Below are 132,413 nucleotides of genomic sequence, written 5' to 3' on the forward strand. Positions count from 1 at the left end.
TGTCTCACACCATGTACAGCAGTGTAGGCACATACTTTAGATAGGTTAGATCTGCTAATCCTAAGAGCCTTTTTGATCTTAGAAGAGAAACCATAGCTATCCATATGATCTGAGATGATAGAAGAACAACTTGCATTTCCACCCACAGAGCCCTCAGTGGACTCTCAGTTGAAACCAAGATTAGCTTTAGCTTTAGGAAAGAGAATGAGCAGGAGAGAACCTTAAAAAATTCAGTTATATGGGTCTTCTTGCTTAAAAATGTATTCACTTTATACTAAAGAAAAACAAAAGGCGAATCAACACAGCAGGAGAAGCACATATATTTGTGTATGTGTGTTTGGTGTATGCTAATTTATTAACATCACATCAGAATGGTCTCTTCTGGTTACCAAACTGAATGTCAAGATTTTATCAATAGTTTAAGGTTCATTAGACCCTTAAGTTCCTAAAACATGTGGTGTGCAGAAGATTATGGTCAGCGCTTTAATATTAGCTGGAATTGTAAGGCTGTTCATTCAGCAAATTCTTAGAGCAGCAAAGCAAACAAATTGATCAACATAAATGCTTCACTGCAATCTCGTTTCCACTGGTTCTGCCGAATGAGCAACTCTGGGGCAGCACCGGCTCTTGCTAAGAGGGRAGTTTCACTTTTCAGTCCTGTTGCATGAATCTGCCACTCCACCATCAGTGAAAAGCAGCAGGAGACAAAAGTCACTGCTGCAAAATTGCGACAACAGAAGTTCTGCTACTCTAATGCAACTGTCCTCACAATTTACATCAAAGTTTTTTTCTTCCTTTTGAAACCTAACATTCACTTGAGTCTGAACTCTTCATTTCTGCCCAGAACCACTCAAAACACTTCTTCCCCCTCCAAGTTACTGATCTAAGAATCCAGCTGAGAAGGAAACAAGCATCTTCTTACTATGCCACTCAGAAAAGACAATGTTTTCAATTTCACTGAAAAACATCACGCTAAAATATATCCAGTTACTTTAGTACATGCATGTGTGATGTACAACTCCAAGGCTAGACTCTAAGTTCAACTCTGTGTGGCATTCAACAAAAAACTTACTAAAACTTGCTAAAAAAATACTAAAATCCTGATTGGCAGAAATGTCATGGCAGATGAATCTCATGTCTTTTATTAGTCATTTTTTAATGAAARGGTTCAGGATGAAAAGAAGTAGGTCTGGATAGAGCTAATATCAAGACAAATACAACAATTCAGGAAGATATGTATCTGTCCGCTGGCAAATGAGAGATGTTTGACAAGTGACAGATATGGGCAAAGGCCAAGGCTATACTTCACTTTACAGCCTTCTGGACCACTTCACATCTCAGTCCTCTCATCTCTGCACACTTACTGCAAAGATGTCCGAATGACAGAGCACAGCCAAATTATGGAAGACACATTACACAAAGATCGCAGCCAACTGATTTTTCCCAACTGCTAACTATCTAGCTTTTAAAGAGAAACTTGCTATTACACTATTCTGTCTTAAGGAAAATCATATTAATGGATTGAATGACCCTTTGAACATTTCCCCAGCCTTATGGACCAGATCCAGTACAGTGCCTGAAGATTTTCTGCCGTGGCAAGGCAAGCCCAACAAGGCAAGGGCACATGCCAAAGCCTTCTCCTTTGTGGCTCACCAGAGCGGTCCCCTTGTTATTTCAGCTCAGGTGGCAGATACTCTAGTACATTAGGATGGCTGCCAAAAGACAACTTCAGACCATCAGGTAGCATGAATAACATAGCACAAATTTTGAAGGATGCTGCTACATTTTTACGAAGAGCTGCTTAAAACCCTCCTGTAATACTGACAGAGACAGACAATAAACCCATGGCTGAACAGATGGAAGAGCTCTTGTGTTGGTTCTATCTCGTCTCTTTTGTCATAACAAGCAGCAAAGCAATAAAGATCTAAAAAAATAAAACCAAAAAGCACATGGGAAAACAAAATTTCCTTTGTCCACGGACCTTTACACCAAGGCTTTTTACTGAGTAGCTTCCCTCTGAGGAATGGACTAAACTCTTATGCATATTTACATGATTGATTTACTCCTTGAGAGTAGAATCTGCCTAAATATTCCTCTAGTATTTTTATTAGATCTTCTACATTAACCCAGATATGTGTATATCAAACACACCGAGAGAAATATCCATACTTCATAAACAAAAATTACTGCCAGCTGACCCTCTTACAGTCTGAAAATACTAATACCAACTTCTGCTATAGTGAGATATTCCCATGTACTGTATCCTCAATTCCTCCTAGTTTCTTTTTTTTCCTCAGTTCAGGGGATGCCAGCCCTCCCTGAAGTTCCTGCAAGTGGGTAAACTTGGAGCTGTGGATGGAGCTCAKATGGTTGATAAATAAGTATTGACCAATATGTATTTTTTGCTCATGGTAAACATATTAGTATATGTTTACATGTGCACCACTTTATCCCTTCTGAGCACTGACGTTAATTATCTCGCAGATTATATTCCCTTCAGAGTAGGGATTTCTTGATCTCAAGTTCCTTGCACAGTGCTAAACATGTTTAAGCATGCAGTGAATAATAGAGTCAATAAGCCTAGCCTAGCTCTGGTGTCCCTCTCTCACATACCCGCATGCACGCATGCAGAATTTCACTMCATGAAATGCAAGCTTAGACACAATTTTAAAAATTTGCCTCAGTGTCTCAATGAGATGTGCATTGCAAGATAATCTGTTCCGCTAGCACTCGTTTTATTTGCAGTGGGAAAAGGCCAGTGGAGCTAACCTTTGGAAATTTTTCAAATTCTTCTAATTGGAATCCTGTCACATAAAATTACCAAATATGTAAAACATTTACATAAAGCAGATACTAGACAGCTTGGATCTGCATTTTTTTCATATGCTGTTTATTGGCCATTTTTTCCTTAACAAAAGTATTCAGATCCTAATGTGAAGCCTACAGCATGACTGTGATCCCTCCTGCATCTGGGGCAATAGTGGCATTCCTTCAGAGTAATAAATATTCTCTACATGGCAATTAACTTCTATATGGCAAATACAAAGTTCAGGAGGCTGCAATTAATATTATCGTATGTCCTCTATTTCCTGCTGTCTTCATAGCTTAACGTGTTTACTTCTAAATTGGAACAAAATTAGCAAATCATATAAGTCATTTTTACTGAAAATAGCAACTCAGTGATATGTTTCCTATCATCTAGGACTGACCTTCCCAAAGGCTGGAACAGCATACTGTAATAAGAGAAATCAGTTATCTTGGGTCTCAGCCAAACACTAATTTCATTTCCCTGGCTGTCCCCTCCTTCCCAGCTCTTCTCCCTGTTCCCCCCAGTAACACTCACATATGTGAGCTGGAGTTAAGAAGTTGCAGTTGGTAAACAAAACGAAGGCAAAACTGCTAAGAAGTTAATGAAAACATCACTAAGTCAAAACATCTGGATCTCATCATCCGCCTCTGACGTAAGGAAGATGTCCAGATGTTAGCAGAACTGTAGCAGTTGTAATTTTTGAGAGCGAGGCTCTTCCAAACAAGCAGATAGAAAGCAGTTCAGCTCTTTCAGCAGTTCTGAGGARGGTTTCGGATACACAAGGGCCTTGGAGGTGGGTGCAGGGCCTGGTGGCTGCTGAGGACATGGGCAGCGCTGGGAGCGGGCCCCAYGAGGCCGCGCTCCCGAGAGGCGCCAGCGTGAGGCCAAGGGAGCAAGTGTCGCAAGGAGAGGCTTCCAGCGAGGCTAAATGCTCATCCCACGGCATCCAGGGTCTAACACTGGAGTTTAAAAATACTGCCGGTCATGGATTATGGACCTGGGCCCACAGTGCATGAACCTGGGCCTAGAGTGAGCTGACTGTAGTTTTCATCTTTTCATTCATTTTTAATTCCTTCCCGATGATGTGTACTTCCTAAGACCATGGATACTGAAAGGTTTAAACGATGAGGCTGTTTCYCTAGCAGGTGTATTGCTTTCCCTTTCCTCCCATGTGCAAGATGCCCAAGAGAGGAGCAGCACTGTTCCTATCTGGGTGCTCCTTCTCTGCACTGAGGGACGTTGCTCTGGGTTTGCTCCTCCCCGATATGGCCCACGCTTAGGAAGAAGCCTCCTCAGAAAGCAGCAAAGTGATTTCCAAACCTTCCTAATGGCTGACATGCCCTAGGGAGTGAATTTCTCCCAAACACATCCCTACAATCTCAGGCACTGGGCGGACTGTTTGTGTCAGCCCTAGGACTGGCTAGGAGCACTGTGGAAAAACAGAATGCTGACAAAAAGGGTGTATTTCCATAATCTCTTCCAGCTGTTGCAAATTGAATGCATGAGGATTTTGTAGCAACCACTTTTATAATGTGCTTAGCATACTGTGTACTTCTTATTGTAAACTTGGACAAAGAGAGACCATTGTTGTGTGCCGCTTACCCAAATGACAGAGGAACCCCGTGAAATGGATGTTTCGGATTTCACTGATGGAGGGAAATGTGAAAGTCATAAATAAAACTTTATGATTGTCCAGCCCACCAGCACTGGAAATTAGTTCTGCCAGATGGAAATACCCCTTGCAAACAGCCGAGGTGAGAGCGTATGCGCCCGTTCTGCCAACCTCCCTTGGTGTCAGCCTCCACATGAGAAGCACACAGGGACTGGGAACAAGACACTCCGGTGGGTACAAATCAGCACCACCAGAACTATGTAAAAGCTGCTGCGAGGGTCCTCTAACAGCCCTAGACAGAGAGTGACAAATTAAAAAATGCAACAGGGAATAAGAACCTGACAACAGATTTAACTGCCAATGCCATTTTGAATGAGGATTTTGACTGAAGGACTTTTGCTTTACAAGAACTCCACTCACCTCAGTGCCATAAAAACATGAAATAGTTCGTCTTACTTGAAATTGAGTTTAGTGACATTTTCCGAAAATGGACAAGTGTATGATGTGTATGAATCATAAGCAGAGTGGTGGGTGGATAGAGCATGGTTTCAGATTATATCTAATGTCTAAATTTAAAAGAAGAATCAGACCATCAAGATTAATATTTTTTCAAAAAAAGCCTAGTTATAATACAAGTTTCTTTTGTAATTTGAGGGATAAACAACATTTGAGGCCTCTTAAAGGGAGGAAACTTGAAGCTGATAAAGAATATATAACTATTCAACACAAATATATTATTATGTCTTGCTCTTTATATGCCATGCCTGTGCTATTGTAAATATATCTTTCTGTTCTTTCAAATGAGCCCAATATCATGCACTGTTTTGTTGTTAGTTTTCCATAAATTACAGTCTATTTACAAGAACACTTCAAAACAACAACCATCCTATATTTGATGGAATAGTATGCTATAGTATGTATTAGTATATATTTTAAAATTAAATTTCTATTTAATTAAATCTAAAAATAGATTTAATGTTTCATTTAAATATTTAAAATAATATGTAATAGCTTGGATAAAACAAACCTATAGCAAGTTGACCCCACAATCAGAAGTCATTTCCTGAGAACGCTGACACAGCTTAACAGGAACCTACACAAGGCTGTGTCTCACGTGGCCTCAGATTCTGCAATGTATCCAGATATTTTCTAAAACATTATTTCATCTACAGACACCAACATTTCTCCAGTCTCAGAATACAGCAAACACAGCAGTAATTTCTCTTCTACATAAGTATCAGGGATACGTAAAATGTATTGCAAGTTCTTGTCCTTCAAATGAATCTTTAAAAATTTCCCAAGGATGAAAATTAAGGAAACAAATATATGTTTACAACTGTAAGTCAGAGCTGGGCATTTATTAGGAATGAGGAAGTCCTACACTCACATATTTTGCAATCCATAAAAAGGCATGTTTTCAGGCATTATAACCAAGTGAAAGCTGCAAGTATAAAGAAGTGGAAGTATGGGGATGTTGATGATGGAGAACAAACCATCCTCCAGCAAGAGTAAATGGATGATCCCAGTGATCTGAGACAAAGTCATGAAGAGTTTGATATGGCAAGTATCAAGAAAAACTTAAATACTGATATCATTCGGACTAAACTTAAAGAAAAATAGATCTAGCCCAAAGAATCTGCACAAAAAACCCTGCATAAATAGATTTGAAATTAACATAGGATAAAAGGAGATTAGTCTATAATTTATAAGGATATATATAATCTTTCCAGATGATTCAAAGATTAAGTAGCACAATGAAAAGTGATCAATAATTTGAAAATTTCTGAAAATGGGTGATTTTTCTGTTTTTTTTTTTTTTTTTTTAAGAAAACAAAAAGAAAAAATAGAAAAGCCCATTTTATCTAAAATTATTAGTGGTAGGTAAATAAAAATGATAAATACGGATGTTGTCTTCAGGACTTTCATTGACTGAGCCAGTTCAACAAAACCAGTGCAATTCACAAAATCCTAATGGTTCGATAAACCCTTTTTGTCTACCGTACCAGACATTCCAGAAGACAATCTTGTTGCTCACTGAAAAATAAACTATTTTTTAAAAAGAGGTGTATGAATGGTTTGTTGGGCTCAGTGCCTGATTGTGTTTTCCAGAAATGCTGCTGAAAATGAGGAAAAAAAAGGATCTTTTAGTTGTCACATGGTGGCCACAATAGGTCTCAGTGCCCTGCAGACAAGTGGTGCACTGTCATCTACGGGACATCGTGTGCAGGCCCCAGCAAACATCTCTCCCACGTGTTTGGGGAGATGTGTGTCGTGGGGTTGTAAAAGCCTCCAGGAGGCTGCTGCCCCTGCGCATAAAATCCTAGTTGCATTTGAGTAGGTCCATCTGCCAAGTAAGGCCAAACGTGCTTCCTTTCCCAGCTGAGGATGTGGTTTGACATCAGTGAGGGGAATCAACTGCCTTTGAAATTCCCAAGCAAATGTTTCTGTTTCTCATGAGCGTGGTCACAGGAAACGTTATAACTTTTGTATCTCCCACTTGGAGAACCCAGCAATTTGTTTCTCATTCTGTTGTTTTATTCTTTGCTGTTCATTGCATTGCCCCAGATTATATCCCATCTCTACTGGACACATTTGATGTCCTAGCGATTGAAAATGCTCCCATTGTGTTTAGTGATTTATTTAGTGATTCATTTTCCACATTTTAAGATCACCAGACGTGACTATAAACATATGTCTACATTTTCTTTTTCTGTGTAAACTAAGAAAGAGAAGAGGCACCGAGTGGGAAATCACGAGCCATGCTGCCTTCAGAGCAGCTTGGCCATGGCTGCGACTTTCTGCCCCTCAGGGTCTGTATTTCACATGCCACGCTACTCCGGTGCGTTCCCGTATCCCTACGGATGCGCTTGGCTGCACATCCCTGTTGGGGATGGTGCGGCCCAGGAGGACGTCCTGCCTGCCCTCTGCTCTCCATCCCATCACTGGGCAGCATCTCAAGCAGGGACGAACTGGGGGGTAAAATGCAGCCACCTCTAACCACAGTCATCTTCATTCTGTGGAGTTTCAACCCTGTCTCTAAGCCCTAAGATACATTTGGTCCAAGCTTAATGCTGTCTTTCTTAGGTGTCATTAAGATCATATGACCTAGTCTAAAGATATTTTTGGAAATAATTTTCCATGGTCTTTTCCCGGGGTATTCTGCTAATAAGAGGTCAGCATTGCTGCCTGCTGGATGATTGCATCGTACTGTATTGCCCGATTTGCTGTCATGGGGAACAGGCTAGAACTTTCCCAGGCAAAACATTGCTTGGATTATTTTTTCTTGCATATGTCATAAAGAATGCATAGTTCACATTTTCTAATTTCTTCTGCACATATCATGTGCTTTTTTAAAGGTGTGTCCTGATAACACAAATTGCTGATGCAAGTGGATTTCTCATTTCAGTGTCATGACCTGTCTTCGCCGTTTTAGGCAGTCAGCAGTTTCAACTGCTGATATTCTGGAGAGCAAACAGAGCAGGGACACAGTTTGTTGAGGCTCCATTTCTCTTCTCAAATCTCTGTTGATTTATGAAATATTTTCAGGAATTCAGCCTCATATCTCTCATCCAGCTATGCATTGCCCTGCATATTGGGGCTCAGCCTGATGATTAAATGACTTTCTGATAGAAAGCAGCTCAAATATATTAGTGGACCGACAACAACTACGTCACCAGCACAGTCTGGAAAATGGAACTGTCACTACTTTTAAGGGTCCTCCAACATCTAAGCCTTGCATTGATAAAAACGGTGAYGGCTCATAACCATCTGCCAAGCAGAATAAAAACATGCTGGCCCTTATCAGCACAGTTGAAGAGGCTGGAGGGTTCACGTTCACTCATTACTAGGAATGCAACAGTCTCAAGAAATATAATTAGCAGTTGTTTATCCTCCAAATATTTGTCAATCACATGCAACATTAAGTATATGTACTTTTCAAGGCCTTTTTATATCCTGATAAAATCCATATATTTTCATATGTAGGTCACATACAGAATGGACAAATGACATACCATTATTTGCTTCTCTGTGTGAGCTGGTGAGAGGAGAACAGTTTCATAGAAAACAGTTGGTAGTTGTCTTATTTGGAAGCAGGACAGAGATTCTTGGAGCCTGCTGATGTGAATGCCATTCTGAATTTAACTATAAATTAAGAAGCTTACTTCAAGGCATTCACATAAACATCTCTAGCAGGTGGAATGGAAACTAATTCCAGGGTAAACAAGTGTCCAGCTGACCAGGCAGATTAAACAGAGGTCCACTTGGCCCCACCAGCTTCCCTTTTATAGGTCTGTGTAAGCTCCTGGCCTCTCTTTCCAGGCTTTCTTTCCTCTCCCTGCCCCTTCCATTGGGGTTTCAGTGTGTTGCAAGAGTTGCTCTGAGACAAGACCCGATGTTGTGACTGCCCTCCAAGCCCTTCAGTCCTTAAGCTACCAAAAAAGTCCAGCTTCGTTTCTCTAACACACCTTGGAGACACGAAACAGATGGTCTACCCAGGTCAATTTATCATGGGAAAGGAGACTAATGGCTGCTCTTTCACAACGAGCAGAGCACTGAGGTTACTGCCATGTCCCATCTCCAGTGACACGGATCCATGAGGCCTCCCTGTAAAGCAGTGCTAAGGAGACTCGCAGTCCTTTGCTGTCTGTGAGAACAGCCACAGAATTGGCCCAAATGCCAACACTGTGGCCAGTACATGGCCTTTAAAAGCTGCTTTGGTTTAAAGCACATTTCTATGCCCACTGCTATAATTAGTAACTTTATGGATGTAAACTACTCCTTACATCCCATTTAACGTAAGAGCRCTGGAGGAAGACTTTGAACAGAAGTATCTTAATACTGTTTTCCTTGGGATTCTAACACAGATGTCTATTGTAAAGCTGTTTTTCTTTACAGGCCATGGCTGCCCGCTGCCTAATTACCTGATGCAATCGCTTTGGGAATCAGTGCGCCATCACAAATGTCTTACATTACCTAACGGCTCATATTTCTCCAAAAGATAAAGTGCAGGAAAAATGATGCAAAAGTTCAGTTTACATTAGGGGGCCATAAGGTCTGTCTCCTGGTCATCTCCGCCTCAATGGTATCCCGGCGCTCCTTTCTCCTCCCTCCTGGCCTCGCGGCAGCCCGAGCCGCCCCCGGAGCGCGTGTACAAACAGACGGGGCTCTCCGGCACGTCCCGCCCAGCCTGCCCCTCTGCCACCCCTTTGGAAGCCTCTAAACGCCGATAATGAAAATAACCACCCCAAAGCGTGAATGAGACATCTTCAGCCTAACACATGGCTGCAGGAGAGGGGATAAAAGAATAGTGAAAATACCTTTTTCTCCAGCCCTCTATTATGGTTTGCCTCAGGTCTGGAGCCTTTGCGAGTCAAAATAAAAACATGAGCTGCAACCCTAGAGTTGTTCCTAATTTATACCTCAGAAGCCTCGCTCTGGCAAACCTGACACTCGCACCCCCTGCCAGAGGAAACACCAGCAGTGGTTGAACATTCAGCACCGATACCCGCGCTGCCGCCCTCGCCGGCTCCGCAGCGCTGCCAGCCCGGCGCGCGGGGCACATCCTCGCGCTCCTCGCAGCCAAACAACTCGCTGCAGCGGGAGCGGCTCCCACCGCCCCTGCGGAGCAAAATTCCCCCGGCCTTTCCTTCCATTTACGTTTCTYGCGCGCGCAGAGCAAAACCTACACAGCCCCACTGTAGGCGTAGCCCCCACGTAACATGACACAGAAACAAAACACAGTACAGAGAATTCAACGCTGCCTCATTATGCAAACAACCCTGCTAATTACCCTTATTGATTATGGCCCGGTAGCCCAGCTTAAAATATGCTTATTTAACCTCTGCCTCACCTGCCAGGCGTCTGTCTCTTGTGTTTTTCCAGATAACATCCAAAGCTCGGGCAGTGGAGTCCCTGATATGATCGCTGAAGGATCTTCTCAGAGGGGCTTTCACGGGGTGATTCATAATGCAGATCGATCACACATCCAGCACGAAGCGGCTGCCGTCCGGCCCCAGGGAAAGGGGCATTCTTTGCCCAGGGAATCTGCCTGAAAGCCCCCTCAGCAGGCAGGTTGTTACTTTCTGTAATCAGCCTTGTGGAGCTTTTCCTTCAAGAGTCAGGCATTGCAGTTCTCACTGCGGATGCAGGAAAGCTCAGACTGCAGCCAGCCTACTGGAAAGCTGCCAAAACCTTACATCTGGAACAGTTTACAAATGAGCTAACGATACAGTCATTTAGATTTGGGGCTTTATTTGTGGATATCTATAGGATTCTAGCTTCCTGTTTAATCAAATAACTTACTGGGCACATACTTGCATGCTCATTTATTAGGATATTTCCCTGCTTAACTGATATTTCAGGTAATATTTTATGCTTTGAAATGAAAAAGGCAAGAAAAAGAAAAGAGATAAAGTTCTTCTAAATATCTCTGGTTCAGTTACTTTCTTTTATTGCTCTATTTTTCTTGCATGTTTGTGGCACAAAATAGGGCCTGATTCTGAGCTCTCCCTGTGCAGTTATTTATGTCAGTGCAGTAATGAGAGGAGGGAAATACAAAACTGGCAGGAAAAGGGGAGTGGAGAAGGAAGAGAGAAGTAAAAAAGGGAATTAGGTCTTTGTATCTCTGCTAAATGGAAATACAAGATCTTCCAAACAAAAAAGTTTATATAGGATTCCAGTAACTCCCATTAGTAGCCACAGCCAAGAAAACCATTTGACCTTGCTTATTGTAATGACCTTGTTAATTGATTACTGTGGCCTGTGACTTCCCTGAGGAAGGAAGGAATAAAAGGGGAGTTGAGCCTCTCTTTCCCTTCCCAATATTAGCATGAGGTGCCTATGGGGATGTGTGAGGAGGGTGAAAGATCTAGCCTGCAAAGAAAATCCTCTTGGGTATCCCTGAAAGCAAGGACCAGGGAATCAAGTTGTCCTAGGGCTAAGTTGGGCCAGAGTCCTTTATTTTTACAGCAATGTTTGTAATTTAAAGTCAGATGCTGTTCTTTCCCTGAAAAGTATGATGTTATCATTAAAATTGATTGATAACTTCTCACAAGGTCAGCACACGCAGATCAAATTACAGGATCACAAGTTTCAGCCTGTGTTTTTCCACTCTTTTTGAACACATTAAGAACTAAACACTAGCTAATTTATTTACTATTTTCACTTTTTCTTGTCGTAACTTTTGAGTCCTCTTCCTTTTCACTAGCCCCTGTTTCCTCTAAGACAACTGCGCTCTTATTCCAACTCTGGAATGTGCAGGACTCACAACACTGTAACTGTGGGAAGAACTGGCTCACCACCTATTTAGTGCAAATCATAATTTCTTCCCACCTAGGCCTTTGTCTTTTGTCTTTATAGAGCATCTACAAATCCTGATGTCCTGTATACATGTTTGCACAGCAACAGAACAGCAACAAGGGAGGGATCTTTAGTGTTTGCATTTGGTTTCCCCCTCATATTCCTCCTACCTTTGGGGAGGTAGCGGGAGAAAGAAGCGGCCAACTTCTGGTGAAATTTCATACGATCAGACATTGTAAAWTTTTCTTAAACAGCAAGTGACAATGCTAACATAGGCAAATGCAGGCACAATGACCATAGTGTAATCTACCTAAAGAAACTTAGAAAACGTATATGGCCTATTTAGATGACATCTGTCTGGCACTGTTTCTATTTGCGTTCAGAAGGGCACTAGTTCATTTTTAAAATAGGCAGCAGTAAGTTGCAGGACAAGAGGCGATACTAAATCTGGAGCCCAGTATGTATATGTCTGTACTTGACCTAACTACCACTCTTGGGGAAGAACAAAAGGCAACGAGGGAGGAGGCAAAACAGTGGGTTTTTAACTAGCAGTGGTTACATCTACATAAACAACAACGTAGCCCCCAAGGARCGGATTTATATAGTAGATGAATAGCACTGAGGTTCTGACACACTACGGAGATTTACTTTGAATTGGGTCTACATGGGTTGCATAGACTCAATGAATCTTTACAAGGGGCTCGAGATCATTGGTGCAATGCCAGGCAGATTCCTCTGACTCAGCTGGATTTGAAAGCAATCCAGTTCAYGTCCTCCAAGAGTGGTTGGTGCTGTGAACCAAAGAGGGGTGTTGAGAGATTCATTTCAAAGGTATATTCCTGATCCAAACTAAAGCGTTAATAAAGACGCACCTACTATCATTCATTTTAGCAGTTCAACCAACCAGAGTGCAATATATATTGCATCACGATCAAGCATAAGTTCTTTGTGATTTTTTTAGGTTGTTCCATATGTAGACATGCCACAGCTCAAAATATTTAAAATRGCCTGTGCAACCAGTTCAGAAAAGTGAGCTGGAAAAGGTCAAAATGACCTTTTATAAGAGGTGCAAAGGAGTAAAGATAATCTGTAACGCATCAGAGGAAGATGGCAAAGGGAGTCTGTCTGTCTGTCTGATGTTACTTTACACAATAGCAGATAATCTAAGCCAGGTTGTGTAAAGAATTTAATTACATGTTAGAAGAATTTTAATGAATCATGACTGGAAAATGCATTATATATAGGTTGCAAATATGGAAAGGAAATAAAAGGCCTTGAATTTTACAAAAGYTTGCAATCAGTGATCTAGAGGGAAAAGCAGTGAAAAGGTGAAAGTTATATACACTCAAAGAAATTCGCCAAGCATTTCTGCTAGAGAGGTATGTGACATTAACTGGGGACAGCAAATGAGCTAAGAGTTTGCCATACAATATGAAAGTATAAAATACTTTTAAATTCTGCTAACAAGAGGCTACAGTCTCTATTCTTATGTTGAGTAACATTCACCTGGAACTACGYGCTCAGTTTAGGTCTGTGCCTCGCAATATCCAAGAGGTGCTGAAAGAGGGGCCAGAATTTGATTCTGCAATGGGAGCAGCAGGGAATTTGTGACCATGACCACCAGAAGCAGCTCTTAGCTCCGCAYTAGGAAACATCCACACATTTATAAGAAAGCTGGCGGCTGCCTCTGCTGCTATATCAATAATTAGCTGATTAGCTAGCTATTGCTGCTGAGACCTTGCATCTCAGCACACCTCTCCATACAGGGCTTGCATGCCCCAATGCTACTGGAGAAAAATCACCGGACCTGCACAAAGTTAGTTACTGCCAAAATGATCATTCCTCACAGGGAGCCCTTTTCCTTGCAGCTCAGACACATTCCTGCTCCCTTTGCAAATGGGTCTACTTGTGGGGAGCCTTGAATCACATGCCTGCAGTTTCCCTCAGATTGTTTGTGTGGAAAAGCTGACTCCGTTACTCCGGTAAACACACGCTCATGGTCTGACCTGGCAGAGGATGCCACTGGTGCCAGGTAAATGTGTACAGACCTCAGTTGGTAAATCTCTGATGTAGGTCAACACAAATGTATTAGGTTAATTTACAAGGAAAGCTGTTAAACCAGTTAAACTAGAGGACTGGGAATGACATTAAAGAAAAAAAGATTTGAATAGTGAGATTTATGGACTGGCAGAGAAAATGTTTTCAAAGAAAATGGTAAAGATTTTGCTGTTATATTTGAAAATGTACGGAAAATATCCTGAAAACAAACATCTTGCTTCAGCTGAGAAGCGGTCTACACACCTTTCTACATCTTATAGTTACAATTCAAGTAGCTGTGTACAGGTACTGGAGCGAAATGCAAGCAAAAATAATCAAAATTCTAACCTTCTGACTAGCTTTTAGGTAAAATTTATGATGCAGCTCTAATGCTGTCCTTCACTTATTGAGAGACCAAAAGAAGACCAATAGCAGAAAAAGGCTTTGTGCTTGAATAGTGTTCATGGTGTTCAAAGTCACCAGCTCAGCTGCTTTCCAGAGGTATTTTATTTCATTCTAGTCAGTATTGCCTATTCAATGGCCAGGGTGAAGCAACAAAGAAGCAGTTATGGTCGAAAGGTAAACTGGAGGGGATCAACAAAGACGTGTGCTGGACTAAAAATAACACGAGGGAGAGTCTAGGGGAGCTCGGGGGTCTGTTGCTGACAAGCGAGGAATGCAGTAGTCAGTGCTCAGGGAGAAAGGTTACAGCTCACCCCGGGCAAAGCCGCGGCAGCACACACGTGCACAACAGCATGTGTGCTGGGGGAACGGCTTTTGCGGAATTCCAGAGGCAAATATTTATACGGGCCAGATCCCTACCGGCYCGCTCGGCAGGCTGGGAGCTGGGCGGCGTTTGTCCTAGGGCCGAGTCTTGCTCGGATGGACTTACCTGAGAAGAGCCCCACCAGCACTTGGCCAGCACTGCTCCTTCTGCGTCACCCTCTGGAGCGCACCCATCTTCCGACTGTTTTAGAAGTTCCACTTTTTCTCCCCTACTCTTTCTGAAAGTCTTGTCAGAAATGTCTTATTAATAAAGGCAAAGTGGTGCTGTGCTAAGCTTCCTCTCTAGGCTGTTACTTTAAAGTGCTGCTTGTCTTTAAATACATCATTCTCAGAGCAACTGAGGCCAGTAGGCAGGAGTGAATTCCTTATAACATCATCACTCCTCAACAGCTCAAGTGCAACGATGCCAAGTGCACCTGATTTCTGCTCCTTTAGGTGGTTCTATCCATACTTCAGTCTGTTAAAATAACAGTAAAAAAAATCCTTTTTTTTTTTTTTTTTTTTTTTTTTGGCATTAAGGCAAAGAGCAGACTGCATCAGGTACTCGCATCAATGGGAATGATGATTTCAGTCTTAGTTCTTGCATCTTCCATCTTCCAGCTTCTAGGAAGTAAACAGTGGACCTAGTTATGCAAGTCTAATGCTCTTCAGGCCTGGACAAAATGCATCAACTTCCTTTCCGAGTGTTTACAGAAGTGCAAATTCTTAGTTTATCTCCCTGGTTCATCTATGTGTTTCTGGCCTCTTGACTTGGGAAGGATGCGTGGAGTCAAAACGTGCACAGCCAGGCAGAGAGACGTCTATGAACTAAGAACTGTGCTGCTGGTTTGAGCTGTTCTGTGCCTTTGGTATGGGCTACAAGGAAGGGTAACACAGCAAACTCTGACCTTCTTCCTCTGCTGGTCTGTGCAGCTTCCCAGATAGCATGTAGGAAACCATCTTTCCCCTTGTTGCACAAACAGAACAGCAATGCTGTAACTCTCCAAAAGTATTACAAAACAAAAGCGTGATTTGGACACCAAATCCTAGGTCTTATGAAACAGCCTGCTGGGTACACAGCATGTGTCAGTGGTCACTGACTCGCCTCAGCCTCCAAAGACTGTCTGGGAGATCAGGCTGGGAAAGGAGCCCCTTGCATTTTGGCTTTTACATGTGTTGCTTTCCAAAAGAAAATACAATATGGCCGCATCTGCAGCATCTGAGAGATCTGACATGTATCAGACCTCTAGATGTGACAGAGCTACCAATATAAACAAAATGTGCTTTGTTGAAATAGGATTGACTTTATCAATCTCAGCAAAATACTCAATATGGAAAAGCCATAGACCAAAGAGATTTGATCTAATAAACCCCTCAATTTTTCAAATATGTAAGGTAAAAATGTAAGTTTCATTTAGCATCTAGGTGTCCCTTCATAAAGTTTCAAGCTATAGAACAGTTAGGGAGTCTTTCCAGCCAATGAACTCTTTTGTGCATGATATCCTCTCTTCTTCAGCATCTCAGCATCTTCATTTCTTTCTTTTTTTTTTTTTTTTTTTCCCCTTCCAGGCTGCCTTACAAGTTGTTCTCTGTTGCTTTTCTCTACCTTCTAAACCCTGCTGCATCTGCTTTGTCCTTGCTGTGAGTTTTGGTGCTTTTGTGGACTTTTCAATGTTTATGCGATTAGACTTCTTCTGGTTAAACACTGARAAGATCTTCTCAAAATATCTACCTGGAAAGACTCTTCACTGCCTTTTGTTGTCTGATAAATGCATGCTGGTGGCTTTATGTAAAYCCAGTAGAGCAGCTGAGGCCTTCAATTATATTCTTATTAGTTTCATATTAAATATGACTCCACATAAACACTAACAATATTTAACAAACTTCACAATTTGATTATGGTTCTGCTTTGCAAGCAGACCACAGCTTTACAGGAGCTCCCTGCACTTCAAAGTGAGCTTATCTGGTTGTTTCTGGATTGTGGTCTCACTATCACTGCATGCTACCAAAAATAAAAAATAAACCAATGTAGAAGAACATAAAACATTTCTAATCACAACCATTAAATACTAAACAAAGAGAAATAAATGAATACCATGAATAAAAATATATTTTYACTTTCAGTTTTTCATTAGTCCAAGTCAACCTGTTTTTATGCAACTAGATATAAACTCTCCTTACCTTATTCGAAAATCTAACCTTAAACAAACTGCTGCCAACGGGTTTTGAAATACTTCATATTTGCGAGGAAAAAAAGGGGGAAGCATTTAGTGAAAATGGCAGATCCCCCCCAAACAAAGAAATCCCTATTGTTAATCCTTATTAAAATTATTTCTCTCTAATCTTCTTACCAATCAGCGATTTTCCTTTCTTGATATCTATTGTCTCCTTCTGTCTTTCTCTCTCTCTCACTCTTCTGTTCGTGTCTGTGCTATCACACTGATATGGTAGGTTGCTAAAGGTTTTCCTCTTAAGCCATCCCTTGCACAAAACGGCAATATGAATAAGATGGTAAAGCGACAAAATTTTAGAGCTTATCTGCAGTTGTCAACAAAGACACTGCTTGTGAATAAAACCACCCTCCTTGTAAAACAGGGTTCAGCAGGTTCTGAATAACGTGGTGGTGACTGGCTGGTGTCTATGCAGGCAGCAATGACAAGAACATGAGTGTGGGGCTGTCACRCGAGCCTAGGGACTCATCTGCACCAGGGGGTGAGCAGGGAGATAGTTCAGAGCGCAGACTGAGATCACGCTCGACAGGGAGATCAAAGGACAGCAAGAAATTTTAAACCAAAGGGAAACTCCAAGTGTTTGCAGAGCGAGATGGAAAAGGCTCATTCCTGAGAAGATTTAGTGAGATTTAGGGGACTCATGTAAGTCATCTTCATTAAGGCTGCTCGTACTTTATTAAGTGACGTCAAAAGAGGCTGAATAATCCCTGCTGCTGCCACTGCTAACGCTGTGAAACACCGTCTGTGCAGAAGGTTTGTCATGGGGAAAAACCCCAAAAGTAGAATACTAACTAAATTCCTGGCTTGCAGTTTCAAAGACAGAGAAAACTGAAGAAAAAAGGAAATTTTCATAGCAAGTGATGACATCTATATCAGCAAGAAGGATCCAAACAAAACCTAAACATTTGGATAGGCATTAGAGTAGCCTCTCAGTGTATTTCAAGATTTCACTAATTAAAGCACTTTAGTCTGTGAATGCTAATTTCCCATCTCTCTCTCTCTTTTTYTTTTTTTTTTTTTTTTWAAATATTCATCCATTACTCTTATTTTTAATGTTTTAATGCTATTTATTGTCAATGTTGCCTAACTCTTCAGGTTCCTGTTTTCAGTTGCTTGTATCTGCCCTGCTAGAGCAGTTTGTCCTGGAATGGGCTGTGACAGAACTGCTTTGAAGTGTGTTATTTATGTTCTCATTTTAAAACCTGCTCTTAGAGGAAAATGAATGAAGGAATATGTTGTTTTGCTCATGTGAAAAATTGGAGGGAGTGTTCTTTAACAACTTCATTACATTTTGATACTGGAATTTGGTGTTTTGTAGAGATAACCCTTTCTGAGAGTTTCCTACAGACAGTTCTGTGAAGCAGCAGTAGCAACTGAGGGAGACAGGGCAGGGGAGGAGAAGACAACATGTTCCTCACCTACTGATGTCTTCATTGTATGRGTCCATTTGGCAACTATAATTCAGCTACTGGCTAGCTAGCAAGCCCCTTACGTAATATTTTAGTGTAACAAAATATATATGGAATAAATAGCACTTTAAACAATTACTGTTGTTGCTCTAAACAGAAGATCTTAGGGTCTTCCTTGCTGCAGAATATTCTTCATGATGTTGACCACAATTCTCTATATATGTATTTTTAAACCATGAGACCCCTGTATGTGTTGTGCATTATTTTATAGCATTTCTTTCYCTGTGGGTTCATAATTTCAACTGAAGTCTTGTAGTACCTGCTCATTACAAGTCCTGATGCTTAATCTTTGGGAGATAAAGAATCTAGTGTTTCACTTCACCGTTAGGGAAGTTTAATGCATCACAGACACAAGATGAAGCTTWGCAGGGAGTGTCAAACATAATTATTCTGCAGATTAAAGCAGTTATCATATGAACTGAAAAATATATTTTTAGCTACAATGAAGCCTTTGTGAATACCTTAAATATATACAAAGGAAACCTAAACTYCAGCTAAGGTTATGACTGGATGTTCATGTTTCATATTTACTCCATGAAGTTAGCAACGCTATTAAATGAGGTTTTCATGACACAGCCTGGTTTGCTATTCTAGGAATTGGATTTCTTCATACCTTTCCTTAATTTACTTTGCAGATAATCAGCTAAATTCCCCCATGCATGCACTCTGTTCCACTGGCGTCTGGTTTTAGACATGGCATATCTGCCCTCCGGAGCATTACAACAAGCAGGGCATGGAAAATCTTTGCACAGAGTCTTGTTGTTGCACTTGTTGTGCTGAGGATGGCTACGGGAGAGCAGCCAGCCTGCATGGGCAGCCTTGGGCACCAGGATGCTAATCCTGGGCTACATGGTCTCGCTTTCCAGTCCTGGGGCTGTTTGCTACTCGTTGGGTAATTCCTCTAAATTATTTTAGGAGGATTATTTTATTATTAGATGTTTGCCAAACTACGCACTTAAGCTCCAGAACAAGGTAAAAATGTGGACCCTGTCTTGGGGTGAAAGGCTCATACCYTCAAGTATGGTTTGCTTCAGCAACCTCTCCCTGATCTAATACTGTTTTATGGTCAACTCAAATAATATTTGGAAAGGTATTACAAGATATACAGTAGCATTAACTGCTGCTCGGAAATCAAGGCTGATTGATTTGGTCTTCTTCAGTTAAAATACTTTTTTTTTYCCCCCTAACTCCCTGTTAAAAAGAGATCTTGTGGGACAGGTTACATAAAAGACCTTAAAATTCCATTCATGAGAAAAGTATATTGTTTTCTAGGAAGGTTCAGTTTCTAGGACCATTATTACACTACTGAAYTGATATAGTTCTTCATGAAAAGAGCAAATCAGGTACAATCAAAATCAGGCCTTGTAAGAACCTCAATATCTAAAACAACAACAGCAGCACAAATAGAGAAAAAATACTTAAAAGGCCTCACAAAAAGTAAAGTAAGTTCAGCAGAAGCAAGTAACTGCAAATTTATTTTTTTATGTTACCTTATAAAAGCAAGGGTGAGGTAAGCATATGAAGTGATGCTGAAATAATGGAGGAATTATTTAACAAATTCCAGCAAAAAATACAGTAATTGGAACATCAGAATACAATACTCCCCTCAAAAGTCAAGGAAGTAAAGAAGTTCTGAAAATGATAGATAGGTTCAATTAATATTTTAAGGAATATTTATTATAAATGAAGTAGTTCAAAAATAGTGAAATGTATGCATCTCAAATGGGAGAGCAGTATGGTAAAGATGCATGGCATTTCATCTTATTGTTTCTCTCATTTTAAGCATAATATTAGTCCTTTGATCACCTTTATAGTAGAAAGATGAGCTCTTACTTACATTCTCAATATTTCCTAAAAGAACAGTTGACAAAGCAGTAGAGACATACTCTATTTTGCACTAATGAAACCCCTGCATAAATGCAGCACGTAGATTTAGCCTCTCCAGTACCATGAAATGTCAACAAGTTTTGAAGAAATTCAGATAACAGCAACATAAATGATTAAGGAGCTGGAGAGTATGATTTATGAGGAAAGATTAAAACATGTTCTGCTTATCCAAATGACAGGCAATAATGCAAGGGGAGAGTAATGATAACAGTCTACAAGTATTTAAAGCGTGAACACATGAGAAAAAGTGTGGAAATTTTAAGGTGGCACAAGGTTTAACACTGAATTGACATTTGAGAGAGTGCTTTTGTGTTAATAGGGCTCTAATTTGTRGAGTTTTTGTATGAATAAATAAAATGAGGCATACAGAAATCAAGAAAACATCCAAATCTGAAAAGAAACATAGCAATGAAGCACGGAGCAGCTATGGGGCCAGCCTCCACTGGAGTTTATATTTAAGCATATAAGTTAAAAAGATCAAAATCTAAATGGTAAGAACTGATATGATAAATAAGCAGATCACTAGAGGAATGATATGCCAATATCCAAAAAATGCAGCAAAAACATAAAAAACATCAGTTCACAGTATCTTTAGAAAGAACCAATCCTCAAAGTAGGGTTACGTAGATTTTGCAACAAATCTGCTATTTACCGAATAACTGCAGTCCTGATTTGTCTCTCCTAAACTATATTCAAGGTTCACGTCTCCCCAGAGTTCATGTCAGAACCACTGAGGTCTTTAGCTCCATTCCCCTTGATTTAAAATGAGAACTGGACAAYGAAATGTAACACCATAAGACATGGGACTTCTATTTAAGAACCACTTTACCACAAAGATATCAGCAGATGATAGGACAATATTCTCAATTAAACATTTTCATTAGACTTTTATTTCATTATTTCATATTCATAGGCAAGAAGATCATCTCTCTTTCTCCCTACATGTCCTATATGGGGAATTCTAGAGTTTCACAAAGATACGGGGAACCAGATGCCTTCTGTACATTTGTTGGAAAACTATTTCACCTTTAAGGGCGTGTATCATTCTTAGTACACATAATTTGTTTTAAARTAAGGGCAGTGTGCAGTGCAAAGTGTGGATGCAAGCACAAAACATCCTTTTACAGAAATTACCATGTGCTTCTGGATCTTTTAAAACCTAAACAATTCATGTATAAATCCACATGTTATTTAAGTAATCCTTAAAAGAGAGTGTAGAACATTCACACACACATACATGCATGCACATACTCACACATCGGCCCAAATATTGTTTCCCAAGGACCTAACTTCTTATTTCACTTCTCAGTCATTACTCAGTTGCAGAAATGGAGGATATGGTACCTACCATATGAAATCTCTCATACAAAAAAGAGTTTATAAGCTAAGAACAGGTATCATTGTTTGATGTGCACAACAAACCCAAGAAAGAAAGAGAGATAGAAGAAACTCATCAGAAGCTCTTTCACATGCTCAATCTGCTAGACAGTGCTTGCTCTTGTTGGCAACCTTTTAAAGGCAGCACTAGGGAATCAGTATAGGGTGGTGTGTCTTTAGGCAAACTAGGAGGCATCTTTCTAAGTCAGAGACCCTGCTTAATGCTTTATCCATAAAGAACCAAATTAAAGAAAAACAATGGAATGCTCTGGAAAAGGATATCAGAATGTGGCATTTATACAAGAATGCTGATAAGATTATTTCAATCCAATCATACTACTCTTTAATCAAGTGCTAAAAAGATTACATATGTGGGCCAAAATCTTATGCTCTTTTCAGAGTTGACTGCCTTGGAAATTAGAAGACTACGGATTTTTTTGCCCTATAACTTCAAATTAATTTCTTTGCACACACCTATGACAATAGCCTTGCTGCACTGTTTTCAGTAATTAATTACCAACCTAAGCAAGGCTATATATAGTTCCCATACCTACTTATGAAATACTAAGCATATATCAAATCCCTCCATATATCTTTACCTCATCAGTCATTTTTTTCTCTTTAAAAGGCAATGCAAAATAAATTTGAACACATCCCAAATTAAACCCTTACTCTTGTACTAAGAAAGTCTATGTTATCTATTGCTTTCTAAATATCAATAGTTCTTTCACACCATTCCCCTCTCATTTGTCACTTTTAAGTTCATACATGTTGAGATGTTTCGTGTTCTGGAGAARGTTAGACATTTCTGCATCATTTTATGGAAAAAGTGGCTTTCACATTGTTGCACATTGTGTGAAGACAAGTTTGAATATGGGAAATGCAAGTAAATAGGGGGTGAGCAAGAACGAGTCATGTAGATGTGTGAACTTACAAATGTATAATTACATAGGTATATTAGAAATTATATAGTTTAGAAAATGCATATATATACATATTTTCATATAYATATTTACATATTTGTAATTATTATAAATAGTTAAGAGTGATAACTGCGCCATGAAAGAAGCTACCTTGGAAAAAAAAATGGAAGACTAGATGTCAACTCCTAACATCTACTAAGCAAGAAAGTGCAAAAAAGGCCAACTGAGTGTGAAGCTAGAGATTAAAACAAAGAACTGAGTTTAGGAATATGGACTTATAAAAGGTTCTCAGGGAAGCACATATGGGAATTGCTTGTGTTGAGGAGAAACGTTGCGCTAGCAACAAGCAGATGCCGACCTTAAATCCACTCTACTCCTCCTTTCCCAGGAACCTACATGCTGGATTCCTGTTGGGTGAGAAGTGGCCGCTTGTTTTGAAATGCTGCCCAATGTAAACACCTGCTGCTGTTATAGTTCCTCTCTCCCCATTGCAATTATATGACCTTCAGACTCCTGGCAGGAAATAAAGATGTGAATCTGACATTAAGCAACAGAAGGAAGGCCTAGAGCATGGTAATACAGCAATGATGTATGCAAAACCATAGATCTACATAGATCTATGACATATGTCTGGAAATGAGCAGGTTAGGGGAATAACCCAATGGACATCATTCAGGTAGGAGAGTCCCTAGGGCAGCAGAACTGATGCCACCCACACACATCATACTACAGAAGTCCAGATGAGGACTATGCAGAGCCCTGTGAATGGTCCTTATGACCGAGCTCCACATTGAAGACAGGTACAGGAAAGATTTTTAAATCTAGAAACAGGCAGCCTGTAACCATCTCAAATTTACGAAGGGATTTCATAGCTGCTACTACATACAAGACTGCAGTAGTGGCCTTTAAAGAGCAAGGTGGCTGCTCTTGGTCCTAATTCTAGTTCAGTTAGAAGAACTGCACCTTAGTATTTAAAGAGATCTTCTATGTCAAGTTTTCTATACCTAGCTATATCTCATGCAACTTCATTAMGGCATTTCTTATCTAATAGATTAGCAGCAGAAGGTTAATATTAGAAGTGGGTCATTTCTGCCTTTTTAGCCTGTGTCCCATATTGCAGCTTCCTCCTCTCTCACTTTGTTCTAGTGTAACTGTTTGCAGGGCTTGTGCAAAGACAGCTCACTAAAACAACAGAGCTCAAGAAATGCATATATACTTAATGTGGATCATTTCAGTGACATAGCTTACAGGAAATATTTGAATTCCTGAATTTAGGAGGCGGGGAACTAGAGTTTGGGACTGCAAAATTGTGACTCACCTTCAGCACAAAACTCTCCTTCAGGCAATTACAGCTTTCATCCTGTCAGTGCAAAGGTGAATCACAACCTGGCCACAGAGTACATGAAGAATGAAAGGGTACATGGAAAATGAATGGGTGACTTAAAAGGTGCATTTTTTATGAGSTTATACTGCTTTTGGCATGAAGTACTATGGTCTAAGCTACATAGCAGCACATGTTCATTCAGAGTTAGATAYGAAGCAATTTTCTTGTATGCAGACGTCAGTCTCTGTGTTAGTCACTATGGTTCTCTCAAGAGATAGGACCACGTAACTAAAGAGAAAATAAAATTTGTATGAAACCTTCAAAATCGGTTAACTACATAATCAAGTGTTACAAATATGATGATAGTTTAATCAAAGCAGTAAAGCTATTTTATATAGCACTGAAGAACACAGTTAYGGCTGCTTGCTTTTCTTACCTTAATACTTTCAGATACTTTTAAGAATAACCTTTAGTTAAAATTTCCACAGGTTTTAAATTTGGTTTGGGTGCTAATTGTTCCTTGGAAACATAAGATAAAACTGAACTAAGTTGATCCATATTTTCCATTCTAAAGTGTTTTTTTTTTTCCCGTAGAATATTAGGTTTTTTGCTCCAAGAACTTTATCTTCTGTTTAATGAAACACGAAGTCCATTAACGCTTCATGAATTAAACTGCAGYCCACCTGAATTCCCGCTGTGATTTGTGACTATTCACTCCAATAATTAAAAAGATTAGTAATAAATATCAACATCTAACAAATCAGATTTTTAGAACACACCTAGCTAAAGGCTGTGTAACTCTAAAACGCTGAAAACTGAAATGCTGTCAAAATGTTATGGGAGGGTACATGAAGAAAGGCAGTATCCGAATTCTGTGATAAAAGTATTCCAAAATTTTTGCTACTTACAGCATAAACCATCAGCACAGCACAGTACACAGGGCATCTTTCTTGTTTCCCAATGTCATGTTTTATTAACATGTAAGTGTGTAACTACTGAAAGCTCAGGAAAGTATGAGGCTTTTGAGCTCTCTTGGTGGATCCACCAAGACTTGCCTGACTACATGAGACCTGCCATTCAAAAGGTATATTAGGAATAAAGGCTGATCCTGCCTCCTGCTAGTYGAGAACCTTTGGGTAGGGCCTTGCTTGCTAAGCATGGTAGGTTTGGGCTGATTTTCACCTAAATTGATGTGGAGCCCTGCCTCAAGGTTATTTATTCTTTATTATGCAGATACGAGGTGTTCTACRTATTCATCAATTTGTAGTCACAGAATTGCTCACACAAGGCGGATAATAATTGGATGTTCAGGGTGTAATTATGGCTACAGTGACTTCCACTTACCTATTCAAAGGACTCAGCAAGCAGTCCAAAACACTTTTGGTGCTGATATATAAGCAGCAATACGCTGCCAGGTGTAATTCCCTCCATTCCCAACGCTTGTCCCAGAGAAGGGGAAACACTGGGACAGCAGTGACCGGTCCRTAGGGCTGGGCTGTAGTGAGCGTAGGCTGGACCAGCCTACTCTCAACCATCCCTCTGCTCTGGGGATTACCTGCCTCTGGAGTTCAAGGAAACAAAGGCAGCTGGAAGTCATTTRAGTCCTGCTTCCTGGATGTGTGGGATAGAGCAGCAGTGCAACTCATTTTCTGGCTCTCTGGTTTTTCTTTTTTTTCCTTCCTGACTGAATTACTGTTGGAAAATAGTTAAACAATTAAAAGGCAAAAAGTGCAGAATCACCTGAGCCAGTTGCTGTAGGCAAAATAATTTAATTCCAGGATCTCATTTTAGTAAAAGTTCAAATAAAACCCCCAAAGACAGTATTTTGGGAAGAAAGAAAGGGAAAGGATGAAGAACAAGGTGAAAGCAGTGACTTAAAGCCATATCCTAGAAAACTCACTRCATTTTTTGCAAGAGGCATTGCACTTCTAAAAACTCACTTGGGAGGCAGGAGGCTGAAACTCTTTCCACCAAGACAGTGACCTGCTTAATTCTAAGCAAGTCTAAGGCTGAACAKGCTCAAATCCCCTAAGCAGATAAAAATGCCTTTGCTACATCTACAATATCTTTACTATATCATTTGCTACCAAGGAACTTATTTTGTCTTACTTTATGTTGTTTTATTTTTAAGGGTTTGTTTTGCTTTGTTTAAGGAAAACAGGTAAAGTAGCTTAAATAACAGATTTCAGGAAATGAAATGATCACTATATTTTTAGCAGAACTGGAATGCAGTTATATAACAATTTTTTTTTTTTTTTGTTAAGAAAATAAAACAGAGGTAAGTTAGAGTCATGGGAACTGGTAAGCAAGGCACCAAAAAGCATGAAACYCCAACACAGATGTTGTAAAGATCTTCCAGATGTGGAATGCTTTCTATGGATCAGTGCAGTTAGTTTGACTTACTTAAGGTATAACATTTAATCTGAAAAAAGAAAACAAAAGAGATGGCTCAGTTTTTATCTCAGTCTTCTAATATAATTAAATGCAAATTATTTTGCTGAAGATTTTATGTAGACTTACTTAACAAAAAGATATCTACTTCTTACTCCCCATAGTTTGTCTCATGTATCATACATTGCCTCTTTGGAAATGCTTTGAAATGTACTGCAAACGTTACTATAGTATAAGGAACAGCTTCTTACACTGGAACCTTTCTTGGCTAGTTTTTCAAGGACGAGCTTTACTTCTTCATTAAAAACAAAATGTTTCTGCACAACTGTAATACATACATCTCTGCAGTTCTCATACGGTGACTGGTTATTATATTTGTGCTATATATGCACTTTTTTATGAATTATGCTTATAACAGTTTTGTTGTAGATGTTGTTTATTCTCCTGAGGAATGGACGAATATACTAGGATGTATTCTGATCATTGATAGGTTGATTTCTCCAAATTTTGAAATCCTTATTTCTAGAAYGCTTCTTTTGCTGTTGCTCTGTTTGATAAGCTATATAATGTTCTTAATTTTAAGATGGTTAGTTAATGCTATTTCGTGGAGGAAACGCATGCCGTTTACAAAATACAAGGAACATTCATACAATAAAATTATGTTCAGTATACGTAGCAAGGATAAAAGCTCAATGCACTTTTAATATAAAATACCTTTTTGATACATTTACAATTAATTCAGTGTTTGCATAGAGACCCAGTGAAAGTGTTACAAGATTGATTTTACATCTTGGGCAATTTTTGAATACATAACAGGGGCTATGACTTGGTTAAACCTCGACCATTCCAACCTCAACCATTCTGTGATTCTGCGACTCTCTAATTCTTACAGAAATCAGTAGTAGGACTGTCACTAATTTCAGTGAGAAAAGGATTATATTGCTGCGTGATTTGTTTGTCCAAACAAATGCAAACCATTAGCATCCACAATACACTGAGGCAAGGAGCTGCGCTGTTCATTTCTTCCCTGTGAGGAGAAAGACTCGTTCTGCTCTTTTGCAGTACCGTGTTGATCAAAAAAAAGAAAAATCCCTCCCCAAAACAATGGGTAAAGACCTCTGTTGCCCGAAGGAATGTCAGATGCTTAATCCTATACTCAGAAAGCAGGTAATGCAGGTAATGCTCCCATGCTGGCAGTGAATGCCACTGTAACTTGCATGCCAGAAGCAAGGTGTTCTGCCTAACCCTATGATACAGCCTGATATTGCAATGGCTATAGGTGCAAACTGGCATTTTTCTTGTAACTGCTACTATCCCATGGGTTGCTCCCAGATTGATGTTTCAAAACACGTAATCAGCCTTATGATGAACTTTGATGCTGATCCGTATGCGAAGCATAAGTCTGAGATCTAAAAGGGTAAGAGGAATTTCAGGAAAATTAAACTTTGTTCTGAGAGCCTATTTTATCTTCCCAGTCGTTTTTGTTCAGTCACAAAGACCCTGATATGATGACAATTGTAACATTAATTAAATTTAATTAATTTTGATACATATATCAAAGGACAAAGGATACAAAGGACCACATATACCAACTATGAATGTGAAATATTGCCCCTCTGAATACCCTATTTTGATCGGACAACTTTTTTCCACTGAAAGAGCTGGTGTAAGCGCTGTCACCAGGATAAGCCTCTGTCTCTCCTCAAACTCTCTGGGGTTTCATCTGCCCTGTRAGAGCCTCCCACAGTAACTACACYAGCAAATCTTTCTAATGTAGACACAGGCTGCGCGCTCTAAACAGTGCTCGATTTAAGTCGACTGACAGATTGATGACAGAAATTCTCGACAGAAGTCTCAGTCTTTCTTTTTCCTTCCCTGCAACATGAAGAAACATTCATTGCACGATGAGATTATAAATAAGGTAACCTGCCGGGAGGAAGCCGAGGTTTGTTTTGTTTTTCCCTTGCACCTGAACAGATATTTTGACTGCTGTTCTCCAGTCTCARGTCTGTAGTTTGGCATGTGTCAAAATCCCTGTCTGCTTGCCTCTTTGCCTCCCAGGTCTCCGCGTGTGGCTACTGTGGGATGATGCACCTAGCTACCAGTCTGAAATCAGGCCAAAGAACTGCAGCAGGTACATATGTATCCATGGAAAATTGGGCTTTAAATGAATAACAACTGCTTAAACGCTAGAGACTATTCACTTGGAGAGACCCAGAAAAATTCTGTTACAGTTGGTTTAGCAAACTTCTACTTACAAGGTTAGTCCCATGCAACTGAAATAGTGATCTGCAGGAATAAACCTCTAAAGATTTATAGCTTACCCTACATGAAACAGTTGTGTATATCAACAAGCTTGCATCAGTGCTTTATTTATTAARCACACCAAAATTAAGCAACAACTTCATACAGTTGGAAACTCAAAAACTGTAGAACTATGTGGCAGTGTTGAGTACTTCCTGAAGCCAACATTATTTTATAGAAATATGAAGTTGGTTAAATGCATTCAGGACTTGTTTTATTACTCTTATTGTATTATTGAAATTAAATTCAAAAGATTCAATTGAAAAAAAAAATCCAGGTAGGTTAATCCTCCTCATCATCTTCATTCTATCTGATTCTTTCCTAGCGGGTTGTGAAGAGGATATTCATCAACAGTCAAAAGCAAATATAGGCTGAATGAGGTAATTCAGCAATCATGAGGCAGTTAACTGCCTAATCTTTGCATATTAGAATAGTACGTTGTTGCATTATGAAGACCAATGGATCTATCATGGGCTAGAAAATCACTATTTCATTCACGCGTGCCACTTCCCGGTAGAAACAAAGGATGCTGCGCGGGGACACGACAGCTCTCTCCAATATCATTTGCTCTATCAGAAGCCATTCAGAGAACCCACCAGTCAACATCTCTAGGAAATGAAAACCAGCCTGAGCAGCCCATGACACCTTGGTTACATACAGCTGTGCAGTCACATTGTGCTGCCGAGGAGAGTCCTGCAGCAGGAAAACATTGACCTCCAGGCTTGCCTGCTCTGAAGGGGGCTTTTTGGTGTCTCTCACCTGAGCTTTGAGCATGTCATTGRGAGGAATGCAACAAGCCTGACTTCTCATCAAAGAATGAGGCCTCTCATTTCCCTAAGGGCTTGTGAAATGTTGAATTTTWTTCTGATAATTTAGAAAATGTGCATGTACACACCTACAGTACATAAACATCAAAAGGCTGTGCTGGCTTTGGGGAGTAGATCCCAGGTGACATACAAACTGTCTGTACTGTCTCTTACCCTTCAGTTTTAACATAGGCAATAGTGAAAAATTATCTTGCTATAGTCAGAAAGAAGGAAAGGAAATTGCTTATGTCTGCTGTGTTTTAAAAACTCTTTCTATCTATGAATTAGCCCTTACAGAATGTTTTAGAGTCCAGTACAATAACAGACCACAGTTTGGCTTGGTTATATAAATGGCATTGAGCCACTTAATAACTGATAAATAACTTTACAAAACAAGTAACATGATTAGGATGAAGCAYGCAGTACCACAGCATACCAGTACCACACACCAGTTTACAGACTCTGCAGTAGCATGTCCTAAAATGTAAGCACATGATAATTAGCTCTAATGTAAAACTAACAGAATTTACTGAAAGCATTTGTAAGATTTCTGTTTTTTTTTTTTTTAGTTATGACAAGAAAGAGATTAACCATGAGACACTACTTCCTGCAATATTTTTGTTTTCAAGTTTGCAGGCTGGAAGAGTGGATAAGTAAATGATAAAACGTGGCAGAGAACAGCTCTGCRAACAAGGCCCTGGGGGTGCTGGCAGACTGCAAGCTGACCAGGAGCCACCAGTGTGTCCTGGCAGCCAGAGGGGCCTGATGGCACCAACAGGATGGCTGAAGATTGGGAGAAGGCGGTTATCCCCCTCTACTCAACTCTTGCTGATCACATCTACGAAACTGAGTCTGTTTCCCTACAATACAAGGCAGATATCAGGAAGACAGAGTGAGTCCTGGGAAGGGCCATCAGGATGGTTGAGGCTGGAGCACTTGCCYTGTGAGCAGAGGCTGTAGTACTTGGCCTGGAGAAGAGATGGCTTTGGAAGGACTCAAAAGCAGCCTCCCAGTGCCCGTGAGGATGGAGTCAGAGCCTCCTAAAGGTGCTTGGAGGTAGCACAAGAGACACCAGACACCAGCTAAAACAAGAGAGGACCAAACTGCATAAAAGGAAAACCTTCCTCTGTGAGGACAGCCGAGCAGTGGAGCAGGCTGCTCAGACAGAGTGTGCAAGCTCTGTCCTTGGAGGTCTGCAGCACACAACCACCAAGACCCTGGGCAACCTGGGCTAACCCTGCTTGAGAAGGGCACTGGACAAAACCCCTCCTAAGGTTCCCTTCAGAAGAGTTGTCCTTTGATTGTATTTAATAGATGGTGAAGTCTGTCATGGGAGGCTTTCTTATATCTTATCAATTTGTGATGACACTTAGATTGTTTATGTCAATATATGTTTAAAATATTTCAATGCTATTTTTTTCCCCCTCTTAATCACATAGTCTCTGGAATAAAAATATCTTGTCAAAACAAAGCAAGTATGCAAAAACACATGTTAGTTGGACACCTGAAAGATTTAGTACAATGGCCAACAGTAGAAATCACTCAGCTACAGTACATCTTTATTCCTACCAGGGAAAACAGCTTGATTAGAATAAGCTAATTTTTTAGCAAAGCTTAAAATGAGAGCAAAACAAAAAGAAAAAAAAAAAAATTCAATACGCTCACCACCAGACAATAAGGCACTGAAGCACTATTTTTTTTGAGGTGACTGTCTTCCTTTCACTGCTTGTTAATACATATTTAAAGTTGTTTCCACAATTAACATGAGCACAGAATCTAGAAAAATATCTCAGCTGCAAATGATATAAGCATTAAAGTGGTTCAAAGAGATCAATTTTGCAATATGATGCAAAAATAATGACCTACCCGTGTTATTTGTAAGGCTTAAAAATAATTCAGTTAAGCTTTTCTATCTGTGCCTTTATGTCTTCCAGATCAAAACAGATGGGACTACATTGTTGAAATAAAAAAAAAGGCTTTAAACATAACAAGAGCAAATTTTGATTAAAAAAAATTATTGCAAAGAAGCAGCCCATATTAATGCAGGTGGAGTAAGTAAACAAGAGCTGGCTAAATATTTTTTTTGAGAACTTGGTGCCCAGGGGTCCTGTTAGTTTTCAGATGATTCAGATTTAATTATTGTTGTGTAACACTTTCACAGAGGTTTTTTAAGGCTGTAGGGCCTCTTTTTCCTTATCTTTCTTTTTTCTTTTTTTTTCCCAATATTATATTTTAAGAGGTTATAGACGAAAAAAAAAATCTTTTGTCAATAATTATCAAAGAGTTGATGTGGATTTTTTTCAATCACTGAAATTAAAAGGATATGAAAAAATTCAAATTGTTTCCTCTTGAGACTGCATACAGTGAACGTGGCATGACTTCTAAAAGCTAAACAATTTATTGAGAATTATACTAGTGAATGGTTAATAAAAGAGTAAAATCAAATTTATAAAATTATAACATCACCTATTTTACTGTCTTTAGGAAAAAACAAACAAACAAAACCCAACAACAAGCATCAAGATGAATCTTAGCATGGAATATTAGCTTTCAGTATCTATCCACACCATGACCTTTTTTTCTAGCAATGAGATAAATGTCATGGGAATACATATTTATCTGTGTTTGGCAGACACCCATGTATATTCTGGCAGCATTTTTGTAGCTGTTTTCTGGTAGAGCACATTGAAGTGTGAATATTCACCTGATGTTTTTATTTAGAAAGCAAACACCCAGCTAAAATTATCTAACTATTGCAACATCAACAGTAGAAGAAAGATTATCTAGCTAAGAACTGGCACCACATATTAACATTGCATCAAACCGGCAATTAATGAAAAACTGTTCTACAAAAAGCAGATACAGTATTTATTAACCAGCAAAAAGGAATAACTAATACACCATTTTTGCCCAGTTAATTGCGGCATACTTGCTAGAGGGGCTGTAAAGCAGCCAGAAAACTAGTGTCTGTGCCAAGTAACTTGTATTTCTTCTCAGTTTATGTGGAAAATGAAAACTCAGAGGCAGTAAGATTCTTTTTTTTTTTTTTTTTTAAGGTTTGGTCTATTTTGAAGTTGCATATGGATGAGTTGTTAATGGCTTGATAAAGAAAAATCCAGTTGGTTCTACTCACAGAAAGAAAAGATTTGGTGAAATTTAGAAAAAGAAAATACTAGTCTTAACATCCATGTCTGTGGATAGAAGAAGCCAGAAATTCTGAACTCTTGCTCAGGCTTAGCTGTGGGTGGGCTATAATATTTGCTGAATCTTGAACRTGTTTAGAAAAAGCTCGTGGAGAATTTTTTTATTAGAGCATAAATGAAGTAAAATTAGGAAGAGCTCTACCTAGCGTGCCAACCAGTTGGTCTTTTGTGGGCTTTGTTCCCTCACAGGGAACCTGGTGCGACTGAGTTGTGAAGGTCTCGTGGCCGCCGCTCGAGCCGCCATGGGCCGAGTGCGGCCTGCTCTGTGGCATGGCGAGAGGCTGCCAAGGGAAACAGGCCGCAGTGCAGCTCCATTTTATCATCTGCATTTTCTTTTTGTTTGCTAGAGAATCAAAGGCAACCGGGAAATGAACACCAAAGGGCACYGAGTCTGGACTTTATTAGATTGTCTTCACCAGAAGCCTAAATACCACATAATATTAATACTGGGAAGCAATCAAGCACTTTACGTTGGCCAGAGATTCAATGTGCCTGCTGTGCCTCACTGAAATCACCCATGTTTGTGGATTACTAAGTTAGAGACAAGAAACGGGTTACAGAATCCACTACATTCCATGCCAAAACCAGTCCCTTTTGCTTGTGCTGAAGTATGGCTCTCTAACCCAGCAGAGGTGCGGTGACAGGACAACACGTTGATTGAGATTTACCCACAGATGTGCACATTTTTCATGATGTATTTTAAATTATTTTGAAATTCATTCCATAATGTATTTTCTGTAAATGTATTTTAAAATTATTTTACATTTTAATGATTTCCCAGAGGGAAGATTTTGGAAGAACCAACATACTTTTCTATTCATCTGGGGAATATTTTTTACTGCAGATGAGCAGTGTCATTTGTATTTTCATATCCAGTCCAATTTTCTGTGTTTGAATTGGTTCAAGCTTGCATTTAATAGCTACAACATAAAACTCAAAACTTCAAAAAGCTTGTTTTATTTTTGGTGAAGCAACACTTTCCTAAATGGATTTTCAACCAAAATACCACAGGGAGGTTATTTTATGCACAGGAAAAATTATTTAGTATAATGGTGAATATTATAGACCAATAGCATTAGTATTTATTTAGGGCTAGACTAAACCTTCTGCCCTGTTTATGTGATAGCACATAGTTTCATCACCTCAAGAGAAATAAGCTGTGCTTGTTCCCGACCAGATGTAGGTATTCACTATATCCCTCCCGCTGGCTCTCTTCGAGTACTAACATTTCTAAGTCTGAAACAGAGTTCTCTGTTTCCCACAGATATTTTGAGGATAAATTGGGCAACCAAGAAGTAGGTCCACAAGGAGATTTAGGCAACACTGTGTTTAGTGGCGCTTCACCTTCAGTTTTGGAACATAGCTCCTGATGCTAAAGCTCAGCCCTGGTCTCCTCATTTTCCCTGTGTGTATCACTTGATTTTAACTTCTRCTTTAAAGAATTAATTAAGAAGTAATTAAGAATTAAAGTAAGAATTTAAAGAATTCTACTTTAAAGAATTTTAAAAATTATTAGTGTCAGCAAAGTCAAGAATAGAGACTTCTTTAAAAAGCACTTCTGACAAATGTTGACCCCACAATATCTYATCTGCAATTTCACAACCAACCCAACTTGCAGCAATAGCAGGCCAAGCTATGCCTGACTGATGCTCTGCTCAATACACTTACAGATTTTGGCCAAAGCGGTTCTGTAATTGCAGCTTTTACTGAACTTTCCACAGTTAAAAAATAAAATAAAAAATGCTGTTTATGCCACTCTCAAGTTATTGATTGACAAAAGTAGCAATGTTTCCAGATTATATTTGGGCTTTGTTCTAAAACTAAAAATAGCTTCATTATTTTTAAGTGCTCCAGGTGAAAAGCCATACTTGATGTAGAACAATCTTTATGTGGATTGGAAAAAACATCTAAAATGTGGAAAATATATAATTTCAAGGATTAACAACAGCTGTAAACATAATCAGTAAAGTGTGAACTTCCAAGGATTTGAATAGCGTGGTCCATTTAAGGATGTACACGTTTACTTGCTTACTGAAAAAAATGTGAAAGTATCCAAGTATCTGGAATCTGCAGAATAAAGTCTTGCAAAAGTAGACTCTTACTTATATATCTAGAACTTCTGAACCAGAAACACCAAAATAACAGCCTTTCTACATTCCTCTATTTCTAATTCCAGTCTTGGATGAAACTAAATAATCTTAACAAAGAAAGAGGGAGCTGTAGGAGTTTACTATAAACACTTAGAATGAGAAAAGAAGTTTGACTGGATAGTTTGAGCGCCTTTTTATTCCAAACTTAATTTTAAGAAAATGCAATCCAATCTCCTTAACAATGGTGCTCTTAACATTGTCAGTATTAACAAATATCATTTTTTTTTTGTTTTGTGATATTCTCTAGTATACTTTACTATGCTTGTAATGATGTAAACAGAAAAAGGTTCATTCAAACTGATATTTGAAAATAAACACCAGCTTTTAAATATGTAGCATTCTTTTGTGAAGGTCTCCACACCTTCCTTAGGGCTTTGTCTTCCATGACCTTGATGCTGTGTCAGTGCCAGAGGAGCTGCCAGCAACAGAACTCAAACTGCTCAGCCCAGCCCAGGATGCCCTGATTGCAGTTAGCAGAAACAGCACCAACTGCTGCTAGAACCAGCTGCAACTTCAGTCAGTTGGGCCTGATTTAAATACTTATCTGATTAATGTATGCTTAATATTTCTATTCAAAATGCTAGTCTCATGACCTCCCGAGATGCAAAAGAATTCCACAAAAGATGAAACTGAAAACCAGGCAACCACATTTCCTTTCGCAGTCTCGTTTGTGCTCAAGCGCATGGAAACATCAGCAACCACATGAGAAAACTGACTCCAAATGGCTCCAACTTCTACTTACTGTCAGTAACACCAAATAAACCAGATTTCACAAAACCAAATAAATAAATAAATAACACAAACAATTGGCTTGGGGAGAAGAGGAGACTTGTGTGTATATATACCGGTTACAAAGTTTAGGTCTAAACCTCTTACTTTGAAACATAAGAGATTTTTTTTTTTGATTAAAAATATATGAATAGAGCTTTGACTTTTATTTCCGATTCCACAGGAAGTTATTTATGACAACAGAACACCCTTGTTGTGGCTCTATTCATCTAGTATAAAGTGAGGGTAAATATATTTCTATGCCTTGAGATTTTTTAATGACTTTCAGTTTATGATTTTGAATGGTGCACATTGTTAATGAAGGWCAAAAGCCTATAATGCTGAGTGGCTGCTTGACAAATTATTGAAAGTTAGTTGCAACCAGTAGTTCTAATTAGACTTAGTTTGCAGAGTTGGACATAGCTTAAAGGATGTGGCAAAACCTGAACTGCCTCCCAAGAAGAAATACCAAATAATACTAAATGTAAAACTTATAAAGAACCTTTTTTAATCTGTTCGTCTCTATCAGCAAAAGAAATAGCTTCAACAAGGATAACTGAATAAAATGTCACCAAAACTAATAGACACAAATCAGAATGTCAGTTGTAAATATTTTGAGGTAATGGKGAAGAGCTGTACTTGACACACATTAGCAAATTATCATATCAAATAAAATAGACCATGAAGAAACCCACAGGCCTTCTCCTTTGAGATATATAGAAGTAATAGTTGCAGTGTTTTCCAGTCTTTGTAGCAACAACACACCCCTTCCACATCGTGTGCTTATATTTCTCACTAAGCACATGAATACGTCACATAACAGCAGCAAAGTACCTAGAGCATTCACAGAACTCRCACAACAGAAAAAAATGCAAGGGTCTGATAACATTGTCTAAGTCCTTTGATAAAAATCCTTATCTCTGCTGAAATACTTAAGCAACCTAAAATTTCCTTCCATACTAACAAACAAATAATGTCCCACTAAATCATCAAATTCCGCTGACTTAGCACTCCCCATGGCATCCATTTTTGTCAGTCAAGACATCAAATAAATCATAATAGGTTTTAACCGTGAGTAGGAAATCACCATACAGAGTGTAACCAACATATAAAGAATTGCTGCAATTTTACYGAGTGCTTTCTAGGATAATTTCTGACATTTTTGCTAGTATTATGCAGCCTACTTTACAGAAAGAGAAAAAAAAATCAAATTTTGAAGTAGTGAAGAATATTTACATAGACATTTGTCAGGTCTATAATCCTATATACTGAAAAAAACACATAGTTAAAGCCAGCTTTTATCATTTAGATAAATATTGCTGTAATCCAGGAAACAAATACAAAAAGATGTGATAATAAATATTTACTCACCAGCCTTCTCTTTTTCTGAAATAATTGGCATAGCCTGAAAAAAAAGGAAATGATGACACTATTAGAAAAAAAGAAAAGGGAAACATATTGTATGATTGTTTTAGAAGGTCTGAAAAGAACTCAGGTCTCTCTGTATTGTGCACTCCTGCAAAAAAACATACACTTTCTGTCTGAATAGCTTATATCTAATCTGAGACTAATTACTGTTAATAGAGAAAAAAAGGATTAGGAGAGAAAGGAAAAGATGAAGTTAATATAAAGAAGCTATTTTAACAGCTGCATTCTGACACAATCATTGTAGAATACATGCCCATGAAATTCCAGTGGGAAATTATTGAATAATTCTGAAAGAGGGAGCACTGAAAAACTGTGGCTCAAAATGAGGCTAAAACATCAAATCTTTTTCCTGGAGAAGTCAGCAAGGGTYCTGCCAATGACTCCATAAAATTAGGACTCAGGCTCAAACCAAATTCTTGCATGTTGATTTCTTATTCTGTATGTACAAATATTGTACAAAGTTTCAAACAGAAAAAGTTCTTTGCACAATGCACATTAACAAACACTACACAGACTGCCAAAGGCCACCTAATTATTTTTGTGATTCATTCTGCTTCACCTGTACTCTGCCTAGTAAAATATCTAATGCTTGAACTGGACATTAAAGCCTAGTACAGCAGATCAGGAGACTACTCTTATTTAAAGCAACAACAGCCATCTGTTTGAAAAACATCTCCTTTGTTTTGTGCAAACACATTTATTTGGAAGAAGCACTTTGCTTCACTGACACAATGAAGGCAGTATCTTTTGTGGACTGAAGAAATTTGGTATGCCAAAGAAATACTAAAATTATATAATAAGTCAAGCTAATAATTGCAAAAAATGTTGTTACATACACATTTTTTTTAAATGATTGATGGAGTTTTGAGTAACAGCAATTATTTTTTTTTAATCCTTCCTAAAACTGAGTGGCTAAATCAGCTGGTCATCTTAAGAGGGAAAAAAAAAAAACCCAAAACTCTTCATAGTCTTTTTTAAAAAGGCCTCTGAAGTGATTTACCCATAAAAATCCAATGAAAGCATGCACATTACACAGACATATATAATTGTTCCAGACATTCAGCTGAGCCTGCCAGACAAAGTGAATTTTCTGATTTTGCTCAAGGTTTAAAAATCCCATTCTAAATTCCTCTGAGCATGTTCCCCTAGCTTTGTGTCATGAATGTCCTACAGTCATGACTAAACAGTTTCACCTCCATGTCATTTGTTCCTCTTTTGGTCCATTTCCCTGCCATTTGATTCTGCAGATTGACCATTGTCATTTCTCCTAGCAGGAGATGGAAAGTTTCAAACAGGGGGAGGTGAGGAACAAGCACACACAGGAGAAGAAGACCAGACCAGACAGAAGGAAAAAAATGAGTGAACAGAAATACAAAGGGAGTGAGGGAAGARTCAGGATAAGAGCATAAGAGCAGGAAAGAAGAGGGCAGGTTACATTCACAGGTTTTTATTTTGAGCTTTGTTGGTCATAAAATAACAAGCTATAAAAGTGTCCTTTAAGATCAGAGATGACTGGAGATGACAGTAAATGTTCATTGAAATCACAGGCAAGAGACAACAGTTGGACAGGCAAAGCCTCTGCAGGGTCTAAAATGCAAGGCCAAGAGGATTAAATGGGAATCAGTTGGACTGAGGGAAGCAGTCGCAGAGCTCAACAAGGATAAGAYGGAATGACAAGTAAAGAAGATAATGTCGCTGCTGGCTTTATTACAAACRTAAATGGACCAACCCAGCTGATCTATTATTGACTTGAATAACGTCTGTCACTGCAATGTAAAGATACTGGTATTGTCTTTGGCCTGAATGAACCCTTACTTGGTTTTAGTCATCACAGAAAAGAGAGCAGAAAGAATAATCATCTCCCATCATGATTCATATTAACATGCAGGGAATGCYGATACTAAAATATTTTTAGACGTGTCATTTGTTGCTTCTAGTTATTTCCTGAAAATTTTCCTGCATTTTAGTAAATGTGTTAGGTTCTTATAAAATACTCTYAAAACAACAGACAACAACTCTCCCAAGACAAGGCAGGAGCTCAGTGACATATGACTGAGCTACAGTTCACTGATTGCATGACTGCTAAAAGGTCTAAAGATCATTTAAAAGTGGGTTTAGCCTAGGTAAAAAGCCTACTGTAGTTGCAAACAGATACCTCTGGACAGATGGGTAAATTACAAAATTAGTACATGTTTTAACATGAAGCAGCATTATAAAKTTTAGATAATTTAAAGGTAGAGGGAAGTTTGCATGTGAAAGCACCCGCAGTCACTGCAGTAATCTTGCAGCAATTCACTGAGACTGATGCTAGTGAGACTCACGTGGATTACATAATGTATCAAAGGGATGCACTCTAAAATCAAGTCCTTTGCAAAATACAACAATATGCAGTTAAAGAAATACTTTCAAAATGATAGCACCACAAAACATTTAAGACTTTTCTCAGAGAAATAAGGCAAAGGCCTTCCTACAGYAGTCACTAGTTGTAAAAACCCTATTTCACCTGCTGCAGGTCTCCCCATAGCACATTACAGGCATACAAAGATTTTTTTATGGCTTCACTTTTCTTCTTCATATCCGAAATAGCCCTCTTTTTTTCAGTAAAAGCTGCTTCCATTTTTTTTTTTGTAATGTGCTTCTACAATTAGAAGCTCACATTTTCTCTGATTCATTCTTATTCATTGACTGGAAAAAAGTATAGTATATTCTAGGAACCAAATCTTCCAGATTCAATTGCAAACAGTAAAAAAAAAAATTATAGTAATATCAAAAGGAATGGAAGTAACTAGTTAGTAAGGTAACTAGTTATAGTTACCTTACTAACTATAGTTAGTAAGGTAACTAGTTACTAACTATAGTTAGTAAGGTAACTATAGAAAAGTTTTTTTTCTATAAAACATAGAATAGAAAGCACCTTTTTTTCAAAGAATATGTACACTTTTTACTGTAAAGACTGCAATGACTGTTTGACTAAGAGCAAGGTACTGGCATATTCAGAAATTCTGAATCTGTTAAAACCAGTACAAAAGATAAAGCTATTTTCCCTGAAATCTTGAAGATATTATCTTATTTCTTAATTTTTTACAGCTTAAGGGGAATGTGTACATATACTTTAAATGCAAAAGTTTAGAGTGCTAGATTTATACATAAATCTAAGTCTGTTTATTTGGTTAAAGTAGATGAAAATATAGTAGATGCAACAGCACTGGCTTATACAAACAAAAATTAAATAACATTTATGCAAAAAGTACAAAGACACATTTTGTAAAACATTTTCAGATATCTATGTTTTCTAGCCACAGTTTAATTCTACAGAATCACAATGCCCTGTTTTTTCTAATTCTTGGTAAAGAAGYAATATAAGCCCAAAATTCTGTCAGAAGGTTCTATTGCCACTTTAGAGAGAGAAGAGAATCCTAACAGAATATAGCACTTAATGAAGAAAAATGCAAACCATGGACAAACCTGGTTGAGTATCTCCACTCTATCATTGGTTAAGCTATTTGGTAATACAGCTACATATGYTGCTTACACGCTCTCCATGGGGAGAGCATGACTTACTGTTACTTATGAGAAATGCTCTCATCTTCAGTACAGTTTTGAATTCACTGGTGACCTTCTTCAACGAGTTCCATATGTTCCAAATGAATTGCATTCCCAGGAAGTGATTTAACATTTCTGGCAATGGAGCAATTAAATTGGATTTTCCTGCTTGGCCAGATGGGTTCAGTGTAACTTCATATCATTTCTAACTCCTCATAGAACTAAAGGACTCAGCTAACGATTTCCACATGATTGGGTCACACCTTTTAAAGAATMACACACATACCCCCTTTTACACCTCTCTCAGATTTTAGCAAATGCTCCCCAAAATCACACTGTTATATTAATAGTACATGCTCTTAGCACCACCTGAGAAAAAAAAAAATAAAAAAGAAAAACAGGGAGCAAATCACTCCAGACAGGTAACCAGGTATTGTGTGCTGTGATTTTGTTTTACAATAGAGAATGTGATGGTAATTTAAGAAAAGCTGATGTGAAATTATATCTTTCAGATTTTTGTAGGCATCCTTCCTGCATTACAACAGATTTCCTCTGAAATAGGAAATTCTAAGTAGTTCTCTAAATATAACTTCTACCAATAGAACTGTGTAGTCCATGAAAAATACTAAGCTTGAAGGACATTTTTCTTTAAAGTTGCAGTTTCAGGATTACATGAGATATTGGGTTAAATGATCATTCCTCTTTAATTTTATTAAAAGATAGGTGAAATCCTGTTTTCTATCTAGAAACAGAAAGAGAGTTCTGGTGAATCAAAACTTAAAGAAAATTATCGATCAAATGGAGTTCTGTTTGACCAAAACTATGTAGCTAGCTTTTCCTGAACTAGTATTTTAAACTGAAAAAGCAGCATATTTGTAAAAAATCCAAAATTCCAAGTGACAATAATGAGAAATTTGTTCTGGGTGTGTTGACAGAAAAGACTGTTTATTAAGCAGAGGAGGAAGCGGATAGTGGATGGTTGAACAAATAATTCTGGACTGAACTTTGCCTATGGTGCCTCACTAAAGGAAGAGGAAAGAGAGAGTCGCCCTCCTCCACTACAGCAGTGAGAATTCAGAGTTTTCTTGGAATCTACAGGTTAGCAAAATGTACAGTAGCTTTCCAGAATAAAAAGAGGATGATAAGTAGATGTTTGCAGTGTCTTGGCTGCAAAAGGAAGAGGCAATAGCTGCAATGATGTCTCAGTGTCTTTGGGGGCAGCAGTGAGGACACTGCAAAACTTCCATTGTAAAGAGCAAGGGAAAGTCCTGGCTGGCCTGGAGATGGATGGACTCTTCCTAGAATGTAATATAAAACTACATATTTACACTTCACCTAAACCTGCAGACAAAGTCAAAAATGAATTAAAGTGGCTGTCCTTTTGCTTCCTTGGGCTTGCAAAGCATTAACAACTGCATAATGATTGTCTCTTGTGCAAAGAGCYGTAGGAGACAGCAAAGATTTGCATAAATTGAGAAAATTACTGTTAAGGTCCATGTAACATGTAATTTCTGAAGTGAGGATACAGAAACACCTTTTATTTTTGTAGTTTCTGATAAATTAACTGCAGTGAGTCTGCATTTCTATTTTTTGAACATGATATGGTTTCTTGTCTAATTTTTGTACAATAGAGGCTGAGTGCCAACATCTCCATTTAAAGCTGGTTTTTTTTTTTTTTGAATTATAGGCAATAAAAAGCAATTGTCATCACACAAATCATATTTTCAATACTGCCACTCAATCATGATGGATATTTTGCAAAATGTTTCCACCCTAATAGACTGTTAGCTCTCCAATCCTTTCTCGGGAACGTTTTTGAATAGACATATTGGGAAATTTCTCTTCTGGTAATCTGATACATCTTAATTTGCAAACATTTCCCTTTTTTTTATATACAATTTATTATCTTTCAAATTTGTTTTTTACTGAATTTGCCAACGAATACAAAACTAGCCCTATATATTCACACACTCATTATTTCCATATGTTCTTCTGAAATATATTTAAGAAAAGCTATAATTAGACAAAAGTTAGTACTGATAAATTGACAATGGCTTGTCAAAGGCTTAAGTTCACAAAGAATCTCACAGCTTTCTACCTTCCCTTAAATGAAAAACAGGTAGGAGATGATTGATACACCCATGAAACTCTGTCCACGATGAAAGCGAAACTCCAGAATAAGCATTATTATACTGGGATTGGACATGAAAGAGTAAATCCATTCTTCCTTAGAACTGTGGTCTGGTGACTCCTGCTGGGCTCCAGCTCTTGTAAATCTTCCACCTCATTTTTGGAAGCACTTTTTGGTAATGACATATTGGAATTAAAAATCATTATTGCAATAATAAATGCAATAAAAAATCTAAACTCTCAAATTAGCGAATGTTTCTTTTATGCAAAACTATTTTAGTGTGAATTGTAACTTTAGCAGAAATGATTTGCTTACAATACAAAATAGCATGTTCCTTTCCTAGAAAGCTGCACTAGGAGCAGAAAAGAGGCTGGTCTCCAAAGCCTGCAACATAAAAATAAATGCTCTATCTTAGTTTTTAAATAGAAGCATAGATTTGAGACCAGAAACAACTGCTGTAACCACGCAGACTGAAATGCAGAGCTGTCTTCCTGCTTGGAAGATCAAAAGACCCCCAGCATCTAAAACTCTTTCAAGAAGATCGATCTATTTAGCTACTGACAAGAAAGGAAGGAGGCGGCAGCAACACCACATACAAACACTGGGCAAGGATTAATGGGCTGAGTGACAGAGAGCTCTGTATTCCAGTGAGCAAGGGCACAACAAAACCTGGCACCTGAAAACCCATGACCTCAAAGCTCAGAGAGGGAAAAAATGAAGCATTATGTTTTTTTGAAGGAACTGTCCCTTCTGTATCATTGGAGTCTTCAGATAGACATCTGTGCTCTCTCCATCATTCGGCTAGTATATTTTTACGCTTGCTAGGAATGCAAAACATAGATTCCTGATAGCTTTTCCACAGATCAGGATCAGCTTTTCAGTGCTCTGATACTTGTCTGGACCACATACAGATAGATTAAGATAGTGACAACAAGCTGCTTGCAGCTACCCCCTTACATCAAGCAGAATTGGGCCAAAAATATAGTTTTAATTCCCTTCTCCTCAGGGATGCCCGAGTCTTCAGAGCAGAACCTGCAAGTTTTTAAATACCCTGAGAGCTGCCATCACACAATTTGGGGATCATACTTACTGATAATTAAACTTCTTGTCTTTAAGGAGCAATTTTTGGACCCTACCATATTTTCATATTAGGACTTAGTTTAAAAACAAAGGTGGAAAATAAGCTTGTTTCTGATACTTTCTATGGAGTCCACAGATAAGGAACTCTGTTTCCATCTGAATTTCACATTAATTACTGAGGTGGACATACAGTACTTAAAAAAAGAGGTCATTTCATTTTTAGTTTAATGTAAAGGAACCTTTATATAGCTTTTAGGAGTAATAGAATATGTGCTTCCTCTAGTTCAGCCAAACACATGCAAATCTTCCCTAAAAACCATCGAGTTAGAAAGCTAACACAAAAGCTGAGATGTGACACTACCTCTAAAACTGGAGCAGCTCCAAGGGTGTTCATGCTTTTCATCAATCAGCAGAGGTTCTATTAGGGTTCATTTACACATACAGAGCTTTTTCACAAGCTCACAAGTCATTTGTTTGGCTAATGTTTATCTTATAAAACCTTTTACAATAACAAACACATCAATAAAACCCGAAACACTGGCAAAGCTGAACTACTCGGGAACCAAAGGGCACTCCGCTCTCTAAGATACCAGTAAAAAATAATTAAAATCTTGTGTTTCCCATTTGTCTCAGCATCTACAATTGTGATCTTGCCTTAAAACCCTTATATCTTGAGAATATTCTGCAGACTGTTGATTTCCATCTTCTCTCATTTCTTTTTATGTAAGACTTACAGCCTTAGAATYATTGCATGTTTCATCTAAATTAAAAATTACTTCAATCATGTGATGTATGAAAGCCACATTTCTTACATGTAGACTGGAAATTATGCAATTCCCTGGAAGTGCTCAAATGTATTAGGAGAAATTAAAACCAAAAAAAAACAAAACAAAACAAAACAAAACAAAAAAAACCCTTTCCTTTCTGGTTTCCTCAAACTAAACAAAGCAGCAACTCTTGTTCTTCACCCCAAGAAAGACAAGTAGTTTGTCGTTCTTTGCTCAGGAAGCTGAAGAGTTAGAGCATACTGATGCTAATCATGAGATGATGGAGAGGGGCAGGCAGTTTGTCACACAGAATAAGCAATTACTGTGGGCAAGTCACTGTGGTGAGATTGTGGAAACCTGAGCATCTAAGCTTGGAAGGTGGCAAAGTGATCACAAGAGAGTATGTGCCAAGTTAATGTATTTTTGTGGTTTACAGCCAACTCAACTAGATGTAGTAATTACCATGTGTGTTCTTGAAGTATAACCCAACAAGTGATTAATATAAACCACCTCCATTGAGTTTTATATCAAAAGATGAAGATTAGAAGCACAAAGCAACACAATTGCTAGTTTTGGGGAAGCAGGGGAGGCAGATGGAGGGTAAAAAAACTCTGAAATTTGCTATTTGGACCCTGTTTGCTAATTTGACCACATTTTTGGAATCTTAATTTCTTCATCCTACAACACATAAGCAGAGCAATGTGAGCTTAAAACTCACCAGACACTGCTACTGTGACCTTACAGAGTGAGGGATAGGTAGCTTGCTTTTCTCTGGGTCGCTAGCTTCTAGAGGAAGAGATCCGAAATTAATCCAAGTTCATCTGAGCACTCCCTCCCTGGTTCCTACTGGGTTAGTCTTCAAGCACTCATGTTTTGAATAACATAAATAATATAAAGATAGATAAATATATATTTTATCTGCCATGTAGTTCTCTCAGCTGGAACTATGCAGGCTACTATTGTACCTGCACTGCTCCGGGTCTGTGATATGACCAACACAACTTGCAGTCCARTATTGTCTGAACTTACTCCACAGTTGTACGAACAGCCACATGCACAGACCCCACACATGCTACACATCTTTTATCTCTGTACAGAAATGTGATTTTATTACCAGGTAGAATTTGTCAGGCTATGATCTTTGACATCATAAAAACCCAGAAACCCACAGATATTCTCATGTTTCTGTGAAGTTTTCTCCATGTTGCTGACAAGTTTTAAAAGACTGGGAAGGAGGAGGGACGTTTTGCCATTGGACACAATGGACTGCAATGGACACAGAATTCCATCCTGCTGTCAGGATCAGCACACAGAAGTTAGGATGAGTTTACTGGCTGATTAAGGAGTTATACCTTTAACTGATTAACCAGTTATACCTTTTCTCAGAGCAACTCCGTTTGGGATAGTTATGGTCTGACACTAGGAAAGAATATTAGTTGGACAACCTGTGTGTCAGTTAAAAATATTAGAAACAATCCGGTCTTCTCACTGGTAAAACAAATAACAGTGTTTTACCATTCAGTGAGATGTTTTTGTGCTTTGGGGTACCTAGACATAGAATTCTGCAAAGTATTTTGATTGTTCTGAGAGACTTTACATATTATGACTAAAAGAGAGCGTTATAATCAGTTAAGATTTTTTTTTGAATATACACACAGACTTTTTTTCCCTAATATCTAAATTCTTTACAGTAAATCATCTAGCATGCTATTTCTGTAGCTTGCTTTCTGATACCAAAGAAATCTCCCATAAGAGCAATGTGTCCATTCTGTTTTTAAAGACATTGCTTTGTGTGTGCATGCATTTGTATGTACAAAAGATTACTGAGTCTATCATTAAAAGGCAGAATTTATATCAGTGCTTTTACTAATTGCTCTATTTACTATGAAAACAGCCTTTTAAGATCCTTATACTTACAGGAGTTCTAAAACTGGTCTTCTTTCAAGACAGTTTGCTTTATCTTGTTTTGAACTTTATTTTTGGTTTCTGCAGGCACTAAGCAAAGAAATCTCATCAACATCTCTGTGTTCCCACGCTATTCCCATGAAAATCTTGCTCAGGCTTTCACATTGATTCTGAAAGTAGTAGTGGGTCCAATTCTGTAGAGCACTGGGCATTTTTTGAYTTCCCCAGGATCATGCCCTCATTACAGAGTTTGTTTCTGAATTGTTTCAACTTTCCCAAACTTTGTGTGGCATATTACAAAAATGTAGTTCACAGTTTGTAAACTTTCAAAACTTTCCAGCGGGGAACAGCACACAAGAGTCCAAGTACACTCTTGGCTTTCATACCAACATCATTCCCCTGAGGAGAGTTTGAATTATTTCATATTTTAGTTGAGAGGGACTGTTACATGTACGAAACATTTTCTACAGAAACACTTCTGACTGAATCTTATGTTCGCACTCAACTCTTCGAATCAATATTTCACAAGCATTTAAAAATATGCCTGGCCATTAACTAAGGGGCAAAGAACTCTAGAAAGCCACAAATCCAGTTTAACTACATGAAAAGAATAGGTGCTTTTTGAAAGCAAATTGTTTTCAGACTGGCAAAGTAGATTTCATACAAATTAGCTCTATTTCATATAAAAATAATCGTAACAGGAATTAWATGACTAGGATAAACGCAATGCTTTAACTTTATTGGCATTACTCATTAGCTCTGTTAAGTTACACACTTCTATTGAGAGGAAAAGTGTTTTTTTTAAGAAGAAATTCTTTCTTGTGTYTTGGAAGTAAGTGAACAGAAATATGTTTTACTTAAAAACAAATAGTCCTCCCCAAAATGAACAAACATAAACCCAGCATTATACCAATCCTTCTTACTAGGAAACTTGTTTATTACTTATAGGAAGCAATTGAAGAATGCAACAATCTTGATCACCCATGTATTTAAGACTTTGCCAGCTCAAGGTTTGCATGCTGAAGCTGAAGAAGAAAGAACAGACTATATTTGTAGCAAGTTGCAAAAACGTCTTTCAAGATAGAAGGAAAGTTCTATGTTACAGCTGTGTTTAGACTTCAGAATTAAAGAGATGGAAGGAGTGGAGGGTACCCATCACTTGCAGCCACTGAAAGAAAAAACCTTTACTAATAAATGCCAAAGTCAGTGAGGGGAAAAAATAAAACAACTTACAGATAGATTGTATCAAGACTTTTTTCAGCTTGCTCATTTATTTATTTATTTATTTATTTATATTTCTAGGCCATTTTAATTCACTTTTCACAGGCAGGCCCCACTCCCTGACATCTTGGCTTAGCATGGTTTAGGAGAGAAACCAACAGGTTAGGGACTACTTAGAGAAACTGCACGTAGACCAAGACGTGAGGCTAAGATAAATCAATGCAAGCATGCTTAAAGAGCTGGCTGCTAAATTTACTGGACTACTGTTGTTTAGGAAAGATCATGCCAAGTCAGGGTTATTCCCAATGGTCAGAGAAAGACTTACATCCAAGTTTAAAAGGTAAAAAATCTTTGATCTGTAAGTTTGTCGGCTCACCGCAGTCCAGGGAAAGACCACAGAGCACATCATAGAAAACACRTGAGCTGCAGGAGATTAATCAATAAAAAACTACTCTGATTTACTAAGAACAGATAATTCTTGACCAATCTTACTGCCTCCCATGATAAAATCAGGAGTTGTGTGGACAAGAGAGCAATGACTATAGTTGGCTGTAAGTCTTGTCTTTGGTAGGACTTTTGACATTCTAGACTTCTGTCTCCCTAGGCAGTCTCATTTGGAAGCAGTGAGATGGGTTAAAAACTGGCTGGCTGGACAGACAGACTCAAAGAACAATATTATTTAGTTCAGTAAGTTCATATTAAGATGATAGGACAAAATTCAACATTTCTGCCTATCTTGTCTGAAGAGTCCTTTTGAAATTGGTTTGGTACTGAAAGTGTATGTTAAACAGGAGAGGAGACCATGGTACCAACAGTGGTGGTACCATCACTGGTCCTCACTGTCTATATCCTACTTACACTAGTGATAAAAGCTTCAGAGTAAATATGGCTGGTTCTTTGTCCTCTGAATATGCCTGACCAGTCAGGGAAAATAATTCTTTTCTCATACCTAGAGATGATCAGATGAAATACGGAGTTTAAGTTATTTGATTGAAGAAATAAAACAAAGTTGGAAACACACTGATTCAAGACAGACAATATTAATCTCCCCATTCTCTCAGAAACAAATGCTTATGCAGGGAGATTCCTGGAACAAGAGAGACTTCTGCAACCATCCTATACTTTCTCAACATAAAGCAGAAAGGATGAATCCAACTTTCTTATCTATACATTATGCTAATTTTATTTTGAGACTTACAATGATTTAAATCCATGACTACTTCTTGTAAGCAGCATCAATAACTAAGGATCCTTCTGCTAGGAAACTGAATGTTATTACAAGGTTGAACTTCAGTTGTATACTATAGTAAATTAATTTTCTTATGCCTTTGTTGGCAAGACTTAAAAGCCTTCCAACCGTTAGATATCTTTTCTACATTCCTACATAGAAGTTTCAAACCGCTCTCTATTCTTGGGCTGATTTCTAAGTGCTTACCAGGAATGAGAGATATGATATGTTATCAAAGTATTCACTTCTCATGAAGCGTCAGACTTGGCTAGAAGTGACCAAATTAACCCTTATTCCAACTGCATGTATGTAATTAAGTTGAATTAATGATGGATAAATAACATTTTCSAGGAATAACCACTGAGCATGTTGCCATGCAACCCTGAACACTGTCCCAGCTCTACCACAAGAATCTTGGTAAGCACAAACACCCATTAAACTTAAGAGAAATCAATGGGAAGCCTGTGGTTTTGGTAAGCAGACTTAGGTCCTAATCATCAAATTATCTGTTAATCAACTCAAGACTGTAATGCTTGAAAATAATTTTTTTCCCAGGATTATTTAAATTCTTATTATATGGATTTGATTTCATTTATGTTATACAGAATTTGTAATAAACTATTACTGCAAATGAAGCAACTGAACTGTTTTAAATTATTTTAATCCAAAATCGGCAGTAAAACAGGAATACTACAGTGAAATGCTCTGCTGTTCTCCCTAACAGATGAGTTCACCTTCTGGGTGAAGAACAGTTTTTTAATGCAGCGGAATCAGTACAGTTTTAATTAACAGTTGATCATGTCAAGCATTACGAGAGTCTSAGAAAGAACTGGCACGGCTCTCCCATGCTGCCCTTTAATGGCAAGATTCCTGCACGGTTTGTGAAAGGGCTCGTCAGCTGTGTGAGAGCGAGTCCTAGGGCATGCTGAGCCTGTCAGAGCAGATCTGTGGGACACAGCGGTGGAAAACGCTCTGCAAACACCTGAACTGCCACCGCAGAGCTCAGAGCTGCAACTGGGCCCGGTTTATAATACACAGCCCATGAAATAGAAAACACACAAACTGCGAAATTACTGGTTTATAGAGCTGAGCTGCTACAGCAGCAGTGAAAACAACAGAAGATATATTAGGTCTTGCTGCCTGGTGGGAACATTAGACAACCACAMAGAACTGGAGGGGAATTAGGACGGAATTTCCCATGCATTTATGGAACAAGTTACGTATTCCACGCAGATTCACACGCTGTGATGATTTATCAGTTGGTTGGGAGAAGTGAGTTCTTTTCGCATTCTGGAAGGTGATACTGATGGCATTTTTGGGGTAGAATTGGCTAATAACAATGTCAGACCACAAGACAGCAGGGAATGTAGAAACAGGCCCTTCTATTTTTTTTTCTTCCAGTAAATCTTAAAGAATTATCTACTAGTGGAGGTCAACAATGTTATGTGTTTTTTGAAAGAAGATAAAAGTATAATTCATTCACACAGATTAATGATAAACAGCCAGTGACATGTAATAGTTAGGAGAGAGAGTTAGGAGAGAATATTAAAAAAAAAAGTCAAACTAGAAAAAAATACAAGCAGATTTTTTTWAAAAAAATCTTCACTTCATTTTGTATCAATTAGTCTTTCACTTAAATTTCCTCCTCAGTTCTTCATTTGTACTTACCTAACTSTACTGATGCATCTGTTCATATCCTAGAAGTAAACTTTTACTKTGCATTTTCCACATTTCAAAATGGTGCTTGTTGTCTAAAACCAGTTTCATCTTCATTTGTAGAGACTGTCAAGACCCACTAATTTCATATGGGAATTATTAGTCACAACCTGTGTATTTTACCTAACATGGTGCTAAGTAGCATCTTCCTTCCTGTGCTTTCTTTCTCTGCTTCTGGTCTTTACATTGATTTTTGACCCTACTGGTCTGTTTGTTTCTATCTTCCAGTAGAACTTCTTTTACTGGATGACAAAGATGCTCTCTCATATATATCTTCCTCAGGGRATTTTTTATACCTTTCCCTTGTGGTAGGCTGGGGATTTTCAATCCAAATTTGCCAAGCAGATGCTTTCATTCAAGTTTCTCCGAACTCATCTTTTTTTCCCCGAAGACTTATAAATGTAAACTTCCCTTTCCCTCTGAAATGCTGTCCCTAGCCCCCTACAATGAGGGGTAAGACAATGATAAAAATGCTTTACCCATTAACCATTCTGTAAATTTTGTCTGTCTMGTAATGTGCCCTGTTTTACCTTGGTGATTAGACTGAAATCTTCCGTGAAAGAGGTCTGCTACTGAAATTAAATGGCATATTTGCACCATTTAAAAGAAATATAGTAATAATAGTGCTATTAGCAATATTTTAAATTTATTTTTCATGAGACATACTTCTACTCTACAAACCTATTTTCAAGTGGTCACAACATTATTTACATTACTGGAGTAATCAAGAGCCACAGACTTGGAGCACAACCTAATTGTGAAAGATCCTGCACAAACAGTACAAAAAAAAAAAAAAAAAAAAAAAAAAAAAAAAAAAAAANGACCAAAAAGAATGCAATCAGTACAAAGCAAAAATCCCTACACAAACTGATGTGGGGAGTACAAGAAAAATGATAATATACCTTGAGATTGGCAGGAGTCTGCGAAAACCGGGTCTGAGCTGGTATCAGACATTTTGCAGACATCCCAGGAAAGAACACATTAAGGCAGCATTGGGAAAAGCCAACGAGTTAGCTCAGCAGATGTATATGAGGAGGGTCATGATTTAAAAAAAAAAAAAGGCATGAAAGKATCCAAGCTCTGTATTCCAGGTTTACCTGTGAATGTTACCCTATGAACATTCCTCTGAAGCACTTTGATCCTAAACATATACAGAATCAACAAGAACAGGCAAATACACACAAAAAGGAACTTTGTTCTTTTCAAAGGTAGGTTCCTTTCTTTTTTTGATATTACACTTTTTCACTGAGCAATGACCAGATTCTTTTCTTTATGAACTGCTGCATCTTTTCATTTGGAGAAAAGCATGAAAAAAGGAAAAGTAAACAGTGTTATCTTTTCCTTTCCCCTCACCTCCAGTTTCCTCTCAAAGAGGATCACTCAGTTCTGAAGATTCCCAAATGTTCTGCCTCTGCAGCACACAGTTTTTCCCAAGGCCAGTACGTTCCTATGGCTCCTTTATCCTATGGCCTCTTTTGTTTCTAAAATGGTTATGAGAAACACTGAAAATTCTGCAGCTTTTGAAAACTGTGGCAGAATTTTTGAAATWCATTTCTGCATTTTATGTGCTGGGAGATCTGCAGTCAAACGTTTCTCTGGCTCACAGGGAATTAGACCTGCACCACAAATCCATAACAAGGCCCAGAAAAAAATAATGTGTATTAAATAGATTTTGTTTTACCAGGACTTGAATTAGTCTTAAATTAGAGTTAAATTCATCCTTAAATTAGTTAGTATTTTCTAACAACTAGTACTCTGTACCAGTCGGGGCCACAGACCTGAAGCATGCTTTTGTGCACGTTTACATGCTGTGTTTGCTACAAGATTAGGGTCTAAAATGCTATTTATTCCCTTAGGGCAATCTTTCACCGTCYTACTTCAGAGCAGCCTAGCATTCTCGTTGCAACTACGTCACCAAAGATATGTTAATAGTCAAGTGAGACTTGACAATCTTATCATTGCGACTGAACAAAAAAATGAAAACTTGGATTGTGTAATTATTTACACGGTGTCCACCAATGAAAATATAGAATATTGAAGGGGTAAAAGGTATCCTAACTCTAAGGAATCTTCTTCATATGCTGCGATTAACTCTGCCTATACCATTTGCAARGGATTCAGGAAGTTTAGGATTAGGAAACACACGTGCTACTCGAGTACGAGGGTGCAAAGAGCAAGCTTGCAGCCTGACACTCAGGAAACGCCGACTTGGAATTCACGTATTCCAACTTTCACTGCTACCAGTAGCCTGCAAAACAGCAAGGGGAGATCTGAGGAGACTCACGTTCTGCAGCGCTTGGCAGCAAAGCCCCCGATGACCCTGCGAGATTAGGGGTCAGCAAACTGCAGCCCCAGGCAACTGCTCTATGAACTTTGGCACATTCTGAGTAGGCTCCTGCTGTTGTGTTGCTTTTGGCCCTTATCTTGCAGTTTAGCAAGAATTGTGAAATTCCAAATAAAGTTACAAGACACATCAGCTCTGTTTCAGTGACTCAAGGTCTCACTCTTCAAATATTCTCGGTCTTCAAAATTCCTTTGGCAAATCATCTCATCTATCAGCTAAGCATTTCCAATAGGTGTGTTAATGGGCCCATTAAAAAAAAAATCTACAAATACTATATAGGGCAGGGTTCATTTTCAGAGATTTTTTATGGTTGCAGTTTGCTTTGAAAAACCATCTGCAACCTAACAGGCAACGCATATACAAACTCCAGCCAAGATGGCCTGTAACTGAGACAACTATGCTTTGAATATATTACTCCATATTTAAGAAAGATTAAACAAAGAAGTAATTGCAAAAAGTACAAAAATCCTTTTTTTTTTTTTTTTTTTTTTTTTTTCTGGGAACATTGAGGAGAAGAAGAGTAGCCACCCATTTTCTAAAGCACTTAAGAGATCTAACCTCACAGACTCCCAAATGTCCATGTTGTCTACAAACTGTGACTTCAGATACAAAGTCACTTTGCTTTTAAAACAGAAGCCAGGCATTKGACAGAAGTCACAAGTTTTTCTTCCTCAAAAGTACGTGGCAGAGAACATAAAACTCTCTGGACCTCTTCTTGGCAGTTTTTCGTTCAGAACATGTGGCCTCAGATTACGTAAAGACCTTTGGAAATACAGGTGGGTAAAGGAGGAAAGATAAATGTTAAAAAAAAAAAAAMMCACAAAAAAAGCTGCAAAAGTCTTCATAAAGTGTAATATTAGGCTGGTTTGAGTTTCTTGGAAAAAAAGCAATTCATTTCAAAATGAGAAAAGCCTCCTCTATTCAAATACCTGATACCCACAGCACTTTGCAGTGTACTTTGAGATGTAAACCTAAGCGGATACAGCTAAATAGTCCTCGTGCTTCTCCTCTGACCTTCACCTGTAAGATTCCTAATTGTAACCTACTTCAGAATCTGCTCTCGGCTCCTTGCCTCCCTACCCTCTTTTCTGAGTTCTCAGGACAAAGTAATATATTACAGGAAGAATTTATTTTTTCTTTCTTCCTGCGACCACAGCTGAGGCAGTTAATGGAGAACATTTTGATATAGGAAGGATCGTAGGAACGGAATTCAGGCTACACTTTTCCATATCTACAGTAAATACATAGGCAAGCATTCAAGATATTTTCAAAAGTGATTCAGGAGGATAAAGCTCAGTGAGAAGTCTGTTCAGCCACAGAGGTAACGCAAGCAGATAAACTATCAGAGTTTCCCTTCCTAGAAATCAGCTTAGTGCTTGAGGTCACACAAGACGCAGTCTGCAACATGCACTGGTAGGTAGATCCTCCGCATTTGTTCGGCTCAGCAGCTGCCTACAGTTGCCTTTAAATGTCTAAATGCTTTAAAAAAATCTGTCCTTTAAGGAATTTTCAGAAAGTGTAGGTGAAAAGCTCTATTAACAAAGAAATCTGAACAATTACACATCCTCCTGAAATGCAGGAAGACTGCTGGGTATGCAGAACTTCTGATTTTTTTAAGTTGCTTCTTAAATGTTTATTTTTCCACACATATTTTCTAAGATTTCTGCTCTGATTTTCCCTTCTTCCATAATTCCATGAAACTAGCCACAGGATTTTCTAAACAATGTGAGAAACCCATTAAAGATATTTTTTCCCCTCCTAAGAATACAGAGGTCTCAAAACRCTCTGAAATCCCTAAGCATGTCGAAACATCACTCAGTGTTGGCAACAGCAAAACTGGATCTTACTCGAACTGCTTTTGTACTGGCAAAGCAACAATAGAAGAGCCAGAAAGAACAACTGCATGTGACTGCACAGCAAAGCTCTGCAATGAGCCAACATAGCTCAGTTTTAAGAGTKTAGAAATGGGATATTAAATTGGCTGTAGTCCTCCTTGTCACATTTTTGCTTACCCATTTTATGCCTGTCATCCCACAAATTCTCCAAAGTGATAAGAAACTGCTGGACTTTTTGATCATTCAGTATCTCAACTACTTAAGCCTGTGCAAAGAAACTTACTGTTTCTGATCAGTTGAAATATCTATGCTTAGTTCTACACGTACCTCTCTGCCATTTGAACTAAGTACTGAATTTTACATACCATTATTCTCTTATGTTAAAGTTTCTTCAGACTTCTAAGGAAATGTATCTTTGCCAATCATTTGGAGTGCTTTGAAATTCCACACATTTTAGGGAAACAACAGTATATTTGACATCTACCTTTTCTCACATCTTTGGAGTGCTTTGAAATTCCTCACATTTTAGGGAAACAACAGTATATTTAACATCTACCTTTTCTCACATCTACTTATCATGGCTCGTACTGTGCCTGGAACTATACTCTTGTAATATAGATTATGTTGGCCTTGGCACTGCAGCTTGCTAAAGATAGCGCTGCTATTTAACACCATCTTGGACTGCTAAGGAATTAATTCTGTATTCTAATGTTTTCACTCCTCTGAGATCGAATCCAAGTCCATTTTAACACCTCAGTCTTCAGTATCAACCAGTCCAAATTCCCTACGAGCTGCATCTCATGCCAGTTTTTTTTTTTCCCCTTCCCCTAACAAACTATTATGGAACAATAATCCACGTAGTCCAGTGCTGTTCACACACAGCCATCGTTGTGGTCTCAGAGTGTGAACCTGAAACTTCATAATGACTCTGGAAGTCTGAAGAATCCCCCTGCTATCCTTTCTAAGCAACACCCTCTTTGCCTTCTGTATTGCAGTACATGAGCTCTAATCTCTACACAACACATTCAATATCATTTAATTTACAATAATACTTTACTATTTATTGAGGGTGGGGAACAGAATACAGAGAATGTCTCAAGTACCAATATCGGTCATTTTGTTTTTATGTCTCTTTTCTAATAGCAATGCTACAAAAATACTAAAGACAACTTAGTAAAATAAGGTAAATAGAACAACATTTCAGCAAGTAAGCTCTGTTTTGGTAGGGGGTGAGGGGAAGGGGACACACACACTAAAAACRTTGCTGATTTCTGTATTAGAACATGGAAAGATTCAAAGTATGAGAGTTAATCTGAAGAAAATAAAATGTGGCAACACACTGGAAGGCAGAGTTTCTATTTATAAAAAGCCCAACCAACTAGAAGTCCATGCCTTTCAATTAACAATTTACAACACCTTCATTGTATAGAGCAGTACAGAAAGTTGAGGGCTGTTTTACTTCTATACTTCCAGACGTGTGTCATTTCCAACCCCATATTTAATAGTGTGTAACTGCCTGAAGGAGAGAGATCAGAATGTGTGGCATGTCTCGCTGAGAGGAATTTTATGCATAAAAAAAAAAAAAAAAAAAAAAGGAAAAAAACCCAAACCAAACTCTTTCAACAGAGATGCTAACCAATTCCCTTGCCTCCATGCTGGCTTCGAGGACCAAAAACAAACACAAAAACAAACAAACAAAAAAGAAATAAAGAAAAGTATAAAAAAGTAAAAATGTGGAGCCAGAGAGCAAGAGCTAGAGTGCCAGAGCAAGAGCCAGAGAGCAAGCAAATGCCTTCCGAGAGAGGCGTGTGTAAAGGGCAGGAAGAAATGGTTTTCCATGATGTCACTCACAGCACGTCTGTGTCTGGAAAAGTGCTTGAAAAGGCAGACATGGATTTCTTCCATTCCAGTAATGTAAACTATTCCTGCCACGTTTTCAAACTGTTTCCAAGAGCAAAGAACACCATTTGTTAAGCAGAAAAGAAGATAGTCTAGAGCAATCTAGATATTTGCTGTGAACAAAACGATTTGACCGACCCGACAGTTTAGGTCCTATCATTTGCTATTTACCTTTTAAATAAAAAGCAAGACAAACAAACAAAACCCCAAACCCCCACTTTTTCCCCCAATTTCCTTACTTTTTTCTTTTTTCTTTAAATCACCAACTTTTTATTTCCCTCTGCCTCCCCCTTACCTCTTGGCCCCTTCAAGAAGCTTAAACAAATGAATTTGCCTTGTTCTTCATGCACGGACTTCTACTTTCCTGTGCTGTCTATTGACGGAGAGACTGTGCTGTTGTCACTGCTGTTTCTTCCCTTCCTTTGCTGTGTCTTTGTCCCCTCCTTTTGTGCTCCCTAACTTGCCTTGGACTCAAGCCTGCAATTCTTTCTTAGATAAAACTCACAGGAAATTCTCATCAAAAGACATATCTATCTATTACGTTGCTTCTTGCTCCTTTATTATTGCTTCTCTTTGTTGAGGTTTTGCATGTTCTCTGCTCAGCTCAATGCACATTATTTTAGGCATCGCAAATTCAGAAAATTTCACTTAGCTGATAAGACACTTAAAATAACTGCAGCTACAAGTGGAGACATGAATTTGTGCAGACTGAATTTGGTACTAACAAGACTTACAGTATAAACCACACTTACTAGGGATACAGTTTTTCCCCAAAGGCACTAATCTTCAGACCATGGCCTGTAAAATATCTAATACCTATCTTTGCTATAAATGCTTATGTCTCTTCCACTTTGTTCAAATCACAGGCAGACTTCTATCCAGCTGCATATAAGAAAGAAGTAATTTGAAAGCTTTGAGGGATAGGCAGGTTAGTGAGAAAGGTAGAAAAGTCAAAATAACATAAATAAAAAGACAAGTACTTTAAAGATTCAAGAATATAAGTATGCTGAAGTAAGGCATCAAAAAAATAAAAATGCTGTATCTAACTGTTCTTGCATTCACCATTCAGGTAAATAGCATTTAAATGTTATAGCATTCCAACACGGGCCCAAGTCCCAATGAGCTCTGAACTGGTTATGAATACCAGAACTTTCTGAAAAAACAGCTTTACAGTTGGTAGCACTGCTTGGTCACAATACAATTTTGGAGGCCAGCACTGCAAAATGCTGCAAGAAACGTGTTTCCTGCTAGTTCCTGAGCAGCTCAAGCACCATCGTGATCCTGTGAGTGCACCTTATCCACTCGGCATCACTCTGCAGSGCTAGCATGGGAAAGCTGGGAAATCTGAACCCTCTCCTTGTAGAAATGTGCACTAAAGAGGAAAAAGGGGGCTTGTTTGGGACACAGTCTCTTYCCTAAACCAGCATTATGTTACAAATGAACTGCTAAGACATGGCTCTCCTTTTTCAAATCCCTCTGAGGTCTCTCTTCTCTTCAGCTGCTGAGGGGTAAGGTCCTACGCAGCCCCCTGGATGATTTTCAGTTTGTGCTCTTTGGTTGAGCTACTGCTGTGCCATGACACTAATCCTTAGTGAAATGTAGAAAGCACTCACAGAGTCCGATAGAAACAATAGATTCCCTCACAGAGCTATCCAAAATCAAAACTGGAATCGCCTTCGGCAAGTTTCAAATAGAGCTACAATTCATCATCTAATGACAGTTTATCCTAGTTGAAACGCTTGTGCAACACTGTTGTAATGAATAAAGTCACAGCATTTTGTCACCTTCTGATCTCCTAGTGGCATAAAGTTCAAGTTCCTTCACAACTTTGAAGCTCCTTAGCCCCAGTTCTCAGAAAATTTGCAACCTAGCTTTCTGCAGCAAGTTTCCAAGTAGCTGTCTCTCAATCTTTCCACTTCTTAATTCTTGGAAACTTCTTTCCTGCGTTCTGAAGCTTGAGATCTCCCCTGTTGGACTGGAATATTCCTGTTGGAATATTATTGAGCATGATGGAAAGACAAACATAGGAATATTTCTATTTTCAGTCTATTTACTATGAGTCGTGAAACACAGAGAAGGTAGGTAGCACTCAGGCAAGATTTATCRGAATACAATTCCGTACAAAGAAGTAGCCTCTATGTAAGAGACGTGCCCAGGTGTCTAGGATTAAGGGCATAATGTAGAATTGTATGGAATTCTATGATTGTTGTATTGAATCAGGATAAATTTGTGCACTCTCCCTGCCCAAGACCTGCTGTAATTAGAGGATGTGTATAAAGACACAGCAATCCCAGTGGGAGCYATAGGGCATGTATATACTGCAAACACTAGGCATTTGCTCCCTGTGCACCTCACTTCTACTGTTGTCCCTGGTCGTATCTTTTTGCCAGTAATGGTGCATACCAAAACTAATGCAGCCCTATTCAGATGCATATATCTCTGCATTAAAATAATTTAAATAAGCATTTATCGAAAGATTTACAAGCACCTTGATGCCTTGAATGAAACTGCATTTTTATGCTTAGTGAACTTTTGTTTTTTCTCCATTTTTCTCTTTGCAGTGTAACACTAAAACATTGAGTTCATGCCTTTTTTTTCTTTTTAAAAAACGGTTTTCCACTCATGGGCTTCTAACTGACACCGATATAGAGATTTGCCTCTTTTGTTCATGCATGCAGTAGCAATTCTGAGCTGGATTAGGCAGCTCAGTGCTGCAATCTGCAACCTAGAGATGCAAAATATGGATTGCATGCTGATAGATATATTTTACCAATTTTTTTCTTTAAATATGATGATATAAATGCCACATCTGCTTAACTTTCCAAGCATTGAGAGTTACAATTTTATCTTGACATATAAATATATTTCAATAACCTAAAAAAAAGGGTGGAAATCTAGGATTCCACTCAGCCCATACAGAACAGCAAGAAGAGACCTGCACTAAACTTATCTTGCAATAAAAAAGGGGAACAATGCTACTAAACCTAATTTTACTTTTTGCTTTTTTACAGACTTTTATCTAATAAATAAGACTGAACGCCTGCCCTCAGTGCTGTCAGTCTGTAAACTCAGCTTATGGCTGATAAGGCAGAATGTTGAATGTAGTGCCAATGGAAGACCACCCTAAAATTCACTGTCTGTTATAAAAGTTTTGCATTCTTGTTCAAGAGACTTATCAAAATTTCTTCAAAAATTTTGAAAAATTCACAAATGTAGTGAAGAGTAGTTTCCTCCACTACTGTAAGAGCAATTCTATTTAGGACTAGTTGGATTTTTTTTCAGTAGCATTTTTAAAAATTTCCTCATCCCKCTAAGACTTTCATTAAAATTTCATTCCAATAGAAAAATATCAGTCTTTAGTATATCATATATTAGAAATATTTAAAATACACCCATACAATATGAAAAGTTTCTGAAACAGGACACAGCCTATATATTTGGTTACAAAATATTGCAGTCAGCAGGAGTGACTGAAGCAGTGCAAATGCTGACACCCCTTCTCAGGACCCTTCCTTTACAAGAATTAGGCACCAGGTGGCAGCATACAGTGAATAAACGCACTTAATATTTTACTATATATAGTCCAGTTAGGAATGTTACTGCTAAAGAAGTCCTAACTTTTCCTTCCATTTATACAAACCATTTTTGTACATAACCAGACAGCTAGAAAACAACGTTACCATGTCAGCAGCACTGCAGAAAGGAGGAAGGCATGGAAAAGSCTGTGTATATAAGCACAGCCGCTATAAATGGTTTGCAAGGAGAGGCAAAAATGCAGCTCCCTTTTGCTGATGTAAAAAAGTGCACGCACCTTACATAACCCTTCACATCTTGGAAAGCACGGAGTGCTCTTTAGGCTTAGCACCATGCAAGCGAGAATATTTATTTYGGTTCCCAAACTTGGGAACAAAAGTGCGTGGCTTAATACGCGCATTTCCTACGCGACACTGCAGCTACACAAAAGGGCAATCATTTTATTGTGCATGAATTTCTGTGTACTTTAGTCCCTCAGCAATTGTTACTGAGAGAGAAAGATAGTGACATTGTCCCCATTCGAGGATGTCATAACTGGACTGAGTATTTTTGATTCAAATTCATAATAAGAATCTCTCCCCTTTATGATACAAGGATGACTTCTCAATTTGCCTGAAAGAGAAAGAACTCAAGAATGTCCTAATACCGGCAAAATCTTAAAAAACAAAAACACACACACCTCAGTGTTTTAATAAACTGTTATTCATCTCACTCAGCAMTCCTCTGCTCCATATCAGCATACGGATTATTTATCTCATTTTAAATAAAGGCATGATTCAGTGAGACCAAAAYAGGATCAGTTTTCTGGAGTGTAACCATGGAAAATCAACCTGCACAATTTCACTGAAATACTCTGCACGTGTRTATGAATGAACACTTCACAGTTCCCCAAATTCAACAGATAAAAAAACATAGTGGGATGCATAAGCACTTCAAGCAGTTGCTGACCTCCTATATGAATATTTGGTTCTGARATGGAGACTTTCTTGTACCTCTTTTATGTATTTACAGTTTAATTTCATAACTTTCAGCACAGTGCCATAAAGCAGAAGGAAACCTGAACGCAATTTTTGCTATCTACAAATCACAGAATGACTTGGCTTTGACTAAACAGTTCAAATTTTAAAATACGGTAGTCATTAAAAATACATGTGAAAGGCTACATTATTTTAATACCCTTGGGTGAATGGTTTGCAGAACTGTCATCTAAACAATCCATCCTTCTCTCCTTGTAACAAGATTTGTGAAAGCGGATCCAGGAGCTTATGCAGGACACTGAAATCAGTGGCTACACCTGAACCTGTTCTAGTGCTTGGCTGGACTAGGTCATTTTGTATTTACAGGAATAATCAGGGCCTAAAATCACTTTGAGAARTGAATGCATTTTAAATGGGTTGTTACAGCTAATCTGAGAAACAATCTTCTTGATACCAGCTATTCCAGTGCTAATAGATTTTTGATTACAATTGTACATGTGATTAAGGTAAGCTGAACACTGATGAAGCAGAAAGGACAGGACTGCCAAGAAAAGCAGTAGAAAGTATTTACAGCATTTTTTTTCTTTTTTTCGTCCTTTTCCTCCACCTGAGCAGAAAATACATAAGTATCACAAAGCAAATTGTGAAAAAAGAAAGACAAAAGATTTGCCCACTACTTGCTACTGTCCAAAAATAATCCAACAATGATAATTGATTGAAGCTTTCTGTTTCCTAACAAGGTAACTTTTCAACTGATCACCGGACAAGGCTATTATTGTAACCTACCCTTTGTTATTAAAATGCATCCTAGAGCTCTGTACCACATATTGTTTTTATAATAATCAAGCCAAATTTAAAACTCAATCATTTCTGGTTTTTATTGTTGAACAATGTCCTAAGTGTCCAAATGTGCAGCGTTAGTTTGTAGAAAGCAATGACATATAGGATATTTACATTCCTTGCAATCCAAATCCAGACCAGACACTCCTATTTCTCCATGTTTCTCATGACCACTGGGGCAAAGGCCTGTTGATTTTGTATTTTTTTAAGCTGATTTCAACTCCCATGTGACTTGTGCTTGCCATGTGTGTAGTTAATATTCAAAAATCATTGTCTATTTTGGAGACTGGTGAATAAAAAACAGAACATAGAGATGCGCTAATTATAGAAGCAGAAACAGGCTTTACTCCATACTTTAGTAATACAAAGATGCTAAAAACWTGTTTGTTACTATATGATCCTATATAACATGGCAGGTGTATGCTCTAATGCCCACATCATACTATTCTGCCTTGAGCATGAAATATTATTCTAACAGGTTTTTAAATTTAGGATGAAGATTATTCAACAGCATATTTCTCATAGGCCCAAGTATCATCTACTTCTGCAAATTAAASGTTTGCATGATGCACAACAACAGAAAGTTACACACTGTTTTGAGGGGAATTCTGTTCTTTCTTATTATTTCTAAATTTAGCAAGGAGTACTACAGGGGGGTACATATTTATATATATAAATTAATGTATACATAAGTAACATAGGCATATATGTTAGGAATCGAACAAGAATCATCTGTCCATAAATGAAGTTTTTTATGAGATGTTAAAATAATTTGTACACATRCATACTCAGACATACACATTATATATAGGAAATTCAGTCCTCTTTCCATAAAATGAAATCTACTATTACTGTGCAAGACAAATGACAATTGATACTGAATTTTGAATATCGCTGCAACTGAAAAACTTATTTAACATTTTACAAAATCTACTAACAAAAATGTAAAATATCATCTTTTTCCATAAACTGAGAGATAAATCATTTCCATTAGGATTAACATGCCACATTCTACTTAGAGATATTCCAGCACACTATAGCCTTACTAGAAACTTTATTTCATTCTAACTCCATGTAAGGCTTAATAATCTTGAAAGGACAGATTGTCTATGTAGTCTATACAGTTTCTTATCTGTCAGATAACGTGTTGTGAAGTTATGTAGCTGTACAAGTTCTACAGCAGGGGCCAGACTTGAACCCATATCAAAGTCTCTGCTTTATCATTCATTTTCCCCCCAAGTCTCCACATGAGGTCTTGTTTTGCTTGCACAGTGCACTTTTGATACAGTCAACAGCTTGCTATAGTTTGTTTAAAAATACCACATATCATTCCATAATATAACTAATTGCAGTCATACTCTTGTTTACATACTATTAATAAACAAAACAAGTTGCCCTGGGAGAATAAGCATCTGGAATCRCTGAAATTATCCAGTTGCACTGCACCAAAAAGGAAGTAAAATGTTTGAAACAACCACCTCTAAAAAGCTGTTTGGTAATGCAGCTAAGGCTMTTCCTATATCAGTTACTACMACAAAAAAAATAGCTGCTAACAAATGTCTCCTTTAAAGTAGGACTCTGTATTTTGAGGGTATTTACAGATGATCTCTATAAAGAAATCATCTGTACAGAATTATCCCTGATATCTATTCTGGCTTCAAGGAGACCCTTTCCAAACTTTCGTGCTAATAGTGCCCAACATTAAACGACCAGAAGGACAGAGGCACTTCTTTTCTACGGCTACACAGGATTCCAGGCAAGCACCTAGTAGTCTTCAGCTAGGCAGACTAGATAAACAGCAGGGCTACAGATACACAGCACTTAGAGCTGAGGATTATTTTCTCCTTCAAATCAAGTTTCCCTGTGAGCAGGCAGAGAGAYGGCTGAAGTAGAACAGCTGAAGCCACAGAGCACATCAGCTCTCACTTTATAGATCAGAAGAGGGCACAGGCAACCCCACCTGAGAGGACAAAGCCAAAAGCATTGGAACATATCTAAGAGAGTGTTTTTTTCCCCCCCACAATTTGAAGATCTACGTTCCATTGAGCAAAAATGATGGACACTGTACTTAACATACTTATGGGAAGAGTGAACATTCAGTCTTTATCTCAAAATAACTGCTAAAAAGATCCCATCCCAAATTGTGCTACAGAGTGTGAYAATCTACAAAATCTTAGGACAGATTTTGAGTTTGAAAGAAATTTAATTTCATTTTTCAAAAGTGTCAAGGAAAGAGGACAGGGGATCTGAGTAGGAACTCACCACTAAATAGAGATTATTGAATATTAATAGTTACTCTACAAGGTGAAAAATAACAACAACAACAACTTTACAAAGATGTTTCCATTAAAAAGTATATCACAAAGCATATTCTAAGAGATGCTCAGCATGCTATACAGTATGATATATATATATATATATATATATCTCACATACAACATCAAAGAATACTTCTGAAAGGTAAATTAACATGTTGTATCTCACTCCAAACCAAGTGACCCATATTACTGGAAAGCCAGAGTTCCCCAAATATTAGTAGTGAAATTCACATTTTAAAAGGATGTAAAAATACCTTAGAGAGCGTCTTTGTTCTTCTCAGGAGCTGGCTAAGTGGGATATCTTCTAGCGTAACATACGTGCTTATTTGAGAATTTGTGCTGCATTGTATGCAATGACAGAGTGCAGAGCTCTCTACTTGCTATAGTTATGCACTGATGATAGATTGTGAGTGAATTTATTTTTGTACAAGTAACAATCCTAAATGTAAATGTTTATTAGAACTTGTGTTACTGCCTCAATCGAAGACATTAGTTAACTTGCTATTGCAGTGCAGAAAATGACAGTTTGCCTCTTCATTTTACTTTTCATAAAACTTCTTATAAACATGTACCTTTATACTAATCACAATTTATATTTTAATATTTTAATATTTCATTCCAGCTTTTCAGCTGGTCCAGTTACCAGCAGCAACTAAATGGGTGAACTSACTGGAATGGTAGTAACTAGAAGACATGTAAGCCTAGGCAAAGCTTGGAAGAGTCTTGATATCTCTAGTTTGTGACAGAGTGAAAAAAGCAAGAACAAGAGAGAACACAAAGTGTGTCATGTGCTGACAGTTGAAGTGCTAAAGATTCTTCAGTAGATAAACACTGACAAAAAAAAAAAAAAAAACCACCTTAGAGATAAAGATAGACATAGAGATATAGATAAATAGCTATCGATAAATACAGAAGGATGGGAGCTCCATTGCCTCTCATCTGCAAAGTGATCATTACATAGCCAGATTTCTTGTGTAAGTCAGTGATGCAAAATACAGAAACATGGATTAAATACATAGTGAAAGAGAAGTAAGATCCCCCTRGCAGCTTACAAGTATTTCACTGAAATAGCAGAATAGAATATAGTACCTGGAAGACTGCATAATAAAGATGCCACCTTTCAGGTATACTGTCCATGGCTGGCAGCAGTGTTCAGAAAAGAATGCTTAGCACKTTTGCAGCAGCTGGGCAACAGCAATCAAAAATGCTGAGCTCCATGTCGTTTTTGAACTCTCTGACTTTATCTCCCCTGCTACAAAAAGTCTGTCTGCTCTACGGCTCCCCTCTCATGTTAAGCAAGTGAAGCTATTGGCCAAATTTGGCCCTTCAATGGGAATAACCAGGATTGGGAACTGCTTGCCATGCTATTCAATTTGMGTGTACAGATCAGAAGGCAGTATCATGCATCTAAGCAGATTTCAATACTCAGCTTCCTGCCATTTCACTCACAGTGGAACGGTACTTACCACTGCAGGTAATCTTACCTTCAGAAGTAAAATCAAATGAGTCCATTAAAGTTTATCTTTTCACACGAAAACTTAACCTAATTCCAATGATCAGCTGATCATAAATGTCAAACTTGTACTTTGCTTACAGATTCTCTGCCACTCAAAAGGCATTTAAGACAAAAAGCTTTATTAGTCTGTTTTTTCCAGCATCACACACACACACTTACAACCCACTATAGTGAATAGTAGAAAATATTTTTATTTCAATTCCAGACTGATATCATGATTGCTGTGAAACAAAGAAAAAAAAATTCTTTGTACTCACCCCAGCTTTTGGTTTAGCTCCAGCACTGGCAACTGAACAGGAAGATCCTAGGTCAGGAGCATGAATATTAGGAGACAAGCTTGTTTGCGAGTGATTTACTGAAGCAACATCCACTCCACTTTCAGAACCAGATTCAACATCCTGTTTAAAAAAAAAAAAAAATCTAGTACATATGAATACAAAATAAAAATTAAGTTCTTCTAAAATAACATAGGTTTATACACTATATAGATAGAGATAGAGCGATAGAGAAGGATTCTTTTCTGTTCCCTAGCCATTCTCCCGCTTGTGGTGGTTTGCATTAGCTGCTGTTCTGAAATTATAAATCATCACCAACATCAAAGCTCTAATGGGCCTAAATGGCAGAATGCAAGGTAAGAAGAATCAGTTCAGGGCTGCAGAAGCCTGACATTTTTCTGTGATGTTCAGTATTTCCTGTGCGCTCCCACCTTCTGTCTCCGGCAGCACTGTGAGCTCACGAACATCTGTAAACTGTTATACAGCTGAAGTGACCTCACCAGGCAGCAGCTTATACAATTCAGAGGTACAACTCCTGAGCTTGTAGGACCAGCAAAGACTAACCAGAACCAACATTCGGTGGTAAAAGTGCCCTGTTTTTTATGGGACGGTTGCGTTCCTCTTTTGGAAAGGAGGAAGAAGAGGAAAAATAGGATGATTTATTTTTGAGGAAGATAGGAATTTAAAAATASAGTGTGTGCTTGATTTACTGTTTATGATGAGAGCGGGAGACAATACCACTAACATATAAATTGCGACAAATATCTAGCAAAAAAAACAGCTGGATTAAAATATAATTGTATCCTTTAAAAATAAGGCTATCATATATTCTTCAGTTGACCAAAACTACTGTAAATTTAATATTGTTTAAATTAATAAGAAGTCTGTATGAAAGCACCTTGGCTCAGTCACTTCATGTTCTTCACAGCTTTATATGTAAACACACAAAAAAATTGTTTGTGAACTGCATACTCTGCCTTTTCACTACTCTCAGCAAAGGGGCCTATGATCTAAATAAATGCACAGGATACTCCCAGAGCTTTATTTCACATGACAGAATATTTCTTAAATATGTCTCTGCAAAAACCAACCAACCAACCAACCTGAACCCTACCTTTAGCAGAAAAACAAGACCTGTAGCTCATACTTGCAGTCATAACTATTTAATGACACATGCACATATGCCCGGAGACTGGTGTGATCCTGACTCCGTGCTGATTCTGTACTTACAGTAAGTGGTAAKAAGAAAGCCAGACATTTTCTGAACATTGTTCATCACCTTTTCTTTTACTGGAGAACCTCTGACACTCTCATCTACGAAAGGATGCCGAAAGGATCTGATGGATACCACCACTTACTGTCCTTAAATCATATATAATTAAGGAGCAACACACTTTTTTCTTCACAAAAAAAGAAAAAGTTATTTCTTTACAAAAATAACTTCTGGTCTAAAATCAAACTTTAAAAACACAATGAATGGAAAACAGAAGATAGGGAAGATTCTGCTTAGAAAAGTAAGAGAGATTAAGCAAGCTTGCTCACAGGTATATGCCTCCGCTTGTAGGTTGGGGTGCTGGATGGGGAAGAGCTGGCACTGAGAGCGTTTTCAATATCCTGATCGAGCTGGTCCAGTTTCATAATTAACAGCACCATGGAGTCCAGGCGTGACCGATCCCGATCTTCTCTCACCTCCTAAGGAACAGAGCATACAATTGCTACATCTAAAAGGACATTCCTTGTAAAGAATAGTAAAGCTCTCTATCTCTGTATTTAACAAAGTATACTGAACAATAGACTTTTTTTTTTTGAGGGAGGAGGGAAGGTCCCTTCTCTTATACCATCAATTGATCATGAAAAGAAAGTTACTTGCTGCCAAGAATACATTTTATGTAAGTATTTAATATACTTCCATTAAAATAGCTAACTCTATCAGCAATATAGATCTTCCAACCGGAAGAGAGAAGAGCAACGAGTCATCCCAGTCTTAAAGACTTAGTTTACCCAGCCTCTCTCGTTATATCCCATTTGTAGCCAGTGGAAACAGGTGAGTTCCTGAAAATGTCAAGTTAAAGCAAGACCTTACATGAACTAAAGAGCTGCTTCCTCCCTTATCCTTTTATGTATAGTCAGCACTTAGGCTAGCCAACTAGTCTGTCTCAAGGCTCAGGAGCATGAAATTGCCCATCACTTTCTTTACGAATTTCCACAATAGGAAATTGCAAAATAAGGAAATTCCATTAAGTGCTTTCAAATAATATTTTTATAAATCCTTTTGAGAAAKAGAAACAAAACTGATTATTATTGTTATTATTGTACCATTGTGCCCAAGAAGTAGGGAGAATAAAAGCCCAAAGCAGACAATTTTTATAGGCAATAATCTGCTTTGCAAGCTCTACATAAATTTCTCTATTTAGTTAGGATGCAGGCTTTTAAAAACTGCTCTGATGATCTGCAAAACATGAATGAAATAATTTCCACTAGAATTAAAGGAACTATATAGATAAGATGGTCATATAAAATATGCTTTATATGTTCTCAACTGCTGATGGCAGAGCTGATTGAAGATTATTTAGCTAAGMCTTAGAAAAGCTGGAATACAAACCTATTATACTATAGCAGTTATGAAAATATGTTATACAGACAAACACAAGGCAACTAGTTGTGCACTTCACTTCTCATTAGTACATGATGTTTTGGACTGGCTTGCTGAAAGCCTACAAAGCTGCCGTACCTCCTGGTGAACCTGAACTGAGGTAGGAACGAGTCTGATGTGAAAATAACAGAAAACAACAGAGCAATCAGCACCGGGAGCAAAGTTGCACATTCCCTCAGACTGAAAACACAGCATCCCAACTACGTCTGTCTTCATTTTAACTGAGACTAAATTTTTGTCTCAAGTTTGCAAAATTTGGAGCAATTATTTCATCTAATTTGCTGGGACACAGAAGTCTGAAGCTGCAAATGAGTGGTCACAAAGAAGACATGACCTCCTCACACCATTTTACCTGCTGTGTACGCCACACAGCAACACTGCAATAGGGGAGAGTAGTYGTACAGCTTCTAGAACTAGGTTCCCACAAGGGCCTCTAGCATGATTTAYGTATGTTTCTATCAGCTTCACTCGGAAACAGAGCACTGAAAAGGCTAATCAACATAAATTTTATGCTTTATTTAAGGGAGAAAAACACAAGTAAATTAACCAGCATGAAAGGAGTAGTGATGATTGGATATGTTAAAATCTCTCTCTTTTTTTTTTTTTCTTACTAAGTGCAGACTGGAGAGAGAGYAGGTGTTTTACATGAAGAGGAAGAGAGAGAAAAAAAAGAAAAAATAAAGTAGTTATTTGGATAAATCTGAAGTTTTCCCTGAGTAAACTTTTTGACTTATTCTGCCAAATAACTGTAAGCTTGCTTAGTGCTTAGTAGCAAATTGAGAACATTGGAGAAGACTCTGCTGAAGTGAAGAGGTGGCAAAATATTGCTCAAAGCCATGTTGAGGCATGACACAACAGGTCAAGTTTGTRGGCAAACACTTCTTCTAGAAAACACAAATATTACCAGTGCGGTATTTAACTACATTATTCAGTGCCCCTTCAAGAGCAGCCACAACCCCACACTATCACCATGAGAAGTTTCTAACATTTTGACCACAGATCTGATTTGTACCATTTACTGAACATCACAATAATCTCATGCTGTCTGGTCAGGTCACAATGAAATTGTACACATAAAAGCCTAAAAACTCTACTGGGAAAAATTAACATATATAAATAAAAAAAAAAGCTAATCTCGTGTTAGAAATTTAATAAGACACACTAAATAAATATTATCATAGGATTAATTTATGTTTAGAGTTTTAGCCTTGATATTATCTAATAAATTTCCAAGACTTTTATAGCCTGTTTGTCTTTTCTGTATCTTCCTTGTGTGTATACTCCGAGATCTTGTTACCAATTTGTGATACGATCTAAGCTAGCAAGATATTAACAATTCATTTGGTTTCTTTTGAAGTGATGATAGTATTTCCTCTGCATCCAGCCTCTAGCATTTTCCCCCAACATTGATGGATTACCTTCAAGATTAACACACACCCATATAAATTGCATTTGTAGAATGTGATTTACTTCTGCCTCTAGTGTTATGAAGTAAAAACTCCATCATGAGAAGGCGCCTGGTTCAAGACTGTCTTTGCAATATTACATTTTTTTCTTTAGGTATTTACATTGGGCAGTTCAAAGACGTATTGCAAAGATACGTCAGGTCGATCTTGGGATGTTTTTTGTCTGGAGATTTTATTTTCAGTATGTCTCCAAACACAAAGAGGAAACACTTTAGGTCATGAACTGGAAAAGCCCAGTTTCTTTTAAGTTTGAACCTTACCGGTTTGATAAGTTAATTAAAATTGCATATATTCATATACTAAGAACAAAACACRCTGTATATATTCCCAGATTAAAATATGTTTTGATTACTCCTAAATCAAGCATTTAAAGCCCCAAGTTGAGGTGATAGTGAAAGAAATCCAAATATTTTTACAAGGACAATAGTTCACAAATCCTGTTTTTACGGAGAGCACACAACACTTATGCAATGARAACAGATGAGATTCAGCCACTTCCTCGGCATTTCTGTCACTTAGGAGTTTATATTGTTATTTTAAAGAATTACAATGTTTTGTTTTTTCCATGAGCATTGCAGTGCCTTCAGCTGCTTGGCCATCTTTCTGGTACCAAGCGCCCTTGTGAGTGGATCTACCAACGGGRGCTGTTGTTATTTTAACTGGAAGCCTCCGTGGCACTGGTGTTTGGCATCGACAGCACTCGGCAATTTCTGAATGCCATGTTCTTTGTGCACTATGTCATATTGTGGATTTTGAGTTTTTCCACAGAAAACACAGTGTAAAAGCAGCCTTATCCAGAGGAGTTCTGAAAACACTAAGAACCTACTTTGTTCTGCTTGGAAGTTGCAGATTTTATACCTTACATTATCAGCCTTTTGCAATGAATCTGGAACAAAAAGGCAGCAGCCAAGCAGGACAAAATTAGCCACGTTTGGATTTAATACATCTGTTTTGTGTTATCAGGGCAGAGCAAAGCAATTGAAGCAGATGTCCTTCACTTCCTCTGCCTCCTAAACCTTTTTTTCCCCCCCGCATGCTTTTTTTGTCCTTTCTATAGCCACTGTTTTACACTTTTACCTACAGAGAAAGAGTCAGAGGTTTCTGCCTATAGCAGTTCCTTTCCCCCTTACCTCCTCCAGGCTGCTGGGCACCATTTTACAGCTGCAACTCTCTGGGCCCTTCAACACCCTCCAACCTTTCTGGACATAAAGCACCCAAATTGTTCCACATTAACCACTATGTGGGTGCTATCTGGCTCTCATGTGCAGGCTCCTTCGTCCCATGGCTGCACAGCAGCGGGTGCCACCCACATGAAGGGCCCGGCCTGCACCAGCACCTGGGGCTTGTTGCCTTCCAGCTGCCTCCCCAGAGCTTCTGCGCAGCCTCAACCTCTGAAGGGCCAAAGCCAAGGGCAGAAAAAACACAGACCTGTGTGATGATATTTATCTATTTATTTATTTATTAAAAATTGYCTCAGTAGGGTGGAAAAGATGAGATCCTCTCTCTTTAATTAGTTAATTTATTTTTCAGAAATGGCCCAAAGGAAGTTAGATTGGTAATCCAACATGYGTCATATGAAGTAAAAAGCCTCACAGTAAAAGGCCTGGGTTAAACAGCTCCCTTGGCAGATGCTGAAGAGATGATAACTTCCTTTAGAACACTTTCACCACAAAGGTAATACTGTTTTTAAAAGTAGTCAGGAAAACCCTGGGATTAAGGGTCAGATTTGTACTCTAAGCACAACGCCTATTTACATACTCAGAAATCTCAAATCCATATAGATTCCTTCCTGATGCTGCATGGAGCACACAAGCATAATTGCACATCACATGTAGGTATTGAGAATCATAGAATGCTTAAGGTTGGAAGGGACCTCAGAGGTCATCTAGTCCAACCCCCTGCACACACAGGGTCACCCAGAGCACGGGGCACAGGGCTGCGTCCAAGCGGGTTTGAAGATCTCCAAAGAAGGAGACTCCACAACCTCTCTGGGCAGCCTATTTGCAGATGGACCAGACCAGACCAGACCAGACCAGACCAGCTCAGAAGGCAGAAGTCCCAAGGTCCCATGGCAGGATGCACCCAGTTCCATAGCAGGGCAGCTGCAGCCCCAAGCCCACCTCAGGGCTAGCAGCCACACTCACTCACCCACAACAGAAAGGCAGCTTTTATGGGAGGGCTGGCTGCCTTTCCTCTGCTATCTTTGATCTGCAGCCAGCTGGCCTGGCTTAAAATCTTTATTAACGTTATGTATTTCAGATGGCATTAAATTCCTCCTCCCTGTCTTGCCTGGCTAAAAAAAAAGAGACTTTTCTTGAAAAATGGAACGTTATTAAATCYCTGTTTTTTGGACTGTGAGGGTGTGCATCTGAACTGAAGGCATGCCTTAAGAATAACACAAAATATCCTACTTGGGGATTATATGCATTGACTTTTACTAGCAGGTGTATAAACCAAATGCGTAATTTTTACCCTTTTACTCTGCAGTGAACAACTCGCAAACTTTAGAGTAAAAAAGAAAAATTTTACTTTTCTCTGAATTTTATACCCTGCACTACCACGTTAGAGTYTTCTTCTTCATTGCACTGGGTGGGGGGTTGCAGCTGGAGGCTATTAGGATACAACAGAAAAAATAAARCACTGTATTCTTCTTGCATCCCAGATAAGGTGTGGACATCACTGAAAGGAACAGGATTGTTATGACTGTAAATTGTATCTTGAACTAATCTTTGAAATGGTCTGAAACAGAACCAAACAACACAACATAAAGTAGTGTGCATATACATAGGCACATGCCTGCAGACATCACTCACATCCATTCTTTCTGTAAAGTGGGTTTTGCTAACCCTTCTTTTAAGAATTCTGACTAGATGACCGTGTTTTTCCATATGTAATGTATTCCATAGCACTGGTTTACAGCTCACCCAAAATATGCACTTTTTAATTCCTGTTAAAGCCACAAATGAGTTATACTTCAAAGGAAAAGACTTCAGAAGCACTTGGTTGCTATACAGTACTGAAATTCACCATTACGATGCTGTCTCCTATTATAAGAGAAATGCAATCAACCAAATAGCAGCAGAAAGTCAGACTCGGAAGGGCACATTCCCTCAGCCAAATAAAAAAGAGAAAATTGTTTTGGAAAACGTCACAGAGCAGAAAGTCTGAATGTATCCAGATGTGAAGTTCCATGTTCCTAAARATTTTAAGACTAAGCATGAGATGGAGCTTCTTCATTTCACTAGCCCYTCACAAGATCTTTCACACCCATGTGCTCTTCACAAATCTGGTCTCCTGAATTTCATCAGATTTCAGCTGCATAAACTTGCCATCTTTCTTATTTTATAGTAATTTTATCTAAACAAAGGCATTCCATTTTTGTAACTTCCTTTCTGCAGCTGGTTTTACCTAAACTCATACTCAATCTGTAGACTGTATTCTATTTTTGTTCAGACAGTTTTTAATATACTGTTAAATGCCATTTATTTATTATTTATTATTAATGCGCTATTTCATGCCAGCCAAGTAAACTATCCAGCAGATAAGTTATTTTAAAAACAAAATTTAGCAATTTGTTATTCAGAAAATAGCAAATYACTCAAAAACCTCAGGACAAAAAAATCCCAGGAATCATTATCACATAACTGTGCTAACTCAGCAGGGTATATGGAAAGTAGCAGTTGCTCATGAAGTGAGGAAACCTAACAGCTTGTGTTAGAAAACTAAGCCAAGCTGAGTTGCTCTCTATCTACTTTCATATCACCAGATGGATATTAATGGAATAGATATTAATGGAAAATATCAACTTTTCAGAATATCATTACTGTATTAACTTTAATCACTACTCTCCTGCAACACTAATGAAAGCACTTATTGATAGAGCTACTTCAGGGGGCTGAGAGAAGCAAAACCAAACCTGACGTTAAAGGTACATCTTATCCAGTGCACAATTATCTTTTATTTGCAGCATATATGCACAATTATCTTTTATTTGCAGCACATAATAATTTATAATTAGTTTTAATGTAGGTAAAATTAGAATTGAATAAATTACAGATGATGGCCCTCCTTCTTTGGAGTTATATTTCCTTTAGCAGTAACTGGTTTGATGATACCCACCTCCTAGTTACCATTCATTATTTAGGATCATGTCAGGATTTTGATGATGAAAATTTACCCAAATCAAACCCGACAGAGCACAGCATGAATGTAACCTGTGTGCTCATTGATTGAAAAAAAAAAAGCCATACTGAAAATATAAAATTAAAGAAAATCAGTATCTTGTTTGGGAGGAACTGGTGATGCTCTTTCAAGCCTAGACAATATGTTCTGATTTCCTACCTTAATTTTGTACACTGGCACCRTACTTATTCTGAGAGTTACCTTGGCTAAGACTTCCAAACTAAGCGAGGAAAAGGTTTTACCTTTACTTGACCCCACGTCTGTTTGTTATGAGGGCAAAGACTTCAGCTTTGTGGAGAATATTATGACAGTAATCTGAGCACTAATTATACAGCTAGAAAAATACTGTGATTAAATGGGACTCCAGAGGTGATACATGACAGATGTTGCATTTCTGATATTATTGCAAAACCAGCCCAGATCTGGTCATTTCATGCAAAATTAACAGGAAAATACTTCAATGAACTTAATACTGACTTCCAATTATGCTATAAATCGAGCAGAAGCTAAGCTGCTAAGCAAAATAGTGGTTATATTTTAAATATCTGAAATGAAATTATCATCAGTGATACTATTAATTTTACCTTTGATGTATGTCTGTTGTGGATGTATTTTATAAATACAAAAATAAGAGATCACAGTTGTATATTTAAGTTTTATATACCTATTTTACAGGTTTAAAGGCAGGGAAGCTGTTTTGTGTTGTTACACTTTTCCAATTAAGTCAGAGGAATTCCCGCCTTCATGGTTTTGTTTAACCTTAATGTTAAGATTTTTGATTTTTTAAACTAAACATTCAAAAGTCAATCAAGAGAGAAGAATCGATGCCATCATTTACATGGATTCTTATAGCTATTGAAATCAAATGCATTAAGAATAAGGTTTATGTGATGGTACAAAGCTCAAACTCCACATTTTATGGGCCTCGAGGAACAGCATGTGAAACATTTTAAATAAATTAATTCTTATCATAAATCACTGTGATTATTACACACTTTATCGATTATTATCTTTTGTATTATTTTATAATATTTAAAATGTTACATCAGAGTTATTTCATCTTTATATCTGTATAACAGTTAAAATTAGTGACACTTAGAATTTAAATTTCCATAAAATTAGGAAATAATTTCTCCATTTTTTTTTTAAATTATAAACTAGGAGTTAGGTAGCAATTCTAAATATGGAAAGAAAAAAGTGTCAAAACTGAGGGGCCTATAGGAAGGGCTGSTTGATATCATGGAAGGGGGTACAATTTGCTTTTAGGTCAGTGGTTTATTAAAGAAGCTCTTTTGTAACTTCGCCAAATGAAAATGATAGGTCCTGGAGTACAGGTTAACACACAAAGGGCTCACTGTTACAAGAGAAAAATAAATTGATCCTGAAAGAAAATAACAAAGTGAATTCTAACAGGTCTTTTTATATTTTTATATATATATATTTTATATATATATATATATATATATATATTCCTCTGTAAGTATGGAGTGAAATTAAAGTGATATCAGTAGGATATATAGACAAGCTCCTTGTCTTTGGGACAAGTTCAGCTGCCCGTATCTGCCCTACTTGGACCAGCCCTGGTCACTTAGGTTGCAGAGTATATCTCACATTTATTTTTCTTCACGAGCAAACTGYGTGTGCAAAGCTAGAAAGAACTATGGCAAAAATGTGTTACTACACAAAAATTACAACAAATCATTATGTGAAGGGAACAGGTTTAGCTAGTTACTTCATCTGGTGAGTTTTGCCACATGAAGGCTAACTTGAATAAATCCAAGTTATCAGTCATCTGTTTTCTGTAAAAATATAAATATTTAACTGCTTCTGCCTTTTAGTTTCATATTATTCTTTTAAGTCCTGTGGGTTTATTTATATTCCTGTGTATACATAGTCACATAAATAGGCACACATGCATGCAATATACTCTCATTCGCACAGCAAAGACATTTGAAATATTTGGTGGTAGGTTTAAATTTGGCATTCTTTGCTAAAGATACAAGTAAATATTATAGTAAGTTTACCTGGAGAGGCAAAAATAAATAAATTTGGGGCTCATAACCAAGATTTGCCTGGGAATTTTCACATCTTGTATAACAAAACTTAGGAACATTTTTTAGCATTCTGCAGCTCACTGAGATGAGTTCAATGCTTGCAAACTTCTGAGAATCTGGTCATTTATTTAGATGTTTAGATATAGAGACAGAAGAACCAGCATTTATCATGCTGTTTTCTGCAATCTTGCTTAAGTTAGCCAGGGTCACATTCCCTAAAGCCATMAGATTTACATGACAGATGCACTAGTTTGCTTTGCCAAACACAGGGTTTCCAGCCCCTCTCATGTCTGGAAGAGGCCATCAGAAGAGGCTGGTAAACAGCAGGGAAGCTGAGAGAGGGTGCATTAAGTAAAATTTCTTCCCCAGAACTTTGAATCATGTCTAGACTATAGAGACTTCTGTAAAGAGAAGGCAAAAAACTAAAACYTTAGCATTGATGAGGGAAGGAAGGAGGTGGGGAATCCCTGTGGAGACAAGAGCTGAGTTTTAAAGAGCAAGCTTTATGCTGCAGACAGGTATATGCTGATTACAATAAAATTCATGTAGCCCAGGAAAGCCCAGTTAGACTGGATACCCAGGCCAAAGGCACAGGAATTGTGAAACCAAATGCTTAAGACCTACCTTAAACAAGCAACCACTTTTTCTGCTCTTCTGCAGAATGGATCTACATTGCTCGTGCAGCAAATAAAGTATAATAGCATGTACCTTATCGCCCTATTGCCAAAATGGGTGAAATGGAAGACAAYTTTGTGCTGGCCAACAACAGTTGTTTAATTCACAAGAGGAGGAAAATATGAACTCTGAGGAAATGCACGTAAAAAATGTATTTTGTGCATCCTTTATTTCACTTATGTCATGATATGCCCAGTATAGAATCAAATATTTGGAGTGTATAGTTTTGCTTAATGGCTGCAAGTAGACAGCACTGAGTGCAGCACGGCAGGTGAGCTAATGAGCCTTGTAGAAAAATGACAGAACAGGTAAGTGGCTCTACAGTGAAGATGGTATCAAAAATGTAAAGCAGTGGCAAGCAGAGTTTGAAATATTAATGCTAATCCAMGCAGGACATTTTTGTGGTATAAAGGACAACAAATTTGCAAAATTGGAGTGAGTTCTGAAAATGCAAATGACTAAACACAAACCAGAACTTTTGCAATATATGGAACTTTTATGTATTGTTACTATTTTGTCTTTACAAAGCCTTTTGGAAGTCTCTTTGAAATATTATGGTGTTGTTTCTGGTTCATTTCATCAGAAAAATATGCACTAACTGGAGTTTTTAGAAGTTATTCAAATGACCTGATTTTTTTTTTAAGATTTTCTTAGTGTTKTGGCAGATGTAGCAAAAGACACTGAAGACCGCTGCAAGGTTTGAAATGTTACAGCACCTTCATGTTTTTCTTATGCAGACATTTCATGACAAATGGTGAAGGGAAGCTGAGAATTTAAACTCTCCTCTAGTACCGAATTTGTTTAGAAACAGTGAATTTCAAAATAGCACTGTTTCTTTTAGAGGCAAGATGTTCTGTGCAACTAAAAGACTGGAGCGGATAGTCAGAACAGTACTATGGTTGCCTATGACTTGCATGACATGATTGATATAATTGTCAGGATATTAAAAAAAACATTTGTAGTACTGAATGACCTTTTAACTGCAGGGCTTAATCAACAGAAAGAAACATAAAATCATTATAACAGTGATGGTTATTTATAACATGAACATCCAAGAACAAGTCCTACCTCTGGACCTTGACTGGGGCCATGAATATCTCATAATTTAGAACCATGTTCAGAAAGTGGAAGAGTCCAGGTGAAAACCTATTTGCTGATGCACATCCCTGCTTCCCAAAACTCCAGGACTCACTGCTTTGCCTCTCAGCTTTGCCTGCCATTCTGCTGTAGGACTGCTGCTTTGGCATATATATATATATATATATATATATGTGCCACCTAGAACTTACACATCTATTATTGAAGACTGATCCTTAGTCAGTAAGTGCACTTGGTCTTGCCTCCAACAATGATGAAGTGTGTCTTTTCACTATAACTTTAAAGGACCGTGTAGACTACTCCTTTCTTTTTTGCAAAGATATGTCTTAAGAAGATAGCTGGCAAGCCGACCTCTTGCTATGTGCAATATAATGTTTCAGTACCAAGAAGAATTCTGATTTTCCCTACTATCTGGTAAATGCACTACTAAACTTTACAATAGTCAATGATTTTTAATATATTTCAGCTATTCTATTAACAGTCCAGTATTTAAACATTTCTGTGTTAGTATGATCAAAATTATATTATTCAATAAATTCTCTATTTTGTTTACAACACCTCTCTAAATTTAATTAAAAAAATGCCTATCTCAATCACGATCTAATTAGGTTGTAGCCTTGTGGTCACTTTAGTTTGTCCAAAATTCATGGTGTTACCAAGGGTCCCTGGAAAAGGGGAGTGCTGAGCAGGATGTTGCCCAGTCTGGTTCACTTTGCAGATCTGCTAGTGGCAGTGATGGCCTACGCTTACACCTCATGTTGTTGTAAAGTGACCATATAGCTCTAACCTTATTGCTACAGACTAGGTCATGTTGATTTTACAGATGTAGGGTTTGAGGGCTTCTGATTTTTTTTTTTTTTTCCTTCAGGACATCACTATAAAGAAGTTATGGGACTCTGAACCTTTGTAATTTAGATGGTGAGAGTCTGAAAGAGCAAAAAAGAGCAGTTAACAGCCATGCCTTGCCCCTCAATTCAAATACAACTTTGATTCTGCCAGTGTACGCAGCTGATGAAATGCCAGAGATGTTATTTTAATGTTACAGATTTGTAGGATAACCTGATAGCATGAGAAAATCCATTGCTAGTGTCTTATATTCAGTGAAAGGAGTTTAAGTGCCTTGTTTTCCTGGAAGAGAGCTCATTCTTTCCCATGTGAAAATTGGATTGACCCAGTGACAATTACTTTCTTATTAAATTACTTCCGCACAGTAAGATTTGAACTAAGGGTAGCTTTGTGCTACAAAGCACTGCACATTTTTATTTATAAGAACTATTACTGGTGACTGAGGAGGTGATGGTAAAAATCCTGATCTTGAATAAAGATAAGATTTGCATCTGTGAATAGGACAGAGCCAAAATTAGAGTTCAGGTTTGGGTTAAGATCTGACACCCTTGCATTTTCAGAACTTGTCTCAACAACACTGTTTCAACTCAATAAAGTGTTACTAAAGGTAAATCAGGTGCTCATATCAGACTTTTAGCTTAACTATATGGAAACCTAGTCCTATGTAAATCAAGCCCCTGCCAACTGGGGTTGTCATGTGGATAAATGCAGGCTGTTGATTAAGAGAACTACTACTCTGTCATTACTCCTCAGCTACGTGAAGATTGATTCTAGAAAACTCCAAAAGTCTTTTTAGATTGTGCTATCCCTTTCACTCTGAGTTCTTAGAAAATAATCATAAATGGCAATCATTGGATCTGAGAAATTACAGAATCAAAAGAACTTGGAACTTCCTCTCTATCTATATCATTCCATATGTGTACTCACCATATTTTACAACTAACTAATCCCTCCATTAAATAGACAAGATGCTGCAGTCATGTCAGCTTTTCTGAAACTCTACTGCTATCAAGAGATTCCTTCTGCAGTGCTGATAATGTCCTAATCTGGGTAAAAACCACCAAGGAAACTTTGTTTTACCTCAGACACCATAGACAACATATGACATCGTTGCCTAAAATTCATCAAAGCTCAGTGTCTAATAATGGATATTAAGTGGTTGACTGGAATTTTGTAAAAGTCTGTGGTTCGGACCAGCTTTTCTTTATAATATATTCAGCTATTTCATGTATGCCTTTGAAATCTGTTTATGTGCACTGGGTTCTTCGAGCTCATGAGCACTAGTTAGGGGGATTGATCTGTGCACAGTGCTGGGCATTCAAGGCTTGCTCAGAGACACATCCCGGCCTCTGCGCTGCCCTTTAGAAAGGACTGACCGTTGACATCAAAGGACACGGCCGCATGTCACACAGCTGAGAGAGAAAGTTACTCTGAAAGCAGCATTCTTTTGCAAATTTTTGAGCCCTGTATTTATCCTCCAGAAAATTTGTTTCTTCTTTTTCCCTCTGGAATTTAAGTTAGGTTGGAGGAAAGGGACATGACAAGAGAAAGCAAGAAGAGAAAAGAAGTGACTGCATGGAGGAAAGGGAGGAGAGTCTGCAGGTGATGCAAAACTGAACCGGCTGCCCAGGGAGGTTGTGGAGTCTCCTTCTCTGGAGATCTTCCAAACCTGCCTGGATGATGCACTGTGCCCCGTGCTCTGGGTGTCCCTGCTGGAGCAGGGGGTTGGACTAGACGATCTCTAGAGGTCCCTTCCAACCTTAACCATTCTGGGATCCTGTGAGGTGGGGAGAAAATCAGTACACTCATGGGCAGCTCCAAAGCACTCCACAAAGATACTGCTGTATCATTTTCTTTCACATAATTTCATAATTCACACAGGATTGGTACTGCATGACCTACAACACTTCCTTCATCAGCAAAGCAAAAATAATTTTCTCCTGAACAGTGCACACAGGTATTAGATGGAAAAACAGGTTTAGATTTCATTCCCTCCCATTGCTTATTTATCTCCTTATCTGTCTTCTTTCACAATMAGACACATAAGCAACAAGCTGCTCAAAAAATAAGTCTTACTATACAATTTGAAAACACTTAGTATAGGTAAAGCAAGGTGAGGACAGGATATTAAAGAAAACAAAGAGAACTCATTTCAAACATGAATGTGGCCCATTACTGCATAAGTACCCTACCTGAATTTACAGCACGTGTATCGGAACCAAACACAGGCTGTAGATACACTGCAAATTACAGCAGCAGGAAGATTGAGATGTGAGCGGTGTCAGCGCTCAGATGGTATCAGCCCCATGACCCATGTGAGCTGCTCGTCTCTGCTTCTGGCCACCGACCACTGCCTTGTAAACACCACCACAGTGAGGCAGAAAATACAGACAAATGTATATAGACATATATAGATACAAACTCTCATGTTAGTTCTGTGGGTGTCTCTACTGAGTGGGAGGCTGGAGTTCTAGAGTTATCTCAAAGAGCGGATGGCAGAGATAAAGACAAACATGAAGTCAGGGTTAACTCGGATTCTGTTCCTGGTGTTCAGCAGAATTATTTGGCTGAACAAAATTTCAGTCTTGCAAAACATTTTGCAAATATTTTTAATGATTTAATCAAATGTTTTTAATTCCTATCATTTTTTTTCCACCTAAACCTACTTGCGCGAAGTCCAGTTTTCAATAGTTGAAGAATTCCAGTAATTATGGCTGGAACTATTGCAAAATCTCAATTGCTCTGCACAAAACTTTGAACATAAATGGAACATTTGGAAATACAGTAGATTTGTAGAAAAGTTTTATTTTAAAATGCTGTTCTTGAAAGATAATGTAAAAATAAACTCTGGGCAGTTATCAGCTGGAGTGAAGAAGGTGACAAAAACACAGAAGGAAAACTCATGATTATTATAAGCATGAAAAGAGAAAATTATGAAAGGAAAGAATACAAAATTCAAAGTTGCTCCAGCAAGAACAAAACAACACTATTGTCAGTCAGCACCTTGCTCCGATCTTGGCTTCTGGTGGATTTTAGCTGGACAAACAAGCAACTATAAACATTCAAGCAGGATGTTACTAACAATGACCAAGCTGCATTGTAAAAAAGCAGATGGAATAAAATTCACACATGCCAAGAAGGTAGGATGCAAGGGGCCTTGGAGAAAGAAGTCTTGAGAACAGGAAAAAGCAAAATGATTAAAAAAATCAGTGTTTGGGATCTTCTGCTATTTTTCAAAAGTAGCCTGAAATGTGATCTCTGTAGTGTAAAAATTTGATCACTGATATGTGAATATTTCAAGTATGAGCAGAAAATTGTGAGAAGTATTTTAAAGGTATTAAACATGACCATTTTAAGAGATTCTAAGAAGGCGCTTTATTTGGATATGTTGCAAGAACAATATATCCATCTGGATTTAATTGGATTTATTTGGGAAACTCAGCTTGATAGGATTGCTACTTATTAATGGCATGAAAGTCACATCAACAGTCCAGGCTCAAAAGAAATACAAAGAGCAAATTACAGACTATATTTGAGCCATTTCAGAAGTGCTAGCTTTCCTGCTGCTTAATTCATCATGCTTCAGGACACTGGAAAAAAATTAATCAATCTCTAATGTCTGTGAAACAGGCCTACCTGACAGACACCACTTGGTTAATTCTGCTGACCTTAGATCATTAATGGTCCCCCGTTCTCGCTGAAGGAATGGTCTGTGAATAATATAGTGGTGACAAAGCTTGAGGGTTAACAGGCAATGATCACATCATCATGGCGCTCTAAATATGATTCAAGCCTTGAACCCTCAAGTGAAATCCAGGACTGCATGCTCATTTTCAAGGAGATCACAAACATAAAGACTAAGAATGGCACAGGGCTCAGCTTGAAATGCTACAATTAGTTTCTCAAGAATAAATGTTTCTCTTGAAGTGCATCATTGTCACACCAAATTAGAGGACACGATTTTGAGGAGCACTGGAGGAAAATCTTTTTTCTGCCTCTTTTTTGAGTCTCTCTCCCTGAACCACAAGTACCTGCCTTTTCCACTGAATTATATGGTGCATTACTCTGTGTTATATCACTGAAAATATGGCTCAGAGCTTTGGGGGTTTATTAATGGTGAATTAAGAAATGGAAAGAATTGTGCATTAACGAACTGAAGGAACAAAATCATAGCTGTATTTCAAAACAAAAGCACAGATGTAAAGTTGAAATGAACAAGGACCATGTACGGATGAAGTGAGGGAACAGGAGAGCAGCTGAGAGGTTGTATCTGGCTTTATGTCTTAGATCAAAAAAAAAGAGCATATAGACATAAGGAGAAAAATAACAGGCACTGTCAAATTTCCAAAAACCTTAATAACCAAGTGGCATAAAACACCTGGTTGTAATCACAAAGCTACAGTAATGACAGGGAATAAAATCAAAGTCTCCCATGAGCCCTCTGTGGCTAGAGATTGAATGTTTGTGAAATAACCAGAAATTATTGTCTAAACTAGGTAAAGCTACCTTTTCAATCATGTCACCCTACTTTGAGATAGAACTGCTGTGAGGAAGGATCACAAAATGAAAATAGCCCAAACATCCTGAGATTTCCAGGTCAGAGAAAACAAGGGGTAACTCAGTCTCTGGATGATAGAAAGCACTTGAATTGCACTTAGGCGCTCCTCAGAGGCTAATTTATCAAGTTCTGCAACTAGGCTAGCATGTAATCCATGCTCAGGACCTTTTATCGGATGAAGATTTGCAGAAGAAGCTGGAAGAAGTATTTGGTTAATGCCTCCTGCTAATGAACAGTCTCTTCCTGTCCAACTGCATATTAAAGCCAGGATTTAAAAGCAAACCAAGGAGACGTTGTAAAGAAATGGTAATGAAATCTTAGGGGCAAACTAGAACACCACCACAAGTAAATCAGATTCAGAGCCGAAGGAGGTCTAGAGGTCACAGAATCACAGAATGCTCAAGGTTGGAAGGGACCTCTAGAGATCATCTAGTCCAACCTTCCTGCTCAAGCAGGGACACCTAGAGCATGCGGCACAGTGTGGCATCCAGGTAGGTTTTGAAGACCTCAAGGTCTTCAAAGACCTCAGGGTCTCAAGATTTTGAAGACCTCAGGGTCTCAAGATCCAAGGAGAGAGAAGTATTTGGGATGAACTGAGAGGAGCTGCCACTCTGTGAAGCCACTTGCAGCTACTGCAGGACTCTCACGGCCTGTGAGCAGCAACAACAGGCTCTGGCACTGCCCGCAACTGGGATGAGGGGAGTCTGCACAGATAGAGACCTGGGCCTAAGAGGCACGGGAGGAGAATTCCTGGCAAGATCAATCAGCAAGATGAACCTAATGAATTAGTCATACCTCTCATGTGTCCAAATGCTAGATGCAAGTGCTGAATTCCACCTCATCTGAGTAAAGACTGAGAGCAAAGTTACAGGAAGCAGCATGGCACTCAGCTCAGCGACCGAGATACTTKGTGAGGGAGTCATAGACTCCTGCGACATTATTTCATTTTCAAGTAATGCAAAAGATGCAATAGCCTAAATCTATAAAGGGATAGGACAGATACACTGGATATGCTAGAACTGAGATATAAACGTATTTTCTCCACTGCTCACRAACATCACAGGAAGTGCTCTGCAATGCCTTTGAAATGCAAATGTGAATAATCTAAGAATTCACAATATTATATTTCTGAATCAGCTAGTGAGTTTATGTTGTTTCATCATTCAGTGATGGAGCTAGAAATAAATCAGTGCATTTTTCAGTAAGTGAAAGCGATAGTGTAATTCTTGGATTTACCAAAAAAAGATTAAGTAATATGCCTCCTAGACCCTTAATTATTTAAGTCAAGAGTCTGACACCCTAGCTGACCTTATGAGATTAAAGGGCAAGAAAGAAATAAAGAATGATAGATTTTTTTCTGTAACTGTGCAGTTAGATTTCAACACCCAGCAACCAATCTAACATGATTTTACAAATCCTCCACTGTTAGGGCTGCAGTTTCAAGAGTTCAAGTTTTCACTTTAACAGAATAAAACAACTTGTTTGTCCTTTATTTGCAATTAATGCTACTGAGYATTAATTAAATCAAGGAGATTGATCTCCAAATACGATTGACTGAGTTAAATTCAGGCTGATGGAATCCAGCTGTCAACAAGCAGGAGGGCATCAGGGTGCTGTTCTGCACAGGTATGGACAGCACATATTTGTAGAAATGAAAAATAAAGGGAAAAATGGCAAGCTTCAGTGAGTGTTAGTATATTGGATAATCAATGAATAATAAGGAATTAGAAGCAAACTGTATGCTTCCCCATCTATGTTTTCTAATGTTGCTGATTGCTACTTTTTAAACAAGAATAATGCAAATATCACGCTGTTCAGAGCTTAGTTTGTTCCTGCAAGGAAAGCACACTTTCAACGTTAAATCTTTTAAGCAAAATTTTATGTTTATATTAATAAATTCAAAGCCCTGGCTACTCTTTTGCACTTATATTTGTATATCTGAAATATCTGATTTCTTTAGTTTTTCTCAGCCTCTTAAGAAGCACAAGCACATGCTCGACACATGAAGTTTTTCTTTAAAGCAAAATAAAATAAAGTTTGCACACTTTATTTGCTGGTCTGGTTCCACAGTTTCCAGCTGGGCAGGCTTCTTTTCCAGGTGACTCATTCCCCTTTGTGACTATGTATCCTATGGTATGTCAGCAAGAGGTGTCTGCTTACATATACAGAAAAGAAGTTTAATGACTCATGAAACCGGGATGCAGTAACAACAGCATGTCCTCAAGCGAAAGGTATAAACCTCCCCAGAACCGAGTGGAAATATTTGTTCTTAAAGTCTGTCTTAAATAGAAGTATCTATATTTTTAATCTTCTTCCCTCCTTCATAAGGTAAGGGTTTGCTGGCAAGCAAAATGGCACTCCTCAATTTAGACTTTCTTCTTTGCTTGTAAGGGTTAAAATCTGGCTGATTTTACTGTGATTCACACTTCAGGCTTGGGACACTTCAAAAGACTCCCAGTGCAGCACGAAGAGTGACTATTGGTAATGTAGTATTTCTTGAACACCTTTTTTTTTTTTTTCAACTTTATATCTATGTATGTATATTTATATACATATATACACACATACATATCCCTTCTTTCAAGGAAGAATATATACATATATACACACATACATATCCTTGCTCTCAGGCAAATACAGTTTAAGCACTATGAGCTGCTACCTGAAAAGTAATTGCACAATCAAGCATCTTATTTTACAGTTGCCAATCTTATTTTACAGTTGCAAATGCACATTGGCAAAAATTAGCACACTGAACAAAGTACATTGCAGCTTATATAATCTTTGGGAAAAGGATCTTTTTTTGAATGTATATTTGAAAGTCATTTAAGCAACGGGACAGTACTCCTATACCTCGCATTTCTRGGTTAGCCCATAAAATAAATGAAGAGCAACAATCTCTAGCTGGTGGGCAAATGTGATGAGGAAATAAATCAATGGATTTATTCTCAAATTAATCTTYACAGTCGTCTGTAAAAATAAGAGATCAGTTTCTGTATGATGAAGCAGCAACATTACTATGTCTTAAACCATTCCTTAAATGCCCTGTAAAAACCATACATACCCTTCACAAAGAATGAAATAACAAGATGATATATTGTAACGTTTTTTAAAATTTTTAAATGTAGGTTTTCCTAGTACTAAAGGAAATAAACACTGACACTATATCATGTGACAAAAGCCTAAAACATCTTTAAAGGTCGACATAGCTTTTCCATGAAATTTGTCTGCAGAGGAAAAACATTGCTTGAGGAGGGAGAATGAGGCTTTTGGAATAGCTAACTCCAGAGCAGCTGGCACAGATTAGCCTATGTCCTCATGCAATCAAAATGTGTCTATTAGAGGACTTGAGATAACTAGCTTGAGAGCATTTAAGTGTTCTCCAGTATTTTTTCAATTTAATCAAGCATTATCTCATGCAATATGACTGCATTATCCCAGTAGAATTTAAGAGTTGTCAGCCATGCACTATTGCGCATGTGTATGTGTCCTAATAGCCTGATTTTTCTGGCTGATTTGTGCCAGCTTTTACTGGCTGAACACAAGACACATCACGACAGAATCAGCTCGGGGCAACRTGGTACGAACAGCCCAGCTACTGCTTCATGAGGGAGGCCAAAAGCACGAGACCAGGGCCTCAGAAACACCGAGCAGGAGGATGCAGATACACATGTCTGGGGAAAGCACCTGACGCAGAGCGGAGCCAGTGCCAAGGCACCYTGCAGTGAATTTACAACCACCACCAGCTGGTGTCCGTGAGGGGGAAGAGCATTGGGAATCCTCGTTCCACAGTGCTCAGGCACATGATAGTGTYCTGAAGGACCAGCGATTCCTTCAGTCTTCAGGTTGAGGAGGGAAGCTTTGAAATTGCAAAGAATTTCGTAACATATTTAAATTTAATATTAAAATCACCATTACTGTTATCACACCTGGCTTTCTGAGTGTGGAAAAAAGATAAATGCATTCCAGAACTTCCAATAAAGCACTTAAAATCTATAGCTACCTTGCTGCTTGAGATCAATCTTGATCTACTCCCACATCAATGTAACAGCTGAACGTCACCATGCATGCTTTGCTAAGTCAGTGTGTTTTCTCAGCATGAGCAAAGTAACTTATGGCTTTTCTGCATTTAAAAAGCTTATTAGAAGGCCCACATAATGAGTGTAGGTGAAGTCTGAGGCCTGTTGAAACAATCCTGAGTTTGCTTCCAGCCGAATTAGGATTTCACTAAAACTGATGTGCATCCATTTGCACGCATATCATCCAGAAAAACCAGGCCAGGAGGGGGCTTTTTCATTCAGAGACTGTCTTTTTCTYTGCTCTGGGACTCAATAGTTTGCTTAAAAATAAATGGTACTGATTTGATTTGTGCTAGTTTTTTCTCTTGTTACAAATRTTTATGCTTGTGAACACAAATATCTATAAATATGCAATTAAGCTCAGTAATCACACTGATACTTATTCTCAAAAAAAGATGGTCTTTTATGTAATTCCTGAAGCAAGATGAACAGAGAAAGGAAAAGAACATTTTCTTATAGGGAAGACTAAYGGGATAGGGTCTTGGGGAAAGCATCATATAAGCCCCTCAAAATCTTGCTGGGAGGCCTGGGCGAGACAGAGAGTGCACACGGTCGAGCAGGAGACCCCCGGCCACATAAATGGAGGGGGACTGTGCAAACATCAAAATTCCAACTAAATCTACCTGAATTTATGGGTGCTAAAAAACGGGATACTTGCAATCACAGGGAATATAGGAAGGAAGGGGCAAGCAGGCGCAATGCTGCAACCCTGTTTTCAAAATACCCAAGAAAACCCCACTTTGGTAACTGTACGGCTCTGCTGCTGCAACATTTCAGAGCCTCTGCATCGTGAAAACATTCGACCTCACAATACACCGAGAAGGGAAAATCTTTTATCTCAGTTTTAAAGCTGTGAAATTGATAGGCAGCCTAAACATTTTCCCCAAGGTTAGAACACAACTAAGGAGCAGCGCTGGCCTCTGGGCTAAATTCCCCTCTGTTTTTAAGCCCTGTTTCTCTGATCCATCCCTGGAGTGGTAACATTTGGAAGTACATTTAACGGTCTGGTTAGTGGGTAATGGCTGCGTTTGCTATGACTATGTCTGTTGGGGGATGTTTCATCACCGGGTCTCATGTTTCAGGCTCAGTTCTGACACRGAAACTGGAAAAATGTAAATCGGAGGTTTCTTGATAGTTGTTGAATGCATGTACTGTCTTGCTACATTCAACAAGAGGATTTTTTAAAATTCTTCCCCCCTCCTCCCTTTATCTCCTGAGGATTTKCCAAAGCAGCTCTGTGTAACTTTATGTTTATCAGATTTTTTTTTTTTCGCCTTTTCCTCTTTGAGACAGGAAGCGGAGGKTTTTGACCTCCTCTGGATCTTTCCCAGCGTCAGGAGGTGGTCTGTTCAAAAAGATTCCACCACACTGATCTCTTCCTGATTTATCAGATAGCTAGGTCAATAAATAAGGTCTCTACTGTTTTTTTCCACAGCTGTAAAATAACCAATGGGCTCCTCTGAGAGCTAATTATCAAATCTTTGGAGTTTTTTCTTTCAAGGWGCAAGGATTATCTTTCCGGTTAGGAAATTCCACTGCAGTGTAATTTAGCAAAGACTGGCTAATTGCAGGAGCCCTGGCACATGCAAAGCAGTTTATTCGAGTGAAATGTTAATATTGCAAGCTGCTTCATCTCTATGATTTCTTCTCTGCTGTAGTATCACTATGCTTCATCACAGCCACTAAACCCTTTACCATTTTTGAAAAGGCTTCGGTGTAATTGTCATGTACAATGAAATCATCAGGTGACAARGAATAGGATTTCCTGTATTATTTGTATGGATTACAATTATTGTATGGAATAGATTATTCCCTGTATATCGCAATGGTGAAAATAGAGCAGCAAGCAACAGATAAATGGGCAATGTTCCAAATTATCCTTTCTCCATCCATATGCTCCTTGCCCAGACACCCAGCCCTTGCTATTGCTTCCTCCCCAGTGAAGGGGGCGGGCCACATCCTGTCCCATAGGGAGGCAGCTCGGGTGATGCGAGACACAGCTCAGTGGAAACATCTCCATCACTAGGTTGAAAGCATCATTTTTGAGTGGTGCTCTCCCCTCACGTGCAGTGGAACTGAGGCCACGTGGATGGCTCCATCAATTACCAGGAGAATTCACTTTGCATATCTGGCAAAGTGCTTTAATTGAAATACTCCCTAAAGTATATACACTTTTGGGATAAATATATATATATATATATATATTTATATCCTGATATATACACTTCCCTTATATCCTGATCTAAATGATCCACTCATATTCAATTCTAGAGTAAACCTCTAATTCAAAGATGTAATCTAAATTAACATTTATTAGCAGATTTCACACAGAGTTCAACGTTTTTAGCTACCAAATCTCACTGAATAGGCTTAAGCTTGTAAAAATTCCTAAAATACTTTTCTTATTTCTTTTAGAAGTTATATACTTACTATTTTCTACGTTCTAGTGAAAACAGGCCTAACCAAGTGCTCAGTGGGAAGCCTGCAAGGTCTACCTGCCAGATACAATGAAGTACTGGAGTTAGGAACCCCCAGGTCTTAACACCAGCTCTGCCTTTGAGTTAGAACAAATCAGATGATTTATCCATCTTGATTTATTCAAGCTTGCACTGATGTGGCCAGAAACTTTCTCCCCAATGTACTAAGTTCCAGTTATTCTCTTAGCAATGTTATGAAAAGGTTTGCTGGTGACATTGCGGTAAATATTAGTGCACACTGCTTATAACAAAAGGCTCCTCCAACGAACGCTTCTAGAAATCCTTTCGTTGCCTTTGAAAGCACAAGCGATACACAGATGGAGATCATTTCCACAGCAAGGCCTGGCCTAGAACAAATGACTGCTTATCTTATTTCCCTGTAGAGCACGTCAAGTGATATAATTACCAAGCAACTGTTCCACATGCTGCCAGAAGTGATCAAAACCACTGCCACAGCCCACATGTGCACACAACATGGGGGCCTTAGATAAAGGTAGAAGATTTTTTTGCTTTGGTCATGGTCGAGGAGACAAATCTCACTATTTGTCATGGCCTAATGGGAACCAGTAAGAAATGGAGTGACTTCCAGTGTCATGAAGCAGATGCTACAGATTCCTCCAGCCACGGAGCTTCCTTGCTCATTACTGGGTTAAGTCCCACTTCACATTTGCTCTGGTTGCTGGTAGGATGGCCTGAGTGTAAATCTCAATGGGTGTTAAGCGAAAGAAAGAACATCCAAATGAGATAATGGCCTAAATCCAAAGCACCTACTATAAACTATACCCACTGCTATGCAATTCCAGGCACAGCTGGCTGCTGAATTCATCACTGGTCTTGAAGATCCTAGGTAATACCATGGATAAGCAATTTTCAGCCCTCTTAGCACTTAGCAATTATTATTTCCACAGTTCCTCCTACCTTTGGTGAACAGGGTGTTCCAAGAGCACTAGTGAATACCTATTTCCAGTCTTCCTACACCCCTTCCTTTTTCAGATAAACTGAAAAAGATGACGCTGTCCTTACCAAAGGCTGCAGCAAACTATCCCGGTGGGGGGATAGTAAAGACTGTAGTGCAGGCCCTGTCATCAAGCACCTACACAACCACAAAAGACAACTGAACAGATGCCTGTCTCCTCCTTCACGGTGTATTCAGATTGTGTTTGATTGATTTGCTTGCATTGCATTCCCTGTCTAGATGACCTGGTGGGTACAAAAACTTTCCAAAAAATTGTTATGATGGAGCGAAACAAAAAAAAAACTGTTATTTGGACCAGCAAAAACTGTTATTTGGACTCTCAGAGCACTGGGGAGCATCCCCTGGGCAGCAGCAGGCACTTGGCAGAGTCGAGCCAGCAAATTGCCACAGCGCTCCTGGGAATTAGCGAGGGAACTGGAAGGCACAAGCATGGGGGCAAATACCTTTCGCAAGTCTTACCCTGGGTTGCATAAGTTTCACAGAGTGGGAATAAGAAGTGTAGTTGAAGAATCTCAAGAAGCTGTCAAGTTCAGGGATAAATTTTACCCTAGAGCCATAAACACATATTCTTCTACCAGGGAATATTTTCCAAATGTCCCGAAGTTGTAGTTTACTGGTCACTTTAAAAATCTGTTTTTGGAAGATTTGGTGGTAGTTAACTTTGCACGGTCCAAGCAGTTTCATGTCTTGTGGCTGCTTTGGTCAGGGATGCCGAAGTTGGACAGCCCTGCAACAGCACTACGCTGCGAGCGATGGGAGTGAGCACCAATGTCATCAGTGTGGGGAGCACAGCTTTCCTATCTCCTTCTTTCAATCCATATTTCTTGTGCTCTGAGGACAAAAATCTACCACCCTTCTGCATCACTTCTTTCTTCCTATAGCTGAAAAAAATGTCCTGGTTAATGATAATCCTAAAATACACTTTTTCTTTGTGCAGCATTACTGTACCATCTGTCAAAACAGCCAAGCAGCTGAAGGAAGATACCAGAAAGTACCGCCAAATGGGATCCAGTTTGCRTGCTTTGAAACAGCTCCACAAAGCCACTTCTCATGCTTTGTATGCCTTCAGTCAGCAAACTCGCATCAAAAGCATCTCTTGGCCCAAATGAAACCACTGCAGCATGCATGTACCTTACCCCACTGACACAAACCTAACTGCAAACAACAGGGAAAACCTTTTGCTTCTTTGGGAACTGAAACTCAAACGTAAAAATGTTGGTTGTTGAGTAACACACATAATTGCAAACTGAGAATACAAATTCTGATTTCCTCCTTTTGGGACTGTATACAATTTAGCAGCAACAGGAAATAATACAGGGTGGTTTACAGTTCACACATGTCTATTTTCACAATCCTCTAAGGAGTTTTCCCAAGTGCAACATAGTTTGCAGTCGTATGGGTCAGAGAAAAGTCTGAAAGCAGGCAGAATTAAGTTTAAAATACAGATCAAAAATAGTGGATTAAAGGGTTTAGTAATAATTCTAGTTAAAGCAGTCACATCTCATARGATTTTACTGCTTCAAAGACTCAGAATTATGACAGAAACAGCCTATGTGAAGGGCTGGTATAAAATAAGTGCCTTCAGCCAAACATAATGAACACTGAAACAGGTAAAAATAGACAGGTAAGAACTAAAAATAAGAATGGCTTTTAGTTTATTATTTATTGGCTTATTCTTTTAGTAATTAAGGAAATTTAAGGAAATTCAAGGCAGATTTCAAACAGSAAGCTTGTGATGCCTGCCTTTTGTACCACACTTGATACATGCGTATCAATTGGATGGATGGGCTCAAAAGCCACTCGAACCTCAAAGAATCAGTTACCTTTAGATGTAGCATTTTTTTTCCTTTTACCTCCTTTTTTCCCCCTTCAATAGCTACAGACCGTGAAAGCAAGGAAATGGATTTGTGTTTAAAGAAAAACCAATTCATTTCTCCAGTAACTGCTTTAGAACCAGTAGCTATTAGAAGTAATGTCACAATAATTAAAAYGAGCCTTAGTTTCCATGTGACGGATCCCTGAGCTCCTCCCTCCCCAAGGGACCGGCTTTAGCAACAGGAAGGTGACGCCAGCGCGGGTCACGACCAGAGCTTCAGCGTTTGACAGCTGGGCTCCAATGGAGCTACCCCTCTTTGGAGGACACAAAAATTTCTGAAGTATTTAAAACAATGCACTTATAAAGCAGAGGCTAGTGGAAAGCATAGGGATGGAAAGACTGTTGCTATTTCAGTTGTGTATCTGGTAAGATGGAAAATTTTTCAAGTCTACACAGATGGTAAATAAATTTCTGCTACATGAGGCAGTTCCTGGAATAAAGAAATTTTCTCAAATAACAACTGCCAATTTTTTTTTTTTTTTTCCAGCAAGTCTTATTTTTAACTTTCCCAGGGACTTGTTGAGAGAACTGGAGAAGTGTCCTTTCACCTTCCAAATCCTGGTCTTACTCCAAAAATAGCCTCTAATGTCATTCTCAGCACAGATGAGTTTTCTTTACAGCTTAAAAGAAGTTTGCAAGCAAAGATCAAAGCCTCACAATTAGACTTCACCCACAGTAAACATTTTGTCTGAACATAGCGGTTAGAAAATAAAAAAGTTGTGTTTAAAGCCCAAAACAACCCTCGGTGACTAATGGGGCTGACATTTAGGCTGTTGTCGTTGTGCTCCGTGAGGCAACGCTGCTAACACCGAGAGCTCGTCCTCCACGAGCTGTTTGCTCAGATGGGAGGTTTTTTTCCAAGTATAAAGTTGGTCCCAGCGGACAGGGCTGGGAGAGGAAGTCCAGAGCGAAGGACCAAGTGGCAGCAGATCAGGGCTGTGGAACAGGCTAAATAGTCAGGTTTCTGGCCAATATAAATGGATCTGAGCAGAAATTCTGTACAATGGTACAAATGAGGGCTGGGTGAGGCAACCAGGAGCTAGAAGTATCACTAGAAATGTTGCTCCTGAGGGTGCTGGGGTAGCTCTGCCCTTCTTTCCTAAGTGGACAAGGAGTCACAGAAGCCACTTGGCTGTTTTTCCAGCTTTCTATTCCCCTCCTCCTCTACTCACATGGCTCTGCTTGGCTGCTGCTTTGAGCTTGGAGCCCAATCCTGTGAAGCTGTGATGCTTGCTAGGAGAAAAACAGACAGTATTCTTGTGCCACTGACAGCAATCTTTCCTCTACACAGGCCTGAGGAGAAGTAAACTCCAAAGAGCTAAAAATTTTAATCCTGCCACACTGAGTTTATATGAAATGGGGGAAGAGGGGGTCAGAACTTTGGAAAAGCTAAGCGTGAGGGTTCAGAGGGATTAGGGATCTTAATACGCTGTCTAGAAGAGTACTGATAAGACAACGARGAAATGCTTTTTGTCTCACTGAGAGCATGTATAACCTACAAAAAAAAGTAACTGGCAGCCTAATTGGAGGCTTCTAGAATTGCTCCCAAGAGAGCAGAATTCAGGAATGTATGAATTTCTTCTGATTCAAGTTGATTTCCCCATGGTCATAACTAGTCATAAACTTCAGTCTGMAAAAATGCATTTGATTGACTTAAAACGCGTGTTATGAAAGAACCTGTGGTTAGAATTACCACACATTTTTCTAAAAGCTTAATGCAATGTTCATGAAATGTGCTTAATGACAACGATACTACCCAAGCTGTATCCACAAGTATATCAAGGTCTATATGTATACCAATCAAGGTATAGAATGGAGGAAGTTGTCTCCAAATATTCTTTCATACTATAATGGACTAAGTGGTTGATGTCCTTTATATGAGGTGAAAAAGGAAGTAAACGGTCACTTTAAATGAAGTATCAGTTAATCTTCCCCAACTTATTTTTAAGTTTTCTCTTACCCACTTTACAGTTTCTGTCCTTTTTGCCCTATTTCTTCTCTTACCCTGCAACTACTCCTTTGCTATTTTACCTCTTATATAAGTGTAAAGCCTGAACACGATCCTGATCATGTCATATCACATATTATTACAATTAATTGGTGGAAAAAAAATTTGCAAAAATGTGAGTTTCCAGTGCAGGAATAAGTACTGCCGAACAGGTGAGGTGCGATGTACACATTCAGCAGCTAGAGTTATATCTGTGTCAGACTGGCATTTACCACAAAAAAAAAAAAAAAAAAAAAAAAGAGTACAGTTTTGGAAAACTTGAATGACAGTTGTAGGAAAGTAATTCCAAGCAGATTCCCAAATTTTTGCTTGTGGCCATGCTTTTTCATTTTAGTTTCAGATTTTAAAATATTTTGATTCTGAAATCATGCCACACTAGTCATGAGCTTTAGCACTGCTTAACATTTTCATCTTTCRTGCCTTCATGGAACAGCTACAAATCTTCTGTGCATGCAACCCATCTTTTCAGGATGATGATGTCACTAAAAAGATCAAAGCAAAAACAGTAGAACAGAATCACGTCCTTAAAAAACCTTTTGTGTGTGTGTGTGCATTTKTGTGTGTGTGKACACATTAGAAGATATACTCAATTATGCTTAAAGAAAACTACTGAAATGAGTATGGTATTCTTAACACACCTAGATTTTCTAAACCTTTGCTTAACTGATTTTCCATATGCAAAAAAAATCAGCAAGGAGGTTTCTTACAGGAAAGAATAAACAAGCTTCCATTTTACGTAAATATTTTACATACTGAACTTGCTATTCTAACTCYGCTGCAAGGTGAAGCTGCAAAAATAATGTGAAACTTAGGAAAGTTATTGCTGTAATAGGGCACAGTGTTAAGGGACACGCTCATGTTAAAGTGAGCCAATTCTTCATTAACAGATTCCGAGGAAGCCAAATTCCTTATATTCCATTGCTGGAAAAGCAGTAGATGTCACCTAGGACTGAGTTAGGAAGGACAGCAAGGATCTGGTTTACATTTGCCATACATAAACCCCATTGCGCATGCGTGCATGTATACACAGGCAAACCCAGAAGCCCAAAACAGCCACTTAGTTCTGGGAACTAAGAGGGGAAAACCATACATCTAAATTGGAATTCCTAACCATTTTAGGCCATATCCTCGGGAGCTTGCACTCATTTTTGGCAGCAGCAATTGCATTGTTTCCCTCTTTAGGGCGCTATTCGATAGGCACGGAGCCCCTCGCAAAGCTCCATAAAACATAAAAAAAAATCCTCTGTGGAAAGCAGTCCACCTGGCAGAACCAGGGCTCTTTGCTGGTTTGTCCATCGCTGGCACATGGGAACGCACGGGCCACGTCTGCGGCTGAGGGTCCATCCAGGCTGCAGCTCCAGAGGCTCCCCAGCATAGCCAGGAACCAGGGGTACTCTAATACTGGCCTCCCACGTTACCTTTTAGTCACTTATTTCAAGAAAAGTAATGTTAAGTTTTCGTCCTGTCAATTACCCCACACCTGGCCCAGCCCAAATTGCTGAGTATTGGATGCATGAAGCTAAAACTCCCTGCAGTGGCTCCTGGAAATGCCTCACACCCCTTTGGGGAAGCAATCGTGCACAACCACGAACCATGTGCACATGCAAATACTTTCATGACCATTTTAGGTAGCTGAAATCCAGCTCGTGCAGAGCTTGATGCGCGACAGCCTCTTGGTTTGCAGTCTAGACAACGCTGGCAGCCTCTAAAATTTATTGCTGAGCACTGTCACAAAAATGTGTCAAAGTAAAATTTGCATAAAGGTTACACTGTAATGGCCTGGCAATCATCCCATCCTGTTCTGGGTTTGTTTTAAATATTTTTCAGATTGTTTGAAATACATCAGACTTCAGTCCAAACACAAAGGAAGTCTGTGGGAAAGCATTCTTTAGCTTCCAGATAGATGGAGATAATATTTACTGTACTTTATTTATTTATTTTTTTGGTGCACAGCAAGAAAAACTTACGGACATCTAATTACATTAATAGAAGTGCTTTATGGCCACCACTTTCTACTGATTACCACAGAACAGGGCTAAAAATAGWCTAAAAACCTTAAATCTGACTATGTTAATCAATTCAGACTATTTGTTACATCTTCATTATCAGAAATACTTAGGCAAATTTAGGCAGTAAGATTTCAATGGAGAAAAGAGAAGCAGAAGGTTATGATTACCAACACCAAATAAAGGTTTCCGTTTATTTTTAAAGAAATCATACTCTGCATTTTGCCTTACTTGCAGTCCCTGCCAGATTCCTCCTGATGCCTTGAAAATTATGACCATTTAATAATAATGTGCAAATGCAGCAAATTCCTTGTGGTGAAGCAACTGTGGATCTCAGTAATAGTTGTGCACTGAACAAATACTACAGACTTCAGCTCCAAGACATGTGGATATCAACTAGCCCTTCTGAAAGCTGCTGTGACTTAGGGTCCCTCATCAATTTTTGGTAATGTTAATGTTAACATGAGTGTGGGCCAAGGCAAAACAGATCCATGTGCCTTCCTAAGACCTAAGAAAACTGAGTATGTCATGAAAAACATAAACAGAACAGAGCAGAACAAAAGCAAATCCACATTCTATACGAGAGAAAATGAGGTCTCTCCTTAAAATCAAATGCGCACATTGCAAACATCTGCATTTACCACCATCGTGCACAAAATTAAGAAAAATACATAGCCTAGATAACCAGATGCAAATAGTCCCCTCAGAGCATGAAAAGTGCCATGCTGGCATAGGAACGGGACCCAATTGTACAGGAAATAATAGTTAAATAACAATTGTATTTTGAAGTATTTCTTTTTTAGCTATTCTGCAAGAGGTGTTTCTATAGTTATATAGAAACATATAGTTATTTAGAAACATACCTATTTAATAATATGTAACTCCAGAGAGTTTCTGCAGTCTCTGGAGTTATATATTACTAAAACATCCAAGTTCAGCATGGCCACTGAACAGAGCCTAAGGACACAGCAGTCACACTTGGCATCAGTTGCTTTTGTAAGGTCAAGATTTCCACAGCAAACCTCTGTCTCCTATGACCCTCCAAACAGTATTCACTGCTCTCCATATTTTCAGAACTTCTAGTAGCTGCTCTAATCCGAGAYTGAGGTAGAGCATTTCCTGCCTGTTGGATTGCTCCCAGAGAATATTTGAGAGAAGTTTCTATTTTTTTTTAACTAATTCTTGATACAGAAAAATAAACTGAGAGAACTCAGAAAATAAACTGTACACATACTTCACAAAAATTACCCAATTTAAGATAATTGACTCTGAAAATACTTTTTCAGCCATAAGCTTCCTCTATCTGATGTACATTTGCAGACTGACTCTCAGGAAAACCCAAATACAATTCCCTGTGGCCAAATCAGGATATAGTAAAATTCATGTTTCCATTTTAAATCGAATTCCTACACATTCCAGTTATTTCTATGCATATTTTCATCTTCTGATAGAGGGTGAAGAAATAAGTGAAATTATTTTTTTCCTAGGCTGCTCTGAGTTATTGTTACAAGTGCAACACTTAGAAGTACTTAAAAGAATCACTAACAAGCCCCCATCTGCAATTACTACTTATATAGCAATGGTTTTGACTGGAGCCCAACTGAACCAACTTCTATGCAAAAATGCACTCTAAGAATCTTACAAGCTAAACAGAAAAATGATATAAGCAGCATTAAATTATCCCCATTCCCTAAARAAAGAAAGGAGGAAAAAGGAGATTAAGCCATCCAAAAGGAATGCTTGGGACAAGTCTGGAAACTGAATCTCTGGTATTTTTGCTGCAATAAAATAAGAAATAGATCTATTTCATTGCATCTAAACCTAAAAAGTTAGATGCTATTGCTCACAACAGGTTCACCCTGCTGTTCAAGTTGAGAGCTAACACTGACAGTGAGCACTCAATCAAAAAGGACCACGTGGTGTGAAAAGCTGGCAGTTTGTACGAAACCATGAATGTGAAACTGTTAATATGAAAACCATTTCAGCAAAATAGGTAGCTCTTGTCTATTGATTCAGAGATTTTTGTTTGTTTGTTTGTTTGTTTGGTGATGCATTCCTACTACTTTGCAGCTATGAGAGCTGAGGCAAAGAAGAAGCTCCCGAGGTTTCCTGGGGAGATATTATACAGGATGATCCTGGCAGAAGCTCCTGGAAGACCCCATCTTCCTCACACGTCCTCAAAAGCTGAGTTTTAGCCCTGCCAAGTAGCTTCAGGGAGAGGCAGCCYGCACTCTCCTGGGCGAGCATACTGCTCAGGTAGCAAATATGGATGGAAGCACCCAAACCCACTGTGCTATTTTTTTTTCTGACTTTTATTTGTAGAATTGATGGAATAATGAAACAATCTTTAYTGCAAAAGTACAGAAAAAGCTGAAATGCCACTTTCAAAATTCACAACTTTAGTGAAGAGGCACCACTGTGAAGAACTCAGACATCCCAAGTAACTTCCTACCTGTCCGTCCATTTTTCATTTAGTGCCATCCTTCTGATAATCTCTCTTTTTTTTTTTTTTAAACTAATTTTCATCTCATTGACATGAACTACTGCTTTTATGTTGGCATTAGCTTAAGCATCATTTCCAAAGCACGCAACATTCAATCTAGAAATCTGGATTAAAATAGTAACACTAATCTCATAAAAAAGAGCAATGAGCAATTCATACAGTGGCACATGTTTGCTAACCTCATTCCTTTAGCAGTGCTGCATAGCCAAAATATTTTAATGAAAGTGAAATCCAAATTCAGATGACCAGTGAAGAGAAACTGAGAGAATTTCACTAAATACACCCAAATTAGCTGGAAGTGAAGATGGAGAGCAAATCTGTTCCTAAAGTATTTTTCCAGGCTATATCTTTTTCTGGAAGCGAGTACAGCTACCATAACAAACACTTCAAATCGCCAGACACAATGCATCAATTATATTTCCTGATACCAATGATTTTATCAACCTGTTTCCTTGCACTGTTCAGCAATTTTGCCCGTACTTTATCCCCTCTGAATCTTACAAAGATCATTAATACAATTGATTAATTATCTCTGTAGTAAACCAGAAGCTTCAAATTAGAAGAGAACCCCCAGAGTTTCAGAATTCAAGCTTAATTTAGATAAACAACCAAAAGTTCAAAAGCTGATCCAAAGTTTATCTGAACTACTTTGAACTTGATTTAGAAGTCCAAGAGTGCTTATTTTTGGAGGATTTACTTCAAAGCTCTTGGTATGGAAATGTCCAGAAATACTGCGACAATAGCCCTTCTCTGCTAACGGGGCAGCTCTACAATGTAGTTCTTACAGAGGTTTATGAAAATAACCTTAAGTACTGCAAAGAAACTTCCATTTGGGAAGCCACAGGGCTGCTTTCRGAGCAGCATATTTATGTTTTCATATTTCATCACTATCTTGAATATAAAATATAGTTGGTTGGAAAGTATTAAATTATTGCAATGAAAGACAGATTTTGAGAAAAGCGTGTTCAACTGCATGTATGGAGGCATGCAAAAGTACACTTTACCCAGGCTGAGAAAGCAGCTGAACGTGCAACTGGTAGTTCTGACATGCAAATGTTCATTGCATGTGTGCGTTCAATTCTCTTTAACATTTAGGTATAAATTACATTTTATCACAGCTGCCCTAACACATGTGTGGAGTATTTTATTCATTTATTCTGTCTTAAATCAGAAAATACTTCTTATATGTTTGTGCATTTTTAAGAAGAGATCTCTGTCTTTTCCCAGATTATTTTTTTTCTGTTTTCTAGCACTACTCTGCTAAGCTGGTTTCTGACTAATATTATTGACCATTTCCTAACAATAAGCCTGYTAATTACGATTCTACGTTTTCGTATGCAGAAAACTCAAAACCGTTTCCTCCTTTCCTTAACTGTAGCGATATTGGAGTATCCTACCCCATCAATTATGCACAAATTTATTTACTGTTATATATAAGATTCCTTTTTTTCATTTTTATAGTCTTAAGTTAGTTCACATATTATTAAAAACAGGAAATGATAAGAAAGAATGATAAAAATGAAATGATACAGAAGAAAGAAACAAACACATAAGAGCCTTCTAGGTGTTGTGTCCCCCTTTGTATGGGACAATTGCTATGTTAAAAATGCAAGATCTTGGGGAGAGAACAATGAAATATAGGAACCAAATCACAATTTCGGTTGAAAGAAGAATTTATCGTATCAACATTTCATTTTTGTTTCAAATTCCATCTTTCATCTGTTTTCACTCAAACTATTCAGAGCCCAACTTCACCAGGATAGTTTTCGGCACCTTTACCGATTCAACAAATAAACGAGCTCTTAGCCACCCTTTAAAAATAATTCAGACTATTAATATGAATACCTGATATATTCCCAGTATCTAGGTTGTCCAGCTTGTTGATCTAGAATCCCTGTGAATCTAATGCCTAAWTTATCTGTGTCTTTATATGCGTTGGGGGGAAACGACTGCAGGAGGCCCATCTCTGTGTGGATGAGACTCTTTCAACCCATGGACAACTGGAACATCCCTGCGAATGTAAGGGAGTCTGACAAAGACTGGAATTTTCTTTCTACATGTAGAATTTTTGCTTAAATTGTTAAATTTAATAGTTATTTAAATTTAATCTACTTGGGCAAAAATGCCTTGCACATTAACTACCCTACTTATTTCTTTGGATAAATAGCCCTTYGTAAGTGTAGTTATTTCATTTTTATAAACCATTCTCTCTTTACATAGTTACCCAAAACACGTTTTGCAGATTTTGTCTGCTTACAAATCTATTCAAATCAATCACAGAAGACAGATTTTCGTATCGGTACTGCATTCGTAGATTCCTAACACAACAATGAATTTTCATTATAAAACTAAATCATTCTCTACACCTACAAATCTCCTCAGTATCTTACAAGCCCAACTGAATCTCTGTTTGATTGTAAATATGCATTGCAGAGTTTAGTCTACAGGTAACGGGCACAAAAGAACACATCTATTTTACTGGCTTCCTGAGCAAGGAAATACCAGATGCAAGCAACAAATCTAGCAAAAACTGAGGAAAACAACTAGAACTAGAAGCAGAACTGGGCCCAGACTGAGATCTGAGGTGCTTTTTAAGGGGCATCAGCAAAATGTTACCAGGTCTTTTATGGTGTGATGGTCATTGTTCTCTGTTTTCTAATTTGCACATAACAATTAAATATTCTCATTTTGCTGGTATACCCTTTGTAATGAATGATTGATGCTACTCTTGTTTGATACCATGTTCTCTAAAATCTCCACTGCTTTATATATACACACACACACATATATATATATTTGCATAAACAGAAGTCTATTAGTTCTTCTGGGATCCCCTGAGTTAAAGGTATTAGACTTACTCATTACTTCCAAAGATTATTCCAAGTTCTAGAAAATCAGAATGCGTAATTATTAAATGAAGTCATTGTTTTAAAATTTATTTGACCCAGGAAAGCATTCATGAGGGACTAAGTTGTCTAACCACACCTAAGTATTCATTGATGGCTATTCTGTGCCATCAATGACCACCAGTTTTATTCTGTGGATAAATCGATTTTCAATCAACAGAAAAACACAGGAAAGGTTGGTYATTGGCAGATCTTTCATTTTGACCAACATCATTAACTCATCATAATTAAGTTCAGGCACTTCCTGCTTCTAACCTGCAGAAGCCCTTCTGAGAGAACAAGAAAAGAAGGTATCAGCCATTTGAACCCTGCTGGATGAGCGAGCCAAGAAGTCTCTAATGGCTGAATCTGTTTTCTAAAAGCATCTCCAGTGTCAGTACATTCATCACAAATAAAGCAGTTTAGGGCAATGGAGCTGGTGTTGGTCAAAGATGCTAAACTTAAAGCCTGTAAACTCCCAAACCTTTATTTGTTAGCAGACCAAGCACAGCAGATCCCTGCTATCTCACCTCAGCTAAAGGTTGAAGGGGGCAGTTGTGAAGATAAGTGGGGAGGTCACGCACTGTTGCCACAATTAAAACTAGTTTAGAAAATGTTAATGAGAAACAGGTTTTCCAAAATATTTAGTATCAGCAGGAGCAGAATCATGTTTAATCCAAGTGGTTTAGTTGTCACAGAAGTACCCGGAACCCGAGCACCTTCTATGATGCCACTACTGTGCCACTTCAAGCTTTGGGTACATCTATACCTTGAGCAATCCATCCATGCTAGTTTGAGTATTCTGACCTTTCTGAGCATTGTTTTTTATGTGAAACTATAATAGATTCTGAGCATTAATCAGACAGTGGTGTGTTTTAGACCATAACTGCGCTCTTTGAACTGCTGACCTTGAGAGAAAAGGTTTTATATGCCATTCCCAATCCCTTAAGTCTTCCTGTCACTGAAAAGCAAATACTTGACTTTTATGGATGGATTCAGTTTCAAGACTGTTGTTTTTCTGATGTTTTGTTAAAGTTACAAAAGTGGCTTTCAGGGAAAGTTTATAAACACATGCACATTTTTCATTACAGATTATTACCAATAGAGACAGACTTTTGTAAAATAGCATATAATTAGATATAAGTGATAAAAATCTTGCAAACAGGAACATTGTTTGGGGAAACGTAGGGAAAAATAACATGAAGGGCAACAACAGACCCTATCTTTTCCCTTTAGCCAAACACTATACAGTGCTGGCAAAGCTCTTCGACCCAAGTGTGACCAACCGTAAGCTCTACAGACTCCTTCCTCCCTTTATAGCACACACACAATATTTGCAAATAACAGAAAAAAGTTTTATCTGTATTTTTCATAGAAAGAAGTTTTACCTATATTTTCAGATAATTATGGTAGGACTCAAAGTACAATAAAATACACCTTGGTAATCATGCCAACTGTACACATCAGTATTAGCAACCATGCTAAGTAAACTAAGAAAACTAAATACTGAAAGTATAGCCACAAAGAATATGGTTATGATAGTCAATTAGTTCTGGAAAATGACTAGTTCTTCTTTGAAAAAGGACTTAAAATCTTAAATTCTTATCTACAGATGCATAACCTTAGCATTTCCTGAAAAGTTACTGCTAGTCAAGAAGCCATTCCAGTTTCTTGCTTCAACTCAGTGATACCTCCAGTGGGATCAGCCTAACAGTTACCACTGTGACTCTAATCCTATGAACTCTGGAAGGAAGAAGAGCTTCCAGAGTCTCTAGAGCTTTCTGCAGAAGTTATACCTAACTTTCAACCATATCAAGATGTACCTGGGTATTGATACTACCAAATGGTTTACTCAAGGTGCCAGCAACTGAGGATATGGTGCTGGTATTCAGTGCTTTGGACTTTTGAGCTCGTGCTTTAAAGCCTGTGATTTAGCGAAGCAACCACTGAGGCACTACAGCTGATGAAAAACAAAACAAAACAAAACAAAAAAACATGATTAACAGAGACCAGATTTATAAGAAACAGACAAAAGAGGAAGGTGGATGATGTCAAAYGAAAAAAAGGAGCAGAGAAGAGGCAACAATTAGAAACTGGATATTAGAATGAACAAGCAGTGCAGCTGGGAAAGCCTGACTTGGAGATGRATCTTGTCATCCCTCAGTCAGCAAATTCCTCCTGTGAAAGCCAAAGGGCCTTTTGTTGCTGCAGGATCTACCCATTAAAGCTTGGAATGATTTGCTTCCTTACTTTGTACGGACAGTAAAACTCTTTGGGGGCTTTGAAATTATAAATCATCATTTCAAACATATCAGTACTTCATTTTGTAAGAACACCTGCTCATAGAGTTGAGCAAAAACCCAAAATGGCAATATCTTTCCATATTTTTTTCCCTTTTAAAACTTTGTCACATGTTTCCCCTTTTCCCTTCTTTGAACAAGGTTTCTGAACCTCTGGGACGAATCCCTTCCCTAACATGACTAATGATACCTGATAGCACCAGAAAAACACGCAAACAAACAAACAAATCTTCTCAAACCTATGGAAGATTCTTTTTCATATGGCCGTGAATGACACACAAAACAAATATTGGTGTCCAAAGACAACAATATCAAAAGTAAATACAAGTCACTTTCCATGGCTCAGCCATTTTCCTGACACTCAGTTTTACTTCTGCCTTTTTCCCAAAGCAATTGAAAGAAACATCTGATGAATTAATGAAACGAGGCTGAAAAATATATTTTACCTCCAATAAATTAGTCATTTTGTAACAAATATAGAGAAATAGGGATTAGGAAACCTTTGCAATTTATATGCCTCCTACCTTTCTTCTGCGCAGTTTCACTTGACTGTCTGAACATTCCTGTGCGGTCAAATGATTTCCTAGATGTAAACCCTGAACATCTTCTCCTGGACTGATACTTGAGAGGCATTTGTTCTCAGGGGCCACTTGAGGTTTTGTAAAACCACTTTCCTGCAGACCATTTTCCACTGTTAGGATGTGAGCACAAGGAGAAGGCTGCATAAGGCAGTCGCTGGATTCCCCTGTCGAGCATGGTTGTCTATCACTGTTGGTACATGATTCAGAAGATATATTACTCTGTACCACATCACACTCGGGTTTTCCAAGACCTTCCTTAAAAGCATCAGATTTCCTACGCTGTTGTGCAATTACAGCAGTATGAAGCAGCTGTTTCCCAGGCATAATAATTTCCTTCACATTTGGAGAATTTTCCTGCACATCTATTACTTCATTTAAGCCTTCATATTTACAAAGCTCCAGGCTTTGGTCAATGCTGCCACAAATATTTTCTTCTTCCATCTCTTCTTTAGGAACAGGGTCATAGCCAGGTTCCTCATTAATATCTCCAATTATTCCAGATGCATCAGGTTCCTTGTTAGCCTCCATTATTGGTACCAGATTTGTTAAGGAGCCAGCTCCTTTTAAATCCTCTTCTTCACCTTTTGTTTTCATTCCAACAGTAGTGATGTGGTAATTAACACTATCCAGGTGGAGTGCAGAATAGTCATCATCATCATCAGAAACATGGACGAGAGTTTCTGTGCTGGCCTCCAAAAAATGCTCCTCATCTTCATGGTTATCATTTTCATCCACCTCTTTGGAAACGTTTCCAAGCTGCTTGGCAGGRAGGCCAGTCAGCTCTCCGCTCTGACAGCAATCTGGAAATGAAGAGCATTTTTCTTTTCGGTCCACACTCAGAACCTCATCTTTTTCCATACTTGTCTGCAAGTTATCAGCTACGAGTCCGTGACGACATGCTGTATTATACTCCACAGACTCCAGGGCCAATCCCATCCACTGGGTCACATGCTCTTCCCAACTTTTCTTCCTGATTGCTAGAGACATGTCATACTAGTTCAGCAGGACCAGAGGAGATGGCATGGCTGCTCGGCGTCACGCCGCGGGGACAGGAGGTTTCATAACGTTAACATCTGCAAGAAATAATACGTAAATAATTAAATAAATAAAAGCAGGCTTATTGAATCAACTCCAGCTGAAAAAGAAGGGGAAGAAGCAGTTTAAACAAATGTGTAAAAGCGAGATATGAGTGTGGAACCAGAGGGACAGGAATTTAGAAGACTGTTTTGCTTAAAGCTTTAATACTTTTAATACAAAACTTGACAGCACTCATAATTCCCCATAACTTTTTTTTTTGATTATGCTCCAGTATCAAGTAAACAAAAATGTTATAAAAAGGCACATGGACAGTCAAGTAGCTCCAGAGCCAAATTTTGACAATGAGTCTTTCTTTACTATGTCTGTCATAAGATAACCATTTCCATGGATATAATTTGTAGAGCATTTTGACTATTTCCCCAAAAAACAGAGCAGAACTTGGAGAGTTCTGTTACAAACCACTTATTTTATGACTAACTTTGGCCCAGCCTTTTTGACAGTCAGTGCCTCTCATGTTTCACTTTGATCAGGACAAGCTATAGTGACAAATAATACATGAGACTCTAGGGGGAATCAGCTGTTGTGGGAGGTAAAAATATGACTATAGGCAAAATAATTTAAGCCTTGGGTGTATTACTTACCTCTGATATATTCTAAAACTTGAATAAAACCACAGTGAAAATGTTCAGGATCAAGCCCACGTCTACTAATGTGAAGAAGAGATAAACCCTTATATAGGATGGGGATCTCCAAAATGATCACCTGAAAGTCCATACAGTCACTCAGAACTGCAGAGCTCRCCTGGACTCCCTGGTGTCTGTTGTATCCCACCATCCCTACTGAATTCTATCAGGTATATACACATGTAAATACATTTCTCACTGACYCTTGTATCAGAGGGATAATATGTAACATATAGTAATCTTTTCACATTTCTTACATGAAAGAGCACAAAGAAAATACATTATATTGACTTGCACATTATCGTACAACATCAACAGATTCTTTGTGAAGAAGCAAAATAAAACTTCTGGCCCATAAAGCACTGGAAGTTCAAGAAGCAGGCCTGTCTACTTTTCACTCCCTACATAAGTACTGTCATCACTTACCATGGATCCACTCATTGATTTCAGCAATAAAGAAGATTAAGTAGTAAGTTTGTTCTGCGTCATTTCAGTCCACTAAGGCAAATTCTGATTGCCCATCAGGCCACAAAGCTGCCCTGACAAATCACACGCCTGAAGGTATAAAAGTATTCATCGTCAAAGAAACGCAGAATTATGTCTGGGCAAMTGAGCCTCTGTAAACTATGTCTTGACAAAATGACTTTTAGAATAGAGTTGTACACCCTCCTAGATCTTTAAACTTCCTTGAGGATGGTAAGCTTCATTTCACATTCATATTTTCCACCTCTGTGGAGAGACTCTGCTTAAAAAGAAAATATATTCGTAGGGAAAGAGAATTCCATGCACAAGTCATTAGAGTGTGGGAGGCTGAGGAAAACGGAAAATGACACACAGAGCCAGGCAAAAAGAAAACCCAAAAAACAAAAAACCCTGCTTTCAGAGGCAAAATTGGGTAGTAAGAAGCTGGTTCAACTTTAAAGTTCCCTTTTCTTTTCCAGTTAAATATGAGAGCAAGCTTGAATCTTAGAGAGCAAGCTTGAATCTTAAAATGTGGAGTCCAAGTTCTGTATTTGTAGTGCATTTATATTCTTATTCTGCTTTCATTTGATATTTATATTCTACTGTTTTCAAATGTCCATGGTCCAAAAATTATCATAGACTACAAACAAATAATAACACTTTCTCACTTTTGTTGCACCTTCCACCAAGTGACCCTAAAGCTCTTCAAAAGCACTGTGCTTCGTTTTCACCTTTGGCCACATCTCACATGGGTATAACTTATTTGTGCTCTCATTCTCTTTTCCCTACTAGAACAGCAACTCAATTAGTTTTCTTTTTTAAAGAAAAGTCCTTAAAAAATTTAAAAGATTTAAAAGATTTCATTTAAAAATGAATGCAGAAATGCTAAGTGGAAAGGCCAAAAATACAACCTCCAAATGACATTTATGCATCTGTTCATCTAAAATCTAGGCTGATTCACGATCTGCAATCTGCAGGCATGGTAAGAGTTAACGGGTGTGTGTTAATCTTGCTGCTGTTAAATGGAGTTACATGTGTGCAGAGAGGGGAGAACAGATCCCTTACTGTTTTTCATTTTTGGATGTGGAGAGTTATATTTCATGGGGGATGAAAAACAAATAAATTTTACTTTAGGAACCCTTCTGTTTTACTTGTGCTATCACTAGCTTTGGCTGCCTCATGGACTGCAGAAAAAAAATGATTAAACAGAAGAATATCAAATACTTTGCTTGAAATGCAAGACAAATAAATATGTGACAAGGGCACTTTCATTGTTCTCTAAAATATGAGCTTACATTAGCAGTGAGTATGAAAAGTTTACCCTGCAGATGTCTGCTAGCCAGACAGCTCCAGCTCCCAATCAAAGAAATCCTCTCATTCCCTTGGCTCTCAGAGGAGCCCGCTCTGGTRGAAGCTCCCTTTTCTCCCACTTCTCCAGCTCCCTCCACCAAGTCCACACTCTCTASTATATTTCAGCTTAGAAATTCTGTTCCACTTTATACGGCTGTAGTCCAAACTTTCCTACTTTGACATGAAGAACACCCTTCCTTTACCTCTGGATGAGGTTCATAACCTTCTTCCTCTCCTTACCAGCCACTTTGCAGAAGAAAGGCTTGCTGCTTTCTGCTAGTATTGCCTACTTTCTTTTCCCTTCACTAGCAGCATCTTTTGTCCTCTGAGAAATGCCTCTCTTGAGTCCATTTGTTTTCTTCACCAAGGAAATAAACCATTCCCTTTCTCTCTTTCTCAACATGCCATAACTAGAAACATTTCTATAAGATTTTTCCAAATTTTTAAAGCAGGAGGATGAACTCTTAAGGAATCTGCTTTACATAATTTCTTTAGCCAGAATTAATTTTGAACTTATCTGCAGTCACTGAGTGACTTTGTGGCCCTCCGGATCTGGAGAGTGAATATAGATTTTCTTGTTCTAACAAGAGTCAGTGTTTGTCAGTGTTCAAAAAGATCTGAAAGATAAAAAGGAACATCAGTGGGGATTGGAAAGATTGGAAAAAGATTGGGCTGTTTTGTCTATTTTGACTTTTTTTTTAGGAATTAAATGTATGCTTCTATTAAAGGGTTTTGCAAGAACTTAAAATACAACAGAACTATTTTTGCCGTTTAATGCCTGTCACTAAAATGTTTATTTTTTAAATCTAAAATTACAAAGCATTTCTCTTTTTGAATAAAAAGTGCAAGTTTTCTGATAAAAGTATTTATGAAACTTGATGTCTTTCTCTGTGTTGAAGTGCTCTGTTGGACAAAGCATCTGTCAGGGCAATGCAGCCCATTCAGCTTCTGCCATAATTCAGATACATATTTGCTTTACTCATCAGGAGCACTAAATCTGCTACTGCTAACTTTCTGAAAAATAAAGTTCAAAACAAAATAAAAATGATAAAAGGCTTTTGCATGAAAAACGTCTTCATCTTGCATGCCATTTGAGGAAGATTTATCGTAATGACTCAGTAGGCATATCTGGACCAAAGAAATTGGAAAAGAACATTTTCACCTTCCAACAGAATCCCCAGCAAGCACTGTTTTGATGTTCTGTGGTGTTCACAAAGCAAGGTGTTATTTTAGATGCATTTTGGAGTTGTAATAATTTAATGTGCAAAATGAAAACAGCTTTTATGCTTTTTTCTTTYGTAAGTTTTATAAAAGTCTCACAGAGCAGGTATTTATTCTGCAACAGATAAAGCATAGAGTGAAAACTTTTACAAGATGAATTCATCTCTTCTATAATGGAGGCTATCCTATAATTGCGTTGTCTAACATTTTCCTTATAAAGCATTCCTGTGATTTTTTTCCAAACAGCTCAAACTTCAACTTGTTTCTAGCAACCTTTGAAATTCAGAAGTATCCTCRCTTTATCTCATAAAATTTCATGCAGGTTTGGCTGAGCTACACATTTTAGGAAATATCTTTTCCCTCCCCTCACTTCCCTCCTCAAAGCAACGTGGCTGCATGAGTGCCTGTAAGAGAGGGCCAGAAAGCACGAGCTGCTGTGGTGAGACCTCAAAGGAGCTGGATCTGCTGGAGGAAAACTGGAAATGGGAAGGAAAGAAGCTTATTCTAAATCTTTAAATCTTTGATCGGCCAGACCTGCTCTTTTAAAAGCAGTAAGAAACCCTTTCCGTTGGGAGATGCCAAAGCCTGGCCCTTGGCCTGCTGCCTCCTCACTGCCTCCTGGGTTTTCCACCCACAGCCACGTTACATTAAAATAAGAGATTTTGGAATGGAGAATGTCACAAAAAACATGAGAGAGTTCACTAAGCATAAGTGATAGAAAGTTTTTTGATATCAAATGCTGAAGGAGGAATGCGGTTTTGGGGAAAGCTTTAGTTGGGAGGCAAATTTCTTCCGCAAAAAACCAAGGCCAAACGTTAGTTTATACATGCAGATAGAGATGAAAGACCATTTCATTGAATTTTTTACATAGCAGGCATACGTAAGCAACAGAGATCAAGCAGAAACACTTATTTTGTTATCATTATTTTATCTTTGTTGGTCTGTGACCCTAGTCAGCAAACTTTGTTTAAGGAAGTCTGAGCGAACAGGGTCTGTTTCCTATAAACTCATCTCACATCCTCCTGGTCTGGCTTCCATTCAGCGCTTTCACTAGCTTCATACCAAGCTTGGACACAGAATGTTGTTTACAAATAATGGGAGATAAAACATAAGCCTCCAGATCGTTGCTCAGCTAGTTATTCTAAAATACCTCCCTCTGTACAACACACAATCCTTCCTTATTTCCTGCCTTTATATTTCCCTAYGCATTTCCCTAAAGTGGCCACTTATCTTCTCTGCAGTTGTTATTAAATAGCCTTTCATGTACACAGTACATGTATATAGACCATCCAARACCCTGAAGTACTGGAAAAGAAATAGAAGGATTTTTTGTTGTAGGGTATTCATCTAGTGAACAATTAGATTCATTTTACCTAACTTTTTTTTTTTTTATATATAAAAAAGATAATAATGTAGGAACAGATACAAAGAAYTGTCTGAATTAATAACTATTTGAAAATATTTACATTTCTATTCTATAAAGATCAGAAAAGGCATGTCCTTTTAAAACAAGTGTGTCTTCAGAATGAAAATACAAAATATGAAAACTTTCACATCAGTTTTAATAGTAAGGTTTGCATGTGCGTGTGTGTGTGTGGGGGGTGTATATATGATATAAACATGACCAGACACGTACCTGCCACTGACTTTTGCACACAGATAGCTCAGCAGTGTCTTTTCCCAAGGGAAATGCCATTTCCCTTAAAGAGGACTCCTACTGTTTAGTTTCACCCAAGAATTAGTGGAGAGAAAGAAAAAGCTCAGGATTTGTGCAGCACTAAAAAGTGCCAAGTAATTAATACTCCACCTGAAAGCCACTGCCCAGGTCCCACTGGCTCCACCAGCAGAAGAGCTGGGGCCCCTATGAAAGTATACATAGCATACTTCCACAGACTTTTTACATACTTTTAGTTTTTTACACTTTTATATAAATACTACTCACATTCACATTTTTAAAAAAAAAAAAAAAAAAAAAAAAAAAAACCTGAAGAAGTCCAGTTTATGCTAAAACTAACCAGACTACCGTAGCTGACTCAGGTATGCTGTAAATATACTACACTTTTAAAAATAATTTTAAGGGATCCGGATAAATTGATACATTTAGAATATATTTTGTCTCAGAAGAAAATAAAAGGTGCTGGCACCTGTGAGGTAATACAAACTCTCCCAATGATTTGTATCAAACAAATTTATCCAAATGGAATGGATATCAATATTTATTAGAGAGATAAAAGCTGAGTGCAACGTATTACCATTTATATCACAACTTACCCTATAACATTTAGCTTAAAGCAAAGACTCTTTCTATGCAATTCCCCAAATCCTGGCCAGTGATAGATCAAACAGGAAAGAGACTAAAAAAGATAATATCCTCTTAATACTAAGTCTGACTTGGATTGAAACACCAGTTAGAAGATATTTCAGAACAAGAAAACAAAGTGAAGAGAAACAAACCATTAGAGTTAAATAACACTCAAATGAGAAATTAGCGAACTCTATAAGACACCCTAAGGTAGCCTCTAGGTGGGACCAATGRAAGGGACAATTATAGCACCTGCAATGCAAAAAAGTAAAGTCACAAAGAGGGAGATTACTGTTTAAATTCACAATGGCAGTTACTGGAACCAGAGCTTTTTAGCTTACTCAGAAAGGGGAAAGAAGTGAAATGACAACACTGCTAATGATACATTACCATTTATTTGGAAATTGGCTGAAGAGGCGTAAAGGAACCTAATTGTAGTGAATAACTAGCAGATAAAAATACTGATGAAAACACATGCTGATAAACATAATGAAATGCAGATAGGAAAAAATAAGCTAACTATAAACGCATAATAAAGCTCTATAAATTATCTGCTACAAATCAGAAAAACATATCTTAGAATCGTGTGGCCAGTTATCTGTAACTGAATCTTAACCTGACAGAAAGTATGTAGCAATGTAGGACAAACAGAGAGGGAGCCAAACAGTGGTATAATTATGTTTTCTAAGCCACTGTTCTGCCATGAGCTGAAAACTGTATGCAGTTACATTCATCTCACCTCAGAAAGAGTAGTAGAGTATGGGAAGGAGTAGCAAAAATCAACAAAGATGGTATAAAAATGGTATAAAGTATGGTGTAACTTCTATCTGAGCCCCAATGAAACAGATAAAGACTTCCTGCCTGGGAAAGAGAAGATTTGAAGGTATTAATGCACACTATCATAGAGAAGGAGACTAGGGATCATCTATTCACTATGTCTCATACTAAAGAAATGTATAAAAATATCAAGTTTTATATTTATATCTAATAAAAATATTAAAACAGAAAAATATTCATTAAAACATTCTACTCTCTATTCTTTATGTATGAGAAATAAGTATTTTGCTTGTGCCTGTAAAGAAATAGAAGTTGCAATGAATAGCAAAAACTTCGTGACTCCTAACAKAAGAAAAATCACAGCTTTTCAAACCAGGTACCTAAGTCACTCTTACTGCTTGGTAAGGATTTTCTTTTCCTTGGGCGGACTGGTTTCATTATCCCTTTARGAAATTATTCTGCATTCTCCTTCAGAGATTCTCATGTATGTCAGATTCCATTATATGCTAATGTCAGGGAAAATGTATAACCCTGTTAAGGTTGTTTCAAGCTTTTCTTTAAAAGACATTTAAAATATGACAAGAATTGCAAGAGTGTCCAGCAGTATTGAAAGATCTCAGTAAATTAGATATCCCAGCTATAACGGGATGTTGGCACATTGTTCATTTAGCTACATCCAAAATCGTGATTATTTTGGGCAAATGTTGATGGTTTCTAAGATATGAACGTGAACTTTTGTCAATATGCCTTAGTTGGTTGTTAGGAAACATAAAACAATGCTGACTTACTTCCTTTCCTACTCCTCAAAATGAAACATATTACCCATTCTCATCATCATACAAAGGAGGCTTTTATTTATAGTCAGCATGTGATTACAGTGGGTTTTAGCTTTATTTGATTTGTATTTGGTTCACGTCCAGGACGGAGGCTCTGATCAGTGGAGCCTCAGAAAGTAAGACGGACATGGAAATAAAGGGATCCAAAGTGATCCACACATATCTGAATCCAGACTTACTTCAGATTTATATTACTTACACTCCATTTAATTATTAAATAAAAAATCAMTTTAGAATATGCAATTGAAAATATCCAACTTAGCTTTATATTTTTGTACAATTTGGTTTTGATGAATAGTCAATAGAAGACAAAAATAATATTTTTAAGTATCTATAGAATAGTTGTGTCRTTAACTTGTTAATGGTATTTTAATGAATTAATGATCAGCATTAAATTTTGTTAGATATTATAACTGAGTTTCCTCTATCACCTTTACCAGAATATCATTTCAGAATGAAAATGGACATCCAATTTCTTTAGGATATTAAGAAATTTAAAACTAAAAGCATTGAAATTTCTAGCATACATTTTTTTTTTTCTCCAGAAGAAGATAATCTACTTAAGGATATCCTTCCAAACTGATCTGTAAGTCTGCTGTTCTTCAAAGTCTAATAGTTTGAAAGACATTATTCCACTTTGATTTCAACACATCTAGCATACTTCATTTGACTCTTCTATGTAAATAGATTTTTCTTTTCCTAACGCAAATTTCCCTTTCTACAAAAYTGAGGTATTCTGTAAGAAAATTTCAGCTTTGTGTTCTCAGCTCCACTTCCCTCTCCCTTCAGCCCTCTCTGAAAGAACAGCTTTGGCAGATTTCCTGCACTCACTTCACTCTTCACTGAAAGATTCTTAACTAGAAGAACTGAAATAAAACCCAACCATCGYATAAGACGAGGCAAAACAGAAAACTGTGACTATTATATTTGGTGTCGCTTTAGGATAATTTTTTCCCTCAACTTCAAATTTTTCACGACGGCAGAAATTCCATTTTCTAACCAGCTATAGTAAAAAACTAATTTCCTAGCTACAGGAGGTCCTTCTGAAAACAATATATATTAACCAGACTGTATTCTTAATCCTGTTAGATTTAAGTTTTGAATGCAATGTTTCTATTTAAAGAAATATCGCTGGGGCTCATTATAGTCATGAACTATGAAATCTAAGTCCAATGGACAATGACTTTTGGCAGCTGGGCCCATTACTAAAATATTGGAAAGCACTGTTTTTTGCTTGTGTAATGGGATTAAAAATGAACTTTAAAGTAATTTTGACACTATTATGCTTAATTATTCATACATGAAGAGTTGAAAATGATTTTACCCTCTCTAAAGTCAAATATGTTATCATCAAGATTATAGACACGATGATGGAAGTAGTTGTGCTTTTGGGTAGGAGTAGGCCAATTCTTCCTTAGAACTGCATTTTAATACAACTGAAAGAAAAAAGTGGTGAGAACAAACTGGGCAAGTATTTCTGGAATGCAGCTAAAAACACCAAAAGCAAAAATGATTCAAAATGACTGCTGTACTAGATGATTTTCAGAAACTAGAGAGAGAAATTACTTGCAGAACTRCTTCTACCAGAGAATATACAACTCTTTCAGCAAAGATTTCTCATTTTAGCACATTTTTATTGATAGCTATTGATAGCTCTGGTGTAAGACAGCATTACTTCAAGATCAATAATTCTGGAAAATGTAAAGGGTTGTCTGCTGTTTAACATCTGACAACAAMTAACCAGTGACTGCTGTCTGGCCACATGATTTTAAGTGGATCCACTGTGCAAAGATGCTAGTGCTGCTTTCAGTTAGTGGTGCCTCTCAGGATTTGGCTCCAAGTGGAGGGTTCAACGCTGCAGACAAAATCAACAAATCCAAAGTCTGTCTTCTGTGTCCCTTACACACTCAGGGGGAGTGTGTAATTCAAGAGGAGAGGAAAACAGTTTCATATTTTGTGACAGTCTGGGTAAATGTACTAATAATGTTGTTAGGCATTCTTTGCTAAGCTACAGCGATACAGCTATAACCATACAGCTATGACAAGATCTTCAACCAGACAATTTTTTTTCTGGTTATACCTCCTTTTTCCATATTCTCTTAGAACCCTAAGCGGAACAATACTTTGCAACAGCCCTGAATACAATTATAATTTTTTCTTCACTTCCCAGTCTAATGAGGTTATTTTCTTCTCAAATCTCACCACTAGCCCCCAGTGAGATTTAGGCCTTAAGTCAAAATCCACAAGTACATTCATGTTCAAATTGGAACATTTATTTACTCTAACATTAAAAAGCATTTGTCACTGGTAAGGGTGTAGTATCATAAGTCCATACAGAACTGGTAAGACACTATCCACCCTGGAATGCATTGAGCTGATATAGAGAAAACTATAGRGTGGAAGAACCACCAAAGAATCAACCAGCTTGTTTTAGGTACAAGATATAACAAAACAACAAAATGAGAAAGATGAGAGAAAGGAGAACCTAGAGAGAAGTAATGCCTGAAAATAATATACTGTATGAGATAAAATGACTTTTAATGTAAATACATATTGCCTAAGGCAGATTTCCRTATTTGTATTCAGTGACGAATATATATTATGGCAAACAAAAACATACCATGCGCTCAAGAGAAACAAGGAATTGTGGTATTAAGGCATTTGAAGTTCTCTACCAAAAGACTGTATTTAAAATGAGTAGTTTCTAAAAGTACTGACATCAACAGATATCAACAATGAATGATGAGGAAAAAAAAAATAAAAGCCCCCAAAGTACAATCAACAACTCCAAAAACACTTTCAAATTCATTACTGGTAATCTGTTTCCAAAATATCACAATTACAATTCTTYGTAAGATTTTCACATGAAAAATCTATATACATTTGGTTTGGAGTATAATTTTCCGATGAACAGCTTTTGTACAGTGAGAAATTTACACTTGAAAATTCATCAGAATTTCTTATGTATAAATAGTATTTTCTGCTGCAGTTGGAGCTGATGATTATTTGTGCACACTGCTCTGCTTGAGCAAAACTGGGTTCATTTCTTACTACTGTACCTGTAACCCTGTTTGTAAATCTTGATCTTAGAGTGAAATTATTCAGAATCTCCCAATGACAGTGTTTCTGTTTTCTGGTTTACAGAAAAGGAAGAATACTGCTAATCTCTAGTAAATTACTTAATCCAGCTCTACAACAACAAATGTGTGTGTGTGTGTGTGTGTGTTATAAAACTCATGCATGCATATCTACATACACTTATGTGTATATATATATATATATATATATATATATATATGGCCAAGCTTCAAGTTGTCACTCAATATTCACATCCATCTCCATCCTTGGAGATACTCAAAACTCAACTGGACACGGCCATGAGCAACCTGCTGTGCTCAGCCCCTCTTTGAGCAGGAGTATGAACTGGATGGTGACTAAAGACTCTGTCCACCAAAGCAACTGAATCTATGATTCTAGGATTCTATTGTTTAAATAAATCAACATGTAGCTTTTCCTGGAATGTCCTGCAAAGCCATTTCAAATGCTCACACCCTTGTGTTGCTCCATTTTTTGTTTTCCCCTCTTGTCTTTTGTAAAGGGAACAGAACACCAACATAAAAGCCCTCTTCTAATTTTTCTCCAGACAAACAAACAACAGAAAATGGAACCAGATGAGCACAAGAGGAGAATGTTCTAGAATCTATCTCTTTTCTGAGAAAAGAGAAAACTGCKCATAAATCCCTTCCTACTGCTGCCCCTGCCTTTCTCAGAGAAGCTTTAGATCAAGAAGGATACTATTAAGTCTCAATTAGAACAAAAGAAAAAACTGTCTTACAAAAAATAAAAATGAAACAATTCTTGAGGCTTATAAAAGGCTGAAATGATCACCTCTATTGTTCTACCACCTGAAGAACAGTTCAAAAATATTTTTTTAGTTGAGGAGTTTAAAAAAAAAAAAAAGGAGAAACTTGTCTATTCAAAAACTGCCCACCCAACCAGTTATCTCTGATCCTTATTTTCCCTAGGAGGAAACAAACTTTGCTTTGTGTCACAAAGACCTTCATGAGCTAGGCCCAAACCTTTCAACTTCATTCAAGYGCTCCGATTACGGAATCTAACATGGAGTTCACTAGATACATAGTTCAAAAGAAGAGTTTACAGGGACAAAATTTTATGGTGAGAGAGATATTTGCATTATTTTCAYCACATGAATATAATCACTTGAATTAATTTTTCTGCCAGCTGCAGACACTCATTCATGTGATTAGTTGCTCATATGAGTCATATGATAATAACTTGTTTGGCTATGGGTGCATCTCAAATTAAGTATAGAAATACTTTAGAAGAAACAAAGCAAGGTCAAAAACTATACAATCTGTTTTAGATTGTATGCCTTCATGTTCAGTATTATTATATACCTATAAAATAATTTACATTTTTTTAGCTAATAAACTTTCCATGAAAAACTTTTCTTGAATAATACATCTACCAAATCACAAATGCATAACATAGAAATTAGATTTAAGTAGAATGAGAAATTTAATAGAAATTAATCTTCCGCACTTTTAAATAAACCTTCTAAATGAAAACGAAGGCAGCTTTATCTACATTACTTTCCATTACTAGTTGAAAGAAGCTTTATGTTAAAATAGGAAAATATTTTGTGGGATTTATTCTGTTGTCTACTCTGTAGCAGATGTGTGGTGCTCTTTCCTTCATTTGCATCGAGGTCACGTGAGGACATATATCCTTTAAAACCCAGAAGACAGCACTGCAAAAGAAGGTGCCCCTTGCTACGGAACAATTATTTTTATCATTTGATATTTTTTTCTTCTCTTTAACCAGACTAATGGCTAATACTAAGTATAAGCGCATGTACTTGCAGGGGCAAGGAGGGGAACGCAGCGCAGTGAAAGGCACTAAAGCTAAACCCCTTGAGACGTCAAAGTTCCAACACGAATTTCATGGGAGTGACGCAGAGACTGAGGCGTTCAGATTCCTCTCTGACCTYCTCCTTCCTGTCTTAGCCCTTCAGGTCCAGGGCACAGAACCGGACAGGGTTGTGCAGAATCGAGCCAATGATTGCTCCTTTATGCTCACCCTACGAGATAAGCAGATGACACGTTGCCCACCAGCTGGTCTCTGTCCCTGGCCCCTGAAGGACCCCTCTGGTCTCTTCACCAGCCAGAGCTGCTGATGACCATGAGCAGCTTTTGCTGCCCAAATGGGCTGGGCGGTACAGCCTGCTGTAATGCAGAGGAGAGATTTCACCCTAGTCTGCAGGACTTACTGGTCCTTCATTTCCTTTCACACCACCAAAGCTATTTCACTACTCGCCAATCATTTTGCAACAATATGCAGCAAGAACACTGCTAAAAACTTGTGGAAAATCTCTCCAACATATTTGAAGTGATGACTCATGTTTCATTACCAAACTGGCCAATAACTATACAGAGTCTTAATGATGCACAGAAACAAGAAAGAAGGTCTCACATTACTTATATGTAATAACTGTCACTTTAGATTTTCTGGAAGACAAGGAAACGCTATATAAATTGCCATGAAAATCATCTCCAGTGTCCATAGTGATTAAATAATTAAATTACCGACTTTCTGTAAAATAGCAGCAGCTCCATTCATGTATGTAAAATAAAATTCCCTTCCAAACATCTTAACAGCAGATTCTTGTTATTTTCATTAACTTGAAATTCATACAATTTGAATAAAAACTACAGTCATCTGATATTTACTGAATCTTGCTTTTCCTCTTCTAAATAAAAGCACAGCACACTACACGAAGGGTGTATCTAATTACAGATTACTAAAAATAATCTACTTTAGCTAACATTAAGAAGYATAGCTTAGAATTTCATATTTAGAGCATATATATTCAAGATTGTATCATCAGCTAAAGCACAAACATCATCTAGATCCTGAGAAAAATGTTGAGAAAAAGCTAGAGCCTGAGCCCAGCAGAGGTAGCACTGATGTATCTAGTTAAAGCTCTCCCTCTCATCCTTACTGCTGGAGGGGAGGAAAGGTAGCGGGGAGAAAAAAAACATAGCCCTAAATGCCCTCCCTGTTGGCAGCCGAGGTGAATAAAAAAAGAGATCATTCACACTTCTAGCTTTCCTATTTAATATCCATTAAAAAGCGACGCAAGCAAGAACATGCAGCTCTATTCCTATAGGAACGCAAATACAGTTCAGCATATGAAGCATATTTTTTTTAAAAAATGAAATAAACTGCACAAGACAACTTAGCTATAGACTGTTTGAAAAACACAATCAGCAGGCAGTCTACAAGTAAAAGCACAGCTATTATTATTGTTACCTCCAGTTTCAGTGCTGAAATCCCGAATGCAGAAAGCTCCAGTGCTGGATGCTGCTTGTTTCTTTGCTGTTTTTCCTTTTTTTGTTTTTTCTTTTCTCTTTTTGAGAAGGGGTGGGGTGTGTGGGGGGGATGCTCTGGGGTATTTTTAAGCAAGAAAGATTCCAAGCCAGCCTTACCTAGATGAAGCGAACACGGAGCCCAACACGCCCTTTYTAAAGTCTTTGGTCCAAAACCCAAAACGAAGGAGCAAACAAACAAAAGATGCGTGTCCCATTTAGCTCCCGCTAGCATAAAAGTTCAGATTTCGTTACTGAGATCATTGCTCTATTCTGAGCGGTTTTGCTCCACGTGTGATTCTAACAAAAACACCCTCTGCAGCTGGCGGGAGKCTTAACTAAGCACGACTCCGTCAAGCTTCTCCCAGGGACTTCTGTCTCCTCAGTTCAGACTGATGTTTTGCGAAAGGGGCCTCAACGAGCAGGCCCAGATTGCCTGAAAAGTATTTCCTGCCTTTGAGAGCGAGGCAGAGCGAGCGGGCGCCTGTGTGTGCGAGCGCGCGGGTACGTGCACGGGAGAGGAGCGAAAGGGAGAGAGCCCCGAGCCGGGGGAAACACCGAGGAAGACAGCAAGGCAGGATTTCAGCACGCTCAGTTCAGTACCCTGCCTAAGTAGTCTGTGTTCAAGGTATTATTTGCTCTATACTTACATAATGTAAGTGTTTTCAAATGCCTCCCTGCTGTTTACTTTTTTTTTTTTTAATACATCTCTAATGTTCATGCAAAGGTAAAAGCTATCCACAAAAAACAGGAGAACATCTCTAAAACCTCGTATCTTTCTTACTATTCACTAGCAAGCAACAGGCACTGAACAACTTGGCTTAAAAACAATTAAGACATCCCATTTACAAAAGGTCTAATGCTGTTCTGAGCAGGAAATACATACAGTTAGCTGGATACCGCATGCACACGCACGCTAAAACTCTATTCCTACTTCTTATCCTTCTCAGGAGAATCAGTTAGATCCTAGAAAATGAATGCTACAGTTTAAATGCAGGCATATTACAGGCTATGGTATATGCTGCTTTACCTCTTTCGAGAATCCTCCAGAGTCACACAAATCCAGCTCCGCAAAAGCACAAGGACAGACTCCATCTTGATCATATTAATATTTTGCTGACATAAAACACTTGTAACTACTTCGTTCCAGTTTGACAGGGTGCCTGAATCATGTCTCCAGAGTAAACCACAGCATCTACATCCTTCGCTCTATACAGATTTCAGGAATATCATCTGTTTATCTTTTCTGCTTTCTTCTGCCTCCTCTGAATGACTTCCTCTTAGCTGTTGCAGCCTGAGAACTTGGATTACCATTTGGTTTTGATTAAAACCAGACGGACAGCTCTGTAGAAGTTTGAGAATAAACTAATGGAAATTACTAGCATGGCTTTAATTAGCGTATCAATTAATAAGAAATGTTAGCTATTCCTATAACAAATGCTACTGAGAAACACAAAAAAAAAAGTTACATCCTTAGATACCAGTCTCATAAGCAAGGAATTAATTTACTCACAYTTTATTTCATTCAGGTAAAGCGAATCACAGCAAGAATGACCATACATGATTCCCAAACTGCAGGATGAAACCAAGTCTTTTGTTTTTTTCTTTTATTAGAGGGAAAACTGTTGTCACTAACTTTCATCATCCTCTCAGGTGGGTCACTCAGACATCATTTACCTCCTGGCGATGCCTTCAGCTATTTCAAACTCTTTTTATTACTTTTTTTTTCAGTAAGTGATTCTAGCACTACCAATCAGGTGGCTGATTGATCTCTGGCCTTTGCCAGGTCGCCCGTGGGAGCTCAGAGGTGGCTTTAGGACGCAGGACGCACTGCGTGCACTACCCACAACACTGCCCAAATAGTTTGCGAATGGACAGTCTCCATTCAGAACTTCCTTTGTGGTCTCTAACGAGCGGCGCAAGGTATTTATTCTACAAGGAGATAGGAAACCTTTGCAATTGCTGATTTCTACCGGCCTCTAACAGCTGCCTTTTTACCGTTTATGTAACGCATTCATTAGCTGAAGTAAGTCTTCTTGAGGGCGTTTCTTCAGTCAAAGAAAAGCCAGCTCTGTAAGGTGCGCTTAGGTTCCCACTAATATGGTTATAGCTGGAGCTAATTTGCTAAGTTTTAGTTAATCAGCATGTAAAATTTTATACTAAAACCTGCTGAATTTTCTGAATGTCATCTCCATTGCTGCATCCTTTATATATTCGTTATTCTGTCCCAAGATTACAGCATTAGCTTTAGAACTTATATGCAAGTTACGCATGTCCAAATGGAAGTGGATTTGAAATCTGTCCCAATAGCTGTTCCCTAAATAAACAGTGACAGCATATTGCCTTAACTGGAAGGACTTACCAGTCCAAGCTCTGAATTGCCAAATGGTGGTTAATTCTGACCAGTCAGAACTGCAACTAAAGGTAAATAACTTTTCAGAATGAGTTAAGTATATCTGACTGGCTTGATTACCCAAATACATAACTTTGCTCTACTATGAAGTGTGATTTGTATTTTTCTTCTTAAATGTCCTACAGGTCACTTCAGGACACATTTTATTTGCAGTTATATAACTGCAAAAATTGTACAATTTTGAACTTTATTTTGTGGTGATTCAAAATCAAAATCGAAAGTCTTTAGTAACATTTAACTGTCAAGAAATTAAGAATGTCTTTTTTTTTTAATAACACAACAAAAGTGATAAAAATGAATCCTTCTCTCTCAAAAATAGATGTCTCAAGACAATTTTAATCAGAATGCTTTTTCTAAATATTTATTTTCAGCTGAAGTTTGCTTAACATTCCATCACGAAATTTCCATTTCAGTAAAACAAAGTTGGTCACAAGAATACCCYCTTTGACTCAGGTATCAAACATGGGCAAGTGAGAAAATATTTATAGGCAATTAGTTAGGACATGGTCTGCTCTGTCAAACCATTTGACAATGACATCTTGTTTTCTAATATTAGAACACTTGATGGATAGCTAAACAAAAAGGCCAACTTGGAAAGATGTTGACCCATTTCCTGGCTGCCTAAAAAGTGAAGGATAGAKTGTCCTCAGGTGCCTCATTGTCCTGCTTTTCCATGTACAGAAAGAAGGAAAAAGAAGAAGAGTACGAACATCTGATCTAAGTGGCTTGGATAAAATGTTATGATAAGAATAATAAAGAGTTAGGAGAGTTTTATGGTGAAAAAATGAAGTAACACATGCAACCAGACTATCCGAGTTCAAATATCTGTTAGGACTTGGGCAATCAGTAAGACTGACAAAAGTAAATTGAGGAACAGCAGAATAATAAATGACATATTTCACTGACAAAAACAAGTTAGTAGATGCCTACTGCTGTACTTTATATGCTGTGAGATATGCACTTAAATTGCAGCCTGTTTGGTAATACTAAAATGTCAGAATTTAGGTACACTTTCCTATTTTCAAGCTCAAATAAAACACAAAAACATTGGGTTCTTTTTTTTTTTTTTTTTTTTTTTTAAATCTCTGTCACACAGAATATCTTATAGGCCAGAGTTAGGTCACGGAAACGAAGCTTTCAGCAAAATCTACTTTCTGGTAAAACATCAGATAAAGATTTCTAATATTCAAAATATTACATTATTATAACTATGCCATATTTCTAAAATAATTATAAAAATAAGAATAGGCCCGAGTAAAAATGAATAATGCATCTAACTCATTAGGTACAATGTGATTAGCTAGCTAACTACGTGTATTTTCTCTGGAGAAGAAAAGAAATTTAGAGGAAGGACTTGTGACTGTGACTTGTGGGGGAGTTCAGCACCTTAACTGTATGGAAATATATCCAAAATGGGTTATCTGAAATGATGTTAATTCTTATAGAAGACTATATAAGAAAAGCCCTTTTCCATAATTACAAAGTAATGGTTGCCAGACAAACATAACTGAGGCTATTCTATATCAGGGAAAAATAAACTACTAACATATCATGCATAACCAAATCTAATATGATGTTGCAAAAATTTTGAGGGACGAGGAATTCAAGCCCTTGCTTCGGCAGTAGTTTGAATTAGCTATGGATATTTTCAGCCCCTGTTTATTTGAAGATGAAGATTTGAAGTCCTTTGTAGACCTACTAATACACAGGGCAGCAGATTTGCTACTGAGTTCTGTATTTTAAAAAATTAGTTTATATGCTATATTCACATTTTAATAACAATATTTAACTTGCRGTTAAATGCTTTGAAATATATTCAACCTTTATTTACCACACATTAGACTCTAAGGCCATTTGCATTGTGGCCTTCTGAACCTCCTAAACCCTAATCCATTCATGAGGTGTTTCTCACTGTTTATATCRGTGAGAAACTTTTATCAATGACAAAAAAAAGTATTTAAATATACATTATAAAGCTTTGCTATATCCTAAAAGTAGTTACCCAGAAACCTTTCTTAATGTGCAAGTGTCTGGCAATATCAGGCTGGAAACTATAGGAGGCATCAGTCATTCTGTTGCACTCATCACTCTTATCTGTTCTGTGCTCCGTGTGACTCCTTCATGTATCTCTGCATCTCCTGCTGTATATATATTGTGCTGTATTCTGACATTCTGTTTTTACTATAATCCATAAACTTGAGAGACAATACTTTTTATGGAGCATATATTAGTATATTCTTAGCTAGACTGAAAACAAATAAAGCCAGTTTGTTATTAAACAGGTAAGGCATGCTAACCTAGACACTCTTCTTCAGGCAGCCTCCTACTTAAATGAACAGAAATTTGCCTTGAGTCTTGCATCTAGTGTATAGAAACTTGTTGCATACAWGAAAATTGGAGTTTGTTGCACATAAAGTCCAAACTTCTTTAATGATAAAAAAAATCCCCACAATTTGTGGGCTGAGAGAAGTTACATCTTTAAATCCTGCTGAGAAAGTAATGCTTATGACAAAAGACACCAAAAGTTAATCAAAAAGAGCACCAGAAATCTTATTCTCATTTCTTTCATGAAAAAAAATATTGTCATATAAACTGCAGAATCAAATGAGAATAGATTTTTCTGACCTTTATTCTCCCCCTGAATAGCATGTGTAGTTAATTCTGAGACATTATTCCCTCATGATTGAGCTATAAAATATCTCAACTATGTTGTTGCAGATTGCTGAAAGTTCAGCAAGACACATGCAAACAGCTCYATTTTGTAAGCATTTTCCAAGTTTMAACATTTCTTTTGCTTCGCAGTAGAATGACCAGATTTTATACAGTATTTCCTATTGGATCAAATTTTTATTCTGTTCATGTCATGGCATTTCACGTAGGTGTTTTGAGTTGGTGAAATTACTGTGGCAAAAGATGCTAGCGAGTGTGAGGGGAGAGAGGGAGAGGGCTGGGACATGGGCRATGCTCCTGCCCCTTGCTGCTTCCGAGGCTATTGGACTACTCTAAGTGCATTGCACGACAGTCTAAAACTGGCTTTGTACAATATTCCAGTTTCAGTAAATTTAGAAAATGAGTATTTCAGTAAAGTTACATTGATTTGAAAATGCTTAGGCCTTATTTATACGCAAAACACTTTACTGACATGACTTTATGAAAAGAATGACTGAAACTATTTGACAAATTCCCCCATCAATCTTCAGAAAAAAGAGCACAAACACTTCAGTTCTAAGGCTCTTAAGAGTAATGGAAATATCCATCTGCATCACTATAAGAAATAATATAGCAGCATTTTTAAAATCAAATAAAAATAATTCTAAATGAACTCATTATTTGGAATTTTTTAATTATATGGTTGCATTTGGGAATATTAATCTATGGTTGTCAAAGACTCTAAACTTCTAAATAATTTACACAAAATCATTTAGGCCCTTGCTTAAATGTGTTTAGTCTTGCTTACAGTCATGCTTAAACATGTTCCTGTTCTCGGTGGCTTGTTAGTTAAGGTAATCGATAAAACAAAGAAAAAAAAAAGACTCACTTGTTTTTTATTTACATATTTTTTTAACAGAAAATGTTTCCCCTGAGACCAACACAAGGACGAAGATAACATGCAAGTGAGAACAAGCATCTGTTAAAAGACTAAAATGATTCCTAAAAGATGTAGATGAGAATCCGTAGGTAAAGTGTCTATTTTTCATAGTGTTTATTTGCTGTTTAGGACTTGAAAACTCAGGCTTGAAGGATCAATACTTTTGTTTGCAATATATAAAGCTATTAAAAGTGCATTTGTCAGAGTCGCTTACATTTTCTCCGACATAGGTTGTTTGCCGTCGTTCCAGACGAATCTCACTCCTTAACAAATTCTAAATAGTGGTGGGAAAATTCTTTTTCATTAATCTTCATGTGAAATCCTTTCAAGCTACTCTATTTTAGTATAGGGAAACATTTTAAAAACAACATAAATGGATGCAATTAAGCATCCTCAGGACAATTAAACTTTCCGCGAGCTAGTATGCACTGCTTTTCTTGTGGTGCAGCGCTAATGCAAAACCTGGAGGAGCACAATTACTCCAGACCCCATGGGCATGGAAACTGTGGCAATCTACATGTTTAGGCTCCTAGACAAATAATCCTAGAGCACAGTGAGAGACTGCAAGGCTCTCTCGTTACTTCTGTACAGTGATGCAAACTGAAGTAAAACCATGGCTTCGAGAGCTAATCAAAGAAGAGCTGGTTSCAATCTCACTAGAATTATCCTAGGCAAATTTTGGCCCTGCTTCTACCTCCTTCTACCAATTTATCAGTGTATCTGTCATAACTTGGCAAGAAACTCAGCATGCTGTGTATCGTTGAACTGTATCTTAGATTTCCTGTCATGGAGACTCTTTATCTCCCCTTGTAAGGATGTCTTTCAAGCAATTACTAATTTCTAAATCAAGCAATTGTGAATGTCATCGCTGTCAAAGACTTTAAATTTCAAGCAAAAGTAAGGCATGAGGACGTAAGCAACTGCTGTTTTCAAGCACTGTACAAAAATATTTTGATTGCAAGATAAGTTAAAAATAATCGCATGGGTTAGGGGAGCATTTTATTTATGCATAGCTGAGAGGGACACAGGGAGACACATGCTTGCATGTGATAAATATTAAGGATAGCGCCATTAAATACTGGGTATAAGTAAAGAAATATGTAATCAAGTTCTCCAACAGTTTTCAAATCTCAGTAAAGACAATTACTTCATTAAATCTCATTTATATGAATGTTCTTGCAGGGATATTGATGCACATTTACTTCAAGTCACGTTTGGTTGCTGGTATCGTTTTTGTGCTAGGACTGAAATAGCTGCAGTATAGCTAAACTCGAGGGAGATGCTTTCATTTACAGCAATTGAGGATGTGGTCCACTCATTCCAAACATTTGCAAGATACTTGGACTCGGCCTCTGTAATTGCTTTCAGACCTGTGGAATGAACCAGCCCCTCAATGGCTGTATCTGTTCAGCCTGCACAATGTGAAACCCTTTAGATTTCTACTGATTTTTTTTTTTTTTGTTCTGTTGCTGTATTCATACTTGCAGGTAAGTATTTATTTTTGTCCATATATTGAAAGTGGAATCCTATAACCTAAGCACTATTGATCCACTCTCTAAGCCCACTTTCCCTGGTCAGACCTGTAATTCAATTAYGTTCGAGTAGTCAATAGCAACTGTGATCTCATGATTATTTCTTATTGTAGTAGCATGTAAATTAGCAGTACTTGAAAAATACAGTCTGCTGCCCTAATAAATTTTTTGGAGTGCTTGCAACAAGCAGGAAGTTCACCGCCAGACTTGCTAAGAATTAATCTAAAAAAAAACCCAAAAACTGTGCGAGTGTCTAAAGGGTTTAATAAGTAAAGTACAACAGTAAGTCTTATGAATTTGAACTATGAAGTCAAATCTAGTCCACATAAGTTGTTGTGACAGAAAAAACCACTACATTAATACAAATTTACCATTGCTGTCTATAAAGGGAACAGATAAGAAAAAGGGACGTTTATCTATCCGAAGAGTATTTGCAGAAGAAACACATATGAAAAAAAAGTATATTCAATTATTTTTTCTGTTTTTTTACCCAGTATAAGGGGCATATTTTATTTTTTATACTGCCACCACGTGTGGTACCGTTCTCCATGACATTCATCAGAAGGCAGTTACTGTGTACATCATACAGAAGTTTCCTACATGCGTTATATGGCTAACAACCTAACCATGTAGCTGCTTCCAGAAAGAACTGGGAATTTAAGGACAAACACCTCCATGCATGACTTTAGCCCTTATAATCATTGTTAGTGAAGAATATGGGGGGGGGAAGAAAGAAAGGAGGAAGGAGGAAAGAAAAATAAAAAGAGCTTTCTCCTAGCATACTCGTAGCTTATTCCAGCCTTGCTTGTGACAYGTAAATGAAATACCACATTATTCATCTATCACATGCCCATCTATCCGAGTAGGTCTTACAAATGTAAACTGTCATCTTAAATATACCACATGAAAAAAGTGATACATAAATCCAAGAGATTTAAACTAGTTAGGTCACATCTRAAAATGAAACAAATGACTCTCCAATCATTATTAGCAAGAAACTATGACAAACAAGCCATGCAAACCTGTTTCTACATTAAGTGTCATAGTCTATCAATAATTTCTTACTAGAAATGAAATAAGAAAATTGAAACAAGTGATTAAACCAAAAATTTCATTTGGTTTAGATTAAACATATAAACTTCTCCTGCTTGCAAAGATCTAACGACTTTCTAGCCTGCAGGCATTTGAAAACCACATGACAGACCAAGGGATAGACACTGARAAGAACCACAGAAAGACAACTTGAAACCACTTCTGTCTATCTCAAACCAAGGGATTTCCRGTTATGTGAGCTCACAAGGAGAATGGCTAGTGGACTTGCAAAATACAGTATCTTAAAATATTATTTAATACAACTATTATTGAGGGCACGGTACAAGTATTAGCTAAGCTTCTGCAGTGCTCTGACCATTTTGCTTAAATGCTTAGAGAGTATTTTGCTACATTAAAGTTGTGCAAAATATCCCATAAAAAAAAGCACAGCGACATTTTACACTGATAAAGGTTGCTTTTTCATAAAACGTTTCTTATCTAGGGCTTCAATAATGTTACATCTACTCTTCAGATTAGCACTAAATCCACTGAAGCTCATGATTTTAAATGTACACCCAGTTTAAYATGTGATGGTATCAGCAGCTTTCATCTGATACAGCATAAGATGACAAGGCCCTGTTTGTTTTTCATTTAGATGTGCACAGAATATTTAACATTCTTACAAAACCTATAAAAGTATGTGCAAATTCTTCCTCTATTTTCTCCGTTGCAAAATACCATAAAGATTTGTCTTCAGTATCACATTTCATTCCATCAGTAATCCATTTTATTTTCAGAGTCAACAAGAAAATACTTACAGTGGTACTGATTTTTTTCTTAAAACCAACCAAGGAAGGCTRTTTGACTGTTTCCTGAGAAAGTACTTAGGAGACATAAATACAATTATCACTGTTTTCTTGTTAGAAACCACTGATAACTCAAAATAAAATCAGACTTTCCAAACAATAGGGAATTATTAGATTACCTCAGACAGATTCCTTCCTAGTGTCATTTTATTTAGCATCATTAACTTGGGCTGTGCTGACTTAAAGGAGCTTGTATAATCGTTTTAAGAAATACATTATTAGGTAAGTGGTCATTTCCATGACCATATAAATGAGCATATACGATGATGGAACTTTACAAAACTCTGTACAAAACACAGCAATCWTTCAACTCACAATTTTAAGTGTTTTTTTTGAAGACAGAAAGAGCTGCATGGGTTCATTCAGGGAAAATCCAGGTTTCCAAAGGGACTGGCTAAACCCACATTCCAGAAATATATTTAAGATGTGCCAAACATATTTATATCTTTAATATATTTATAGCTTTCAATGCAGCTCCTATGGAATCAAATTTATGGTTTACTGCCTTATAGGTAAAGGATATATGCTTTTGGGAAACAACAAATTGTGTGATCTTAATCCAGTATATAGTTAAGATTTGAGGGGCATGTTGACATTACATAACTGAATGTACCCCCAAAACCAGAAAAAGCAGATTCAGTTTTTAATTGAATCTTTTAAAAYAAACTATCAGTGGGAAAACTGTGTACCCAGAACACCTCTCAAGTACCCAGAAGTAGCTCTCAAGATATCATACAACATATTTGAAAATATATTAAAATCCTGAATAAATTTTGTGCAATATGTTCAAATAATGCCATAATCTTATGAATTGAAAAGCAAACATATTTACTTTCAGATTAGCATAGCAGCAAGAAAGTGAGAGAAAAAGAAAAACCAACATTGAGCTTCAGGAAAGCTTTATACGTGTCAAAGATATTCCGCAATGCTGCACAATTTAGCTAGTCTGAACTTTGCCAAGACTTTGAAAACATCTTTATTGTCAGCACTTTCCTTGACAATTTTAGTAAGAGCAACAAGACTAAAGGACCACTTGATCAGCTAGGCTGTGTAATATAGAAGTAAATCCTTTTATCTGTCAACTTACAGAGATAAGGATGACCAGAAACAATCATGTTTTTGCAAGGACTATTTGAGGTTTCTTTGGAAATTTTAGCTACCTATACTTCGAGAGTGTAGGACTGAATCTAACCCCATAAAATGAGCCTATATGATAAAAGTCCCACTTTATAAAACATCTAGGTATAGTCTCTTTAGCAAATAAGAGAATATGAAATTGATTTAAATATAAAATTTTGTTTTCAGACACAGAGGCCTAAATCGAGGAAAAGAACATTGAATAAAGGAAGAGTATGGTTTTTAGTAATCTGAATGGCTTTTAGTAATCTGAAATGATACTCTTTTATAGAATGATAAATATGACATTATTAGAGAAAGATCAGGGAAAAAAGAAAAAAAAAGTTTTTTTATCCCCAGGAAAAGATATCTTCCTACCATTTGTGTTTTCACATAGCAAGGATCTCTCAAAAAAAGTATTTTTTCTTTTCATAAAAATTAACCAGAGATATTTATATATTCTAAAAACAAAGACTAAAATAGGAATTTAGCTTGCATAGGGAATTAAAATAGGATTGTGCTGCTTAGCATTACAGGAAATATTGACATATGAAAAAGTAGAAAGGACAATTCTCATAGAAAAAAAATCAGTGAACCCCCAAATCAGTGAACCCCAATGTCTGGATATATTTGGATGCAAAAGCATGTATTTACAGAACACTACGTTTAGTACCGCAATTGATAAAGCCAAATTAGATAAAGTAATAAAGTCTAAGTTAACATTTTTCTTTCATTTAAGAGAACAGTACAATGCAGAAGGGTCTTCAAAGAAAGTACCTACTGTACTAAGAATTCATGAAGAAAGGTGCATCTTTCACATGTGGTACTTATTCACATATGGTACTTTAAGCATTTCAATCATTCTCGTTTTTGTGTATTACTAGGTTATTTCAGTACTTACTTTCTAGTATCGTATGTAAAATCTAATTCTTTCATGCCGGTGTTTACTCAAAAAGAAAGATACAGCATTTCCCTAGCTGRTGGGTGTTATAACTGTATGTTTTTTTCTAGATGAATAGTATGCTTTCTTATAACCTTTGGTTTTATTAACCACATATTATTCATTAATCAAAGGCTATAACCCATTAAAAGAATACCTCAATATGAAAAATGTGTGCTTGGTACATTGAGAATACTGGACTTTTATGGATAATGATACAAGCTATGGAGATTTTACATAGGAGCAGAAGTTGTATTCTGTTTCTGTTTGTTTTGGCACAAGCCCAATAAATTAGACTGAATAAAACAGACTTGAATCCACTCCTTTTCAATAACTTTAAAAATGTGTATATAACATGTTTATTCTTAGTCCTGGAGAAGTAAATATTTAAATAAAAATGTTTTTAAGACACTTCAGTTAAATGGAAATTTCTCACAAAAATATAGAACCAGTGGCATAACAGCAAATAAATCAGACACAAAGTTGGCAAGCACAATGCTTCACAGCATGTTGCATTAAGACATCTTGGGTCTTTTAACTTACAAATACTTAGAGAAAAAATCCACACTAAAGAAATAATTTTAAAATCACAAATTAATAAAAATAAGGGCTACGAAGAATTCATAAACCCATTAAGTATCATTGCAATTGCAACCCCAAATCTGTGACCAAATCTGTGACTCCTGTGGCTCAGGAGTAGCCAGCATGGATTCACCAAGGGGAAATCCTGCT

General features: G+C 37.8%; 2 protein-coding genes across 2 annotated transcripts in view; both read right to left on the reverse strand.

Annotated features, from left to right (window-relative positions):
- Positions 1–10,484, reverse strand: part of DLC1 (DLC1 Rho GTPase activating protein) — an 87,992-nt gene extending 77,508 nt beyond the window's left edge. The window contains exon 1 of the mRNA XM_026033503.1: positions 10,273–10,484. Within this exon, the coding sequence (XP_025889288.1) occupies positions 10,273–10,387 (115 nt within the window). The 5' untranslated portion in view covers positions 10,388–10,484. The remainder of the gene's footprint in view (positions 1–10,272) is intronic.
- A 52,920-nt stretch (positions 10,485–63,404) lies between these two features.
- On the reverse strand, positions 63,405–121,296 carry LOC112942550 (rho GTPase-activating protein 7-like). Its single transcript, XM_026033505.1, has 5 exons — positions 121,224–121,296; positions 105,079–106,208; positions 67,455–67,604; positions 65,895–66,035; positions 63,405–63,763 (listed from the first exon to the last, which is right to left on the reverse strand). The coding sequence occupies exons 2-5, from the start codon at positions 106,120–106,122 to the stop codon at positions 63,731–63,733; spliced, it is 1,368 nt and encodes a 455-aa protein (XP_025889290.1). The 5' UTR covers positions 106,123–106,208; positions 121,224–121,296; the 3' UTR covers positions 63,405–63,730.
- Positions 121,297–132,413: the final 11,117 nt, after the last annotated feature.

This window comes from Nothoprocta perdicaria, unplaced genomic scaffold (genome assembly GCF_003342845.1).
Source record: "Nothoprocta perdicaria isolate Ctin4 unplaced genomic scaffold, notPer1 scaffold_13, whole genome shotgun sequence".
NCBI classification, from domain to species: Eukaryota; Metazoa; Chordata; class Aves; order Tinamiformes; family Tinamidae; genus Nothoprocta; species Nothoprocta perdicaria.